Below are 144,179 nucleotides of genomic sequence, written 5' to 3' on the forward strand. Positions count from 1 at the left end.
TCACCTCCTCCCACTTTCCTCAGTGGGTTAGATCCCTCCTCTGGGCTTGTCAAGCCACCTAACACAATGAACGGCAGTCCAGTGGCTTAATTCTCCCTCTTGAGGGCAGGGTGGCCTGGGGTCCCCTCTATCTCCATGGGACATGGTTTCCGGCATAAATGAGCAGATGACTCTTAGTCTTGATTCATTTGTGGTCAAGCATCTCGATCTCCAATAAGCAGTTATGTTCCTTTGATGGCAAATGCCTGACATTTTATACGGTATGTTTGTTCTGCTGGGGTGGGGCAACATGAAAGTTTCAAAAGTAGTTATTTGCCTGTCATTGACTGGGGTTGAGTGAGTCTCTTGGAGAATCCAGTTGCTGGCTGTACCAACATTCTTTGAGGAACTGGCAGGACTGGTGCTGCTTCCTACTTGAGAGTCCAAAGTCCTGGCAGGTACAGCTCCTTGGGCAAACCCTGCTCACACCCTGACGGGCAAAGGAAGAAAAGCTAGAGGAGCCAAAGGCCTCCAGTGTCTGGGACACTCAGCAACAGGACAGGAATTCTGCTCTGGCACGTGACCACCAACACCTAGTTGGGAAGCCTGTGGCTTGAACACTTGCTCCGGGAGAACCTGATGGCTCCCATGAGGCGAGCCCCCAGGATGAGGCTGCCCGAGCTGCTGATTTTCCTGGCCCACTGGGGAGTCACCAAGGCTGGACAAGGTAGGCACTGAGAATGCCTGTGATCTCTCTGTTTGGTACTATGAACTCAGGGTCTAGGGCTGCTGGAAACTGCTCACAGAAAGCTGAAAATGCTGATAAAACTAAAAGGCAGGGAGCTAGGCTGGGGAGGCTGGGTGAGAGAGTTAGTGGGTGGTGGAGGTGCTGTTTGAGCCTGAGATTTTAAGTGGAGGTGACAGCTGTCCACAGGAGGGACATTGACATTGTTCAGAGGTGTGGGTATGTAAAAGCCAGCCAGCTGGTAGAGGTAGAAGGTGGCAGGAAGATTCAAGAATTCATTCAAAAAATATTGGTTGAGTAGCTCTCAAATCTAGTATTTTATTCTAACTCTGTTGAGGCATTCTACTAACCTCATTCCCTTTTTTTAAAAAATAAAATTTATTTATTTATTTATGCTGGGTCTTAGTTGTGGCAGGTGGGCTCCTTAGTTGCAGCTCGCAGGCTTCCTTAGGTGCAGCATGCTGGCTCCTTAGTTGTGGCATGTGAACTCTTAGTTGCAGCATGCATGTGGGATCTAGTTCTCTGACCAGGGGTCGAACCCCAGGCCCCCTGCATTGGGAATGCAGAGTCTTAACCACTGCACCACCACGGAAGTCCCCTCATTCCCTTTTTGACCTGTAAAACACTTTAGAATTTCCTAACAGAGTTTACTCTTGTTTAGAAATTTGCAAGGGCTTCTTTTCTGCAAATGCCACCAGCAGATTATAATTTTGGCAACAATGTAGGTCTTAGTACCACCAGACTTTGACCTACATCATTCATGGTATAAAGTTAACCCTTGCAAGATAACTCCTATCTCTCTCTTAAAACAAAATCAGTTAGCCAGACTCATCAAGGAAAAAAAGGAGAAGACTCAAATCAATAGAATTAGAAATGAAAAAGGAGAAGTAACAACTGACACTGCAGAAATACAAAGGATCATGAGAGATTACCACAAGCAACTATATGTCAATAAAATGGACAACCTGGAAGAAATGGACAAATTCTTAGAAAAACACAACCTTCCAAGACTGAACCAGGAAGAAATAGAAAATATAAAAATACCAATCACAAGCACTGAAATTGAAACTGTGATTAAAAATCTTCCAACAAACAAAAGCCCAGGACCAGATGGCTTCACAGGCGAATTCCATCAAACATTTAGAGAAGAGCTAACACCTATCCTTCTCAAACTCTTCCAAAATATAGCAGAGGGAGAAACACTCCCAAACTCATTCTATGAGGCCACCATCACCCTGTTACCAAAAACAGACAAAGATGCCACACAAAAAAGAAAACTACAGGGCAGTATCACTGATGAACATAGATGCAAAAATCCTCAACAAAATACTAGCAAACAGAATCCAACAGCACATTAAAAGGATCATACACCATGATCAAGTGGGATTTATCCCAGGGATGCAAGGATTCTTCAATATACGCAAAACAATCAATGTGATAAACCATATTAACAAACTGAAGGAGAAAAACCATATGATCATCTGAATAGATGCAGAAAAAGCTTTCGACAAAATTCAACACCTATTTATGATAAAAACCCTCCAGAAGGTAGGATAGAGGGAACTTACCTCAACATAATAAAGGTCATATATGACAAACCCACATCCAACATCCTTCTCAATGGTGAAAAACTGAAACCATTTCCTCTAAAATCAGGAACAAGACAAGGTTGCCCACTCTCACCACTATTATTCAACATAGTTTGGAATTTTTAGCCACAGCAATCAGAGAAGAAAAAGAAATAAAAGGAATCCAAATCCGAAAAGAAGAAGTAAAACTGTCAGTGTTTGCAGATGACATGATACTATACATAGAGAATCCTAAATATGCTACAAGAAAACTATTAGAGCTAATCAATGAAGTTGGTAAAGTAGCAGGATACAAAATTAATGCACAATCTCTTGCATTCCTATATACTAGTGATGAAAAATCTGAAAGAGAAATTAAGGAAACACTCCCATTTACCATTGCAACAAAAAGAATAAAATACCTAGGAATAAACTTACTCAAGGAGACAAAAGACCTGTATGCAGAAAACTATAAGATACTGATGAAAGAAATTAAAGATGATACAAACAGATGGAGAGATATACCATGTTCTTGGACTGGAAGAATCAACATGGTGAAAATGACTATACTACCCAAAGCAATTTACAGATTCAATGCAATCACTATCAAACTACCAATGGCATTTTTCACAGAACTAGAACAAAAAATGTCACAATTTGTATGGAAACACAAAAGATCCCAAATAGCCAAAGCAATCTTGAGAAAGAAAAACGGAGCTGGAGGAATCAGACTCCCTGACTTGAGACCATACTACAAAGCTACAGTGATCAAGACAGTATGGTACTGGCACAAAAACAGAAATATAGATCAATGGAACAGGATAGAAAGCCCAGAGTTAAACCCGCACACATATGGTCACCTTATCTTTGACAAAAGAGGCAAGAATATACGATGGAGAAAAGACAGCCTCTTCAATAAGTGGTGATGGGAAAAGTGGACTGCTTCATGTAAAAGTGAAATTAGAACACTCCCTAACACCATACACAAAAGTAAACTGAAAATGGATTAAAGACCTAAATGTAAGGCCAGACACTATAAAATTCTTAGAGGAAAACATAGGCAGAACACTCTATGACATAAATCACAGCAAGATCCTTTTTGACCCCCCTCCTTGAGAAATGAAAATAAAAACAAAAATAAACAAATGGGACCTAATGAAATTAAAAGCTTTTGCACAGCATAGGAAACCATAAACAAGCCGAAAAGACAACCCTCAGAATGGGAGAAAATATTTGCAAACAAAGGAACTGACTAAGGATTAATCTCCAAAATATACAAGCAGCTCATGCAGCTCAATATTCAAAGAACAAACAACCCAATCCAAAAATGGGCAGAAGACCTAAATAGACATTTCTCCAAAGAAGATATACAGGTTGCCAACAAACACATGAAAGTATGCTCAACATCACTAATCATTAGAGAAATGCAAGTCAAAACCACAGTGACGGGGGCTTCCCTGGTGGCGCAGTGGCTGAGAGTCTGCCTGCCGATGCAGGGGAAACAGGTTCATGCCCCGGTCTGGGAAGATCCCACATGCCACAGAGCGGCTGGGCCCGTGAGCCATGGCAAAAAAAAACCACAGTGACGTATCAACTCACACTGGTCAGAATGGGCATCATCAAAAAATCTACAAACAGCAAATGCTGGAGAAGGTGTGGAGAAAAGTGAACCCTCTTGCACTGTTGGTGGGGAAGTAAATTAATACAGCCACTATGGAGAACAGTATGGAGGTTCCTCAAAAAACTAAAAATAGAACTACCATAAGACCCAGCAATCCCACTACTGGGCATATATCCTGAGAAAACCATAATTCAAAAAGAGATTGGGGCTTCCCTGGTGGCGCAGTGGTTGGGGGTCCACCTGCCGATGCAGGGGATGCGGGTTCGTGCCCCGGTCCGGGAGGATCCCACGTGCTGCGGAGCAGCTGGGCCCGTGGGCCATGGCCGCTGGGCCTGTGTGTCCGGAGCCTGTGCTCCACAAAGGGAGAGGCCACAATAGTGAGAGGGCCGCGTACTGCAAAAAAAAAAAAAGAGAGAGACAGGTACCACAATGTTCATTGCAGCACTACTTACAATAGCCAGGTTGTAGAAGCAACCTAAGAATCCATCAACAGATGAATGGATAAAGAAGATGTGGCACATATATACAATGGAATATTACTCAGCCATGAAAAGAAACAAAATTGAGTTATTTGTGGTGAGGTGGATGGACCTAGAGACTATCATACAGAGTGAAGTAAGTCAGAAGGAGAAAAACAAATACCGTACGCTAACACATATATATGGAATCTAAAAAAAAAAAGAGGTTCTGAAGAACCTAGGAGCAGGACTGGAATAAGGATGCAGATGTAGAGAATGGACTTGTGGACATGGGGAGGGGGAAAGGTAAGCTGGGATGAAGTGACAGAGTGGCATGGACATATATACACTACCAAATGTAAAATAGATAGCTAGTGGGAAGCAGCCGCATAGCACAGGGAGATCAGCTCTGTGCTTTGTGACCACCTAGAAGGGTGGGATAAGGAGGGTGGGAGGGAGACGCAAGAGGGAGGGGGTATGGAGATATATGTACACATATAGCTGATTCACTTTGTTATACAGCAGCAACTAACACAACATTGTAAAGCAATTATATGCCAATAAAGATGTTAAAAACAAAAAATAACGAGATCAGGTTAGCAAATGATATAAAAACTTCATTGTTTGGGACTTCCCTGGTGGTCCAGTGGTAAAGAATCCGCCTTCCAATGCAGGGAATGCAGGTTTGATCCCTGGTCAGGGAACTAAGATCCCACATGTTGCAGGGCAACTAAACCCGTGTGCCACAACTACTGAGCTCCCGCGCCTCAACTACAGAAGCCCGTGTGCCGCAAACTACAGAGCCCATGTGCCCTGGAGCCTGCCTGCCACACCTAGAGAAAGAAAAAACTGCATGTCACAACTAGAGAGAAACCTGTGCGCCGCAACCAAAGATCCCGCATGCCTCAACTAAGACCTGACGCAGCCAATAAATAAATAATAAATTAAAAAAAAAAACAAAAAATTTGTTGTTTTTCAAGACAAAGACAAGCTTTCCTAAGCTTGAATTTATAGTTATTAAAAAAGAAAACAAACAAAAAAAAAGAAAACAAAACAAAGAAGCAAACAACAATAAATCAAGACACAAGAAAAAGAATGTCCTGGGCAATAAAAGAATGATTTTAAACCAAAAAATATGTCATGCACTATTCTAGGAACCAGGGACGTGGCAGAAATAAACAAAAGTCCCAGACCTGGTGAAGCATTCCTTCACCTCCGGAGAAACCTCTGAAAGACACATGAACAAAGAAATACATATTCCAGGAAATAACAAGTGTTATGGAGAATAATAAAGCAGAATAAAGGAGTGGAGGGGATGGCGGGGGGAGATACTTAAGGGATAGCCAGAGAAGAGCTGTCGAATAAAGTGACATTTGATCAGAGATTTAAGGCAGCAAAAGAGAGAGCCACGTGGACGTCCAGGAGAAGAACATTCCAGCAGGATAGGACGGAAAGTGCACAGGCCCTGAGCAGGACGCACAGGCGATGTGTGTAAGAGAGAGCCTGAGGCCAGCTGGCTGGAGCAGAGAGGATGGGGAGGGTGTGGGGAGGGATGTCAGGGGTTACAGGGGTGGGGGTAGGGCTGGTGGCAGCTCATGTACAAACCTGTAGACAATTTTAAGAACTCAGAGTGAAATGGGATATCCTTAGAGGGTTTGGGACAGAGCTGTGGTGTGATCTGAGTTGTGTAAGTTTAAAAGGACACTTGGGCTGTTGTACAGAGAAGCGCCTGTGATGGGGTAAAGGTGGGGTGAGCAAGTGATCTCAGTTTGCCTGAGACTTTCCTGGTTTTAGCACTTAAAGTTGGGCGGCCTTGGCAGTCCCTCAGTCCTGGGCAAACTGGGATGACTGCTCATCCTGGTAAAGGAGAAAGAGCAAAACCAGTGACGAGGCTACTGCCATCACCCAGGGAGAGGAGGGTTGCTGGGAGATGGTCTGACTCAGGACAAGACTTGCTGACAGGACTTTCCTGGTGGCGCAGTGGTTAAGAATCCACCTGCCAATGCCGGAGACACGGGTTCCAGCCCCGGTCCAGGAAGATCCCACATGCCGCGGAGCAACTAGCCCATGAGCCACAACTACTGAACCTGTGCTCTAGCGCCTGCAAGCCACAGCTACTGAGCCCATGTGCCACAACTACTGAAGCCTGCGTGCCTTGAGCCCATGCTCTGCAACATGAGAAGCCCGGGCACTGCAACAAAGAGTAGCCCCCGGTCGCCACAACTAGAGAAAGCCTGTGTGTAGCAATGAAGAACCAACGCAGCCAAAAATAAATAAAATTAAAAAAAAAAAAAAGACTTGCTGACGGAGGGTGTGAGAGAAGGAAGACTCAGAGGTGACTCCAAGGTTTTTGTATCAGCAGCCGGCAGGACGAGGTTGTCATTTGCTGAGATGTGGGAGGAGGAGAGGGCGGTTTGATTGGGGACATGCCCTGAGAGGATGTGTCATTCCCTGGGAGGGTGACTGCTTGGGAGAAGGTCAAGAGTGGCCGTCCTCCATCTACTTGGACACAGAGACCCTGTTCCCCTCTGGGGGACTCAGGGCCCTGCCAGTCTGACTGGAGACTTAGGAATGATTGAAAGTATCTCCACCCCCTCACTGTTTCACTTTTAAATATGTTTTCTTAGAAATCCAAATGCCAGCAGGCACCCCCTTCTCAAGCCCAGGGTCTTAGTGGTTAAAAAGAATCTCCCCTGCAACCAAAGCACTAAGATGTTTATTGCAGTGTTGTTTATAATAATGGAAAATGCTAACAGCAATAGAATAGCTGAATAGATTATGGTAAAACCACCAGACAGAAAAGTTTTAAGATAATACCATAAATTGAAAATATTAAGTAACATTTATTAAGTACTTACTATGTGGCAGGCACTGCTAAAATTTTTACATGATATCCTCACAACAGCCTTGTGAAGTAGGGAGTATCAGCAAGGAAACTGAGCCTTAGAGAAGTTAAATAACTCTCTCAAGGTCACACAGCTAGTTAAGTGTCTGAGTCTGGACATGAACCCCGGCTGTACATCTTCAATCTGTTTATAAAATAATGTTATATAAAAACACACAAAGAGGGACTTCCCTGGTGGCACAGTAGATAAGGCTCTGTGCTCCCAATTCAGGGGGCCCAGGTTCGATCCCTGGTCAGGGAACTAGACCCCACATGCCGCAACTAAGAATTCACATGCCACAACTAAGGAGCCTGTGTGCCACAACTAAGGAGCCCACATGCTGCAACTAAGGAGCCAGTGAGCCGCAACTAAGACCCAGTGCAACCAAATAAATAAATAATTTTTAAAAAATAAATAAAATCACACAAACAACAGTAAGGAAAATAGCCAAGAAGTGCTAACATTTATTTTCTGAGCACTTATGATATGCCATGCTTGTGCTTGGTGCTTGACATATGTTGTCCTTTTAAAACCTATTTGAAAAATGAAGTGAAAAAACCTCCTTTGATTTTTATAGTCCCTGTAAAGTAGATACTATTACCATTATATCCATTTTGCAGATGAGGAAAATGAGACTCAGGGGACACAACACCCGCCCAAGATCCCACAGCTGAGAAGTGGCAAGACCAAGTTTGTACTCAGCCACTTTATCCGTCATGCCCTTTGATGGGTCCTCTTGGGATGGTGGGTTTTATAGGTACTATTTTTTTTTTCTCTTTTCTCCAAACTTTCGGGAAGGTATACGTCTATAATCTAAAAATGGAATTAATTTAAAAAGAATTCCACAGCACCTGTAAGATTTTTCAGAATCCGAGTCTCTTCCTGGAGTGCAGAACTTTGAGACACCAAATCAGATAGCAGTCAACCCTGTTTTGCATAAAACCGTGGGGATTCTAGAGCCGGCAAGTCACAACTACTGAGCCCGCGAGCCTAGAGCCCATTCTCTGCAACAAGAGAAGTCACTGCAATGAGAAACCTGCACAATGCAACGAAGAGTAGCCCCCACTCACCATAACTAGAGAAAGCCTGTGTGCAGCAACGAAGACCCAATGCAGTCAAAAATTAATTAATTAATTAAAAAAAAAGACCTTATTAGACTTTAGGAATGATTTTTGCAAGTCTCCTCCACCCCATCATGAATCATTGTAAAAGTATCTCACATTATCTATGATTTTATATATATATATGATTTTTAATGACATTTTTAATATTGCATTTGAAATGGATTGTTGGTTTCGCTACCATAGTTTTTTTTTGTTTTTTTCTGAACTTGGGAAGCAATGCACTCTTTTTCAGGCCTCAGACATTTCCATGAGTCTTACAAAACTATTAGGCCCTGGGCCCTGTATCTGTTGTCCCCAGTGTACAAGGTGGGCCTGATGACTCCTTTGGTGAAGAAGGAGGAGGGCCAGGAGACTTTTGCCTGCCCAGGCACAGGGAGCAGAGCTGAGCTCTCAGAATTAAAACTAGAGGGTGTGCTGTGCCACTGGTCCTCCGCTCAAGGAGGACCAGCCAGGAGGGCACAGGATCTGTTTTCACATTGTTCTGTTTCAAATGTCCTGGCCCCAGACCTGCACTTTCCTGCAGAGGACAGCAGCTGAGGGGACGCTGGGGCAGGCAGGGGAAGGACACAGCCACTCCCCTGGTCCCTTCTCCCTTCCATGGCAAAAGGGGAATTTCAGGACACCCCAGGGACCAAATTCAAAGTAACTGCTGCTTGGCTTTGCTGAGCGCTTATGCATATTCTCTCATTTTAAACCTCACAATAACCATAAAAGCTGGGGGGCGCTGTTGTCCCCATTTTACAGATGAGGAAACAGGCACAGAGTAAGTTCACCCAGCTAGTGGGCACTGGAGCTGGAATTCCAACCCAGGTCTGTGCCCTCAACTTCTCACTGGATTTGATGCTAAATTTATTCATAGTCTTAATAATTAATGAATAACAATGACAGCTAAGATTGGTATACCTTTTCTTAAAACTCAAAGATTATATGAATACTTTCTTACTGTAAAATATCCAAGCAGTATGAATATAGAAAGCATCTTAATTTTCATGAGATTCCCCAGGTGAGGCAACTGCGTGGTAATGTTTGAGAAGCTCTGGTCCAAAGGATAAAGTGTTAAAGTGCCCAACTCCCCACACCCTCCCAGTCTCACTCCTGGCCCCGCAGGTAATTGCCAGGGACAGTGGTGTGTTGAGAGTCTTCTGGACTAGCTCTTTCTTGTTCACTGTCTTATTTGATGCTCACAACAAGCAGGGCAGACGTCAAACACCCTCAGGCCAGCTGGCTTGCCCAGAGAGCCTGGATTAGAAACCCAATAACCTGTCTCCCTCTCCAGGAGGTGCCCATCCTTTTTTCCATGACATGATAATTAGAGCTTAACTCCTCACATTCTGTGACCAACTCCATAGAAGCCTGTGGCTCCCATCTTTTATGGGTAACATAGATGTATTATAAAAGCCTTCTGGGGGCTCTGAGTCAACATTGTGTCTCAGCTTTGCAGTCAGAGAGGTTGGGTTCGAGCCTCAGTTTCCTCATCTGTGAAATGGGCATAAGAATCCCACCTCACAGAATGGTTGCAAGGATGAAATGAGATGAGCATGTGAAGGGCACCTGGCTAACATTCTTTGAGTGCTTACCAGTCCAATCATCCTCCCCACAGCCTTGCTCATTCATCAGCTATATGGGCATCTTCCACATCCCAGGCACTCTTCTGGGTGCTGAGGACACAGGGATGAACAAGACAGGCTTTATGCCCTCATGGGACTGACACTAAAGAAGGGGAAGATGGCTGACAAGCAAGCCAACAAGATAAGTTCATGTGTGAGAGTGCTCTGAAGAAAATAAAACTGGGGGAGTCACATAGCTAGTGACCAGAGGGGTGGGAGGAAGTGGAACTTGAGCAAAGGTAGTCAGGGGGGGCTTCTCTGAGGAGGTGACCTTCGAGCTGAGGCCTGAATGAAGAGGAGAAAGCAGCCGTGCGATGACCTGGGGAGGACTGGGGAAGGTGGCAGAGGAGCCAGAAAAGAGGCCCTGTGAGGAGAGCGGGTGGGTGGGGTTGGGCAAAGCAGCAGAGGAGGGATCTGTGATCAGACACCACAATGAGGACACTGCAGCCTGAGGTGGAGCCCCTGCCTAGATCTCTGGCTCTCTCTGCCATTCTTTTTCTTTTTCTTTTTAATTAATTAATTTATTTATGGCTTACGTGCGGGCTTTCTTTTTAATTGCGGCGAGCGGGGGCTACTCTGTTGCGGTGCACAGGCCTCTCATTGTGGTGGCTTCTCTTGCTGTGGAGCATGGGCTCTAGGCGCGTGGGCTTCAGTAGTTGTGGCATGTGGGCTCAGTAGTTGTGGCACAGGGGCACTAGAGCACAGGCTCAGTAGCTGTGGCACGCAGGCTTAGTTGCTCCACGGCATGTGGGATCTTCCCGGACCGGGGCTCGAACCCGTGTCCCCTTCACTGGCAGGTGGATTCTTAACCACTGCGCCACCAGGGAAGCCCTAATGAACGTTTGTTGAATGAATGAGTCTCTTGACTGCATGGGATTCACTGATGACCTTCCACAATGCTCTTTTACTTGTAATGAGTACTTAACATATTTAATCTTTTGTCATCTTTATTCAGTTCAATAAATTAAACATTGACTGAGCACCTGCTGCCCACCAGGCACTGTGCAAAGCTGAAGGGGCTTATGGGGGAAAGTGACAGGCAAACAGTGTGATGGCTACTATGAGAGGGAATGGGCCAAATGCTGTGAGAGCCAAGAAGGAAGAACAGGTGGATTCTTAACCACTGCGCCACCAGGGAAGTCCCTCTCTCTGCCATTCTTTCCACTGTCCTGGCCTCTCCTGAAGTCAGGCCTTTGAGGACGTGGGCACGCATGCACGCACCCATGCACACGCATATACATACACACACAAAAAGCACATACACACATATGAACACACACATACACATACATGCATGCACGCACTCAGAGGTCCTAGGAAGTGTGAGGGAGGCTGCAAGGAGTTTTAGTTCTACGGCTGACTAGTCGGGAGCTTGCAGGAAGAGACAAACCAACAGCTGACAGCCTCAGGCAAGGAGTTTCTGAAGTGGAGAAATAACCTTTGAGTACTTTGAGGGCTGATGTCAAAGGGGCAGAATTGCTCCATGTTTGTGGTTAGTTGAGAAAGAGCTGGCTTGAGGCAGGGGAATGGTCTCTGCATGGTCTGCAGAGAAGGCAAGGGACCCACGTGCCAGAGAAAAGGGCAAAGGGTCTCTCGCTTCCACAGCCAACCTCGCCTGGCCTCAGGCTTAGAAGCAGGTGTGACCCACTCATCGCCTCTGGCAGAGGCTTGGGAAAGTCCACCAACTCTACCCATTAACTAGTTGAAATGGGGAGGTTATTTTCTTTCCTCTGGCTTAGGATTTTGCCCCTGTAGAAGTAATTTCAAATATATTAGTGATCACAATTTGTGTGAAAAGTTTAAATTCCCGCCATTATAAACAAAGACTTTCAGTTTGGGTAAAAAATTAAAATGCAGGCATAGACTATCTACAAAAAGACATAGTTAAAATAAAAGGCACTGGTTTTACCCCCTTAGCAATCACATCTTCCTGGGAGAGGATAGGGAGCCAAAGGACCCCCACCATTTACCATGATATCTCAGGCATGTTGACCTCTGAACCTTAGTTTCCTTATCTGCAAAGTGAGGTCAATCCCTTCAGGGCTGTAGTGAGGATGACTATATAATGACCTTGGGAGGGACCATGATTTGCTTAATCAGTCATTTGCAACTTAGTGCGTACCTTTGTTTTTTTTAAAATAAATTTATTTATTTATTTAATTTTGGCTGCGTTGGGTCTTCGTTGCTGCACATGGGCTCTCTCTAGTTGCGGCGAGCAGGGGCTGCTCTTTGTAGCAGTGCATGGGCTTCTCATTGTGGTGGTTTCTCTTGTTGTGGAGCATGGGCTCTTGGCACGTGGGCTTCAGTAGTTGTGGCGCTCGGGCTCAGTAGTTGTGGTGCACGGGCTTAGTTGCTCCACAGCATGTGGGATCTTCCTGCACCAGGGCTCAAACCCGCGTCCCCTGCATTGGCAGGCAGATTCTTAACCACAGTGCCACCAGGGAAGTCCCATGAACAAATTTTTGATCCTTTCCTGAGTTGAGGTTTAGATCAGGAGAGGTGGGCAGAAGTTCAGAAGCATCTGGAGGAAAAGTCAAGGAGTGAGATCAGGGTCCAGACTTTACCTTCAGGCCTTAGAGCCCCACTGACGGTCCTGTGGCGGGGACGGGGGGGAGGGACGGCTTGAGGGAGTGGGAGACTGACTAATCCAACCCTGAAAGCAACAAAAGCGAGACCCCCAGGCCCAGGCCCATTTTCCTGGGATGGGGTGGGTGTTGACTGTTGGCTCTGAGTCTGAGCGACACAGGAAGTGGAGGAGGAAGTGACAGCAATGGTGGAGAGTGAGGAAATTCCAGGCCTCACCACTGCTTTAGCCAGAAATAGGATTTAGGACAGAGACCAAACCTGTTCAACACCCTCCTTCAATAAGCATCATCGAAACCACCTACACCAGGTCTTGTGCTCAGTGCAGATGATAAAGCCAATCCATGTGGCCAGTTTCTTTGGATTCCGTTCTCTGTATTACACCAAGAGATTTTTGGCATTTTACCCCACATCCAGAGTCACTAACAAGTGTACCCACAATAAGAAACTCAACCCAATCTGCAGTTACGTTCCTTATTTTCCGGCCTCGTACTTGTAAACTCCATTTCCACACATATTCCCCAGGTTTTTGCTGGTACTGATCAGCAATATCTTACAATGCATGTGATGTGTCAGCCTTCTCCCAGGTCAGATTTTTGTATGTATTTCCCTGCTGAAAAGATTTGGCTCTAGTTATGGTCTCAGAGAGGTGAAGCAACTTGCCCATGGTCACACAGCTAATATGTGGCTCCAGAGCCTGGGCGCTTAACCCACCTTTGCTTTAAAACAAGCACTCTGCTTAGAACTCCCAAAGCATTTCTTTTTTTAAAAAAAATATTTATTTATTTATTTTTGGCAGCGTTGGGTCTTCGTTGCTGCGCGCGGGCTTTCTCTACTTGCGGAGAGCAAGGGCTACTCTTCCTTGCGGTGTGCGGGCTTCTCATTTTGGTGGCTTCTCTTGTTGTGGAGCACAGGCTCTAGGTGCGCAGGCTTCAGTAGTTGTGGCACGTGGGCTTAGTTGGTCTGCAGCATGCGGGATCTTCCCGGGCCAGAGCTTGAACCCGTGTCCCCTGCATTGGCAGGCGGATTCTTAACCACTGTGCCACCAGGGAAGTCCCCCAAAGAATTCTTGAGGGTCACGCAGTCCATCTCTCATGCTGCTGCTGGGGAGACTGAGGTGGGGAGATAGAAAGGGGCTTGTCAAAGGTCAGAGGTCAGGGACAGAACCAAGCCTGTCTTCTGCTCTGCTCAGTGCCTCCCTGGGCAAAACCAGGCCCTGGGTTCGGAGAAAACTTCCTTTTACCTGTGCAAGCTCCCTTCCCCCAGCCCAGGGTTCCCTTGACTCCCTCCACATCCAGACTCAGTGAGAGACCTGCACTGAGCAGGGACTCCTTGCCTCTGCAGGGAAGTTCTGGCACGTCTCTGACCTGCACCTTGACCCGGACTACAAGGTGTCTGAAGACCCCCTCCAGGTGTGCCCATCCGCTGGCTCCCAGCCGGTGCCCAGTGCGGGCCCCTGGGGCAACTACCTCTGCGATTCTCCCTGGATCCTCATCAACTCCTCTATCTACGCCATGAAGGAGATCGAGCCAGAGCCAGATTTCATCCTCTGGACTGGGTGAGAGCCATCACCACAGCTACCCTTCCCTGGGCCACCACCTGTGCCCCAAGCCTGCCTGGCACCTTCCCCACACCATCTCCCTCAGTCCTCACCAGCCCTGTTGCAGAGAGGATGAACCTGAAGCTCAAAGCTTGTCCAGGGGAGCCTGGGCCTGGCTGATTCCAGGGTCTGTGCCCTTGATCTTGTGTCTTACGGCCTCAGCAGAATATGGCTCTCACTGAGGCTGGGGACACGGTCATGGCATGTCTGGGCATGTGGGGAACTCCCGGATTTTAAGTTGGGGGTGGGCGTGGGGGTCGCTGAACACTGGTGCCACTCCCAGCGGGGTTTGGGGACTGCAAGCCCCAGAGATCCAAATACAGGGAGGGGAGAATGTAGGAGGGCTGAAGGTGAGCCAGCATTGGGACCAAGTGTCCTGGTCAGCTGCAGGCCACCCCCGGCTGCCCTGGCCCTGGGGATCCTCACTGGTCAGAGCCCTACTCTGTGTGGAGGGAGCTTGAGGGGTGATTTCAGCTCAGCCACAGAGAGGCCATTCCTGCTGCTCATCCATGGATGCTGCTGGAAGTCCTCTGAGTTCCCTCAGCACTCGAGGTCCTTCCTTCACTCATTCGTTCCTTCCCTCCCTCCCTTGGTAGGTCAGCCTGTCTTGTGCTCACCCCCAGGAGACGGGGGGAACAGAGGTGATAGGGACCTGGACCCTCCTTCAGGGAGCTCGTGGTCTCTCGGGCGACACAGACAAGGCCACTGACCATTATATCCCAGCGAGGAGAGAGGGTCACTGGGTGGATGGGGGAGCTTCACAGGGCACCTGACTCCCTCTGGCGGGATTGCGGAGGACTTCCCGCAGGAAGCGGTGAACCAGGGAGCGGGTGAGGAGTGCTGGCAGGAGCTCGGGCTGCTTGTGTCCTCCTCCAGCCTCTATGGACACTTCTGTAGGGAAGGCGGGATCAAACCCACGGCGTCCCCAGCTGCCCCTCAGTGTGACATGGGAGCGATCGGAATGACCCTCAGATGGACTATGTGGTCAGCAGCGGGAGGGGCAAGGCTGGACACTTAAGAAATGTGACAGTGTCTCAGCAGGGGCCTGGGCAGCTCTGGCTTCCCTGGGCTCAGGAATCCATCTAAGGAGAGAGTGAGATTTAGGCCACGACCCTGGCCTCCTGCTGTCTGAGGAGGGGCCCTTGGAGAAATGCGTAACATTCTAAAAGATTTGATCCCTCTGGGAAATTCATGACCCTTTAACAGAAACATGATTTTTCTGGGAAATCTCTGGGACTTGCAGAGGTGTATGGCATTGGACAAGATGACCTCTAGGACCCTTCATAGTTCTTCAATTTCTAAGAAATTGGACCTCTCCGGGAGAATTGCAGTTCCTTGGGGGATAACCTATAGAAATTGGATGTGTTTTTGCAATCCCCTGAGGGATAACCTGTAGAAATTGGTTGCGTTTTCTATCACACAGAATTAAATGCTCCAAACTAGAAAGAAAAAAAAGGGATTTTGTTCTATCTTCGTATTCCTGGCCTGTCCCCAGGGAGGACAGGGCTAAAAGGCCCCTCTTACTGCCCTAATGAGGGTATCAGAATCACAGTAGGATGTAATGGATGTGAGCATAGACTCTGGAGCCAGGCTGACTCGTTCAAACTCTGACTCCACCACTGTCTAGGTGCATGCGTTAGGCAGGATCCTTCACCTTTCTGTGCCTTGGTTCCTTTACCTGTCAAATGGCACTAACAATAGAACCTATGTTGTAGGGTTATTATGATGAACAAATTAGTGGATAAGGGTACAATACACAGAAAGTACCCAGCACAAAGTGAGCCAGTGTGGGCTGCCAGTAGCGGTCTCAGGGCGATTCAGCTAATTAACTTCCCTGGGGAGTCTCTGGGCAGCAGCTGCCTCGCCCCGTCGGTCCAGCAGAGTCCTCAGGCTTTAGTTGTGAGCACCCCGCAAACCTCCTTGCCCACTTCTTCCCCCACCTTGCTGCATCTTTCTAAGGTGGATCCAGGAATTTAGGTCTGTCAAACGTGGGGGACTAAATGGTCCTGGGGTAGGTCCTCGACCTACCAGAGTAGATCTGAATTCTATATTCTGAAGCCAGCTCCAAACTCCTTAGAACCTTTGGGGAAACTCAGAACTCAGACATGGCTTCTTCATCCCAAGCTCCCCAGGGGCTTGCAGATGAGACTGGAAACCCAGAGCTTCCCTCTCAAGACCATATTAACTGCAACCTAGCAGCTACTACATTATATATATATTTTTTCCCCCTTTATTGAAGTCCCATAAATACTCTGTGTGTAGATACCATTATTGTCCCTATTTTATAGATGAGCTAATAGAAGCTCAGAGAGGTTAAACAAACAGCCCAGTGACTCACGGCCGGTCAATGACAGAGCCTGGGTTTGGACTTTGTCCCACGTGACTCCCAACTCCAGCCTGGTCATTCCCCTTCAGTAGCTGTCTGAGGCTCAGTTCTGCAGTCTCTTTTCTTGTGGTAGAGCCGTCCCTTCTTTTCCTTGTGCCACTTCCCGAGCTGCCCGGCGGTGTTTTGCAGTGATGACACGCCCCACGTGCCCAACGAGAACCTGGGAGAGGCGGCCGTGCTGCAAATTGTGGAGAACCTGACCGAGCTCATCAGAGAGGCCTTTCCAGGTAAGACTGTGCCCCAGGTCCCCACAGCACTCCCTGATGCCCAGGCGGTGCCTGGCACAGTGGGACGACAACGGCAGCAAGATGCAGAGGAACGACCTTCACCCGTGGACAACGATGGCTGCTGGCCAAGACCCGGGCCAGGTACTTCACAGCGATTGTGTCTTACCTTCCAACAACCCTGTAAGGAACATGAGAGTTTGTCAGCCTGTGGATACACATAGAATCCTGTTAATGGTGTTAAAAAACCAAATTCAACTGAGTAAATCTGAAGATCTATTTGGCTGTATTCAACAATTCACGAATCAGGCAACATCCCATCTAGCAAATAGAAAGGAGCTCCAGGAACTTCCCTGGTGGTCCAGTGGTTAAGACTCTGCCCTCCCACTGCATGGGGCGCGGGCTCGATCCCTGGTCGGGGAACTAAGATTCTGCATCCTGTTCAGTGCGGCCAAAAAGAAAAAAAAGAAAGGCACTCCAAGGAGTTGTACGAATGGAAGGTTTTATAAACGGAAGGCGGTGGAAAAAGGAAGATTCTAGCAAAAAGTGGATTGTTTCAGGCAAGGTTACCTCCATTTACGGGAAGGGGTGGTGTCTATCAGGCAGATTTCCTCACTAGTGCTGACCAGGTAATTCCAGATTGACTGTTTAAAGGTCACATTCTTGGGAGAGGCTGAAACTTCAGTTAGGTTAGGTATGAACTTGGTTAATACCTAACTTGATTTGCTGACCTGGGACTTAGCACAAGTAACTCCATTTTGGACCTGTTGTTTCTTTTTTAATAATGGAAATGCCTGACATTTCACTGGCTTCTGTCCTGACAGTTTAACACCAGACTCACAGCCCCTTCTCAAGGCATTTACTGTTATATCTGGGCATCTTCCCTGGGTGAGTCTCACGTGGGCTCGCACACAGCCCTTGCGTCCTGCTGTGGCTCTGGAATTGCCATCTACTGCCTTTAAACCGTCCCAGCTGCCGGGACTTTGGGGAGATGCTGATTTCCAGCCAAAGTGCTGTTTTGTGGTGCAATCCGAGGCCTTCAGAGCCTGGGAGAGCAGGCCAGGACCGTGAGTGATTATGATAGCAACCCCACGGGACTTGACAGGGAGAATGTAGCCTGGGTGCTCCATCTAACGGCCCTTGAAAATGGCTTTAATCAGGCTGTGCCAAACACAAGGTCCTGGGGGCTGAATCAGGCTTTCAGCCCGCCAGCTGGACACCTGTGAAAGCAGACCCCCTAGGACCCCCCCCATCCCCCAATCTCCTTTGGGTTCCAGCACAGCTGCTTCCTCTAAAGGTCTTGGTCATGGGTCCCCAGGACCCAGATATGAAATAATGATAATAAAAACAAGTAATAGCAGTGGCAAGAACAGCTATATGTATCCATGGATCAAGGGCTACGTGTCAGGCACTCCTCGAAGAATATTAGACGCCTCAGCTCATTCACTGTCAGGAAGGGGACTCGGGAGACTCATGGAGAGTGGAGCTGTCTCACGTTTTTACTGATGACAAATGTGAGCCTTGGGGTCTAGGAAACAGGCAAGGTTGAGGACGCAGATCCTGGTTTGAGGACATCTCTTACCTATCACTCCTACTGCCACTCCAGGAGGGGTCCCCCCCCAAGCTGCTGCTGTTACCATCCCACATCTGTCCCCGAGGCAACCTGATTTCTGACACCCCCTTCCCTCAACGTAAATCAGTGTGTGCAAAGAAGTTGCCTTGATGCCTTTAGTCTATGTAACTCAGCCCAACCCGACCCAACCCAGATATGCTTGGGCTAGTTCATCTCCCAGCAGAAGTCGCTACTACGTTCAAACCAGGACACTCTCCCCCATGGCAACAATAGGTATTATTATCCCCAGTGTATAGATAAGGAACCTATGGCTCAAAGCTAGTCAGTTCCTAGGGAGGGATTCAAATTCAGATCCGACACTGAGCACTCTTTTCTCTGCTCCACATGGGGCTTCAGGAATAAAAGTGAAATGATGGATAAGAAAATGCTTTACTACTATGACTTAACATACAAGTGTAAATAAGATTTTACAGTTTATAACACGCTTGCACATTTATTGAATTTCCTAAATCCAAGATACCATTGGCTGTAAGATGTTTCATTATTTTATGTATCGCTAAGAAAAAAAATGCTCTCCAGGAAATTCCCTGGTGGTCCAGTGGTTAGGACTCAGCCCTTTTACTGCAGGGGGTGCGGGTTCAATCCCTGGTTGGGGAACTAAGATCCTTTAAGTTGCATGGCGTGGCCAAAAGAAAAAAAAGAAAAAAAATTGCTGTCCATTAAAGTATGACACAGAACTTTCTCATGGCCTCAATGGTAAGACACATCCCACTTATAGAGATGTTAAAATATGAACACATTGGAAGAGGTGAAATGAGGCATTATCTTATTTGAGAATGGTAGCAGCACAGGTCAAGCAGAACACTCCCCATCATAGAGATAAATAAGCTGAAGCAACTTGTTGGAGAAGAGGAAGGGACTGAAATTTGAGATTTTGGTTCCATGTCATGAGTTCTTCCTGCCACGTGTCCCCCCCACCAGAGTCACTGTGAACACTGGTCCCTGTCTCTCCACCGATGGTAAACGCAGGTGTGCAAGGCAAACTGATCCAGGTCCCAATTCAGGTCCTGCCACGCTCTAGCTGGGCCATCCTCTGGACACTCAGTGTTCTCCCTGTGCAAAATGAGGAAAATAATGGTACCTGCCCAAAGGGTTGTTATGAGGATTAAATAAGGTAATCCATACATTCATTTAGTCAGTCAACAAATATTTGAGTGTCCTCTACGGGTGAGACACCACGCTAGGGGTAGGGGATGTGGCCGTGAACAAGATGCCAGGTCGTGCCCCCATGGAGCTTAGGCTTGTAAGGATCTTCTAACAGTGCCCGACACATAGAAGTGGCAAAAACCTGTTACCCCAAACCTGGGTTTGCCTCTTGGTGGGTGTCAAGCCAAAAGACACAACCAAGCCAAAGATCAGGAGAAGGAAGGATTGATTACTTGCAACAAGTAAGGAGAAAACCAGGGATCTTTCCAAATCAGTGTGTCCTTCAACAGCAAAACTGGGGAAGCTTTAAGCTAAGGATATATGCATATTCATGAAGGGGCTTGAGCAGGAGAAAGCAACTTAGAATTGGGGCAAAGGTTGACAGAGTCCAAGCTTTAGTTGATTCAAGTCACAAGGGCCAGCAAAGGTCAGCATCATCATTCCTTAGGTTCCAGTTGATCTCACGGTCAAGGGGGTTTAAATTCTGCCAAACAGCCCAAGACAGTGCTTCAGGCTAAGCTGTACCATTGAAACAGAACTGGGAGTCTTTACAACTGATTTATTATCTTTGCCCTTGTTACTTCTCTTGCCTGATAACAGTAGTTTGTTCTTTTGTTCCCTTAAGATCATTGTTACTGAGATCTGTTCAAGGGCAAGCATTGTAGCCAGGCTCAGATCCCAAAATGGCTTAGGCCAAAAATGGCTTCTCCTATGTCTCTGGGCAACCCCCCACCTTATCTGCTTATAAACCGGGAGAGATAACCTCCCTTCTCATCTGCCTTTGGGATGCCAGGGATTTGTGTTTTCTCTTAAATGAATTCTTTTTTTTTTTTTTTTTAAATAAATATCAGAGCTGTATTTAATTCTGTTGTTTATTTATTTATTTTTGGCTGCATTGGGTCTTTGCTGCGTGCAGGCTTTCTCTAGTTGCAGTGAGGGGGTGGGGCTCGTGGCAGTGCGCAGGCTTCTCATTGCGGTGGCTTCTCTTGTTGCAGAGCGCAGGCTCTAGGCGTGCGGGCTTCAGTGGTTGTGGCACACAGGCTCAGCAGTTGTGGCTTGCGGGCTCTAGAGCGCAGGCTCAGTAGTTGTGGTGCACGGGCTTAGTTGCTCCGCGGCATGTGGGATCTTCCCAGACAAGGGCTCGAACCCATGTCCCCTGCATTGGCAGGCGGATTCTTAACCACTGCGCCACCAGGGAAGTCCTTAAATGAATTCTCATGGCTGCCTCCATCTGTGTTAGAGAGGTGAGGTTTTCTTTCAGGCAGTCACAGCCATGACTTCTGGCTTTGTGAATAATTCCTCATGGGAATTCTACGGCCTCCTCCTTTGGCAGAGCTTAGCATTTCCAGATCTTGTAGGCAATACAGGGTAAAGGGTTTGTTAGAATCATTTTTTCAACTAGGAATTGGAGGCGCCAGGCTTCCTCATTGGTTCAAGTTCACTCCCTGGGGTAAGCCAAGCTCATATAAGGGCGAGGCCCTGCCTTGAGCTCAGAGGAGTTTTTGTTTACTATCAAATATTTATTGAGCAACGACTACATGCCAGACACAGATGTAAAATGAAAGCAGGAGTGAGGCTACTCACAAGGAAGAAATGAGTCTGACAGGCTCCCCTCTCCCTCCTGGGTTCATTCACAGGCCACATCCTCAGGGAGGCTCCCCTGACCCCCACTCCCACCCCTGTTATACACTCCCACAGCAAGTGGCTTTTCCCTTTTTGTGACAGCCATTACTCAATGCCTATCAACCCTATTGCACTGCCAGGCCTCTGGGCCTGGGCCTGGGGGCCCAGGTCTACACGTTTGCATGTACTAGGTGCTCAATAAATATTTGTTGATTCATGAATGAGTGAAACTCCCCAGGCCTTCCAGGGTGCAGCAGACCCCTTCCCTGACAGTAAGATGGATCTGGACTTGACAAGAACAAGGCACACTAAATGACCAAGTGGCTGATCATGGACCTGAAGGTTATTTGGATCCAGCTTTCTCCTCCTCATCTCATGCTTCATTTCTGACCACGGAACTTTCTGCTGGGAATGGAGTTAGAGAACTCACTGCTCTTCCTTCCCAGATCTGAGCCAAGTTCTGCCAGATCCTATCATGTGGTTTTCTGCTCGGCTCTGTATTTTTCCTTATCTGTGCTACAGCTCTTCCCTATTAGCTCTGATAGCCAGTGGCTGAAACTAACTCCACTAAGCACTTTTGCATATATATTCTTATATTTTTCTTTTTCCTCCCAGATACTAAAGTCTATGCGGCTTTGGGAAATCATGACTTTCACCCCAAAAACCAGTTCCCGGCCGGAAGCAACAATATCTACAATCGGGTAGCAGAGCTGTGGCGACCCTGGCTCAGTAACGAATCCATCGCTGTCTTCAAAGAAGGTACTAACACCATTTGCTACTGTAAGGAGCACTTTATGCCAAGGTCTGATCTAATCTTATCTTCACAACATCCCCATGAAATAGGGACTGATTTTATCCCCATTTTACAGATAAGGAGACTGAGGCTTGAACATACCAAGTCACTTGGCCAAGGTCACCCAGCTTAGAGGAGGCAGACTTGGGAGTAGGATCCAGGGCTGATTCCAATGCCCATGTTCTTAACTCCACAGCACTAGTGAGGATCATAAGAGAATATTCACTGAGCATTTCCTGTGTGCCCGGAACTGCCCTCAGCACACTGCTAGACTCCTTACAACCATCCTAGGTAGGGGCAGTGGCCTTCAGTTCAGGCCAGGTTTCTCAACCTTGCCACTGGTAACATTTGGGGCTGGATAATTCTTTGTTGGGGGGCTGTCCTGTACAGTGTAGGGGGCTTAGCAGCACCCCTGGCCTCTATCCACTAGCTGCTAGTAACACCTCCAGGTGTGAAAACCAAAAATGTCTCTGGATGTTGCCAAGTGTTCCCTTGGGGACAAAATAACCAGGTTGAGAATCACTGGTTTGGAGACACAGTATCCCAAAGTGACCTGACCTCCTCTCCTTCCTTTCCTCAGTCCCTTGCTGTTGGGGCTCCCCCTTGGTCAAACCCAACCAGAAGCTCACAGCACAGAAGCCCATAGATTTAACCCACAGCTCCTGGGGCAGAGAGCTGAGTGGAGAAGGGTTGACAGTGGATCTGGAGGGGCAAACACACCTCTATGTTATGCCCATTATACGGAGGAGGAAACTGAGGCATAGAGAGGTTAAGGAACTTTCCCAAGTTGCACAGCTAGGAAGTGATAGAGCCAGGACTTGAACCCAGGCAGCCTGGTTCCAGAGCCTTTGGTCTTACCCACAGTGCCACTCCTATGGGAAAGATGGGACGGGAGGAGGCAAGGGAAGGAGGAGGGGGGGGAGTGAAGTGGAGGGGGACAGAGGTGTGTCTGTTCGGAGGCTGGAGACCCCTTCAGATTCCCCCTGGCTGTGATGTCCTAGGTGCCTTCTATTCTGAGAAACTGCCGGGGCCAAGCGCGGCTGGGCGAATCGTGGTCCTCAACACCAATCTGTACTATAGCAACAACGAGCAGACGGCCGGCATGGCCGACCCTGGCCAGCAGTTCCAGTGGCTGGACGATGTGCTGACCAATGCGTCCCAAGCTGGGGAAATGGTAAGGGCTCCCCACTCGTCCTCTTCCCTCCCTGGGGTCTCTTCCCATACAAGTCCCCTACTTTGGCACAGACTCACCCACTCACTTGAGATGCCCACATCACAGAGGGTCTTTCATCAGCTCGGCACCTGAGGGGGCTGCTTCCATCCTCACAACAGCCCGTGAGGCTGGGACCCTGGAGTCCATTGCAGATGTGAGGCTCCTGGTGGGCAGTGACAGTCTCGAGGCCCACAATAAGTGGTGGGCCTGGACTAGAACCCCAGTCTCCAGAATCCAAGGCCAGCACAGCTGCAGCCGCACTGTGGGCTAGACCTCAAGGGGATGCCCTGCCCTTGAGGTGTGTCCATCTAGTCTGCTGGGCTAGCAGGTCCCCGATGACTGACCCTGTGTCTCATTTGCCTGAGTCCCTGCTCTGACCAGCGCATCCCAGCAGGATCTCATGGCCAGTGCTTTTGCCCTCACTATGCATCAGATACGTTGCTAAGTGCTTTACATGGATGATCTCATTTAACTCTCATATCTCCACCAGTTAGGTGTCCTTCCCGATGAGAAAACTGAAGCTCAGAGAGGTGACACACAGCTGGTGTCCAGCTGCAGCTTGGCTCCAAAGCTCATGCTCTTAACTGCCCTTCCTACCACTGCCCCCGTCCCCCATTCTACCTCTTGCAACGGGGACCAAGGGCCCAGGCATTGTTAGCTGAGAGACTCGAGGAATGTAAGAAGTGAACACACATTACCACACAGCATATGCTACACAACCGTGCAAGGAAGGTTTGGGTACAGTGCCTGAGCTCTCCAAGAAGAGAAGCCTTGTCTCCGAAGGATCAGAAACGTTTCAGGAGGACGTATCCTTTGAGCTGGGTTTTGAAGCATGAGTAGCATTTACAGAAGTGAAAACGAGAAGGGCGCTCCAGGTGGCAGGCATAGGATGGGTAAAGGCACAGCGGGAGGGAAGCATGTGACACATTCATTTCTGGGTACAGGGAGATGCCGGATCACCTGGGAGAGGGATGGGGGAGGAGGTACCTTTGAGCCCATCTGCTTGCCTCTGGGGAGACGGGCAGGTTGTGAGAGGTAGAGATGAAGAGTTGTGGAAGGGGTCTCTGAGCCCCTGCTGGGCACCCCTTCCTCGTAGGTGTACATTATCGGCCACGTGCCCCCGGGGTTCTTTGAGAAGACGCGGAACAAAGCGTGGTTCCGGGAGGGCCCCAACCAGGAGTACCTTAAAGTGGTCCGGAAGCATCATCGAGTCATCGCAGGGCAGTTCTTCGGGCACCACCACACTGACAGCTTTCGGATGTTCTATGATGATGCAGGTACCCAACCTGGAGGGCCACGGCCAGACCAACGCCCTCTTTCCCTCGCCAGCCTCTCAGCTCCACTCTCTCTTGAAAGGTGCCCCCATCAGTGTCATGTTCCTTACACCTGGGGTCACCCCGTGGAAAACCACGTTACCTGGAGTGGTCAACGGAGCCAACAATCCAGCCATCCGGATGTTTGAATACGACCGAGCCACACTGAGCCTGCAGGTCAGGAGCCTTGGGTCTGCTGGGGCCAGGGGAGGAGGGAGGAGGGACCTGATAACACCACTGCCTTCCCTAGCTGATCCACGCTCTACTGACCACTGAGACTCAGGAAGGTCAAGTTACTTCCACCCTTTTAGAGCTCAGGATCAGAAGAACCCTGGCTCTACCTCCAAATCCTGCCACCAAGTCAGGTCAATTCTCCAAATTGCCCTTTGCCCTGGATCATTGTCAAGGCCTCCTACTTGTTCTCCCCGCCTCCAGCACTGCCCTGCTGGAGCTCATCTGGTACAGCTAAGGAGGGGATTAATCTTTCTAAAGCATTTCTTGTCTCTTTCCTGCTCAAAAACCTTCAGTGGCTCCCCAGTGCTCCCAAGATAAGTTGGATCTCTTTGGCCTGGTATTCAAGGTCTCTCACAGTGTGACTCTCCTTGGCCTGGTATTCAAGGTCTCTCACAGTGTGACCTCAGGCCCACTGCCAGGTCTTCTCTACACTGGCTAAGCTGCAGCTATGAGCAAAATCCCACACCTCCTGGGATGTGCTTGTGATTACTGAGATGACAAAGAAATATTATTCCTTAATGTATTCAACAAAACGTGTTAAGCCTCTGCCATGTGCCAGGCCCCATGCTAAGCTCAGGAGATACATACGCGAACAAAAGTCACCGCTCTCCTGGAGCTGACAGACAATAAACAAACACATAAAGTTAAGTGTGGCATGAAATAAGTGCTAAGGAGAAATGAAAACAGGGTGAGGAGGCAGGTGGTGACACTTACGGGGTACGTGTATATGTGTGTGGTGTTAGATGGGGCAGGGAAGTGTCACTGATAGGGTGACATTTGAATTCTGAGTAACTTCAGGGAGTGAGCCGTGGGAGCGTCTGCGGAAGGGGCAGGAAGTGCACGCCAGGGGCCCAGGGTGGGAATGTGCTTGGTGTGTTAGGGGAGGAGCACGGAGGCCCACGAGGCCATGGCGGAGGTCGCGAGCGGATGGGGCGTCAGGTAATGTAGGCCATGAGGATGACTCTGGAATTTTAGAAAACCACCATTCTGCTGGGTGGAGAACAGGCTGTAGGGGGCAAGGGCAGACACAGGGGGATCAGTTAGGAGGTGACCACAGCCACCTGATGGTGGTGTGGGCCAGGGTGGCACCCGTGGGTGGTGAGGAGAGCCAGATCCTGGATGTATTTTGAAGGCACAGCAGACAGGATTTGCTGGTGGATTGGATGAAGGGTGGAAGAGAACGTGAGGAGGCAACGAGGGCTCCAAGGCTTTGGCCAGAGCACCTGGAAGGATGAGGCTGCCATTTACCGAAATGGGCTCACTGCAGGAGAAACAGATTTTGGAGGAAGACCAGAAGCCTGGCTTTCCTGTTAACTTTGGGATGTCTAAGTGGCATCCAGGTGAAAATGCCGAGGGAAGAGGCAGCTGGGTATTCAAGTTGGAATTCCAGAAAGAGGTGGGTACAGAGATTTAATCTGGGTGTTGAGAAAGGACAGTTAAAACCAGGGACTGCATGAGTTAACCTGGGTCCTCGACTCTAGAGTGAATGTATATGGAGAAGAGGTCTGAGGATTTTTAAGAGTGTGGTCCATTGTCCACATGGGCACTCAGACCACAGGGTTCGGGGAAGACTAAATGAAATAATGTAAGGTGCCTAGCAAGAAATTGCCATCCATCCATGGCAGCTCCTCTTAGCCCAGCTCTCCTGACCTAAAGCAGATCTGCAAATTTAGGTGGAAAGCGTTGCACAGATAAACCCTTCCAGATTCTAGTCCTGAAAATGCACCTGAGTACTCGGGGTCTTGGGTGTAGCCCAAGCCCCCTTCAAAGCACAATTCTATAAGCTAGCTCTCTCAGCCAGGCACTCCACCCCACTGCTTTTATATTGCGTTTTTTCCAGTCTTTTTGCAAATATTTACTGACAATCTTCTGGGTACCCGGGAGCTTGCTGGAACAGAAAATGCACAGGCTATGGGGTAAACAAGCTGGGTTCCAATCCTGCCTCAGCCACCTGTGGGACCCTGGCCAAGTGAATTAACCTCTTTAGGACTCAGTTTCCTCATCTGTGAAATGGGGAAAATAAGCAGTTACCTCATCATATTCAATCAGAGGATGTCTGCCCAGCATACCCGGCAACTAGTAAATGCTCAATAACTAAGAGCGGTCAGGATTACAGCTATTAGAATCTGGGGGCAAATGCAAGGTGGAGGATCGGGGGCGGAAGCGGACACCTGCTCACAGCCGGCCCGCCTCGCGCGCCCCCTCTGCAGGACATGGTGACCTACTTCTTGAACCTGAGCCAGGCGAACGCGCAGGGGGCGCCGCGCTGGGAGCTCGAGTACCAGGTGACCAAGGCCTACGGCGTGCCCGACGCAGGCGCCCGCTCTATGCACGCGGCGCTGGGCCGCATCGCCAGCGACCAGGGCGCGCTGCAGCGCTACTACGTCTACAACTCGGTCAGTTACGACACGCTGGCCTGCGACGAGGCTTGCCAAGCTGAGCACGTGTGCGCGCTGCGCGAAGTGGCCTTCGACGGGTATGCCGCCTGCCTGCGCGCCCCCGGCGTCGCGCCCGCGCCCCGCCTCGCGCTCCTGCTGGTGGCGCTGCTGGGCCTGCGCACGCTGCTTGTGCCGTGACCTTGGGCGCCGCCCGCTGATTGGCTTGGCTCGCCTTCCTCCTGGTAAAATGGGGAGAGCATCACCCCCGAGAGCTGGACTTTCCACCCTTTCCCCGGCGTCCGCAGAATGAACTGGGACGGGACAGCCGATCAGGAAATGAAGCCCCAAGGGCCCCACCAGAAGCACATTTCTTTCAAGTTTCATGTTTTATCCCAAACACAATGCTCGTCGTGCATGTTATTCTGTTATTAATTTGTAAATCATGTTTAAAGTAACTCCCTGGCCCAGTTATTGAATCCCCCTCCTCCTATTCGGATAATCCGAGTAAAATGAGCTGCCAGGAAGATGCGCCTGGTTGATCCAGTGCCCTCTGTCTCCCCTGGCACACGGCCCGGCCTCAGAGGCAAACTTAGCAAAGTCCCTCAGTCAGGGATCGGAACGGGCCTTGGCGTTCTGTTGTTTTGTTTTGCAACAATGCAGACGTGAGACATCGCAGTTCTAGCCCGGGCGCTAATCTCCGGGCCATATTCGCCGTTTTGGGTCTCCAGGAGCCTCAAATGTAAAACAAGGCGATTAGAAGCCTCCTAAGCTAGGGGCATTGCGCCTCGGACGGTCCGTCTTCGGGCCTAGCGGTCCTCGGGGCCCTCAGGGCTCAGCGGGGCTGGGGTGAGAGTGCGGGTATGCCTAGGCAGGCGGCAGGGCCAGGATCTGTGGGACCGCTGATACACAACCGCGGGGTCTACGGACCTCGCTCCTCCCCGGACAGGGCGGGACGGGGAAGTCCCGCCCCGCAGCCCAAGTCCTGGGCGGCCCCGAGGGCTGTGTCCGCCTCCTTCCTGCCACCGCGCCCCTGGGCAGGGAGGGCGACCCTGGGCCGGGAGGGTGGGTCCGAGCCCAGAGGAGAAAGAGGGGCAGAGGCTGGCGGGTCATGCCCTGGTCGCCACGCGCCGCTCTCTTCTGGGACCTGGTCCTGGGCGTACTGGGCACCCTCGCCTTCCTGATCGACCTGGGCGCCGACCTGTGGGCCGCGAGCCAGTATGTGCTCAGCGGTCGCTACCTGTGGGCCGCGCTAGTGCTGGCGCTGTTGGGCCTCTCCTCAGTCGCGCTGCAGCTCTTCAGCTGGGTCTGGCTGCGCGCCGACCTCTCCAGCCCGCACGCGCCGAAGCCCCCAGGCCACTGCCTGGCGCTGTTGCATGTCCTGCAGCTGGGCTACCTATACAGGTGAGCGCCCTGCCCTCCGGGAGAGGGAGGGGGAACGGAAGTCAACGTCACCTCCTGCAGCTGGGCTGGTAGCGCAGGTGAGAGCCCTGACCCCGCGACGGGGGCGGAGAGGAGAGGACTGAGACCCTGAGGAGGAAACTAAGCGCCTTGTAGTTTAGCGGGCGCCTCTCCCTACAGGCGAGTTCCTGATCCCTGATGAGGGAGAAATCCTGCTGGCAGCCCTCAGAGCTCATGAACAGCACCCTTCCTGGCACAGCTGAAGAAACTGAGGCCCAGAGAGGGAAGGGAGGCACGTGACTTGGAGTCGGACCCTTTGGGATCCAATCCTGGCTTTACCACCTGTGTGGCTTTATTCCTGCCTCTCTCTGAGCCTCAGTTTCCTCCTCTGTTAAAGGAGGTAGTGATCTAGAGATAGGTGTGGCTGGCAGGCCTGTGGTGAAGGGCAGAGAGGGAAGTGCCCCACACAGTGCCTGGTGGCAACAGACCTCCCGTTGCTTTTAGCTGTGGGTGGAGCCTTGGGCAATTCACTTGACCCCTCTGGGTCTCAGTTTACTCATTGTTCCAGAGGCTCACGGCGTAAGGATTAAATGGAATGAGACCTGTTAATTGCCCTGGTGCAGAGTAAGCGGGCAGCAAGTGTCAGCTAGCTTCATGAGCAGCTCGGTCACCCTGGAGTTTCAGCAGCCCTGACCCCCAGAGCAGCGCTTGTTCCCTCACGGCCAGTGCCTCCCACCCTGTCTTTCCCAGTTGTGTTCTCCCTGAACACTTGCTCCCCACCCCCCCGCCTCACTCCCAGACCAAGCAAGAGGGCGGAGGTGGGGTCTGACACATCCATGTCCCTGGAGCCATGTAGGGTTGGGCTCAGGCGGGGGCCCTCTAGAGATGGGGAAACTGAAACGAAGGGGTCAGAGTCACGTGAAGTCAGGACATGATGTGGTCTGGGTTGGGATGGGACGGACGGAGCCAGGATCTGCTCTTGAATCCATGTTTACAGATTCTCTCCAGATCTTGCCTTGAGTCTCCAGGAGTGGGCGAGGGGAGCTTTGAATGTTGCAGTGTTGCCTGAGGGACTGTCCAGGCGTCAATAACACCTTGGGTGCACACGAAGGGGCACAGTTATTACAGTCCTGGCAGCCCGCAGTGAACCCTGAATCTATAATTACATCATGTATCTTCTGTTTCTGCTGAGCAGGAGTCAGACAGACTGTACTGAGCTTTGGTTGAGAAAACGGTGTCTCTGTTCCTGCCTGTGACTAGGCTGAGGCCTCTGCCAGGGCACTGGGGGACCTCCCCCCGCCCCGAACTCGGGCCTGCTCCCTGAGTGTGTTGTCAAGTTCATCCAGGGGAAGTGACAGTAAACATCTGATGAATGAACTTGCAATGAGTGAATGGCCTCACCTTCCAAGAGCCAACTGAGATCAGTTCTGGGCGGGGCGAGATCTTGGTGGATCCTCCACTGCCCCCTCATGCCAGTGGATCTCTCAGGCCTGTCTGTCCAACCTCTGGACTCTCTTAACTCTGCCCCGTCTGTTCCCATCGCTCTGGGCAGGCCTGTTAAATGGGTCCCTGGGCGCTCTTTCTGTAGCACAGTAGGACCTGTCTTGCCTGTGCTCAGAAGCTCTCAACGGCTTCCTTCCCCACAGGACCCTAAGAAATTCTTACACTTGCTAACATTTGAGAATGCCCTCTTTAGGGAATTTCCCAGTACACCTTTCAAATTCAGACAGCTTTGGGTCCAAATCCTGTTTCCACCGCTCATTTGCTCTTTGGTCCTGTTTCCCCATCTGTAAAATGGGGATATTGTAAAGGAGTAAATGGGACAAGGTTTGTGACGAGCTTGGTATGGTGGCTACCGCAGAAGTAATAGCTGTTGTATTTATCCCCACTTCACAGATGAAGAAACAAGTTCAGTGAGGTAAGTCGCTTGCCCAAGGCCTTATAGCATGTATGTGACGAGCTGGGGTTTGAGCCTGTCTGCGTCCACTCGATGGGTACGGAAGGAGGAATGCCACAAGATGCTAACTGGGCCCCTTGGGGCGTCGTGTGTACCGCCTAGGTGCCTGCAGGGGCTGCGGCAGGGGCTGCTGGTGTGGCGGCAGGAGGTGCCTACCCAGTTCGACTTGGCCTATGCCGACTTCCTCTCCCTGGACGTCAGCATGCTACGGCTCTTTGAGACCTTCCTGGAGATGACACCGCAGCTCACGCTGGTGCTGGCCATCACGCTGCAGAGCGGCAGTGCCGAGTACTACCAGTGTGAGTGTCAGGCCCTCGGCCAGCCCCCCTTTTACCCCTTGGGAAAGTTGCCCACAAATGTCAGAAAGGTTTTCACTCTTTTATAAAGGCTGCTTAGAAAATAGGAGAATGTCCTTTAGTCGGGCAGGTCTGTGTTCAAATCCAAAGTTATGCTCTAGCCTTGAGTTCGGACAAAGGACCCCACCTCTCTGAGCTATCAGTTTGTTCTCATCTGGACAAATAAATGGATGTAATAAATGATCCTACCTCATAAGGTTAATGAAAGGTTTAAGTGAAGTGATGCCTATAAAGCCTGGCGCCTAGTGCATAATAAATCTTAAGTGTAATTTTTACTATTTTGGAGATAACAGGTGAAGTGTGTAGGGTGCCTGACGCCTAGTAAGCAACTTGTTGATCAATAGATAAACTACTGAGCACTTTTGTACATGCAGAGTGCCTTTTTTTTTTGTTTTTTTTCGGTACGCGGGCCTCTTACTGTTGTGGCCTCTCCCGTTGCAAAGCACAGGCTCCGGACACGCAGGCTCAGCGGCCATGGCTCACGGGCCCAGCCGCTCCGCGACATGTGGGATCTTCCTGGACCGGGGCACGAACCCGTGTCCCCTAGCATCGGCAGGCGGACTCTCAACCACTGCGCCACCAGGGAAGCCCCGTGCCTTTGTTTTGATCGAGCACCTTTGTGCCTGGCCCTGTGTTAGGAACACCACAGTGAATAAGGAGATGGACACAGCCCCTGGCCTGCCAGGACCGTAGACTGTAAAGCAGGTAGTTACAGTAAAGCATGTGGAGTGATCTGAAAAGGAAGAGGCGGGTGGCCTCATAAAACACAGGAGAGGTTTGTGCAAAGAGAAGCTTTGGGAGGGCTTTTAGGGAAGTTGCCCAAGGTCACAGGCCAGCTGGCAGCCAAGTTAGGACTCCAGCTCACATCTGATTCGGGGTCTAGGCTTCCCCTTCTCCTCCTCAGCCCTCGCACACCTGCTGCCGTACCAGGCACAGCCTCCCAAGGAGCCAGTCCCAGCTCTGCCTCCACTCTCTGCGGGACTTGGAGATCCCCTCTCTGGCCTCAGTTTCCACAGCTGTACAAGCTGGGGAGTTGGACTCAGTCTCCAAGGGCCCTTTCAGTTTGCTAATCTGAGTCTGCAGTATTAATTGAAAAACAAAACAAAAACCAGTAATAGCAGCCATCACGATTGAGTGCCTGCTATCAGCCAGCCCTGAGGAAAGTGCTTTATTGTCATCATCGCTTACATTCATAGCGCCTCTAGTTTGGTGCTACATTTATCTCCATTTTACACAAGAGGAAAGAGATGCCGAAAGGTGAAGTGATTTGCCCTGGGACACACAGCACTCATTGTGCACGTACCATCGGGCCTCTGTCTGTGAGTCCTGCATCCACAGATTCAGAGGGCTGGCTCTGTTATGCCATTTTATATTAGGGACTTGAGCATCCGCGGATTTTGGGAACCAATCCCCTGTGGATACTGAGGGATGACTGTGTTTTTTGTTTGTCTCTTTGAAGGCAGTGGGTGTCTAGGACCAGGGCTAAATGGGGACAGTCTACACTGTGTATGGAGGGAGTGGGGATGGGGGATTGAGGGAAGAGACAGGTTTTCCCAACTTTTGTTTAGCAAACATGTATTCAGCTGCTGTTATATGCCAGCTTCTGGGGGATCCCTGGGGAGCAGAATCTGTTTCCTACCCTGACGGAGCTCAGAGATAAGGAAATAATTACTGTGTGATAAGACTCCAGAGAGGAATGGGGTGCTATAGGAGCTGCACAGCGGAGTGGGGTGGGGTGGGGTCCAGATGGGTGACTATAGGGGATAATGAAGCCAGAACTTGCAGGGTAAGGAGGAGTAGGCCAGGGGAACCAGGGCGTGTGTCCACCTAATACCAAGGGCACCGCTTGTCAGCTCCGAGAACGCGGCACGCTGGCAAACTGGAGGAACATCAGCCCTGCCGAGACCCCGGGTGTGGGGTGGTTACAAAGGCCACAGATCTGATTCCAGGCTGGGAGTGGGTTCCTGACCCATAACAGGTCCCCAGCAAACATCTGTTGACTGAATGCAATAGGGAGGGGGCGGGGAGGAAGCAGTCGAGAGATGCTTCCAGCCCTCGTTGGAGGGCCTGGCGCTTCTAGTCCAGGATGGGCAACTAGGAGGTGGGATAGGATCCCCACTGTACACTTCGAGTCTTGGAAAATCAAAGCTGGGGCCCAGTCTGAGGGTGGAGGGGAGTAGAGGCTGTTCCACCCATATAACAGGGACATCCCTTTTGGCCCCGGAAGGCAGCTTCAGCTAGAGGCCTGTCGCCACCCCATGGGATTTCCTGCTTCCCTTTCTGAGACTAAGAAGGGGGAACTGGACTGCTGATTTTCAGATCCAAGAAAGGCGTGGGCTCTTCTGGGAAAGGAAGGCTTACAGGGCCCTAGAAGATGCTCAGGGTGTGGCCAAGGCTCAGGGGTGCCGGATGCCGGGTGACAGGGGTGCCGATGGGACTGTATAAGTCACACACCTTCTCATCCGTGAAAAATATAACCGTGGTAGCGCCTGAAAAGGAAAGGTTTGCGGTGAAGGGCAGACTCCATATGGATCCTAGCTCTGTTTGGGGTTGTGTGAACTTGCTGGTCTCCAGCTGTAGTTTTCCCTGCAACAAATCGGGGGCCGTAATACCCACGTCAGCGTGGCTACGAGGCCTTCGCAGTACCCGTGGCCTCTGGGGAGTGCCTGCAGGCTGCCCGCAGGGCTCACCTGTCTCCTCTTCCTCTTCGTAGGGGTCAGCATCTGCACGTCCTTTGTGGGTATCTCGTGGGCACTGCTCGACTACCACCGGGCCCTGCGCACCTGCCTCCCCTCCAAGCCCCTCCTGGGGCTGGGTGCCTCCGTGATCTACTTCCTGTGGAACCTGCTGCTGCTGTGGCCCCGAGTCCTGGTCGTGGCCCTGTTCTCAGCCCTCTTCCCCCGCTATGTGGCCCTGCACTTCCTGGGCCTGTGGCTGGTGTTGCTGTTCTGGGTGTGGCTTCAGGGCACGGACTTTATGCCAGATCCCTGCTCCGAGTGGCTGTACCGGGCGACGGTGGCCACCATCCTTTATTTCTCCTGGTTCAATGTGGCTGAGGGCCGAACCCGAGGCCGTGCTACCATCCACCTGGCGTTCCTCCTGAATGATAGCCTTCTGCTGGTGGTCGCCTGGGTGACCCAGAGCACCTGGCTGCCCAGCGGGTGCCTGCTACAGAGGCTGCTGCCTACGGCCGGCGCCTGCTTCCTCCTGGGGCTGGCTCTGCGGCTGGTCTACTACCGCTGGCTGCACCCCAGCTGCCGCTGGGAGCCTGACCAGGTGGACGGGACCTGGGGTCTGCACTCCCTCGAGGGGCGTCAGCTGCCTCAGAACAGGCGCATGGCCCATTTGGCTAAGAACTTTTTCCCCAAAGGTAGGGATGAGGCTGCTTTGCCATGGAAGGGAGAGGTGAATGGTGTCCTTTGAGGCAGGGTCAGACCCAGCCAAGGGGACTGAAGGCCAGATGGAATCAGTTGGTAGAATGTAGAAGATAAGCTACTTATGCTGCTATGGGCCTTGATTCACTCAACGGGCACTTGATACCTGATCTGTGCCAGGCGCTGGAGGCCAGAGTTGAGTAAGACAGAGGCCTGCCCTCAAGGATGAGAACAAGATGAGAAGGGCTGGGCCCTGGAGGGTCCAGGGCCCCAATTATTTATGAAACACTTTGGGAGGAAAGAAGAGACCCCCCTCTTCCCTTCCCCCCAAACAAGTAGAACCCCAAAGCATCCCGGTGTTGGTATTTTTACCTCCCTGGCTACCTCTAAAATAATTGGTGGAGCTGTTGTCCCACCCTTGGTTCCCCTATCCTGGGCTGGAAGGCCCCAGGACCTCCAGGATGTGTTCTCTGGAATTCTTCCTCCCCTGCCCCACCCCAGTCATTCAGTTCATTCAGCAAATGTTTACCGAGGGCCTTTTACGTGCCAGAAGCATCCTTCTAGCCTTGGCAGATCAGCTGCCATTCCAGCTTCACCCCTTACCCTCTCCAGATACTCCAGAACAGGCTCTCAGGCTGGAAGCCAGGGATGCCTGACTGCCTGTCAGCCCTGTCAGCCCCTCCAAGGCCTTAGTGCAGCTGGCCCGGCCTCTGCCTCTGCTCTCAAGGGGCGACCTTTCAACCAAGTGCCTTGTGAACCTGCGGTCTGGGCCGTGGCTCAGCCCGCCGAGTATGTTTTTGTGCTTCAGGCAGCGTACTTTCTACCTCAGTCTGTGTGGGTGGAAGAGGTGTGTATCTGCGTCTCTGTAAGCGAGAGACACGTGTTGTCTTTGTTGAACAGTATTATTAGATTATTATTAAAACCTCATGAAATCCCCTAGCCTAGTTGTGTCATTAAATCCGCCACCAAGTTCAAAGCTGCCTGGAAAAAAGGGGTCAGGGACACAAAGTCCTCCTCTCAAAGTCGGTAAAGACCCTGGGACCGGAGGAGAGGGCTGGCTCAGGCAAGACTTCTTAACCTTGCTTTCTAAGCATCGGGAGCTGGTGAGCCAGTGTGGTGTTGACCGCTCAGGTGGGCATCAGAACCCAGATCTGGGCTGACTCTAGCATGTGCTCTTAGCCGGCTCTGCTGCTGGGCCTGGCGGGAGTAGGTACACCTTTGGTATCAGGAAGTGAATACGCGAGCGCAGGTGAAGAAAGGTCTTTTTGCTGGGAGGTCACTGGGAGCGATGCAGTGATGACAGGGGATGTGGATGTGGGCAGTGGTGTTGGGGAAGTCTGTGGTTTGGAGAAACAAGGAGCAGGGAAAGGGCACTGGAGACAGAAGGAAAGGTTCATCACCACTGGGACGGGATCCAGGAGAGTCTGTTATTCATTCATTCATCTAGTGGAGACACAGTAAACAGAATAAGTGAAAGAATGTATCAGATAGTGTTAAGTGCTAAATGAAAAATAAGGTAGGGAGAGTGCGTGTGTGCTGTAGGTGGGAGTTACAATTTTATATAGAATGGCTGGGAAGGCCTCCCTGAGAAACCGATATACGTCCTAAAGGAGGTGAGGATGACAGCCACGCAGATGTGCTTTATTCCAGACACCAAGTCAGCAGTGACTGGATGAAGGAGGGCTTGTAGCAGTTATACTGGCCTGGAGCCAAGGCTGACACAGAGATGAAGGTTGGGAGCAGGGAGGAACTCTGGGAAGATGATGCTGGTGTTTTTACATACACAGAATGGTAGAGGTAGAAAGGATCTCCAGGATCACTTAGTCCAATGATTTTCAGACTTCTGAATTTCATGAACCAATATAATGGCCAACATGGTTGCCAAGTTAACTTTAATGAAAAAGGGCATAAAAACTACCGCCATCTATTATCTTGTCTTATGAAAGGGCATATAACCTCAGAAAGAGGATCATTTTTTTAATTGACTATAAACACACATTTGCACACACACAAAAGTGAAATCATTATTTTTCTCAACTCATAGGGAATATCAAGGACCTCAGAGAGCTCAGAGAGCAGGCTTGGCCTTTATAAATCCCTGGGCTTAATGTCCAACGTAGCCTCAAACATAGCTTCTAAGGGGTTCACTAAAACAAATACTTGCTCTCAACTGTACTTCAATTAAAGCAAAACAAAACAAAACTTGCTACATTTACTTTTCTCTACTTCTTCCTGTCATATGTGGAGAAGACTAGGCTCTGGGGAGATGCCATACATGCCCAAACAGATGATGCAGTGTAGTGTCTTAGGCTATTTCCCCTGAGAAAATCCAAAAAGATGTTTAATTTTTTGGCTAAGCTCTCATCCGTATTCTCTAGATGAAATTGTCAAATAAGGGTAACAGGTATGTAATTTAAAAAGCTGTGGAATTTAGTGACCGTTTCATTTGTAAATAAAGTTTACAGAATCAAGAATTTAAAAAAGATGACAGTGATGTTACTTGTAATTAGAAATTTCCTTTGAAGATTTCCATTGTTTTTTTTTTTTTGTCAAGAAACTTGTTTTTGAAGAATAAAAAAGCTCTTCTTGATTTGCTCATTTTAACCTGCCACCGGAAAGGTTCTTGAGAAACGTGCAGATGTTACACCTATTGGAGGGGGAGATGGAGATGTTTACTCTTTGGGCTTAAAAACTAATAACACTCTGATACCTGTACTTCTGACCGATTAACAAGTTTGCTTCAACTATATTGTGGCTCAAAATGTGCATCTTCTGATGAAAAGATTTAATGCCTCAGAATACAGGACAACCCCCTCTTTTCTGGGGGGAATTAATTTGGGGAAAAATACATCTTATAGTCTGACATGTATGGTACTTGGAAGCTAGAACCCAATTCTAATCTCCATTGGAAAAAAAGGCAAAAGGATTCCTAACTGTTCTCCAGACCAATGAACAGTCAGACTCAAATCTAAAGAAATGAAGAGAGAAAAAGTAGTTGATGTAACATGAAAACAAGCCAAATCAAACAGTTTGGTATCAATTTGTCAGTTTTATTGCTTTTGCATTTTAAACTCAGCACAGCAAGGTGTTGATTTTTTTAATAATTAAATTTCAGCACATTTGACAGCAAATGAAATCTCTTGGCGTTCCAGTCCTAAACTTTGAAAAGTGATGTATTTTAGAAACAATTAAGAAATAAACTTTCCCTTGCAAATTATTTTAAAATATTTAGTTTTTCTCATTTATTTATACCAAATGGTTAGTTTTGTTTGTTTCTTTTGGTGAAATTAGTGACTCAGTTACTGAAAGGGTGCCATCTTTCTAATGAGCTCTTCTGATTTTTTATGAAGCCCTACTTAGAAGCCTACTCAGCTGGGCAACTGGGCTGATCCTACTCAGAAAAGACACAGGAGCAAACCATATAGAAAATAAAAACTTTATTTTTTCAAGTTTATAAGATAGTTCCCATTACATATAACATTATGGTCAAGGACTCTACAGCCACAAATGCCCGCAGTCACATAAATATATCTAATCAGTGCCTTTTCCTGCTAAATGAGGCATCTGAAGTCCAGAGGGTCATGTTTTGAGTAGAGGTCGTCCTTAATGGGATGGCTCCCATCAGTGCATTAGGAACTAGCCGGGTAACCTTGCTTGCTAGAGCTGTCTGACTCAGAGGAGAAGAAGGGACAGAGGGCCTGCTGATCAGAGGTGGGACAGAACTAGATTTTCTCTCCTGGTTTAAGATATTTTAAAATCTCAGAATTCAGATTTGGCCTCTACAGGGTATTTGGGGAATTCCAACTTTTGGATGAAAAAGGAAGCCAATTTAGTGGTAAGAAACAGAAGCCTGCTTAAGAGGGGTCCTAACTGCCCCCTTCCTGCAGGAGTGAGGAGAGGAAGGCCCCGAGCCCACCAGCCCTTGGCTTAGACCATCGCTCTCCCAGGAAGAGGGAGAGCGTGGCTCCGCCCCCCGGCTCCTCTCCCCCACGGTTCAGTGGCACCGACACCCATTCAAGGTAGTGAACATCTAGAAGCTCCATATACTGCAGCTGGAGTTTGCCAATCAGATTCTGCTTGGAGCTTTAACGCGAACAAGTTTTTGTAAACTGCAAACAAGCTGTGGCACAAGTCTCCTGGGACACTAGCTTTGCTCCCCCAACTTGCAGAAGACAGGAATACCCCAAACCAAATAAAAGCCCAAGTAGGCATCTAAATCTGGAGCAGGCATCCACTCTCCTGGACACCACCAGCTGCCCCAGGGGCACCGGACAGGGTGATGCTAAGGCACAGTCAGTTTTACATTCGAAAGTAAAGCCACCTCTTAAACCCAGGACACAGCTGACAACTTGATTCCCTACTAGAGACGGCCTAGCTCTCACCACGAAATGTGCAGACCCATCTTACGGGACCCACGGTGCCCAGCTGGGAAAGGACTCATCGTGTGGCTTATTCCATGGGGACTCCTTCTAGTAAAGAGGGCTTCCCCCTTGATGAAAGGACCCACAGTATCCTTTCGACCTCAGCCGCCAGGAACTCGTGGTGCTGCCTACTTGTTTTCCTCTCCAGACCGCTGTGCTGGGGAAGAGGAAAACACAGGCTCCAAGAAGATCACTCGGTTCCCTGAACAATTCATTTTGGCAAAGAGGAGCCAGGAAGCTCCATTTTCTGTCTACCCTCTAAACCACCAGAAAAGAGCAAAGGCGGCACTGCTCAGAGAGCTTCCTCACCTCTCTTAGCCAATTTCAAGTTCCTTTTGCAAAGACGTAAGCCGTGCAGTCAGAGCAGGAGGGAAAAGGCCATCGCAAAGGGACTCCAGGTCATATTCTAGGAATAAAGAGCTTGTCCCAGCGGGCAGGGAGAGGGAAGTGTGTGTGTGTGGACCTGTGTGCACGACGTGGGTACTGCTCTGCAGCCTGAAGCACAGCACGTAGGGTGGCCTACGTCCAGGGCAAGAAACCAACAGCTCTACTGCCGGTACGGGGAGGGCTTGGGGCCTGGAAGTACAGACCCACCCTAGAGCATTCTAAGATAAATTACCAAGCAAGGCGGAGCAGCATCTGGGCAACTATGCTGAACTCAGACCAAGAAGGTCCGCCTCAGGCTTTGTATTTCCCGTCCAAAGGAAACAGGCCAAAGAGGCAGCTAAGTAATGAGCACTGACTTGAGCTCCTCTCCAAAAACATCTTCTCTAAAACTGAGTCACGAAGCACTTTCTCAATCAGTTCTGAGGGAATGTGTGTATACCAGCCTTTCTCTGGGTGATCTGGCTTTGGAAGGAACCTGACCCCTTTGTGCTGCAACATCTCTGAAAATGGATATGCAGAATCTCTGAGTACAAGCACTTATAGCTGGGGTTGGTCAAGGATGCCTCCTACTAAGGACCCAGACTGCACCTCTCTGAGGTGCTTATAAAATCACCTCTCTCTGTGCAACCTGGAAGAGGCCGAACTTCCTCAGCTCTACGGAAGTTTATTCTGCCTGAGCAGATGCCCAGGCCAGTCTTGGAGGGATGGGGCATCCACAAACACAGCTGGACTGAACGCTGCGACCAGTGCCTGGGCACCCACCAATCCTCCCAGAAGTCAGGTTGAGAGATGTTCCTGCATTGGGCCCAAGATTGAGTTATCAGGCATGGAGTAGGGGGTCTACAACCTCATTTAAATCAGGAAAGTGTTTCTGGCCTTCTGGTTTCCCATTTTAGAAGGGGATTTGAGAAGTGGGAAGGGTATATTCCATGGGAAAACTGGGCTGTGATCGTGGCAATCTGCTCTTCAGTTTCAGGCTGAGATCTGGGTAAATACATGTCCAGAACACCTTTCAACAGGGCTTAAAGGATTCAAAGAAAGTCAAATCCCTTCGTAGTTTTGGCCAAAATGTGATTATGAACCTTTTCTCAGACTTGACTCCTTGGGTCCAAAGCCTGGGGACTGACCAGAGCTGCATGGGGGTGGACATGAGGTACAGAGGGCAGGAAAGGGCCAAGAGCCCAGCACTGATGACTAAGAAGGGCGAGGGCGCTGTAGTGGTGAACATGTGTTGGGGAAGGGTGCTTCTCTGCAGGAGGAAAAGGTGGAATCTTCTTGTTTCAAGAGCCAAAGAAGTGGAAATACCTAAGAAGCCTTAGTTCTTCTCTCCAGTTTGGAGGTAAGCCCCTTGGGACATACCCTTTGACTAAGAGTCAAGCTGAAGGCTTACAATTTACTGTCTAAGAGAAGGAGTTTCTAGGGTTGTGCCGTTTGGTGAAAGGGGAGAGGGACTGGAAAGGGGACTAAGGCTTCTAGGATGGGAACCAGCAAAGTCTACAGTGAATCAGTGTCCATGCCCCACAGTGCAGCCAGCCAGGAGATGGAGGAGCCGGAAGGAAGCCGCCCGAGAGAGCAGAGCGCTGGGCAGCTGAGGAGGTGCTACCGTCACAAAGAGGTATCTCAGATAGTTCAGTTACGAGTTTCCAAGGAAACTTTACAGACCCCTTTCTTGCTAGAAAGAGGGCGGGAACCTGCTTCAGAGACCAGACCCTTACCTATAAAAATAACATATACATTCACTGGGAATATATTCTACAGCTAAGGAGATTACAAAGACTGCAAGAGATGTTATTATAAAAGTCTGCTGCGTTTATCCTATCACCACAAGTTAATGGCAGTTCTCAATCTGGTCACGGACGCAGAGTGCAACTCTGCCCCGAGAATTTCCTTCTCTTTTTCTTCATTTATTTTGACACAAAATAAAACAAAACAAAACCCAGAAGAGTTAAAAGCACTGTAGCTGCGGTGAGTCTATTGTTCTCTCAATCCAACTGTCTTCCGCTCCTAAGCGAGGATGAACACGGGGCTGCAGCTCACTCTTAGCAAAAATAAGCTTCATCTCTTGCAGCTGTTGGTTTTGATTGTGTTCTCGCCAGCATTCCATGGAGAAAGAGTTCCCAGTTGGTTCCGGTCTCTAGCTCCTTTCAGGAGTGAAAAGGAGCTCGCGGGGAAGGCTCTTCATTCCAGTTCTTAGAGAAAATCAAGCTCCAAAGCCTGGTGGAGGGACACCAGGTCTCCGTGGTTTGTGATCCTCCAGAAGGGCATGTTGTGCTGGAAGGGGGAGGAGGGAGGGGAACTGGTTAACCCAACTTCTTTTGGGAGCTTATATTTACCCACACCCCTTCCTTCACAGACCTCTCCCCAAAGTACTTGGTAGCCCTCCTTACTCCTGCCCACCTCATAAGACTGTCATACGGATCAAGTAAGTCATGTGTATAGGGACATATGTATACTACAAGACACTTACAGATGGGAGAGATTTTTATTAGGTTTCAGTGATAACTCTGCTTTTATGAGACAGACTTGTTCTAGCTACTATGTACGATCCTCAGGATCAAATAAAATGACCCATGTAAGAAATCAGTATTAATATGGTATTATTTTCTTATGGATAGTCTATTTTCTATAAGGTTCAGAGCTGCAAAGCCCAAATCTTGTCCATGACCAAGATGAAGAACAGAGAGATCTAGAAAATAATAATCCCACTATATTATGTGATCAGAGTTATGTCCAGAATACTGTGTGCCATTCTGGAAGCCATATTTTAAAGAAGGGCTTTGAAAAACATGAGTGTTGGAAACCATGTTCTATAAAGCTGACGGAAATTACCTTTACTAATCATTTTGTTCAGACTGGTTGCAAGTTACCTGGAATACTGAAAGTCCTAGAACACAGTTCTTTTGGCATGTAACTCAGTGCTTTTTCAAGCCTGCTGCTCACACATAATATTTAAAAGGCCTTGAATATACTGAAGAGGAAGCAGACTTGTTATGTCGTGCTCAGAAGTGCCAGATTAGGACCAGGATACAAAACAGAAATTTTAGTTCAATGGAAGGAGGAACATCCTAAGAGCCTGGATGACCCCACAGTGGAGCAGGATACCTGGGAAGCAGTCTCCTCACCCTTCGGTATATTCAAGCAAGGACTAGAAAGTCTTCTGTCACAGAGGGTGCAGAAAAGATCCCTCGGAGGGAGGAGACTGAGATCTAAGGCATTTTCCAATGGGTGTACTCTGTGGCAGATGACTAGAAGCATGCGCTTAGAGACACAAAGTCTGATAATGACTTGAGTTGTTCTTCTATCTCCCCCACTCACTTCTTCTTCAGACCAAGAAGCACTGATGTCTACATCCACTAGTGTCTTCCCCAGAGGGCCACAAGCACTTTAGAATTAAAGCTGGAAAGCCTGGAGAAGTCTGAATGATTGGCCTTTAGTAGTAAAGTCTCACGCTCTTGAGAAAGCACTGACCTCTAAGATGAAGATGGAAGATGGGGCCCACGTCAGGTTTAATGATTGGCGTCCTTGTAGCAGGGCTCAAAGATTTTAAGATTTTAGAGTGGCAGGGAGGAGAGAGAAGGGGAGGATCTAACAACTTACAGGGAAAACTCTGCATGGGGAAAACAATGACCCTCTTTCTTTTTTTTAAAAGAAAAATAGGAGAGGAATAGGAGGAAGAGAAAACACTGTAAATGCACAATAGATGACTACGATTTCTGAGTTTTACCATTCTTCTAACTGCTCAATGTACTCCCGTATGGACTATTTACTTTGCCATGTTACCTGTTTGGCTGCGATTTCTTCATCTCGTCCATCTCCAATCACTACGTATGTGACTTTCTTTCCAAACCTTGACACAATTCTCTCGAAGCAGCTCTCTTTACCTGATGAGAAAAAGAAATTTCCTATTGGGACATTCCTCCCTTTCTTTTTTTCAATACCAAAGAAAAGGGCTGCTGCTAGGTTCACCTGCCTGTGCTTAGACAGAATCAGGGCAGCCCATGTGGTCTGCTTGGTGGGGAGCAGGGGTGGTAGCTAGGGATCCAACAGGCCCTCTGCCCAAAGAATGTGAAATTGTGCCATTCACACAACAGACTTTCTAGGCACTGTGCTCTCTAGGTTATTTTAACTTTCACACTGAGGGTGAAGTACCTCAGATCTTAGTGTGGGATGTTTCTATAAACACCATATGAGAGCTGTGCACACTCCCTCCCTCTTCCACAGCTCCTGTACTTTACAATATACAAAGCAGTTTCAAAGTGTTTGTTCACTTAATTCTCAAAATAATCCGGTGAGACGGGTCCCATCCCCTATTCTGATAGATGGAAATGGACCCAAAGGATTAGTGACTTGCCCCAGATCACAAACAAGCTAGTAGCTAGACTCTGAGCCTCTGACTCCAGAGTCTAGGCTCTGGTCATTGTGCCATGACGAAAGGTCGATTTTTTTTTTTTTGCGGTAAGCGGGCCCCTCACTGCTGTGGCCTCTCCCGTTGCGGAGCACAGGCTCCGGACGCGCAGGCTCAGCGGCCATGGCTCACGGGCCCAGCCGCTCCGTGGCATGTGGGATCTTCCCAGACCGGGCCACGAACCCGTGTCCCCTGCATCGGCAGGCAGACTCTCAACCACTGCGCCACCAGGGAAGCCCGAAAGGACGATTTCTGAGGGGAAACCATTAGTGTAAGAAAAAGAAGTGGAAGTCCCCAATTTCCGGTTAGTAATTAGGAAAAAAACAGCCATTTCCTTCCAACTCTACATTTCCCAGAAACAGTCCTAGTCCTGGGCCTTATGTCTTTCAAGAGGGGAGGAGTCTCAGAGTACCAATGAATATGGCAGCAATATTTGTCACATCTGGAATTTCCTATTATACTGTGTAACTGCAACTGAGGTCCTGTATCAGTGACATTAACCTTGGGAAATGGGTGATTTAAATCCACTGCAGACAGCTCTTAGAAACATGGTCATGAATCAAAATTCAAATGCTACCTGGTACCAACACCTAAACGTGCACACGTAATACTGCTGTGGCAAAGACAATGTACTTGCATAAGTAAATAAAAAGAAAATTATCTCTCTTGCTCTTCCTTCACCATCTCATATTTTATTAAAACTGCTTCTGCCACCTTCTTCAGTTAAGCAAGGCGCTAACTCTGCTTCCTTTTTATATCCTGCTGCATTAACTTTCTCATCCTATCTTCTTGCCAGATTCAGTGACTTAGCACCAGGGTACCTGTGTGAATAAGAAAAAGGCGCGGGCTTCCCTGGTGGCGCAGTGGTTGAGAGTCCGCCTGCCGATGCAGGGGACGCGGGTTCGTGCCCCGGTCCGGGAGGACCCCACATGCCGCAGAGCGGCTGGGCCCGTGAGCCATGGCCGCTGAGTCTGCGCTCTGCAGCGGGAAAGGCCACAACAGTGAGAGGCCCGCCTACCGGAAAAAAAAAAAAAAGAAAAAAGAAAAAGGTGTCTCTTCCTCAAGGCACTTGAATGCCATCTGCTGGAAAACTCTTGTAATAAATATGCAAATATAGAAATACACAAATCTAAGATGACTACATCATATCTGACAAGAATCTTTACACCCATACTCAGAAGTCCTGATTAGTACATCTAAGCAACTGCAAGTCTTTGACATGCCTAGCCCAGGTAGCACCTCAAACCTGGACCAGACACTAGTCCACTTGGGGCTTCAGTCTCCCACTCTTAATACAAGGCTTGGCTTAGATGCACTTAGGTCCCTTTCAGTGCTACCATTTTATAACAGCATTGTCACACCTTATGTTCATATCAAGCATTCAATCCATGTTTGCTAAGTAAATACATTTTAATTTCACAAATGATTAAGGGGATGGCTCTACTCTATGCCTTGAGCCCCAATTTAAACATTAAATAATTCAACTAATAATGAGTTCTTAACACGTTCTTATTAAGTGTTAAAGAGTTATTTGTCTAATTCCATTCCAACCATTAGGTCCTTACCTAAGCCAACCTCTGCCAGACCCACAGTCTAATTTATGATTTATAGAAAAAGCTTCTACGTCGGTAGGATTTTAGAAATTTCCCCTAAGACCCAACAAAGGGAATGTCTCTTATTTAGAAGACAGGGACATAGAGATGTTTTCATTGTCCTGGCCTTCAATGATCAAGGACGAAATACAATTAAGAATGTTTCTCTAAAAGGATTAAGGGTGAGTTATTAACAGCTCAGGGTAAAGAAGTAGCCATATGAAAAAATAATTCCAATACAGTTGGTAAATACACTGCTTCCATTTTACACTTTCAAAATAATCCTAGAGATGAGCTTTCCTGTTCAGGAGGATAAAACCAATGACTAGTCAGCCTACCAAATGTCAAGCGATAGAAGCTGTCACTGCAAGACCAACCAAGCCTTTGGAGAAGATGAGGTTCTTGGGTTTCCTCTATCAGAAAGACTTCTGGGCTTCCCTGGTGGCACAGTGGTTAAGAATACGCCTGCCAATGCAGGGGACACGGGTTCGAGCCCTGGCCCGGGAAGATCCCACATGCCGCAGAGCAACTAAGCCCGTGCATCACAACTATTGAGCCTGTGTTCTAGAGCCTGTGCGCCACAACTACTGAAGCCCGTGAGCCACAACTACTGAAGCCCGTGCACCTAGAGCCCATGCTCCGCAACAAAGAGTAGCCCTCACTTGCTACAACTAGAGAAAGCCCGCACACAGCAACGAAGACCAACGCAGCCAAAAATAATTAATTTAAGAAAAGAAAGACTTCTGACATTTTCAGAAATGATTTTGAGAATCCTCTTCAATGTCACAGAGTGTCCATTAAGAGAACTGCAATTCTGAAACCATTTCAGAGGAACCGAACAAACATTTCCTCTCCCTGCTCTCATCTCATAGTTCTGTAGAGGAAAGCCTCAAGCCTCTCACTGTGGTTACCATGGTGCCAGGTACCACTGTAGCTCTGCTAATTAGCTCTGGACAAAATTGAGAAAATCACCAAATAAGCACACTTACTGTCAGAAGGAATAAAATCATGTCCATTAGTTTGATGAGCCTCTGAGTGCCAGGATGCAGTATCAAGCACTACAGAAATCTACCTTTCAGGTGTGGGAAGGTTAGCGAGTGCTCTGAGTTCTTACAAAATGCACAGTAAAGCAGGGGCAGCAGCAGCAAAATCTGAAGGGGGGTTACAGATGTATCTCTCCCATCAAAGCCCTTGTAAATAAAATAATTCAACCAAACAAAAAAAGAACAATAAAAAATAAAGGCCTATATAGCTACCACCAACCCAGCTTTATCACATCTTAACACTTTAGAGTTGCTTTAGATAAAAAAATATAAAAATGAGATCGTACAGATTTATTTGAAGTTTTCTATTTACCCCTACTGGATGACATTCTTCCTCCTCCTTTCTCTCCCTGAGCGTGTATCCATAAACAATGTATGGCTATTATTGTGAACGTTTTTTACCTTTATATAAATTATATACTGTACATACCATTTGTAATGTGTTTTTTGTGTTCAGCATTGTTTTTAATACTAATCTTTAGGGATATATGTAGTTTTAGTTCATTCACCTTTTTTTTAAAAAAATTAATTAATTTATTTTTAGCTGCATTGGGTCTTCGTTGCTGCACGCGGGCTTTCTCTAGTTGCGGTGAGCAGGGGCTACTCTTCAGTGCAGTGTGCAGGCTTCTCATTGCAGTGGCTTCTCTTGTTGTGGAGCATGGGCTCTAGATGCGCGGGCTTCAGTAGTTGTGGCGCACGGGCTTAGCTGCTCCGCGGCATGTGGGATCTTCCCAGACCAGGGCTCGATCCTGTGTCCCCTGCGTTGGCAGGTGGATTCTTAACAACTGCACCACTAGGGAAGCCCCACAGTTCATTCACTTTTCGCTGCTATACAGTATTCCATTGTTTGACTATTTTCTGTTCATAGACAGGTTCATGTGCAGTTTCTAATTATTTTCTACTATGAACAAGGCTGCATCAAAAAAAAAAAAATCCTTGCACATACCTCCTTGTGCAAATGAGAATAAACTCAAGGGAAGGAGTTGGCATATTTCAAGCTTTGCAGGTCATATGATCTCTGTTGCAATTATTCAACTCTGCTACTGTAGTGTGAAAGCAGCTATGGAAATGATTACACATGGCTCTGTTTCAATAAAAATTTCCAAAAACAGGCAGTGGGCAGAATTTGGTACGTGGGTTGTAGTCTGAGACCCCTGCTCTCGAGTATAAATATCTAAAAGTAGAATGCTTGGTCATAGGGTTATGCACATCTCAAACTTTACTAAACATTGACAAACTGTCTTCCAGAAAGTTATATCCATTTTCAATCCACTAGCAGAGTAAGCTCTCACTTCCTTGACAAAGTTTGGCGCTGTCAGACTTAAATTTTTGTCAATCTAACAGACGAGAAAGGCATTACATTTTAATTTGCATTTCCTTAATTTGCAGATCCTTAATTGGTGAGGTTAAAAAACTTTTCATATACGTTTACTAACAATTTGGGTTACCTTTTCTGCAAATTGGCTGCTCCAGGGTTTTTGCCTACTTTTTAAAATTATGTTGTCTGTTGCTTATTGATCTGCAGGAGTTCTTTATAGATTCTGTATACTAATCAACAATTAAAAGTATTGCAAGTATCTTCTCCCAGTCTGTGATTTGTCTTGTCACTTTATGTCATCTTTCACTGTATATAAAATTAAAAGCTTCACAGAATCAAAATGATCATTCTCTTCTGTTTTTTTTTTTTAAGTACTATTTTTGGGGTCTCTTAAATGAGATCCCTCCCTACCTTAAGGTCATACAGATACTCTTCTATTTTCTCTTCTAAAAATTAACGTTTTGCTTTTCATGGTAAATTTTTTATCCACCTGGAATTTATTTTTGCAAATAGCATAAAGAAGGAATACAGAATCTGCTTTCTTCCCCCGTATGGATAACCCAATTATCTGAGCACCACTGACTGAAGGTAAGTTCCATGAGGACAGAGGATTTTGTCCCTGCTATATTCTGAGTGCCTTGGCAATGCCTGACATTTTTTAATCTAGCAGATAACTACAACTTATCTGCAAATGAGGACTGTCTCCTTGGCTGCAATAGGGAAGTAGGGTCTGGAGGGGTAAGGAGATAGCTGTCATAGTCCTCTTTCCCCGGACCACGTACAGCACATAAGATTAGAGTGACACATTCTGCTGTCTTCTCAGCCGAACAAGTTGGTTTTATATAAATCTGGTGCCAATTCACTAATCAATTCAGCAAATATTTATGGAGTACTTACTATCTCATGTACTTAGAACTGAATACATTTTTAGGGGATAAAAAATATCTTCACATACACAGTCTCATTCGATTTTCAAAACCTCTCTGGTAGTTTTTCATCTTATATGAGAAAACTGAGGCTCAGGAGATACACTAATTTCCCTAAAAGCTAATAAGCGGGGCAGTTAGGACTCTATCCTAGTCCTTAGCTTTTTGTTTTTGTTTTTCCTTTTCAAAAAAGTACGGTAAAAAAACACATAACATAAAATTTACCATCCTAAACATTTAAAAATATACATTTCAATAATATTAAGTATGCTCACACTGTTGTACAATAATTCTCCATAACTTTTCATCTTACAAAACTGGAATTCTATACCCATTAAGCAACAATTCCCTATTTCCCCTCTCCCCAAGCTCCTATTAACTACCATTCTATTTTCTGCTTCTATGAATCTGACTACTCTAGGCACCTTATACATGAGTGGAAACATACAGTATTTGTCTTTCTGTGATTGGCTTACTTCACTTAGTATAATGTCTTCAAGGTTCATACATGTAGTAAGCATACGACAGGATTTCCTTCCTTTTTAAGGTTGACTAATATCCCGCTGTATGTATATACCACATTTTGTTTATCTATTCATTTGATGGACAGTTGGGTTGCTTCCACCTCTTGGCTGCTATGAATAATGCTGCTATGAACATAGGTGTGCAAATACTTCTTTGAGATCTGCTTCGGATTCTTTTGGATATATACCCAGCAGTGGGATTGCTGGATCATGTGATAGTTCTATTTTTAATTTTTGAGGAACCGCCACACCGTTTTCCACAGCAGCTGCACCATTTTACAATCCCACCAGAAGTGCACAAGGGTTCCAAATTCTCCACATCCTTGCCGACACTTGTTATTTTGTTTTTTGGGTTTTTTTTGACAGCAGCTATCCTGACGAGTGTGAGGGGTTTAACCATTTTAAAGTATATATCTTAGTCCTTGATTTTTAACCCAGGGCTTTCTTGATTGTACTACATTACAGTGCACTCTCTGTGAAAGAGGAATTTGAAACGAGGAATAGTGGATTTCTAAACTAGATATTATGTTCTTTCAAATATTATAAAAGAAAAGAGCATGATAAATTTTAAGTCCAACAGACCTGGATTCGAATCCTGTTTATGTAGCTTACTAGCTATGAAGTCTTGAGCAAACTACATAACTGATAAGCCTGAACTGCCCCATCAGTAATGTCAGGAGAAGAATGCTGTGAGGATTATAGATACATGTATATGTAAAGTGTCTAACTGAGCAACTGGTAAATAATAAGCACATCCTAAGTAGCAAGTATTATTGAAAGGCTAGTGACAAGAAACAGAATTGAACCCGTACCAATTTTGGTAGCACTGTAGATGTTTTCAATAGGAAATATTTCTCCTAGCCCATATAGGAGAACCTTGGCCAGAGCTGGAACCAGTTGGGTTGTAGTGATCAGAACATTCACACAATTCTTTCTGGAAGTGAGAAAGAGGGAAAAGAAAAGAAAAAGGTGAAATCAAACCAACCTGCGAACAAGAATTCAAATGGATCTTCTCTCTAGGACCTGCTTGTGAAAAATTAACCTCAAAATGCCTGGCATGGTATCTGTTCAGTGCCAATGTCCACTTTTTGCTCTAATTATCTCAGGTTTATTTATTTTCCCAATTAAAGGACAGAGACTTTTGTGGTGGACGCAGAGCAGCAACTGGATTCTTGCCTCACTTCCTTCTGACCAGTCTAGCTCACTGCATTGTTAGCAAACCCCACCAACCCACGGCACTGATACCACACTCCAGAAAACACAACGAGGCTTTCAGTTACAGCGCCATTTCATCTGAATGAGATATGACTGAAGTCCTCTCTGCTCATCACACCATGGCAACATAAATTTCAGAATACATATTATTTTCACAAGTCCTTTACCTTCACAGATATCCACCCCTTGGTGTCAGTTTTACTGTTTAGTAGGCTGTGAATCTGGAATTCTTGTTTCGAGGGAGGGACGAATAAGGGTATGTATTTATTTCCCATTCTAAGCTTCAAGCTCAAATCTCCTTAATCTGCTTAATGTACCCTTTTTCTTTTCTTTTTTCAAGTTATTTATTTTTGGCTGCGCTGGGTCTTCGTTGCCGTGCGCGGGCTTTCTCTAGTTGCAGCGAGCGGGGGCTACTCTTCCTTGAGTGTGCAGGCCTCTCATTGTGGTGGCTTCTCTTGTTGCGGAGCACAGGCTCTAGGCGCACAGGCTTCAGTAGTTGTGGCTCACGGGCTCCAGAGCGCAGGCTCAGTAGTTGTGGCGCAAGGGCTTGGTTGCTCCGCGGCACGTGGGATCTTCCCAGACCAGGGTTGGAACCCGTGTCCCCTGCATTGGCAGGCGGATTCTTAACCACTGCACCACCAGGGAAGTCCCTGTACTCTTCTTCTTTTGAATCCCGCCTTCCTGAGTAGGTTTTGCTACATTTCTCTGGCGCTTCCTACACTTAGGATGTTTGTGATATAGCTCCTACATGTATTCTTTGATGTCACCAGGCCCACCCACGTTCTGGGTTGGAGATTCTGGGTTACTGAGTATAATTTAGTGAGCAAAAAGTAAGAGAAAAGGAAAAAGCTTTCAAAGCTCTTCGGTGTGCTTTTAGAGTAAAATGACCTTGCCTCCCACCTAACCGAATACTTCCCTGCATCATTTGAACTCTTCTCACCCCTGTCCCACAGTCTGTTTTAGGGAATGGCCTATCCTGGACTAGGGTGGAAGAAAGCGTCTCTCTGAGAGGATGAAAACTAAAATTATTATTTCCATACCTGGACTGGATGAGAAGTAAGGACTTCAATGCAGTTCCTAACCAGGAATCTGTTAAAACTTCAATTTCTGCTCTTAGTCTCTGCAGTGCTTCCTTTCTCTGGGGACTGAGGAGCCCTTTGGGAATAAAAGTAGACAGATTCGTCATTTGACAACATCCTTGCTGGCACAGAGAAAGCGACTTCTATATTCAATTTGGAAATAGTGTGAGTTACTGAGATATTCTACTGAGCTAACACATCTCTCTCCTTGATAAAACCCTAGCCTACTCAAAATGCCTTTTTTACTTTCTTCACCAGAATATTTTGCGGGGGGAGGGGGGAGGTGCATAATCACGACAACAAAATCAGCTGATGGAAACGCTGTGATTAGGCTCTGGCAGAGGCTCTTTCATCACCAACCGGTAACGTAATTTGCAGACCAGTGGACCATACTTTGAGTAGCACTGCTTTAGATGTGACACCAAGAACCAAAGGGGGAAAAATTACAGATGGAGAGTCCACAGCATTTCCGATCTCTTTCTAAAGAAACCGAGGCCCACAGAGGAAAGGGACTGCCTGAGAATACACAGCAAGTTAGTGGCTTTTGGTCTCAGAAATCTTCCCACTATCATACACTGCTCCCACAGTGACTGCTCTCACCCACTTCAGAACACATCAACCTGAGATCCCAGGCCGAATCACCAGCTTTCTGAATGTCATTTATTTGTACTGTACTTCTGAAACAACTCCAGCTGATAAGAGACTAAAACACTTCTTTATTAAAGATCAGATGATTAAGCACAAAACAAAAAACAATTCATCTGATGGGAGCACGTTACCTGACACTTGAGTTACAATATTCAAATGATAAACCTGGCTCTGAATTTTCTGCAGTGAAGGTAAAAAGAGAAATTCTGCATTCTATTACCAACACTCCATAAAAACAGAAGTCATTTCTATGAGTAGAACTGTGTATAATTTGTTTTCAGTCTGATGGTTTTTCACAATGCAAGCCTAGAATTAGATGACTCTCAAAATTTCTGATAAAACAAAACAAAAACCAAACAAGTATCTATACGTCATGTATGACATATACATAAGCACGCGTATGTCATATATCATGTGGCACTTTTGTTAATTCGTATTTTACAAAATACAGGTGGATATTACTCTTACTATGTTCCCCACGGTGGGCTCAGGGGATTCTCACAGAGGGTTATATATCACTTTCTTCAGGAAACCACATCCAGACACTCACTGGGCAGAGAAAGGACCAGAGACTTAGGTTGTATATGAAAATGAACAAAAGAAAGGCTAATGTCTGTGAGAGAGAAAGAGCAAAAAGACTTGGTTACCAAAATAAAAAGTACTGGCTCTGAATCATGAAGAAAAAAAAGCAGTAAAGAGAGGGATCTGAAAAAAGTAAATAAATTAGATTCCCAAAAGCCCAGACGCCTCTGATTTTTTCTGGTATTGGAGCACTGTAACACGAATGCCCCAAACTGATCTTTGAAGCCCTATTTTTACTTTCTGCCCCACACTGTAGCAGTGGTATGGTAGGTAGGAGGGCTCTCTTGACCTGAGGTAATAGACTTCTAGGCAGTCTATGGAATCCCTGAAACTTCACGCAACATTTTGTGCAGATGGAGGTGGTTGAGGGTGATGGTTCACAGTTTTCAATATTTTCTCACAAGGGTATATCACTAAAAAAGGAATTGCATGAATGTAAAGTGCAGTGGACCAAGAGTTCGGGATTCCAGTTGTGGTATGGGCACTAATTTGCTATGTGACCCGACCTTGTTACCCTCATGATGGACCATCAATTTTCTCAAGTGCAAAATGAAGGATTTAGATTAGTTCCCTAATGTCACTTCTAATTTGAACAATCTATGGCTAATTAATTAATTCCAAATAATAGAATTTTAGGCATAATGGCACCTGACATTTGAGATATATCTGGGCAGAAAGAATTTCCAAGGTCCTTCAAATCACAATGCACGGATACTGCCCACCTATCATCCTGGACCTAGTTTTCCATCCACTATAAATCTGGTTGCTAGTTCCACCTGACTTGTCCCGATGGCTATATAAATCTGTTCAAAAATATGGCAACCTATTAAATATTACTGATAGTAGTTGTTTGCGAAGTTATACCAAGAGAAGTCCATGAGAAATGCAGAGCTTCCTCCCCAGAGGGTTTCAATCAAACCTGTTTTTTAAATACAGAGTTAAAATGTTACTGTGGCACAAATTCATAAGTCAGGGAGCCCTAAGGAAACCCTGGAAAAGAAAACAGGAAATCAGAACAAAACAGAAAATTAGCTGGTTGTATGCCACACTTACCAGCCACATTGCTTTTATGCTTATCATAGATTTCTCTCACTTTTCGGTAACGGAAAGCTAGTTTCCTCATCCAGTCCACACCTCCCTGGACGCCCACAGAGGAACCATGGCTGCCACTACCTCCTGAGCCACTGAAACCATCTGTTGAGAAACTGTAGTTGCTGTAGAGAGAGAGGATGATGAAAATTAAAATCTACACTGCATGGAATTTTTGGTTGAATGCCACCTCGGATTGATTCTCTGTCCTATTCCAGGCATCTGACAGCAGCAAGGCTTTGAGAATCTTCTTTCTTAATCTCTGTATGTCAGAGTCTATCTTTTCATCAGTCCTCCATCTCATCCCTATTACTTCTATCAAAGAAAGGATGGAAAGGGAGAGCAAGAGAGGCAAGACTAATTCAAGCACCAGCATCCCCTAGAGGTTGGCTTCAGACAGACCCTCTTTTCATTAATGACAGAAAATACCTTACAGTGAAAAAAACCCGGAATACAAAACTTTTGTGTATACACCCACCCACAGACACACACACAATGATTGCAACTATGTAAAAAGGAGAAACGTGAAAAAATAATGGAAGGAACTAACCCCAAATTCTAATAATAGTTAGAAAATGGGAATGTTTTCCTTCAGTGATCTTTTTTTTTTTTTTTTTTTTTGTGGTACGCGGGCCTCTCACTGTTGTGGCCTCTCCCGTTGCGGAGAACAGGCTCCAGACGCGCAGGCCCAGCGGCCATGGCTCACGGGCCCAGCCGCTCCGTGGCATGTGGGATCCTCCCGGACTGGGGCATGAACCCGTGTCCCCTGCATCGGCAGGCGGACTCCCAACCACTGCACCACCAGGGAAGCCCTCCTTCAGTGATCTTTTGGCTCGTTTAATAAGTTCATGGGTCACATATAAAATATGTCCACAAATTCTTTAACACTCCTCTAACTTTGCTCCCTGTAGGTATGGACTGTATTTGAACGTAAACAGAATGTGGTGGAAGTGATGGTGTTGGACTTTAGAGACCAGGCTTCTCTTACAGCACTTGCTCTAAAAGAAGTCAGCTGTCACAGGAGAATACTCATGCTGCCCCATGAAGAGGCACATAGTGAGGACTGAGGCCTCCTCCTATCAGCCACACATGGAAGCAGGTCCTCCAGCTCCAACCAAGCCTTCAGATGATTTAGCTTCAGCTACCTTGACTTCAATCTCAGAGACCCTGATTCAGAACTACCCAGCTAAGTCACTTTCAAGTTCCTGACCTACAGAAGCTATGAGATGATAACTGGTAACTGTTTTAAGCTACTAAATTTGGGGGTAATTTGTTACACAGCAATAGACAACTATTATAGCTAAACAGGTTGGGAGGGATTAATACTTCCTAAGTCAAGATTTCCAAATGACTGACAGAATTAGAGACAACTTGGTTCAATCAGAAGTCAAAATAGAGTTCAGTGTAAAATTCTATATTTAAGAAAATAAAGCTGCCAAGACAGAAGATTGGTAATTACTAGTTAGCCATATGCATAAGAGAAAAAAAAAATACTAGGGTTCAGAGTGGACTGTAAACTGCTTCAGACCAGGCTTTTTCCTAAGGTGAGTAAAATCTCTTAAGACTGGTACCCTCCAAGGCTGTGGAAGACACAGCATACATGACTGAATCTGCTCCAGAAGTGAAACCTTTCTATCCTTCTTGGCACCAAAGGGTTACGTCCTTACTAAGTGATATGTCCAGTTCTGCTCTAGATTTGAGAATTCACAGAGGAAACAATTTTAGGGTAGACACATGGAAAAACTTTTTGCCTATGAAAAGGGATAAACATTAAAACAAATTAACATGAAAAGATGTGACAACTTTTTTTCTAAAGGTCTTTAAATGTAAGGTAGATAAAATTTTTGGATTATTCTTAGCTACGACTACTGAGCTAGAAGACAGTAGCCAAGAGAGAAAGGAGGAGACCGGGCAAGCATTTTGCCACTGAGACCTCCTTGGTTTAGCGTTCACTGTGATATTAATGTTTAAGATTGTCTTCCATAGGGTCACTCCTGACACCATCAGACCCCCCACAATTAACTTCCTTGGTGAAATCCCTGATGCTTATTTGTATCTAAAACCAATCAATCTGGAAGCACACTTTTCCCGACTGAAAATCTGGCCAAAGAGAAACTAGTATATCCTTTACTTTGGAATGCTTTTTTCTCATTCCATCATGCTACCCATTCATCAAGGTCATAGTTAAATTCTACTGTGCTGAGAAGGCCACTCCAATGTCGGCACCACGTACTCCCCACACCCATCAGAATTACTTTCTATTCTGTGTTCCATCACATTTTCTATTGTCACCTTCTCACACTACATGCCCTCGTTAACTACGTTTGTTTCTATCTCCTCTAATAGACTGTGAGCTCTTTTAGGGCTGTGTCTTATTCATCTTTGTTTTCCTCTGCACCTAGACAGTGTCTTATGCCTAACAGGTGTACTGATGTTTAAGACATCATTGTTTTTATCACCTCAAGTCTTGGCCATTGTCATCAGAAGCCACATCTTCCACATGCACCTGGTCACACTCCTGTTAAAAGACAAAACCACACATTATTTCAGTCCAGGGAGTAGAAGTGCTATTACCACCACAATATATTGTAAAAATATCACAAACAATGGCGAGGTGATGAAATACCTTATGGTCTCCTATGTGTGGAGGATCACTCTCACCCCCCTTTCTGTTCAACTTCTTTTAAGGCCTAATTTACATTCCTCAGTCTTCATGAAATCTTCCTTAACCATCCCAACCCTCAGTTATGCTCTTATCTCAATAGTTCATTCTTCCAACAGTCCATGGGTATAAACACAAGCTCCCTTACACTGTCAGGTGTGCCTATGTCCTACACTAGACTGTAAGTCCTATTACATTGTAGGCCCCTTATGGCACGACCATGCCTTACATCTCCTTTGTACCCCTCTAGTCTAGTCCAGTGCCCTTATATAGCATGTACTCAATACATTTTTGCAGATGAAACAGATGCTGGTAGAGTGCGTGTCGTATCAAAACTGAGAATGACTGAAACAGAAATTTGCAAATTCAAACTTAGGAATTAGAAGAGGTCATCTAAGTCAATCTCCTCATATTCTAAAAGTGAGGTAAAACAATTTGCCCAAGGTCATAAAACTAGTGAGTGGCAGAAAGAAACTAGAAGGAGCCTGGGTCTTCTAATCTGAATCCAAGGTTCTTTTCTTTAAGCCCACACTACTACTGACATAAAACGCCACCCACTGCCTAACTGACAGATTCATTCCTCTGACACCACCTAGGGTGGTGCCGTGATGTCCACCTGCATCAGAATCCTCTGGGGAAGATTTTTAAAAATGCATATTTTTGAACAGAATTTCTGTGAGTGAAGTCCTAGAATCTTCATTTTTAACAAGCTCCCCAGGTGATTCTTATGCCCCCTGAAGTTGAGAACCACTGACCTGGGGGGCAGGAACACATTCAGGTCAAATTCTTCACAGAACTTTCAGTCCTGAGTGAGGACTATGTCTAGAAAATCATTACAAATACAATTTGGCAACAATTACTGGCACATAGTAGGTTTTCAATAAATGTTTGCTGAATAAAACTATAATGTCCCAACTTATCAACATGTGAAGTTGAGGGAAGATTAAAGCACTGTGGAGCTTACACAAAAGTGTTGGAGTTTAGAGCCCTATTAATTTAATTTGTTGGAGAATTGTCTGTTGAGTAGAACTAGACTGTATTTTAAAAGAAAGAGGATTACTTCATGTTCATTTTACTTTAAAATTTAAAAAACTAGGTAATATATGTAGTACACAGTTCAAAATTCAAAAGGACATTAAGTGACAAGTCTGCTCCTTCCCACCTCTGTGTTCCAGCGACACATTCCCGTCCTGAGATAGAACAACTGTTACTAGTTTGTTGTGTACGGTAACTGCTTAACTGAGGCCCAGAATGGGGAGATAACTTTCCTAACTTGGTACTCGCAGTCTGGTCTCCTGATTCCCAGTCCTGTGCTCTTTCCACTACACGATGTTCACCTCAAAGATGAACTCAAATGTCAAAACCAAAAAAATTAACCAAGAAGCTCTCAGTGTTTCCTGGTTTCCCTCCACCTAACTATAAAATGATCTGACATCAAGGCTAACCTATACATGGACAATAAGCACGTATAAAATACAATGAGTTAGAGTAGCCATCTACAGATCTGACAAATCAAGAGGCTATCTTTTAAGAAGGTAAAACTGAAAAACATTCAAGAGTACAAATAATCAAAGCCACCTTCTATATGTTATTTAATATAGCTGAATAAATTGGAAGGTTGGTTTATATATCAGTGTTTTGCCTGATGGGGTGGCACTTCCCCTAGAGCTAGATCACTTCCAAATAGGCTAACAAAAATCAAGTTTTTGAGCCAATAAAACTGAAGCCCAGAACTAAGACTGTGGTGACCTAACCAAGGCACTATTTCTTCAAGACTATGTGCACCCAAGTGCCGAGCTGGCCTCTCCATACCTACCCTGTCTAACCACATTTCCTCTAAATACAAAAAGCACAGGCTCAATAAATAGTTATTGAACAAAGTGTTTCACTGAAGTGCAGAAACAATTTTAAATGCTTACCTCTAAGTCATTGAAAAATAGATGCGTGTCAGCCACTTCAAAAATCATTTCTTCCATTGTTAAACCTGAGCCAATCACTACTGTTGGGTCCTGAAAGACAATAAGAGAATAATTTGCTTGACTTGGCACTCACAGCATTGGTTCTTATCTTTAAATGATTCAAAATAGTTTGGGTCAAGGCCAAAACAACACTGGCCCACAACAGTGCTTCTCACTATTACTGATGCAATTTCATTCAGTTATAAGAATCTGGTATTGTGCAAAGTTAAACATTTCAGGACTTTAGGACTTTAGTTTCTAGAAAACTTAACCCACTTTAAAAAAAAATTTTTTTCAAAGAAATTCCGTTTCAGGAGAAATTCTAACTATCACTGAAATATTGCTCTTATAACACCCATTATCGTCCCCCCGCCCAACCTCACACATACAGTACAATACCAGAAGTCAGCAATCTGACAATCTCAACAACGAGGAAATCAGTAAAGAAATATTTGCAGGAAAACCAATGCACGTAGCTTTAAAATGAACTATCAGACCTTCCCTTAGAGGCAGTGCTCTTATTTTATATAGTCTCATTACCAGACTTGTTATATAGTATATGAGCTTATGTCAGCTTGCCAGTCTAGATACTAAAAGCCTATGGGAAAGTACTTCTAACAGAAACATTGGTGACAATAAGAAATAATTGGGAGCAGTAAAAGTAGGAAAGCAAAGGAGGCTGATATTTTTATAAAATGTATTCATAGAAACTAAAAAATAGGAGCCTGGAGGTAATTTAGTACAGAAATATACACCCACTACCTCAAAAACAGCTCATCCCTCTATCAAAACTGATGTTAATACTGATGACTAAAGTTAAATTCTGCTTGGTATATTTCATTTAAGAAGGTATATAATCTATTTTATTTTATTTTAAGGTTTTTAAAAAAGATTAATTAATTTAGACTGTGCCGGGTCTTAGTTGTGGCATGCGGGCTTCTTAGTTGCAGCATGCGGACTCTTCAGTTGCGGCATGCGGACTCTTCAGTTGCGGCAGGCGTGCAGGATCTAGTTCCCCAACCAGGGATTGAACCCGGGCCCCCTGCATTGGGAGCGTGGAGTCTTACCCACTGGACCACCAGGGAAGTTCCTAAGGGGGTATATAATCTATTTTAGAAAGATATTTTATATTTTAAATGTACAGATCTGGTATATTCTCAGCTAAATGGAATGCTCAGTTTGGGCTGTTATATGTGACATAGGGATAACAGACGAGTCTTTGGAGTAGATAATCCTGAGACTCCACTCTGTTTTGAGCCTCAGTTCCGTACTTAGTCTTTGCAAAATACTGCTCTCCAACAACTTCAGCTTTCAGTACTGGTCCCAGGTCTAGTCTCTACCTTTATCATCAGCTCTGCCTGACCATGTAGTCTGCCTGGTATAAGCCATTGGGTGAAGCTTTATGTGAAAGGTGAAAGGTCAACAGGGTAAGATGGAGATAACAGAGACAGTGATTTTGGTTACCTGCACACAGTCAGGAGAGGGACAGTTACAACAAAGGAAGAAAGACTCAAATTACCTTTCCATACTTCTGGGCATAGGATCCAGTAAGAAGGGAGTGGAAGATGATGATGGTTTCATCTAAGTCCCACAGAAATACCCGCTGAGTGAGGAAAATATTTTAAAAAATGAGTGAGCATCTTTTTTAATCATAATGGAATGAGACAAGAAATCAATAACAGAAGGAAAACTGGAAAATTCACACATCTGTGAAAATTAAACAATAATCTTAAGCAACCAATGGATAAAAAAGAAATAAGTGAAATTAGAAAATACCTTGAGATGAATGAAAACCAAAAACAACATACTGAAATTTATGGGATGCTGTGAAAACAATGCTAAGAAGGAAATTTATAGCTCCAAACGCGTACCTTAAAAAAGAAGATCTCAATCAAAAACCAAACTGCACAATTTAAGTTGCCAGAAAAAGCCAGTAGAAGGAAGGAAATAATAAAGGTTAGAAGAGATAGATAAAGCAGAGGGTAGGAAAAAAATAGAGAAAATCAACAAAACCAAAAGTCGGTTCTTTGAAGAGGTCTACAAAATTGACAACTTTTAGCTAGACTGGCTAAGAAAAAAGAGAGAAGACATAAATTACTAAAATCAGAAATAAAAGTGGGACATTATTACCAATTTTACAGAAATAAAAAGGATTATAAGAAAATACTGTGAAGAGTTATACACCAACAAATAATCTAGATGAAATGAACAAACTCCTAGAAATTCACAATGTGCCAAAACTGACTCAAAAAGAAATAGAAAATCTGAACAGATCTTTAACTGGAGGAGGTTGAATCAATAATAAAAAACATCCCAAGAAAGAAAAGCCCAGGACCAGATGGCTTCACTGCTGAATTCTACCAAACACTTAAAGAAGAATTAACACCAATCCTTAAGATCTTCCCAAAAAATTGAAGAGGAGGGAACACTTCCTAACTCACTCTATGAAGCCAGCATTACCCTGATACTGAAGACAAAGACACTGCAAGAAAACTGCAGACCAATTCTCCTATGAACAGTGATGCAAAAACCTCAACAAAATAGTGGCAAACAATATTCAGCAGCGTATTTAAAGAATTATAAATCATGACCAAGTGGGATTTATTGCCAGAATGCAAGAACGGTTCAACATAGAAAAATCAATATAATATACTGCATTAACAGAATAGAGGAAAAAACCCACGTGGTCATCTCAATTGATGCAGAAAAAGCATTTGACAAAATTCAACACACTTTCATGATAAAAACACTCAATAAACTAGCAACTTCCTCACCATGATAAAGGACGTATATGAAAAACCTACAGCTAATATCATACTCAATGGTGGAAAATAGAAAGCGTTACCCCTGAGATTAGGAATAAGAGTATGCCTGTTTTCACCACTTCTATTCAAATGGTACTGGAAATTCTAGCCAGAATAAACTGGCAAGGAGAGGGGAAAAAAGGTACCCAAACTGGAAAGGAAAAAGTAAAATTACCTCTGTTCACAGATGACATGATCTTATACATAGAAAACCCTTAAGAATCCACAAAAAATCGTTGAGAGCTAATAAATGAATTCAGAAATCAGCTGTATTTCTATAAGCTTGCAATGAATAATTCTAAGAGGAACTTAAAACACAACAGCATCAAAAATAATAAAATATTTAGGAATGAATTTAACTAACAGTTCAGGACTTGTACACTGAAAACTATAAAACATCACTGAAGGAAATCAAAGAGGACACACCTAAATAAATGTAAAGACATTCCATGTTCATGAATATAAGACTTAATATTGTTAAGATGACAATACTACCCAATGTGATCTACAAATACAATGGAATCCCTATCAAAATCCCAACAGTGTTTTTTAAGGAAACAGAAAAACTAATCCTAAAATTTGTATGAAATCTCAAGGGACCCTGAAGAGCCAAAATAATCTTGAAAAAGAACAAAGTTGGAAGACTCACACTTCCTGATTTCAAAACTTACTACAAAGCCACAGTAATCAAAACAGTGTGGTACTAGCATAAGGATAGATATACAGACCAATGGAATAGATGAGAGAGCCCAGAAATAAATGCTTTTATATATATATATATATATATATATATATATATATATATATATATATATAAGCTCAATTGATTTTTTTTTTTTGCCAAGGATACCAAGACCATTCAATGGGGAAAGGAAACTGTTTCCAAAACAAGGTCCTGGGAAAACTGAATATCCATGTGCAAAAGAATGAAATTAGATCCCTACTTCACACTATGTACAAAAATTAACTCAATATGGATCAAAGACCTAAATTTAAGAGCCGAAACAATAAAATGCTTCGAAGAAAACATGGTTGAATATCTTCATAATCTTGTTTCCTTAAATATAACACCAAAAGCACAAGCAATAAAAGAAAAATAGAACTTTATCAGAATTTAAAACCTTTAAGCATCAAAGGATACTATCAAGAGTGAAAAGACAATCTGTAGAAAATATCTGCACGTCATATATCTGATAAGGGATTAATATCTAGAATATAAAGAATTCCTAACATTCAACAACAAAACAACAAACAACCCAATTTAAAAATGGGCCACGGATTTGGACATTACTTCAAATAAAACAGACAAATGGCCAATACACACATGAAAAGATATTCAACATTATTAATCATGAAGGAAATGCAAATCAAAACCACAACGAGACACCACTTCACACCCATTAGGATGGATTATGCAAAAAATGGGAAATAACTGGAACCCTGGTACATTGCTGGTAGGAATGTAAAATGGTGTAGTCATCTGGAAAACATTTTGGTGGCTCCTCAAAAAGCTGAACATAGAACTACCATATGATCCCGCAATTCTACTCCTACATTTATACTTTTTCAAATAATTGAAAAGAGGGACTCAAAGAGATACCTGTACAGCAGTGTTATAGCAGCATTATTCACAATAGCTCAAAGGTGAAGAAACCCCAAGCGTTCTTCACAGATGAAAATGGATAAACAAAATGTGCTATATATACACAATGGAATTATTCAGCCATAAAAAGGAATGAAGTTCTGATATATGCTACAGCATGGATGAACCTTGAAAACATTATGCTAAGTGAAGTAAGCCTGACACAAAAGGATAGATTTTGTATGATTCCACTTATATGAACTATCTAGAATAGGCAAATTTATAGTGACAGAAAGTAGAACAGAGGTTACCAGGGACTAATAGGAGGGGAGAATAGGGAATTATTGCTTAATGGGTGCAGAGTTTTTGTTTGGATCATGAAAAACTTCTGGAAACAGATAGCAGTGACAAACAACACTGTGAATGTACTTAAAATTGCACACTTAAAAAATGGTAAATTTTATATTATATATACCTTACCACAATTTAAAAAATGAGTGAGTCCTCCGTTTTTTCCAAGAAATATATCAGGTCTTTAGATTTTCTTTCTTTCTCCTCCTGCCCTCCCCGCTGCCCCCAGTAACAAAAGGGAAGAGAGGTTTCAAACATAGCCTCAATTTACCTATGTCTTCTGAACACCTGTCAATGGACTCATTTTTAAATATGGCTTTTCCCTCCCATTAAATGATCACATTATAGAAAAATTGAAGAAAGAAAACAAAAGGATTAATATCAAAACTCCATTATTATTAGAATTTTGTATGACTTTCTAGTCTTTTAATAATGAAGCCAAATGTATGCCCATAATAAATTCCTATAGTGTTTAAACTACAGAATAAGTGAGAGCCAATCTCATTAATAAGTTACCAGATCTGGTTGCATGTTTCACAGAAACTTGGCCTAAAGCACTTCAGTTCTCTCATTTTACTTTGAGATTTTAAAATGGAGAACAGTATATTACTGGTGACACCCTCTGCTTTCTGAATATGATGCATTATTCTTTCTGTTCTCCTCTGGAATACAGAAAACAGTTTGTTCTTTCCCTTAAAAAGTGACCTGGCCACCTAAATTCAAAAAAGCTTTTTCAGTGCTCTTGGTGAAAAGGATCTGAAAGTGATATGGTAAGATATGGGCATAGAGTAATGTGTTTTTACATTTCTCTTTTCACTTGGCCAATTCATTTTCTCTTGCTCAGGAATTATAGGGTATACAACACAGAACCACATAATCTCATGAGTTTCAGATATATATTTGATAAATTTAAGAAATGAGAAAAAAAAAGGTTGCAACTCAAATGAGTTTCTTCCCATACTTCTAATTCACTGTCCTGGGAAGAGCTGGCATCAGCTTTCCTCTTGCCCCGGTTCTTGCCAGTCATGTTTTTCCTGGACTGGTCATCAGCATCTTTACTTGGTGTAGTCTGGGTCAAAGATGGGCTTGTAGAAGGGTCTCCTGGAAAGGAAAAGTGAGACACCGGTATTGCCAGTGTAGTCACAGGCTATAAGAACCAGAGCAGAATGGTCAGCAGGTTCTCTGCCCTTAAGAATCATGTTGCAGGGATAAAGGCTGGAATACCAAACTTTACTTAAGCAATTTGGAAATGTAGACCAAACATCATGAAGAGAGTTATAACTAGAATTTATATGCCTTCCTCCCAATGGAAGAACACATCTATAAGTCATTTTGCCAAAAAAAAAAAAAAAAAATTAAACCTGAACCTGATCAAGCTTCTAGATCAGGGTTTCTCAACTTGGCACAATTGACCTTTTTAGACCAGATAATTTTTGTTGTGAAGGGACGTCCTGTGCATTGTAGGATGTTTGGTTAAGCAGCATTCTTGGCCTCTACCCACTATATGCCAGTAGCACCCCCTTCCCAGTGTGACAACCAAAAATGGGTCCATACATTGCCAAATATCCCTGGGGGATATTTGGAGGCATGGGGGTGGAGGCAGGGGGCACAGAACCACCTCTAGCTGAAAGACCACTGCTCTAGATCCATTTACCACTTTAAATAAAATATAGAAGGCAGTGGGCTGTGGTAAGCTACCCTCTAAGGTTATAACTGGCGAAATTTCGACTGAGAAATGGTATGGGACAAACAATCTATTGATTGTTTCTTCAACAAATAAATTACAATCGGAAATAAAAAGGGATAGGGGAATTTATAGGTTAAAACAAAATATCCACCAATCACAATGTATGGACCTTACTTGGATCTTATTTTAAACAAACTGTAAAGAGAAAAGCAAAACTACTAACATTTATGAGAAAACTAGAAATATGAATACCCTTTGGTATTTTATGTTATTAAGGAATTATTGTTGAATATTTAAGATGGGATAATGGCATTGTGGTTATGTTATCAAGCATTATAAATAAATATGATACCTGGCATTTGAGAAGGGAATTGGATGAAGTAAAGTTGAAACAAGATTGCCTATGAGTTGTTAATTGCTGAAGTTGGATGACAGATATATAAGGGTTCATTATACCATTCTGACAACTTCTGCCACTGTTTGAAACTCTCCATTATTAAAAAGTTAAAATTGTTATGAAGAACAAAGATATTTAGAGAAATGAATTCAAAACTAAGGCATCAACACATGTAATGATTTCAAAGTTATGTACGTTCAAAGCAGCAACCATTTGTATGTCTTTATCTAGAAGACCAGTAGAGGCAAGATGCACAGACAACTGCATTAGTTGATGTAGACCACTGTTTTTAAAAATGCATCAGTGTTAACGATAAACAGTCCTTCCCCAAGTTACATGATGTGACAGCGAACCACCAAATTTTCATGAAAAATAGGGATAAAAAGTATGTGCATATGTTTACTGAATGTGTGCATTAAGTCTTTATGTCAGGATTTTTTTTTTTTTAAACACTAGTCCTTTGGTTTTTTATTAATTAATTAATTTATTTTTGCTGTGTTGGGTCTTCGTTTCTGTGCGAGGGCTTTCTCTAGTTGTGGCAAGTGGGGGCCACTCTTTATCGCGGTGCGTGGGCCTCTCACTATCGCGGCCTCTCTTGTTGAGGAGCACAGGCTCCAGACGCGCAGGCTCAGTAGTTGTGGCTCACAGGCCTAGTTGCTCCGCGGCATGTGGGATCCTCCCAGACCAGGGCTCAAACCCGTGTCCCCTGCATTAGCAGGCAGATTCTCAACCACTGCGCCACCAGGGAAGCCCTATGTCAGCATCTTTTAATCTGGACATCATAATTCATTGATCCATTTCAAAGCTAGAGGTTTATATTTGTAGGTTAAATTTTATGTATTTCTTTGGGGAAAAAGAACCATACCTTTCTTCAGAATCTTAAAGGGATCCATGACACAGAAAAAGTTAAGAACTACTGTTCTGAGGCCTAACCAGAAGTCAGTTATGCACAGACTAAAACTGGAGTCCTCCAGCTTTTATAAAATGTGCTAAGATTCTGAAGTTCTCTGTGACAAGCATATTATAGCTACAGGGAGAGTGGAGTCGGAGTCATAAATAAAGTCTTTTCATTCTTGGTACTTTTCTGTTCACAGCATCAGGTATTATATTCAGTCTGCCAACGACTCATCGTTGTCTGGTTACAGTGTTTAAATACTCCTCACCTGAGAAGGAAGGCCAATAGCATGGTAACAGTGACTTAGACCAGAACAAAGCAATCTTCACCATCACCTGTTGGATGAAATGCCCTTAAGCCAAATGTAGAGCTTACCAGAGGAAAGTCTCTGTGATGCAGGAGCAGGTACCATGACACTAGGCTTCTCCGTCTGGTATGTGGCTGCTGCTAAGGTGGTACTCTCAGCATCACTGTTAGTCTGGCCTGTGACTCCAAAGCTGGAGCTGGGGTAGCAAGCCTGGTACTGACTTTGACCAAGGATAGTATAGGTGGGATAGTCCTGTAGGTCAAAGGGAATAAGGGAGGAAAATAAGCCACTTAGCCAGAGCATAACATTAATTTCAACACAAGAGACTTTCATGTCCCTCTTTTTCACAATTATTTCCCTAAAACATTAACCCGACTTCTTATTTACCTAACCTATATAGTCTTCCACCTAAACCAATGATTTTCAAAATGCATTCTGTGGAAACCTAAGAGTCAAGAGGACACGCCTCAGGGACTGTCTTTGGGATGAGGTTAAGGCTGAGAGCAAAGTGTCCCATACACTGTACACACAATGTCCCTTTTCTACTATACCAGCCTTTTTTTTTTCTACTTTATGTACAGAATTTCTGCACAGAATTTCTGAAGGAGAGTCTACTCCTTAAGAAGTTTATAAAGCACTGCACTAGGTGATAGTGCTTTTAAGCACAGATGAGCTTAAACAAAAAAGTGAATACCCTACATTAAAGTTTCCCAGTTTAAAAACTGAGTATCTCTCTCTCTCTCTCTCTTTAAAAATATTTATTTATTTGGCTGTTCAGGGTCTTAGTTGTGGCATGCGGGATCTTTAGTTGCAGCATGCAGGATCTAGTTCCCTAACCAGGAATCGAACCTGGGGCCCCTGCATTGGGAGCATGGAGTCTTAACCACTGGATCACCAGGGCAGTCCCCTCTCTTTTTTTAAATAATCAAGCTTTCTTTAAAAATAAAGTTTCTTTAAGATATTTGAAGGGAACTTTTGGTAGCTTCACGGGCACATACATGACAAAACTTATCAAATCATACAATTTAAATCTGTATAATTTACTGTATGTCAATTACACCTTAAAAAAGCTGTAAAAAATGGGTATGATGCACAGCTCAAATACACACCTTAAAAAAATTCCACTGATAATTGATACTGGTGACAAGCAGGAAGAAGCTAACTGATCAGACCAATTATTTATAAAGAACACTGAGCATCTACCACAAGCCAAATATAATTCACAGTGTGAGTGTTTGTGTGTGTATGTGTTGGTACATGGGAGTTAAAAATCTAGCAGGATAGAAGACCAAAAACCATTTCCAACAAATTAGCAATAAACTGTATGTCAAATGAGTAAAATACAGAGGAAGACAACTATCACTGCAGACTGTGACAGAGAACTTTCTGAGACAAAGAAGCACAGGGGATAGGAAAAGGAACAGGCCCTGGAAAGGTTTTATTAAGGGGCCAGAGATGTTGAGTTGGATGAAACAAAGGATCTCTGTAGGCCTGAATGACTGGTTAAGGATTGGATTGGATTCTTTACGCAGTGGTGTATAGTTTGTGTGGGAGCAGAAAATGGGGATCATCAAATTCAAATAAATAAAAATATGAAAAGATTCTGAGCAGGTGAGTGACAGGATAAAATGTGGCATTTAAAGAAAATTAATCAGATAGTGTTTTAGAAAATGTACAGGCACGGTGAAAAATTAAAGATGAGATGAATAGTTAACTCAAGATTAAAGAGGAAAAAGCTAAACCATGGGAAACGACAGCAAAAATGAAAAAGCAGGGATTTCCCTGGCAGTCCAGGGGTTAAGACTCCACGCTTCCACTGTAAGGGGCACAGGTTAGATCCCTGGTCAGGGACCTAAGATTCTATATGCCATGTGACGCAGCCAAAAAAGAAAAAAGAAAAAGAAAAAGCAGGAAAGAATTCCAGAAATGGCTGGATTAGGGCTGGGTAAGGAAAAAAAAAATCGAAGATGACTGGTCTGGTTTTAGGCCTAGGTATATTAAAAAATAGTGTAACTGACAAGAGTTGAGAAGCCATAGGAAAAAGTGGTATTACTTTTGGAGGACAGGGAAACGGAAGAAAGGGTGGAATGAAAGGCTGGTTTTAGATATGGTCAACTTAGGGAAATAATAGGATATTAAAAAAAAAAGCCCATCAATCAGCAGGAAGCCTGTAGATATCATGAAGTCAGGACTAGAATCTTCATTTTGGAAGAAGTAAATGGACATTGTGAATGTGGTTAAACATTCCTGGGGATGAAATAATAAGCATGTGGAAAACTAAATAGAGACTGTCCATGACAGAAGACAGGATATGCAAAGGGAGAGAGATGTTACCCTGAAGAATTCCAGGTACACAGCAGGAACTCAATAAATACCTGTGGACTAAAAGAATGAACAAATGCAAAAACAGTCAAAACAAAAAAGTGAACCAGAATAGCAATGTTAACTGCAGCCACAAAAAAAGATCCATGGAGGCAATGGGTGATAATACTAATTGCTGCAGAGAAAACAACAAATAAAAACATAACAACAAAACCAAAAAAACCCTAAAACGCTGAAGATGTTACAAGTGATCTAAACATACAGAGTTAATAGAATAGTGACCAAGACCAGACTAATTCACAAAGAAATGAGTGGCTAAGTAAAAAAAAGTCAAAGTAATATTTCCACAAACATTTATTATGTGCCTTCAATGTGAGTACTAGGCATTTTTCTGAACTCTCAGAACAAATAACTGAACAAAATAGAAAAATAAATCCCTACCCTTACGGAGCTTACATTCTTGTAGCAGCAGGGTAAGAGACAGACACACACACAGTAGATAAAGGAGCAGATATAATCATATCATTCATAGTCTTAGCAATGGAATGAGAGAAACTGGGTAGTAGCCTGAGAAACCATCCAAGGTCTCAGTCCTGAGGGCATCCAGAAAAAGGTCTCTCCACAGTCCATACTGGTTGTTCCTTAGATTGGCAAACTGATAATGGAAAGAAGAGAGGAAGAGCTAGCTAGATGAACCATATCAACAGGAGAAACAAAAGCAGCACCGTACCTGGTTTGAGATGCTGGAAACTGCTGCTGCTGGAATATTGGCAATAGTAGACGAAGTGGATATCAGGCTGGCATTTGTGCTTGAAGCTATAAGATTGAAAGTGTTAAAAGATATTATGTAAACGCCTAAATGAAATTCAAAATATATTCTGTCCTAAGTAAACAGATCTATAAGGAGATAAAAAACATTGGCAAAGGAAGTAAATACTATATACTGGTTTTGCTCTTTTGCATGCCATACCTTAATTTAGACTTGATTAGAAATAAAACAGTTCACACATTTTTGTTTCAACTTGAGTCTTCAATTATTCCTACTAAAGTCCTAGAAGGATACAACACAATGCACTGGTTCATACTAATGAGACCAGTGAAATCAGAACCTAAACCAAATCACTCCAGTCCATCTTCTCTTGGCAGCTGAAAAATAACTCACCTGCAGTGTGACCTACTGACACCAGCAGAAACAACAAGAACTCTGGCAAATCCACGTGTTAAGTCCTACACTGTGATATTTACTGTCACTTGCCCCAAATTATGCCTTTCCTGGTGCAACACAATTACTCTGAGAAATTGATGTAGTTTTCCAAATTCTAAAGTGCTTGGAGTTGCTTCAACAAACACCATGTTCTGGCATTTAATGATTTCACCCATGAGCCTGGAAAAATTCGGAAAACACATTCAATATTATTCTGGCCAGGTAAAAATTTACTTCATAAGCTACTTAGGCTGCCTGTCTCACGACAAGAAATTTGGGTTTTTTTCACACCCTTCTATCACAGATTCCACCAGGGTTTTAATAAAATCCTCAGTGACTAGTATTTGTCACAGTGACGTTTCTCAGGTGGACAATGTAGGTGAAATTGTGAGGTACTGCTCTTGAACTCCTCTCTTTTGCTCATCATAAGCATACTTATACATGGTTTCTACCGCAGTCACACACACCATAAAGGCTCACCATCAGGTAAACCACACTATCTGACTACCTATCCCATTGGCGACAAAGTCCTCTAGAGGGAAAGTTATTAGGAAAACCTCCATTAAGAATAGTGCAGGTGGGACTTCCCTGGTGGCACAGTGGTTAAGGAATCCACCTGCCAATGCGGGGGACACGGGTTCGAGCCCTGGTCCGGGAAGATCCCACGTGCCGCAGAGCACCTAAGCCCATGTGCCACAACTACTGAGCATGTGCTCTAGAGCCTGTGAGCCACAACTACTGGAGCCCGTGCACCTAGAGCCCGTGCTCTGCAACAAGAGAAGCCACCGCAATGAGAAGCCTGCACACCACAACGAAGAGTAGCCCCCGCTCACAACTAGAGAAAAGCCCGCGCGCGGCAACGAAGACCCAACGCAGCCAAAAATAAATAAATAAATAAATAAAATTTAAAAAAAAGAAAAAGAATAGTGCAGGTGAACAAATGCAGCAGAAACTTGAGGGGACTGGTCAAAATCATACGGAATTTTTATCCCTTTCCCCAAGGGTACTCTGCTTAGAAGAAAGTCTAGAAGAGATTGAAGTAAATTAGATAAAAGGAACAGCTACTGCTAGCTTTCAGAAGAACTTGGGACAAAGAAGAGTTAGAGTAATTTGTCCACAGTCATGGGGTTAAAGGTAGATGGTCAAAATGACAGCTGTGATCTCCCAATTCTTCATCCAGTGCTCTTTCTTTCCTCAGAGTCAGTGGCTGAGCTAGGGATCAGATTTTGTCACTATCCAGGGAGATTTTCTTTTCTACAGTACTCCTTCCCCCAGGTAAACTAAAGGATTCTTGTTTACTTTCTTAAACCCAACACCTAAATGAAACAGATTTTATAATTTATAGATGATAGTTTCTCCCCATCAATATTTTTTCCCTTAAGGGGGAAGTCCTAAGAAATCATTGTATATAAGCTAAATGACTCTACAAGTAGTTTTTAATTATTCTTGTAGGAAAAGAACTTTGAGTACATTCCAGATTCTATTACCAGTACATTATGCTAGGCAGGCCTGCTGGCTAAACATAGGTGATTTAATGTGGGAAAGAAAATGAAGTATTTAATCTCTTAAGTTTATCTCTCCCAGCAAACTCCATTTCTAGATCAATTTTTCTTTAGCCCTAATCCTAACATATATTCCTCTTTTCCTCCCATTTACTTTAATTCTATTCTACCTTCTTAATGATTTATAAACGGTTACAGGTACAACTCATTCACGTCTGATATCTGCACACATGGGGAAAAAGGTGCTCTGACAGACAAGGTAGTTTTATAAATTTAACAATTTTCAGATCACTTACAGAATTGGGCTGGAGGTAAAAAGGGAGACCTTACAAACAACTGGCCACATACTCTTAATTATCCCTGACAGGAAGTTTAATGACTTGATTAGCTAGTTGTTGATACCAAGTTTTTAACAAGTACAGTACTAAAAATCACAAATTCCTCTCAGCAATAGTGGCTTCTATTACAGGAAATGTTGGGCTGCTAACCTAGAAAGTTTATAGGGCTCAATAACAGTTCTTTCTCCAACTCAATCAAATCATTTCTAACATGTGTTATTCATTCATTCATTTGTTCATTAAACCAGGGTCTACTATGTGCCCAGAAACAGTTCCAGCCACTGAGAAGTAGAGTACTGAACAAGACAAAGTCCCTGCCCTCATGGCGTTTAAATTCTAGTGATAAAAGTTAGATGATAATTAAATAAATAGTATTTATTTAGGCTCTTGTAACCAGCATTGAACCCAAGCTAAACTCATTTTAAAACATACACAATCACTACATGCTGTACCCCCTGCACAACTATGACCAGAAAGCCAGGCACCTCAAAAAAAAAGCAATGATCATCCTACATAAATATACATCTAGGTCTCAACAACAACAAATTCAACTGCAGATTTAAAAAACAAAAGCAGCAGCAATAAAATATGCAACAAAAATAAATTTAGAGGCTAAAATAAAACTCAAGTGGTAACTCCTATTGATACATATATTTAAAGACTATTAGCTCTCCAAATGCCAATGGCATGGCCAATTGTTTTCCGATAGTTCCCACTCCTGTTTTGCAACAGAGCTGTGAAATCATAAAGCTTCTGAGAACCATGCCCCACTAGAGATCCACCTGAAACAGTCAGGATACAGATAGCTTTAATCAGAAGACTGTGGTTATAGAACTGTGAGAGGCACAGTTAAGTGACATTGCCCCAAAGCTGGAGGGTAAACCCAAGGGTTAATGGCACATAGAAGTTGGTGCAAGATTTAGTTTCTACCCACCTCTCTAATTTTATGAATGTTTCTCTACCACCCATGCTCACCCAGCTTTTGAGTTACTCAAAACAAGAGAGACTCTTTCTCACTCAAGGACCTTTGCAACGCTGCTCTCCCTGCCTGAATTGTTGTTCTCCCTGGTCTGTCCCTCTTGCCCTCCAGCATGATCATTCCTTCTCAGCATGTCTACTTCCAGAGAGACTCTCTCTGGACTCCTCTATTAGAACTAATTCCTTTCTTGTTTTCCCAGTCACAAGAACCAATTCTTTTTTCCTCTCAGAGCACTTTTCAAAACCTATTTATTTACTTGTTTGTTTTCTGCCTCCCCTCCTAGTCTGTAAGCTCCATGAAGGCAGAATCTTACTACCTTATTCATCACCTCCAACGTCTAGCAAAGCACCCGGCCTACAATAGGTGAAGCTCAATAAATACTCGTGGGATTCATGAATAGCATGTCAAGGTTATCAAAAACAAGCAAAGTGTGAAAAACTGCAGTCAAGAGAATCCTAAGGAGCCACATGACAATCAAATGAAATGTGGTGTCCTGGATGGGGTCCTGGAACAGAAAAAGGACATCAGGTAAAAACTAAGGAAATCTAAATAAACCTAGGATTTAATTAATAATAATGTACCAATATTGGTTTATTAATCATAACAAATGTTCCATTCTAATGTGAGATGTTAATAATAGGGGAAACTGTGTGCAGGGCAGGGAGATATATAACTCTCTGTATCATCTGCTCAATTTTTCTACAAATCTAAAACTACAATAAAAAAGTCTATTAAAATACAAAACAAATCTCTTAGTCAACAAAAGACTCTTGTGTGTTACCAACACTATCAGAGCCCAAAGACATTCACTGAAATTCAAGGTTGGGTTAAAATTAATTCTGAAATTTCTGAAATTAATTTTGCTACTTGAATTTTAATTATTTAAATCATCTCAATTGAAGAAAATAACCAGAGATTGGGCCACACAGTCACAGACACTCTAGGAAAAGGTTGATATAAAGACGCCAGATTTAATCAAAGGGTTTTCATGAGCACTGAAGTATAAACTAAAGAAAAGGTTTTGATCAGAGCTGATCAATCCAGAAGTGGAATTTGCTGTAATTTCCCTAACTTCCCCTGGGAAGATGGGCTACTGTCAATTGTTGAAAGCTTCTGGAGGGGATGAGGGGACATTGCTGTTTTGACCACTTAAAAAAAAAAATTAATACAATGCTCCTTGTTTTTATTCCGTGGAATGACTGGGTAGTTACACAGGGGGGAAGATGAAGCCCTGGAGAGCTGACATTAATTATCTGTGCTAAAGGAAATGAAAAGTGGGGGTGAGCAGAGTGATACTGATAAAGGAGGATCCAGGTGATTCAAATGTGCCAGTAATACCCATATTTCCTTTTAGCCAATTGTTACCACTTGCTTTCTACCAACTTTTTCTCAGAATAAATGGCAAAAATTGATAACTTGATGGTTCATTTCTGCCTTAATTTCTACCCTTTGCCAAAGTTCTAATGGCAATATAATGGGCCAATAGGTTAACCAGAAAAGGGAAGGGAAATGAATTTAAATACTTGCAAGTATAGGTTCTCAATTATGGGGGTTGATATTGATACCATGACTTCTACATTGAAAATCATAAACATTACACCCACGTGCTGGGGTCAGGCTGCCCAGCTTACATTCTTGACTTATTTACTGTGTGTCTTATGTGCCAAATCTGTAAAATGAGATTAATGGCAGTACTTCCCTCATAGGTGTGTTGTGATTACATGAGTAACACCTATCTGTTAAAATAATGCTAAGCACATAATATGCACTTAACAAATACCAACAGTGATCATTATTAGCACAATGGAGGAAATTGGGTTAATTGATCTAAAGGGAAAAAATGTACTAAAAGGTAAGAAATTAGGATAGTGGCAAATGAGGTTGAAAGCACAGCTTCATGACTTTTTTAAAGCAATGGGTCTTAAAAGACCCCCAAAAGGTGGTTCCTCTTGTTTTACAAAGAGGGAGAAGTAAGTACAGCTATCAGGTTCCTCAAATTCAAGGTACAGGTACAGACGAGTGGTGGTTCTACACCTTGGGAGAGGATTATTAATATAAAGGAAGAGAACTCCTTGCTTTTCTTTCATGACCTAGGTGTAGTCATCAGAGATATATCAGTTTAGGAGGGACTTGGCTACTAGATTTGCCTGTAGTTGGACCCCAAAGCCTACCAAAGTAGAGGAACACTTTATAAAAATGAAAGGGAGTAGAGGAGAAGACAAAGTCATGCTCTTCAGTTTTTTTCCTCCTGGTTTGTTCCCATTTTAGAAAGAAAGAAGGGGGAGGGTACAAACATAAAAAGAAGGGAAAATAATTAAGAGGAGACTCCGTAAACAATAAGAGAAAAAGGTAGCTCAGAGCAAGGTCTTAGGAATGTAGTAACCAGTTGTTCCCAACAGACTAAGAAAAAGTAGTCCTCAGTCATTTTATTGAAAACAGTTAATACTGAAAATCAAAATATTTTGTTTAATATAATCTACATCAAAACAGTTTTTCATCATCAAAGTTTGTATTTTAAGAATACCTAGGACTGGGCTTCCCTGGTGGCGCAGTGGTTGCGAGTCTGCCTGCTGATGCAGGGGACACGGGTTCGTGCCCCGGTCCGGGAAGATCCCACATGCCGCGGAGCGGCTGGGCCCGTGAACCATGGCCGCTGAGCCTGCGCGTCTGGAGCCTGTGCTCTGCAACAGGAGAGGCCCGCGTACCACAAAAAAAAAAAAAAAAAAAAGAATACCTAGGACTGGTTTTATAAGGAATAATATTTAAAAGCTGGGAGAAATCAGGAGAAAGGAGGCAGATGAGAAGCCAAGTAGATGGACATTAATTCCAAATTTGGAGCAATGATAAATTCCCTGCATTGGACTTGGAAGGGTAAGGAATTAACTCCACAGTGCCTTTTGAGTTTCTTTGTCTTCATTCCAAATAGTCCTGTCATAATTCTAACCTTTTAGAGGAAGAACTCAGGAAGGCAGAGATGTTTAGAGTTCAAGCTTTAATGCTATGCTTTCCATCACAAAATAGAAACAACACTGAATTTTTTGAATGAGAAAAGCTCACCAAGAAGTAGTAAATGGGGGTGGAGGTATAACAAAAACCACAGCAGAAAAGCGGCACACATCTCACAAAGCAGCACTCAATCCCACTTTCCAGTCTATTTGGACTTCACATAAAAGAAGTCAGCAAAGCTCTAACCCACGGAGTCTTCTGCTCATTTACAGGACAAAATGCCACTGAGAACAGACTAGAACAAAATTAGACAGGTTTTCTGGACACCAACGTGCAAAAGAGGAGTCTTCAATTCTATTAAGCAGTTCACAAAAGCTTAAACTACTTATGAACCACACTCCTAGGTTCTAGTTTGTCTAACACAAAAAGCATGCACAAATGCAAATATCCTACATTACCCAGTATGTCTGGAGATACAGGTAGATTAAAAACAAAAAACAATAATAATTTTTTTAAAAAAACAAAAAAACAAAACACACACAACCATGCCTGTTTACCTTGAATGGGATAAGAATAATGTGCTGGGCTTGGCTGGCTTGTGGTTAACCCTGTAGTGCAGGTAAGAACACTGTGTTGACTTGGAGATGGAGTCTGAGTTAAACCACTTTCAGGTTTCATACCTGGCCACAATGCACCTGAATCAGATAAATTGGACCAATTACAAACAAAACACTGGAACTGAGGAGCATGGTTATGCTTTCAAATATCAGCCAGTAGGTTTAAAATCAAAATCTTAAAACAAAAATAAATTTGCTTGTAAGAGAAAATTATTGAATCTCCCACTCGTAATATACCACAAGCAAATACAATTTCAAAGAATTGGGGAATGGGGCCATAGAAACAAAAATCTTGTCAAAAACCCAATAGTGATATGTATGTATGTAAGTTCACTTCAGTGGATGGGGAAAATTGATCAGCATTCAGAAAAAGGGCTGCTGACACCCTACCATTGTTGTAGAGTGCCTGACATTCCTGTAGAGTGATAAATCATTTATCTGCATTGTCTAGGTAGGAGACATTCCACATACGTTTAAAATTCACTTACCCATTAAACAAGCACCAGATTTTTCTAAAATGTATGTATACTTCTCTGCCTTCTTAAGCTGGTTATTTTGTTACCTTTATTTCTTCTGATTAGGAAAGACAAACCTGCTTACTTTTATAAATTAAAAAACATTAACAAATATAATTTCTAATTTTTAGAAATAATAAAGTCATATATAATCCCACCATCCAGACTTAACTGCTATTCAGTTTGCATAAGAGTCACTCAGATTTCTTCTGTTTACTAATCTTTTTTTTCTTCTTTTTAATAAAAATGGGATGTTACATGCTGTTCATAATTTGCTTTTCCACATAATACCTGAGACATATCTTTCCCTGTTAGAACATATAATAAGACATCATAGCTATTCAGTTTTGTTTTTATCACAAGGCTCCTAAGTGACAATCTTTCTAAAAAATATTTATATCCTTTCCTGCCTTCTTAGCAGGGAGGAAATAGTGACCATACCTTTTCTCAAATCTATACTGTGCTGTGCTATGTACATTACAGAAACATCCCCAGAGGCTACTGCAATATGTGAAGACATTTGCTTAGTACTAAGTAGAACTCAATTACAGTTCTATGATTTGAAGGCTCTTGTATCACTTTGTCTTTTCTCTGTGATCTGTCACTTCTTGACAATCTCCTGTTTCTGGCTGTATCTCCTTTTTCATTTGCAGTAAACTAGAAAACCATTAAAAAAGCTTGCTTCTACACGACAGCCTAAGGATATCCTTTATGAGTGAAGAGTTTTTGTCATAAAATTTTTTTTTTTTTTTTTTTGGCCACGCTGTGCAGCATGCAGGATCTTGGTTCCCCAACTGGGGATCAAACCCATGCCCCCTGCATTGGGAGCATGGAGTCTTAACCACTGGACTGCCAGGGAAGACCCCAAGTTTTTGTCATAATTTTGGCTATGCAAAAGTCTATTAAAAACCTCACTGTAGGGAGGAGATATGGGGATATATGTATAGGTATAGCTGATTCACTTTGTTATAAAGCAGAAACTAACACACCATTGTAGAGCAATTATACTCCAACAAAGATGTCAAAAAACAAAACAAAACAAAAAAACCCTCACTGTGCTCTGAATAGTTATAGCTACTGGATCAATATAGTTGAAGCTGATAATTAGGCCCAAGAAGATTCATCAAACACATTCCAGGTAAGAAATCAATACCAAGGTCAGCCACAGATTCAAATTCAACATTACCTCACTTCATATACTCTTAATCTGATAAGAAATTTATAAATATATAATGCTTTGAGAGTAAGGACCTCTGCTTCACCAGGGCCCTCAGATATCTTAGTGTAACTCAGATCTGTAAAATTTGTTGATAAGTAAATGTAAGAATAGTAAAAGGAGATGTCAGGGCTTCCCTGCTGGCGCAGTGGTTGCGAGTCCGCCTGCCAATACAGGGGACGCAGGTTCGTGCCTTGGTCCGGGAAGATCCCACATGCCGCGGAGCGGCTGGGCCCGTGAGCCATGGCCGCTGAGCCTGCACGTCTGGAGCCTGTGCTCCGCAGTGGGAGAGGCTGCAACAGTGTGAGGCCCGCATACCGCAAAAAGAAAAAAAGGAGATGTTAAAATCTGAAAAGGTTCACAGTGGAACATGGTAATTGCCTTGTCTCAAACTTTTTTTTTTCATTGAAGTATAGTTAATTTACAATGTTGTTAGTTTCTGCTGTAGAGCAAAGTGATTTAGCTACACACACACACACACACACACACACACACACACACTTTTTCAGATTCTTTTCCATTATAGATTATTACAAGATATTTAGTATAGTTTCCTGTGCTATACAGTAGGTCCTTGTTATTTACCTATTTAATATACAGTAGTGTGTATGTGTTAATCCCAAACTCCTAATTTATCAAACTAAAGCATTAAAAAAACAAGACATATTCTTTTCTCACCTACTAAACACATGAAATAACATATTTGAGGAGATTAAGGAATGCCAACATCTCTATAGCACAAATTAGGAGGGTTGCCCTCCACCCCCTTCCACCCCTTGGTTCATGATGATTTTCAGTCTTGCCCAGTAAGCCACAGCTTAATTCCTTGTTATGGCTGACATTTAACAATAAAAAATATTTGAGAATGTAGTTTTTTTAAACATTTGTGATGTGAAATTTGAATATTAGTGCTAAGATTCTTGGTGGTTGACTATCACACTTTTTAGAAACATAGAAACAACTTGCCTTTTCAATGTCACAATAACTTTCAGATTTATTGTAATCAATGTGTTTTTTTCCTAAATAGGTTCTGAACCTGAGGTGTTGGGTTTGTAAACATGTTTATTATTACACTGTCCTAAAATACTATCTTACTAATAAGAATAGTATTAACTGAGAGAGTTTTGCTAGTCTCATTATTCAGTATGTATTTTTAAAGTTTCAAAATGTAAAATTTCTATAAACTGGTCCATCTTATAAGGTCAGAAATTAGTGCAAAATGTCCAAGACAAGTAGAGAAAATAATAGATAGATTTGAATGTTTTGGGGCAGAAATATAAAGTAGCTATTGAATATTATTTTATGAAGAACAGAGGAATAAAAGACAATATGGACACTGCCTCCAGTATCACTGTAGCCCTGCTCTTTAAGTGTGTGTGTATCTATCCGTCTATCTTCCTTTAAAAGCACTCTTTGCAGAATTCCAAGTAACAAGTAGCATGACCAAATGGTGTGACTGTAGAGCACTAAAGCCAGCAGCAAAGAAGAAATGAAATCCCGGCTTCCTGACTCCTGGTCCACTGTTCTTTGCCTACAAGTAAACTTTCTCAAGTCATTTTAAGTACCAAGAGCCTGATGTAGAGCAGCAGCTGATCTAAAAATGGCAAAGGAAGTCTGCCTCTGAGTGCTGTTCTCGTGCTGCCCCACAGTGGGGTCTTATCACAAACTCTACCCAAGTTTCTCAGCACAAATACTTCCCCCCTATTGGCTAGTCACTAACCAAACTAATCTGAGCAGTTCACTTTGCAGTAATATATATCAGAGTAGTGGAAATTTAGAGAAGATTAGTTTGGTTAAAAATCGAAGTACAGGGCTTCCCTGGTGGCGCAGTGGTTGAGAGTCCGCCTGCCGATGCAGGGGACACGGGTTCGTGCCCTGGTCTGGTAAGATCCCACATGCCGCGGAGCGGCTGGGCCCGTGAGCCATGGCCACTGAGCCTGTGCGTCCGGAGCCTGTGCTCTGCAGCAGGAGAGGCCACAGCAGTGAGAGGCCCGCGTACCGCAAAAAAAAAAAAAAAAAAAAGAATCGAAGTACATATAAATGCTAAAAAAAACCACATGAAAGAATATCTTGTTGATTTAATACCTCACTGGGATGAGCTCTTATAAATACTAAGTAATTTAATCTGAGTACTTTTGTTAACTATAAGTAGATGTATATTATAGAAAATTGGGAAAATATAGAAAGTGAAAAGAAAAAAATTGCATAGTCTCATCACACACACAAAAAATACAGACAAGGCTTCCCTGGTGGCGCAGTGGTTGAGAGTCCGCCTGCCGATGCAGGGGACACGGGTTTGTGCCCTGGTCCGGGAAGATCCCACATGCTGCGGAGCGGCTGGGCCCGTGAGCCATGGCCTCATGAGCCTGCGCGTCCGGAGCCTGTGCTCCGCAACGGGAGAGGCCACTACAGTGAGAGGCCCGCGTACCGAAAAAAAACAAAAAAACAGACAATTCTCACTTTTGCACGGGACTGTGTTAACTGAAACCTGTACACATTGGAACTGTGTCCTCACTTTGCATGATTCCTTGGTAATTGAGATCAAATCTGTACTGCCTGTACTGTTAACATTCAGTTTTTCTTCCAAACTATTCTTTATGTACATATTTTTAAAAACTACTAACTTGGTATATTATATTGTATTTTTAGTTTTATATACTGCTTTTTTCAATTAATAATAAACGTTTTTCAAGACACTAAATATTCTTTAAGAATATGATTTATAATGGCTACACAGTTTTCCATTCTATGGATACACTGCAATTTAACATATACCTTTCAATTCAATATGTCTGTTGTTTCCAATCTTTTGCTATTATAAATAATGCTGTGATGAATATCTTGGTAGTAAATTTTTGTGGTTATCTCTAATTAATTCCCTAGGATAAATCCCTAAAAGTAAAATTACTGAGGGATATGGCATGAACATCCTTAAGACTCTTAATACATACTGTCAAATCTCCATCTCATATTAAAGTTCTTTTAAAAGAAGGTAGAACAATGGCAGTTAAGCCAATCTTTTATGAGCCCCTAAAAACGAACGAGTACCCTTTCTCTTACACGTACTCATGCAGATCACTGGAACCTCAAATCCTCATTCTACCATCTCACCAGATTTCTATATAGCCCTGAAAAGATATGACCACCATTCCTTTACTTTTAAAGATTAGTCATAATATGGGCTTCCTAGATTTCCTCTAGTCTTTTCTCACTTCTTTAAAAGGAGGAAACTTTTAAATTTCAAACTCAACTGTGAGATTAACTTTTTCATACAGACCTAAATTTATGAGCACTTCTGGAATTAAACAGACCGGGGTGCACTTCTAATCCTAGGCATTTACTAACTGTATGACCTCAGGTTAGTCACTTAATCTTTCTAAGCCTGTTCCCTCATCTATAAAAAGGGATAATGCTGCCACTTACTTTTTAAGGGTGGTCCTGAGGATTACTTAAGAAAGTAATGTAAAGTGTGAAGCACTCATTCTCAGCATACTGCTTGCGTAGTAAGCACTCAATATTATTACAATATATTATTACTGTATAAATATATAACATACAATCATATTACAGTAAGATTTTCTAAAGCTCTGTTTACATCTGAAATAAAATAACAGACTAGCTAATCTAGTTTTAGTGCTGACAGGCGACACTGAGATAATAAAATTACCAAAATCTTCACAAGAAAAAAAGAAATGGAGCCTTTTTTTTAACTGAAGTGTAGTTGATTTACAATACTGTGTTAATTTCAGGTGTATAGTACAGTGATGCAGTTTTTTTGTTTTTTGCAAATTATATTCCATTATAGGTTATTACAAGATATTGGGTATAATTCCCTGTGCTATACAGGAAGAAACGGAGTGTTTTACATCTGAGTGATAGAAAAGAAAAGAAGCCATGTGTAACATAAGAAAATGCCTTTCAAAAATACAGGCACTTTAAAAAGCATTACACACACACACACAAAGTATTATAAACATTTCCTTAAAATTTCCTTTATAAAATTTAAGAATATGCCATACCTATCATTCAAAGGCAAATTAAGCTAGTGAACAGTTCTCTCTGAATTACTGATAAGAAAAACTTATTAAACAAGTTTCCCTCACCCCCAATTATTAAACAGAAATAGATTAATAAAAGAGCCTGTTATAACCAATATTTCTTTATAAAATAAACACTGTTTCCTTCAAGTTTTTAACAGGGATCTACCTATTTTACAGATTTTTCTTTCTTTCTTTAAAATGAGAGAAATGCTGTGATTATAAAAGATACCATAATATCTAGGACCTATATGCACATGGCATTGTGCTAGGTATTCCAAAATCTGAGTTCAGAGATATAATAGGAGTTTTATTTAACACTGAACAGCAGGATCAATCAACTGTTCAACAATGTCATAAAGCGCTTTTGGCTTTCTAATAAAGAATTTAAATCAAAACAGAGAGTAAAAAAAAATGTGAAATACTTTATACTTGCTAGCCTATTGTTAGCCAGCTGTTGATAAATTAGCTTTAATATATGCAAAAAGAAATAAACACAAACATATTCACAGAGTCCTGCTTCCAAAAGGAAGCTCAGTCTTGTCTGGTTAAATATATCAGAAACATAAAAGTTTAGTATATACCGACAGGCACGAGGCATGGGTGTACAAACAGGAAAACAAGAGCATTTCTGTTTCTCTTCTCTCATGAAGTTATCAACTACCACTACCATTAAACATAACCCCCAATTTTTGTTTCTAGTAGTTATCAGGAGCTAAGGAATGCTAACAAGCCTCAAGATAAGAAAGCTGTCAGTATCATAAAAGAGCAGCCAAATCGGCCAGGAAAACTAGGAATCTCAAAACCAAAGGCAAGCAACACCCAGAATCTGTGGCAATCTGTTTGAAAGATTTTTCTAATTCCTAGCTAGTTTCAATAAAGGCTAACCAGTTATAATTTTATTAACATATTGAATATTTTTTAAAAAATACAGTATTTTCTTAATTTTCTGACACCAGTTCTAGGAAAGCAGGGAAGGGGCAATAAAGCACACTGACAATATCTATCAATTCACACACACACAGAAAAAGCGCAGATATTAAGTGCCCAAAGAACCTCAAACTGACTTCTAGTAAATCATTCTAATTTATAGTTCATGTACAAGATACCTAAAACCAAAGAACAAAACTCTCTATGCACATGATAAGGTTGTACAAAATTGGGGATTTCCCCCTCTAAGACGACTTTCTGGTTCAGCAGAGCAACAACTGATGAGTTTGGGGCAGCAGGGAAGGAGAGGGAGAAATTGACAAAACAGAGCAGGGTTGGTGGGGACAGAAAACTATAAGGTATATTCCATCCGGAATATGTAGATTACTTGGTTTTAGCAAGAAATTAGCCACCTCAAAATATATTTGTCATGGTATCAGGTTTTGTATGGTAAGTCAAATCAACTGTAATTCCTCAAAGAGTTTCCAAACACTTGAAGATTCCAAGCTTTACAGTCAAGACTTAGTATCCTGGAAATAGCTACATTATGGCAGATAAACAACTGAGTATTGAGAAGTTATGATTTTATATGACATGCATCAAATATACTGCTGGAAAGTTGCATACCCAACTTCTATCACACCTGTGCCTGAGCAGGTGCTCTGCCAAGAACAACGTGGCATTTCTCAGCTTCCTGATAGCCGTGCTCGCTTTTGGGTGAAAGACGGAAATTTCTGGGGGATAAAATCAACATTCTTAGCAACTCCTCACAATAGAATGCCTTACCGAAAGGAGGTAGTCCATATGTTTGGGTTGCCTGAGGGTAGACAGCATAGGGTTGAGACTGCTGCAGTGGCTGATACTGAGTCTGCCCAGGGTAAGCAGTTTCCGAAACAGGAACTGAGAGGATATGTGCATAAGGTCTAGAAAAGTTCAAGAAAACAAAAACTTTCATGTGAGAAAAGTAGGGGAAATAGCTAATACCACTAACAGCAAAGCCTCAGCAATGAGGAGACTAACCTGCCACATAAAATGTCTCTTACTATGGTCAGAAAGTAGAATTCTTTTTTCCTTTCCAGGTTCTACTGTCACCTACCTAACAATTTTACAGAAAATTTAATAGCTTCAAATATCTTCCTCCCAAGGTCCAGTTACTATGCCTCAAACATTTGTGGTGTGCCACATGCAAGGCCCTATGTGAGATGCAAGTATGGACTAAACTCGTTTATGCCCTTATGTCTAAATATAGAACAAAACCCTAAAATGACATAAAACTGGACAGAACAGGATTGGCGATTGGCTCCATTCTCCACCTAGCCCTCTGGGCCAAACTAAAGTTCTGAGAGGGAAAGTGGGACTTAGAGAAGAGGGTGAGGCTGGCAGAGAAAAGGCAAGCAACCATATTAGAAAACAGGGAGTACAGGTGTGGCCCAATATCCCCAGATCGAGCCTATAAAATAGAAGTCACATAACTAATAAAATCCAGGAAGTTCAAGACAGGACACAGAATTGCCCCGCTGATACTTAAGCCAGAGTACTGCCACTAGTTGGTGCCAACCACATCAGGTTTAGCTAGAGATTTGAACTTAACAGTGAAACTTCTGGGATTTTAAACTAGCTAGATGACCTGGTCATTTTATCCATGGAATAAGATGGTGCCACATTTTATGCACTGAATTTTTAGATACCGGTTATTTTATCTGATAAGTTATGCTGTACTCATAAGCAAGAAAGTGTCATATGTACCATATAGATCATAACAATAAAATAATGGGGGAAAGGGGTGTTTCAGAAAGGAAAAGATTTTTTTCCCCCCAGTTTTGGGGAAGAAGAAAATGAAGGAAGCCTATAAAGAAATGGTCTGTGAGCTGAGCAGATAGCATGTGCAGAAGTGGGAGAGAAAGGGTGTTTTAGGAAAAGAGAAAAACTCTGGCAAAGGTACAGAGAAAGGGCTTCAGCCTGCAAGCAGCACATATTATATTAAGGCAAAGTATAAGAAGATAGACAGCAAAGACCTTGAATATGAGGCTAAAAGTGTTCAACTGGGAGTCACTGAAATTGTTGAGCAAAGAATGACAAGATCAGAGCTGTCCTTTAATAAAGATTGGTTTGACATTTCTTTGTAAAATGGATTGCGGAAGGTAGCTGAAATAGAGGCAATTAAAAAATGCAATGGTTTTAGCTAAGTGGTAAGGAGGTCTGCATTAAGATAGAAGGCATAGGGACTCCCCTGGTGGCACAGTGGTTAAGAGTCCACCTGCCAATGCAGGGGACACGGGTTCGAGCCCTGGTCCGGGAGGATCCCATGTGCAGCGGAGTGGCTGGGCCCCTGCGCCATAACTGCTGAGCCTGTGCTCTGGAGCCCGAGAGCCACAACTGCTGAGGCCCACCCACCTGGAGCCCGTGCTCCGCAATGGGAGAGGCCGCCAAAGTGAGAAGCCCGCGTACCATGGCGAGGGGTGGCTCCCGCTCACAGCAACGAAGACCCAACACAGCCAAAAATAAATAAATAAAATAAATTTTAAAAAAATTAAAAAGGAAAAAGATAGAAGACATAGCTAATAAGGTGTCCTGAGTACAGCAGGTATACAAATATTTTTTGAACAAATGAATGAATTTGGAATATGCAATATTCACATCTCGGTAGACCCTAAAAGACTGAATTTGAAAATTTCTATTCTTCTTAGCCAGATCTGAGACCAGAAAATAGCTCAGGTTGTAGCTGTTAATCAAATCACATGGGAATGATTTAAAATCTTAATGACTTCAAATGGATTAACCTCCAGATATGATAAAGATCATAATATCATTTTTTATATAGTGTCTTTATAGCTCAAATTATTTTCTTATCTTCTTCATAATGATCTCAGAGAATAGTTTCGGTCATTTCACAGAAGAAGAAAACCACATGAAAATGACTGGCCCAAGAATGCTATTAGTGTTAATACCAGGTTAGAATTTGAAGAACTCATTGAGCTGACTTTTCAATTAGCTCATTTTTTTAACTGACGCAAAATTCAAAAGGAAAAAGTTTTCTTTTTATAACATACCCATACATATCACTCACCTCTGTTACCAAAGGTGAGTGTTCTTTATGTATGCTGCCTATGTAAGCACATCAGAATTTATCCCAGTTTAATAAAGCACACTTGTATGTATCTATGTATGTAGGCTCACTCTAGCAATGCACAACTGCTGGCTCGATATACACACTGTTCTGCACCTACTCATCTTGGAGATGATTAACGTAGTGGACCTTAAATGCTGATCTTACCCCATGAGGCCCAAAATATTGCCTCTTAATGACTTCAACCCACTAAACCTGTTTAATCTCAAGCCTAGTTCTACTCTTCAGGACACTCCTAAAACAATAAACTGAACATAGATTAGGCTGAGAAGTCCCAGTCTGAGGCTGGCTTTAGCTTTTTAAATTGATCTCTCTATTAAAGTAGAGCAAAGACAGAATGATCAGAGGTCAATCAGTAATATGTTTACATCACTAATGGTATTTTGCATTTTTCAGTGCCTATTCATTTTGAGCAAGCTCCTGGGTAACAGTGATCTATTCCAGACAATCATCAACTTTTTAAAAGGATGTTATATAGACTATATTTAGAGGGAATGAAAAAACTGGAGTAGGGAAGAACAAGAAAGGTGAAAATAAGTTAAATGTCAACTTAATAACTTAAATATCAAGTTAAATTTTGCAATGAATCTAGAGAAAAAGCATACAGATTTTTGAAATAATCATTCAACTTACTTTGCAGAATACATTTGTGAGGTATAATCATTGGATGAGCGAGGGATGTAATCGGTGCATGTCATAACTGAAAGAAAGATATCACCAGGAAAAAGTTAGAACATTTCAAAAATGAAATGGGGAAATTTCACGTCTCACTGTATAGTCTTTCAAACTAAATAACAGAATACAACTTGGGCATCAGAAATTTAGAAAGACTATGCAGTAGGAAATACCTCACTCTTCTAATAATGGGTTTAGAGACTTTTAGAGACAGTAAAAGAAGCTAGAATGCAAAGGGTATGGTAAAGCACTCGAAAGTCAGTACCAACTGACCTCTACCTTCACCCATCACTGATCTACAACCATAGATGAAGCAACTTCCTAAGCTCTCAGCTGTGCTCATAGGCAAACTTAAAATGCAAGATTTATGTCTAGGAAACCACATTATACTTCTTCAGCTTATTCATTCTCTGGGTGCTTACCCTATTCTGAATAAAAGGTCATAAGAATGACTTGCAGGAAGACAGATTTGGAGCAAGAACTCAATTTTATTAGAAAACTGTAGCTACTGCTGTACATAATCAACAGCAGAAAGACATAAGTATGCTTCTGTATTACTATTTTTTCAGCTTTGTAGTAAAGGCTTTACGTTTAGCAAAGCAGACACACACCTGAGGAACTGATGCAATACTCTGATAAACCATCAAGTAAAGAGACTTTCACAGCTAGTGTCCTCTTCACTTCCATGACTTCATCCAGAATAGATACCGTCATGAGGCTTGACCCTAATGATTTCATCTGGGATAAATACTGTAAATATTCAACTCAAGTTTGACAGACAGCAGAATCCTATTCATTAGCACTATTTCAGTCCATATTGTAGACAGAGTAACATCACACAGAGCTTGTACCAGACTCCTCAACTGTTCAAGAACTTCCTTCAACAACTATAAAGGAGGTTGCTCTATTGTGATTAGGGACTAAGGGTGAACCAACTAACTTCATGTCCAGCTGGGTTCCCTGAGTGTCTGACCCAAAAAGGGAACCCTGATCAAGATCAGATGCAGGGACAATTCATGCCCAACAGTACGATAAATCATCATCTGTGAGTCTATCATGAATCTTGTCCACTGCCATTGTTCAAAGTCTTTGAAAATACTTAATGGCAATTTGCAGATTATGTTAATCCATAAGCACTTTGACAAAAATGAAGGGGATCTGAATTAGATCTAAAGTTCTTAGCATTCATCGCATAGAATGGAAATTCATTTGAAATTCTACATAATAGTTCCTTCTCTGCTGACAAGTACATTAAAAAACCCAAATCCTTCTCCTCCTCTGATTTAATTTAATTCTAGAAGAGGTCCACAAAACATCCTGGGAGATCTAGGCCAATTTTTACTTCTCTAGAGAATGAATGAGCCTTGATCTTTGCAGTACTTGGGAACTATGAAAAGCTTATCAAGAGTCAGGGCAAGGGACTTCCCTGGTGGTCCAGTGGTGAAGAATCTGCCTTCCAATGCAGGGGACGAGGGTTCTATCCCTAGTCGGGGAACTAAGATCCCACATGCCAGGGGCAACTAAGTCCGCGTGCCACAACGACTGAGCTTGTGCACCTCAACAAGAGAGCCCGCGTGCCGCAAACTACAGAGCCCATGCGCCACAACTAGAGAGAAGCCCACGCACCGCAACGAACAGCCCATGTGCCGCAATGAAAGATCCTGCATGCCTCAAGGAAGATCCCATGTACCGTAACTAAGACCTACTGCAGCCAAAATAAATAAAGAAAATAAACAATTTTTTAAAAAGAGTCAAGGCATAATCTGCTTAAAATCTGTAACTTCTCTGTCCCCTTGCCAAGCTGTGGGACAGCTGCCTTCCTACTAAATTGCAAAAGTATTAAGATCATTATTGTATGTGCACTAAATACCCAAGTCTTCTGTTCCCTTGTGACAAAAAATTGCATGTGAGGTGGGATAATCAAGTTTCAATGACCTATGTCAGCTACACAACAAAGCCAGACCCCAGAATAAAATTACACAAAATGGAAATAGAACCCAAATTTCTTTAGCTTTGTGTAAATAAATCTGGATGTGTTTAACTTTGTACTGGTTAAAAAAAAAAAAAAGCAGTGGAGATGAAGCAAAACCTTGAAATATATCCTGAAGGTAAAACTAACACGACATCCTGATGAATTTGTATGTAAGGAATGAGGAAAACGGGAATACAGGATAATTTCTAGGTTTTCAGCTTGAGTAATTAGAAGGATAGTGAAACCACTTCCAAATATGGGGAAGTTCGGGAAGAGAACAGATTTGGTGAGGGCTAAGGGAATAAAAAGCTTTCACACATTTTAAGTATGACTTTCCTTTTAAATATCTAAGTGGAGATGTCAAGTAGGCAGCTGGATTCACAACTGAAATTAGGTGAGAAGTCAGACTAGAAATACAAATTTGGAATTCGTTAACAATGTATAAAACATTTAAAGTAATGTAGTAATGGATGAGAGGATGCAGAAAGAGCAAAGATGGTAGACTAGAACCAAACCCTGAGGCCCACCAACATTCAGAGTTCAGATAGCAGAAGAAAGGCCAGCAAAGGAGAAAGGTGGGAGAAAAAATAGTGGGAGGCAGGATACAAGGAGAGAAATGTCCACTAGAACTAGCACTTTCAGTTACTGAAAGTAACTAATGACCTTGACAAAAGCAATTTCATTGGAAGAGTGGTGACAGAGGCTAAATTTGAGAGGGGTGAAGGGCGAATGGGAGGTGAGAAAGCAAGTGAGGGCAACTCTTTCCAGAGGTTCCAATGGGTCATGGAACAAAGAGAAGGTCTATATCTAGCGGGGGATGTGGACCCAAAGGACGGTTTTGTGTTTTAAGATGGTAGATACTGAATCATGTCTCTTTACTGACAGGATGGATTAAGAAGAGAAGAACATGACGATGCAGGAATGGTATTAGGATAACCAAAGTACCAAAGTCCTTGGGGGAGGTGAGAACAGACAGGGTATGAAGCACAAATAAAAGGTTTTACCTTTGACAGGAGCAAGAATACTATTCCAAATCTGACAAGAATGAAGGAAGATAACATGGGTACAAACACAAGTAGCTTTGAAGATCCAGTGGTGGTAGGATAATAAGGGAGCTTCCTGTCACAGAGAGCTTCTATTTGAGAAGGAGTCATCAGGTAAGCATGAAGAAAGGTGAATGAGTATGGGTGCTTCGAGAGGAAAGAAGTGGTGTGAAATATTAAAAGGTAAAACTCATGAGTGAAATGTAGTAGGGTGCCCACATGAGGCCCTGTGAGTAAATAGTCAGCTAGGTGTATAATTCATCCAATAATGTTCAGCTATTTGAATGCACTTATACAGACGGTGGAGAGTTGGATTAAATTATGACTGGGGTTTAGCAAGAGTACAAGAGGCCAAATTATTGAAGATATTTGTAAGGGAGTAATTATAATAAAGAACCATAGAATCTATGCTGAGTAAAACGGGACAGGAAAACAAGAAGGACATTATGGGTATTGGATAGGTCATCTACATGGATGTTGAAATTACCAAGAATAATAAGAGTCTGGATGGAGAAGAAAAAGAAGATCTAGTCTTTAAAGAGCAAAATGACTAAGAGTTCGGTCTGAGGTAAAAAGAAATGTGGGGGAGGGGCATAAATATAGACTTCAAAGGAACTAGAGTTTTTGAGAAAAAAAGAGAAATGCTTTTCAAGAAGCAAGAAGACAACTTACCTCTGGGCCCTGAAGTATATAAGGAACAGGCCTTTTTCTTGGGGATGAGTGAGATATTAAAAAAATTAGAGTAGACACTTTTCATTGATTAGAGCAGTCTCCCATATGTATCAGAATTAGCTATCTTCTTGAAAATGCAGATTCCCATCCACATCAGGTCTACTGAATGATAATCACTGAAGATGAGGCTAGAATTCTACATTACAAACAAGCTCTCCAGATGACTCTTAGGTATGCTGAAAGTTTGAGAACCACTGGAACAGCATCTTCGAGGAAATAATATATACAACTCAAGACATACCATTTTTTTTAAATAGGCACACCATTTTTTAATACATGGGAATTATACAAGGTTAAGCATAATCATCTTAAGATATATCCCCCAAATAAATGTCTTTTCAAAAAGCGTCTTACACAAATTTATCCTTTCAAAGTGTGTGGGAAAATATGGAAGGGCACAGCTATTGGGTTGGCCAAAAAGTTCGTTCAGGTTTTTTCCGTAAGATCTTACTTACTTTAATTTCAAGGAGGACTATTTGCCCTATGGAGCATACCACCATGATATGTCAGAGAAAGCTCATGCCTCCACAGGAAAAAAAAAAAAGAACATTGTACAAATTTTTGTCTAATGCATGAATATAACTGTTCCACAAGAGAATAAGGGTTGGTAAGTGGATACCTGAGATGGATCTCCCTCAGGGCCCAGTATCAATCCTGGGCTCTCAGGGGATTACTTTTCTTTTTTTTGGCCTAGATGGATGGGTAGAATTATTTGGTTATTAGGAAGGTAGAAAAATATCAAGCCCTCTGGAGGAACAGTCAGAGGTTGGCCCACAAACTTTTCTGATTTTGAGTAAGGCACTATTTATTACCTTTAGAACATCCAACCTCAAAACAAAAACACAATCACCAATCCCTGGGGAGTGAATTCCATGTGATTTTGTTCCTTAGCTGGTATGTCAATAAGGCTTACAGGAGAGCACAAGGATGAACACACAAACAAGGCAATGAAAGGATTCTGGATATTCTGAGACAAACAAGGCAATCAGTGAAAACCAATTATAAAAGAATAGCATCACCTGGTCACAGGAACACCTCTTCCATGGTGCACAGAATATGGTACTTACTTTCCTCCGACATGGTAAGGTTTGAAGCAAGGCTTGAAGTTTCAGGTTTCTGATCATTGACTTCGGAGTTGCTTACTTGACTGGGAAAACCAAAATGATACATTAGTCTCTGACTGACCTGCTGCATTGCTAAAAGTGATTAAATCAAACCCTTTCTTCCTAGGTAAGTTAAGAGGCAAGGTAAGTCTACTTTATGAAATACTTATTCTTGGTTTTTAGCGGCTACCTAAAGAGCTAGGGCCAGGGCTAGTACCTTCAGCATGCTACTGTTCTTCGTCATCACTTCAATCTTTGTATCACTCGGAAATTCCACCTAAGCCACAGGCAAGTCGGATTTTCTCTGAAGACCACATGGTAAAAGAAAAATTCCACAACACCAAAAACTGCTGTCACTTTATTTCCAAAGTACCAAAGGGAAGTAGGAAGATGCTTGATTTCAGACAATGGCCCTCATAATCACTTGACAAGTTTTTTCAAATCATACACGCTTGCTTCCAAGAAGGGGTTCTGAACCTTAAAATGGTGCATTCCACTGTATTTCCTTTCCCTCAATTAAAAATAAACATATTTTTATCATTCCCAAAACTTAGCAACATCTTTTTAAAAAAACTTATAAGACAAATTAAGAGGAATTGTAAAAGGTAAGTCATGTAAACTGGGAGGACAAGTCATTATGTTAGACACTTTAATGTTGGGAAGATCCTCACTGCAATTCTGAAATGGAGATTATACTTTCATCCCTCACAATGTCCTCTCTCTTCCTTCTACCTTACTTTCCACTCTCCACATATTCCCTCAACTACCAGTATAGCACAGTGCTTAAGAGTGTGGATTCTAGAACCAGATTGCTTGAGTTCATATTCCACTTTGCCAAAACTAGCTTTATGACTTTAAGCAAGTCACTGAACTTGTTTGTGCTCCAGTTTTTCAACTGTCAATGAGGGATAATTATAGAAGCTACCTTTTAGGGCTGTTATAGAAATTAATGAGTTAATACATGAAAAGTACTTAGAACAGAGACTAGAATAAAGTACAATATAACTGTAGCTAGTATTATTACAATACAACTTCTCCCCAGCCCAGGTATTCTTCCCACATTCACGTTCCCTAGCAAGAAATCTGCTTTGCTGTTCTACACTCTAGGGAGACGTGGAGAACACTGTCCCAGACACTACACATATCTGGAAAGAGTAGTTTTAAAATGAAAAAAATTTTTTAAAGAAATGTTATTTATAAAAAAAAATACACAGCACCAAAATTCTTAAAGCTCTCATTATCTTTTCTGAATGGACCTCTAATATTCAAGCATAATAAAGTTTTTTTTTCTGGGTATATTCTCAATGTTCAAACAATTTTCCCTAAGATGTAATTAATTTTTAAAGGTAAATCCCCAGATGAAGTTTATTTTAACATATTTACTCAACTGTCCGTATTTCTGGAATAGCGCTTAGTATACCAACCAAGATATTACTATGGGAATTGAGGGTAAGGGTAAGAAATCATACTGAATAGTTACATCATTGTTTCCCAAAATGGCTTATTTCTTATAATTACCTGAGTGGTAAAAATACAGACTTCTGAACCCCATCTTATGCCTAATTAAATAGGATTCCAAGGAGAAAGGTATAAACCCAGATAAGAACTTCACATTTCTGACTACAATGACTGGTCTTCTATGTGTACCTGAATAAGTCTGGGGTTCACTGTTATATCCACTGTTGAAAGACTATTTCTAGATCCTGTATCTTAGAAGGTATATTTGTATGGTCTGGCATACAATGGACCAGTGCCTAAAATCCCATGGTCCTGTAATCTTATAGCAAAATCCCCTACCTATTCAACTGAGTATCTAGAGATTAAATAGAAACAACAGCACCAAGACAGTGAAATAACTCCAGCACTTTGTTAAATATTTAAAGTTATTGTATCTAGAAAAATTATTACTGTCTCAAAATATAATTATTTTCAGTTATATAAACATAAATTTTACTTAACAATGTGTGTATATTAAAATAAATGCTCCAAAATAAAATTTCCCTCCTCCAAAAAAGAGCAAAAACACCCAAACTCCAAAAGTAAGCGCCACAAATATTTCATTCTCATTCAATAGAACTCTTGTCAATAATGAACACAACCAACTAAAGAATGGATAAACAAAGTGTGGAATAGACATACAGTGAAGCATTATTCAGCCTTAAAAAGGAAGGAAATTCTCACACATGCTACAACATGGATAAACCATGAAGACATGCTAAATGAAATAAGCAAGTCACAGAAAGACAAATAACTTATGATTGCACTAATAAGAGATACTTAGAGTACTCAAAATCACAGAGACAAAAAGCAGAATGATGGTTGACAGGAGCTGGGAAAAGGGGAAAATGGAGTTACTGAAGTCTTTTTTGGGGAAAGGGTCAATGCTTGATAGTGAAAATATGACAGATCATTTAATTGGAAGTGTGTAAGACACAGGGCTAGTGTGACAATAGAATAAATAAGCTGGAATGATAGTGTGTGTGGTGGTATAAGAGTAGGATTCTTAAAATTAAGATGTTAGAGGTGATGCAGTTACCGGTTCATATGGTTGGTAGACAAACAACAGAAGGTAAGAACTGTGGACAACTGAAAATCACGGTGTTGTGGAAGCCAGAGCATGACATGCAAAGAAGCTGCCTCTTTTCTACAAGGAGAGCCAAGCTAATGACTAAGGTGTCCCATATCCATTTGGTAATTAATGATTAACCCCTTGGATTTTCCTTATTTCTGTCTTCCCTATTAAGTATACAGTACATCTGACTGAAGAATATTCACCATTGTGTCTCTTCCACATATCACAGGACCTGAGAGATACCATGCGATTGGTATATATTGTTGAATAAATAATGAATAAATGAAAAAAATCAGCACCTATGTGTTTCAAGGACAAACTTTTAGAGGAAAATCTTCACCTTAAACCAAATAATTTCAAAACGTAAAGACTGATGCTAAAAACCAAAAAGAGGGTAGTCAACACAAATCATGCCCATATACTAATCAGCATGTAAAAACAATTATAAGTAGGTCATTAAAAAGAAATTCAACTCTGTATACCTTAAAGTTTGCTCTCCTGATTCCTGCATCTTGGCTTTTTTCACCTGTAAAACAATTATACAAAAGCATCAATGTCTTGATCTGTTTTTAAAATCATCTAGCTACTCAAGTGGCAGCCTAATATTAACTAATAAATTACAGGGTAACAGTTTCCTTTTGTTTCCCTTAGATTTATTTTATTAATCCCTATTATATTTTAGAGTTAGAGATGTACTTGTTTTCACATGAGCCTCTCTCTTTTTTTAAATGAAAAAAGTATTTTTCAGATTCAAGGTAAATAAAAGGTTTACCAGGATTTTTACTCAACACAGAATGTCTACCAGGATAAGGTATCCAAACTTAGATACAAACTGGTTAGTTTAAAATTTTACCAGACACACAGTTTTATTCTCAAACAGTAAGTATGGCAATCTCACTATCATCTAATCATTTATTTAACAGAAATATCTTTATATTCAAATTACTTACATGCCAAATATAAAAATAAATTCTAATCAGGTTACCAGTAATCTAAAAAATATTCTTCACATTATACTGTTTTTTCCCCATATTTTCACCTTCTCTAATTCCTTCTAAGGTAAAAGCATTTTCATTGAAACAGTTTAAGAATCCATAAATGAAAGATCAATGGTTAATACTACTAAGTTTCCCCGGTTTTTTTATATGACAAAGAATCTGATTTTAGAGTTTTCTGATTAGAATTACTAGTTATAGCAGAAGTATGCTTAGTGTGCTTAGCCATACAAATTATGAACACTTAAAGTATTTCAAGCTGACAAAGAGTACTGCCAACCACTACAAAGAGTAAGAACTCACAGAGGCAGCAACTTTGCTAAACAATTTTAAATAAACATATCTGGTGGGAATACAGCTATTTAATATGATTAAATTTAACAATTCAGACAAGGTAAATAATAATACAAGTTAAATACAAGGCCCATACAATTTCTCATGGACAGCCACTCCTCATGAGAAAACATGACAAAATAAATAAAACCAAATACTCTTGGTTATTTGCTTATGGCATATCAACTCATTATATAATGCTGCCTAAATTTTCAAAGGTACCAATAAAGGTAAAGAAAAATGGGGCATTAAAAAAGAACCCTCTAGGGACTTCCCTGGTGGTGCAGCGGTTAAGAATCCACCTGCCAGGACTTCCCTGGTGGCGCAGTGGTTAAGAATCCGCCTGCCAATGCAGGGGACATGGGTGCGAGCTCTGGTCCAGGAAGATCCCATATGCTGCAGAGCAACTAAGCCTGAGAGCCACAACTACTGAGCCCACGAGCCACAACTACTGAGCCCACGAGCCACAACTACTGAGATATGTGCGCCACAACTACTGAAGCCCACGTGCCTAGAGCCCGTGCTCCACAAGAGAAGCCGCCACAACAAGAAGCCTGAGCGTCACAAAGAAGAGTAGCCCCCACTCTCTGCAACTAGAAAAAGCCTGAGCACACCAATGAAGACCCAACACAGCTAAAAGTAAATTTTTTAAAAAACCTCTAAATTTAGAAACAAAATTATAGAAGCATATGAAGGAAAAAGAAAAAAACAAAGAAGTTTGAGGTAGATAAACCCTTACTAAGCATGATATTAAATTCAAAAGCCATAAGGAGAAAACAGACTTATTTTACAAAAATTCAAAACTTCTGTATGATAAAAGATACCAAAACCAACCAGGAGGTCAAGGAATTCCAGGATGGTATACATACTGTGACAAGAGAATTTAATTGTATTACAAATGTATGACATAAACTCACTGAAAGGCATAGGAGAAAAATGCGCTGATGGAGTAATGCTGGAAAACACGTTTTGACTGGAAACTGCAAGGCTAAAGATAAGAAAAATTCAACTTTCTAGTTTATCTACTTAAACTTCCTAGTTTATCTATTTATGTCATTTCACAAATGACAAAATACAGGCTCTTGCTATAATATAAATGTGCTGTCCCTCCCACCTGAAGATGACAGTATTTACATAAGGTCAGATAATACTGTAATTTTCCAATAGTGGTGATGAATCTATGCTTAGCTCACCCAAAGACCCTCTTTGCGATCAAAGAAATAATTTTAAAACAGTCTATGGTCTCCTAACAGTAATCCATATAAAGAAAACTAGAGCACTGAGGAATCTAATTTATCAGTCTTCATTTTATTAGCACCACAGAGTAACAAACTTAGCTAGAGAACTAAAAAAAAAAGCCCTGGAGCAAAATTTTAAAATATACCATAATGGCCTTTCAAGTAAGAACTACGCTTTTTTACTTTCTATTTACTACAGTGCCAACTCGGTACAGAGTATGTACTCATAAATAGAAATGGAGAAAATGTACGTAAAGACATATCTACCAAACAAAAACATCTGGGGGAGGAAAATATGTTATCAACTAATTTTGTACCTTTCACAGCCCATTGTTAGCCTTGATTTGGGCAATTATGTCCTCCTGTAAGTCAGGGATAGGAAACCTTGGCACTAGAGGCAGGTAAACTAAAAGGATACAGACCGATTTCACTGGATTACAAAAGGATGCGTTCAAACAATACAATCCAGAAACTGACAGAATGTAAAATAGTGCAGCTAGTTTGGAAAACAGTCTAGCAGTTCCTCCAAAGGTTAAACATAGAGTTACTATTACATATAATCCAGAAATTCCACTCCTGACTATATAACCAAGAGAAATGAAAACTTATGTCTACACAAAAACTTGGACATGAATGTTCCTAACAGCATTATTCAAAATAGCCAAAAAGTGGAAACAACCCCGGTGTCCATGAACAGATGAACGGATAAATACAATAATGATAAATAAAATGATGAATGATAAAATAAATCCATACAATGAAACATTCAGCAGTAAAAGGGAATGAAGTACTTATACATGCTAACACAGATGAATCTTGAAAAGATTATGCTAAGTGAAAGAAGCCAGTCACAAAGGACCACATATTTTATGAATCCATTTATATGCAATATCCACATATAGGTCAATAGGAAAGTAGATTAGTAGTTGCCTAGGACTGCGGGAGGGAGGGAATTGAGGGTGACTGCTAATGGGTACAGAATTTCTTTTTGGAGTGATGAAAATGTTCTGTAATTGACTCTGGTGATAGTTGCAAAACTCTGTGAATATACTAAAAACCATCAAATTGTATACTTTAAAATGGATGTGAATTGTATCTCAATAAAGTTGTCATTTAAAAAAATGACAATCTTACGGGCATGTTATGACTAAAGGTTACACAAAAAGGAAGAACCACTGGCAAATTCATGAATCAGAGTTCTACTTGTGCCTCTGCTTAAAAAAAAAAAATAAATCATGCTTTAAATATAACAGAGCAAAGGAATACATATAACCCAATACACAAATTCAGAATATCCAGGTTCAAGGCTCAGTTCTGAGAGTTAATTCACTGTATGTCTACTTCTCTACATCTGTTTTCTCAACTGTAAAAGAAAACTATGACTATTTCACAGGCCTGCTGTGAAGATGAAATTGGTGGTGGTAGTGGGGCGGGTGGTAAGGGAGAGAGCGAATGAGAGAGAGGTGTTTATGAAAGACAAAGACATTGTTAAATTTTAATGTTACCACCAAAAGCAGCAAAAACAAAGCTGAATTTCCAAAATTTCAAAGACAAGATTAAGAAATACCACTTTCTAGATAAGAAAATTATATTATGCATCTCAAATGTCATTCCAGAACTATTCTGAGATGACTTTCAAGTATATAACTATAGTGCCTCCTAAGTTTTAACAAGAGGCTAAATCATACTAGGGCTTGGTAAACTATAATCTTGGGAATAATAAATCCAACAGAAGTCTGCATGAAGCCTATAAAAAGGAAGATGTTTTTGTCAGAATTTATCCACCACTGTCAAACAAAGCGTATCATTCTCTTTACTAGAAAGTCATACTCTATATTCTAGAAGGGGAAAGGGCTTGATCATAACCTGGATGAAATTATACACAAAAAACATTTAATGCTATTTTCTTTGATTGTGCTTACCAACAGTCTTTTTTTTTTTTTTTTTTTTTTTTTTGCGGTACACAGGCCTCTCACGGTTGTGGCCTCTCCCGTTGCGAAACACAGGATCCGGATGCGCAGGCTCAGCAGCCATGGCTCACGGGTCCAGCCACTCCGCGGCATGTGGGATCCTCCCGGACCGGGGCACGAACCCGTGTCCCCTGCATCGGCAGGGGGACTCTCAACCACTGCGCCACCAGGGAAGCCCACAGTCATCTAATTATTAATTTTACTTCCAGAACTTGACATAAGGAAATGAGTATGTAGAGAGTGAGAGTAAGCATTTCACTAGAAACTAGAAAGGTAAATACCCGTGGCAGAGACAACTTCCTGCTCCACCATTGCATGTGGGGTGTGACTTGCGATGGGAGGCAAAAAACATGTCTTTTAAGTTCACAGGTACCCGTCCAAAAGAAGTCACATCTGGACCAAGTAGAAACTAGTGGGCATCAGATCCTGGATTTGATCTGGATGTAGCAACTGATGGAAGCTGGGGCTGTTTCTCTTAAGAGGAATGTGTGGGGTAAGGAGTTACATATTGTTCTTTAGATGTGAAAAATGAAACAGGTGAACCAAAGAGAAGATTATTGTAGATTCACTTATAAATATTCAGTGGTCTTTTTCCTGTTCCTGGGCACAAAGGATGCTATAGACTGAATGTCTGTGTCTTCCCCCAAGATTCATATTTTGAAATTTTATCCCCAATATGATGAAATTTGGAGGTGGGGCTTTTGGGGTGATTAGGTCATGAGGGTGGAGCCCTCATGGATGGGATTAGAGGCCTCCTGGGAATTCCCTGGCAGTCCAGTGGTTAGGAGGTTCACTGCCGGGGGCCCAGGTTCAACCCCTGGTCAGGGGAACTAAGATCTCGCAAGTCGTGCAGCAAAAAAATTAAAAAATAAATTAAAAAAAGAAAGAGACCTCCTTTTCCCTTTCCACCATGTGAGGTCACAGCAAAAAGATGGCAGTCTATGAACCAGGTAGCAGGCCCTTACCATACACCAAATCTGCTGGCGCCTTGATTTTGGACTTCCCAGCCCCCAGAACTGTGAGAAATCAATTTCTATTGTTTATGAACCACCAATTCTATAGCATTTTGTTACAGTAGCCAGAATAGACTAAGACACAGATTGCTGGCATTTTCCAGACCCCCTTGCTGTCAGGTTGGAGCCATCCACATAAGCCACTTCTACAACTACCCCTTAAAAACATCTCATGTGATTCTCCAATCCTCTCTTCCGTTTCTTTGGCAACCATGGAGGCCACAGTTGAAGATAATAGCATCACAAGATGAAAGAAGCCTTCACGGAAGACTGGCCCAGGAAAGCTGTCAATCTATAGGAGACTAATGTGAGAGAAAAATACACTGCAGATTCATTCTCCAGTGTTAAATGCCTACAGTGAGAATTCTAGTTCATATCCACGCTATCATTCATTCAACTGACTGTTCTCTACCAAGCCCTCCTGAAAGGGAATATAATGATAAACAAAATACAGTCCTTGACCTCAAGGAAGTAATAGTCTGGTTGAAAAGAAATAGATAATTTCTAAAACAATGAAACAGGGACTTCCCTGTGGCACAGGGGTTAAGAATCCGCCTACCAATGCAGGGGACACAGGTTCGAGCCCTGGTCCAGGAAGATCCCACATGGCGCGGAGCAACTAAGCCCGTGAGCCACAACTGCTGAGCCCGCATGCCATAACTACTGAAGCCCGTGCGCCTAGAGCCTGTGCTCCACAAGAGCAGCCACTGCATGCAAGGAAGAGTAGCCCCTGTTCGCCACAACTAGAGAAAGCCCACACGCAGCAACGAAGACCCAATGCAGCCAAGAATAAATAAAATTTTTAAAAAGTAATAAATAAAACAGTGAAATAATGATTCTGATAGAAGTTCAAGGTTCTATGGAACACAAAGAAGGAGCACCAAACCCAGTCTTTTTACTGGGGGGAGTCTAGAGAATTAGAACTCATTTGAAATAACTTAGGTACCTGCTTATAAATGTGGAAATAAAACATTTTTAATTGATATAGTATCCTTTATAGTTTGAAAATTACCCTCTTTTTTTTTTTTTTTTTTTTTTGCAGTACGCGAGTCTCTCGTTGTGGCCTCTCCTGTTGCAGAGCACAGGCTCCGGACGCGCAGGCTCAGCGGCCATGGCTCACAGGGACGCGCAAGCTCAGCGGCCATGGCTCACGGGCCCAGCCGCTCCACAGCATGTGGGATCTTCCCAGACCGGGGCATGAACCCGTGTCCCCTGTATCAGCAGGCGGACTCTCAACCACTGTGCCACCAGGGAAGCCAAAGATTACTCTCCTTTATCGATAAGACAAAAAGAAATTAGGGGTTGAGTATAGTCGTTCTCTCTTAGCCACTTATTCCATCCTTTTATTCTCCAAGACAAAAACACAAATTTTAGGGTCCTTTTCATTGCTCTCAAGAATATTTCCCAAGCTTCACTCCTTTTCCATGTTTTAGCCTAGAGTACACTGTGGTTGTAATCATGTACCACCTCTTTTGTCTACAGTATTACTAATTTATTTTTAATATTTAAATACAAAAGGCACATATGCTCCTATTTTTAGAAACCCAAACCATACAGATATGTATAAAATAAAATATAAAAGACCTTATTCTGCCCCCAAACCTCCATGATTTCAGTATTAAGTTTTGTGTATATTCTTCTAAAAATTTTTCCTATGTATATATGTCCTTTTAAAACTTGAGCTCAAAGAGCACCCTGATAGCTATAAAGGAGTTTTTTAAGGGCTTCCAGTTTGCCAGGAACAGTGTTAATTTATACCTCCTATCCTAAAACCGAGTTTGGTTAGTGCCTCCTTTCACTCTACAAAAGAGTTCTAGTTTGGACAATAATATGAGCTGCTTCAGAGTAGCTGAGAAAGATGAAGACTAGGGTAAAAAGATGGAGTGATTTCAAGGTAAGTGATGACCATAGAGAGAGAGAACCATTTCTGACTGCAGAGGATTGAGGACTGACTGGCAATAAGGGAAAGTGAAAGAGAACCTGAGGTTAGGATTTATGTTGTATTGTGAACAATGACTGGAACAATCTTGAGATAGAGCTAGCAAGTAGTACAGAAACAAGAAAGGGATAACTCAATAAGGAAGAGACAATGTGATTAAAATAACTCCAATAGTAATGCTCATCAGCAACATCTCTCTTTATACACAAGTAAACAGCAGGGTTAAAAATCTTGGCTTTATTCAAGATGTGGAAACAACCTAAATGTCCATCGACAGATGAATGGATAAAGAAGGTATGGGGTGTGTGTGTGTGTGTGTGTGTGTGTGTGTGTGTGTGTGTGTGTAATGGAATACTACTCAGCCATAAAAAAGAATGAAATAATGCCATTTGCAGCAACATGGATGGACCTAAAGATACCACACTAAGTGAAGTAAGTTGGAAAAGACAGACAAATGCCATATGATATCACTTATATGTGGAATCTAAAACACAATGCAACTGAACTTATCTATGAAACAGAAACAGACTCAGACATAGAGAACAGACTTGTGGCTGCCAAGGGGGAGGGGAGTTGGGGAGGGATGGATTGGGAGTCTGGGATCAGAAGATGCAAATTATTATATATATGTATAACTGAATCACTTTGCTGTATACCAGAAACTAACATAACGTTGTATATACCTCATAAACTATATCTCAATAAAATAATTTTTTTTTTAAATCATGGCTTTATCATCATCAACTTGGGATAGGACCATTCTTTCCACTCAAGTTTTAGATTTCTACTACAGCCTGTGAAAATTAGCTTTACTCCTCAACATCTGACATTTACTCTTCTTATTCTAATTATTTTTAACAGTTAATAAATGCTCTATATTTTCTTAGACTCTATATTTGTCTGTTCGGCACCCACTAATCACAGTGCCAAACTAAGAGCCAAAGTTGCTTACATCTCCCCTGCAATCTAGAGCCTATATTCTGAACCATACTGTGAACTATATTCCCCTGCTGTGAAATCAACCCAGTGCCAGATACCTAGTGATAGCTTCTATACCCCAAAACCCTCTGGAATTATTCAAACTAGCCAATCCTAAATAAACAATTACCCTATGTTACGTTGCTTCACCTTGCCTGTGGAAACCTCAATTAAGGCCGTAGCCTATGCATTCTCTTACAATCCCCTATGCATCTCTGCCTCCTGAATGACACTGGTGCTTACCCCTGTGACCCTGTGTGGTCTGCTACATCTATCATCTCTAAGAGAAATGTAACATGAAGTTTTTTTAAAAATAAATTTATTTATTTATTTGACTGCATTACATCTTCGTTGTTGCACATGGGCTTTCTCTAGTTGCGGCGAGCAGGGGCTATTCTTCGTTGTGGTGCGCGGGCTTCTCATTGTGGTGGCTTCTCTTGTAGCAGAGCACAGGCTCTAGGCTCCCAGGCTTCAGGAGTCGTAGCACACAGACTCAGTAGTTGTGGCACACAGGCTTAGTTGCTCCGCGGCACGTGGGAGCTTCCCAGACCAGGGCTCGAACCAGTGTCCCCTGCAGTGGCAGGCGGATTCTTAACCAGCGTGCCGCCAAGGAAGTCCAAACTTTTTTTTTCTTCTTTTTTTCAATGGCACTGACCTCTTCATGTAGTCACTCAATCACCTTTATAAATTTATAAATTAAGACCCAGGTACAAATCAATTTTAAAAAAAAAGATGCCTCATGACCATCACGATTTATAGTCAGCAGAAAATTTGTGGGTTTAAAAAAAAATTTTTTTTTAGTATTTAAAAAACAATTTCTTTTTTTAATTTTTTGGCCACATCACTTGGCTTGTGGGATCTCAGTTCCCAACCAGGGATCGAACCCAGGTCCCTGGCAGTGGAAGCACAGAGTCCTAGTGACTGGACTACCAGGGAATTCCCAGAAAATTTGTTTTTAAAGCACTTTAATTTCTTAACTCTCTCTGAAGTAACAATCAGATTTTGCACATCATATTATAGATACTGAACAGAACAGCAAACAAATGAAGCAGAGAGGAAAAAATGACTCACCAGCAGGTCAGCTTCACAATTCTCATTACCTTAAATAGGTAAGGAGTGACTAACAACAATACTCATTTCAACAGTATGTCAACACTTACATAAGTCTTTTGAAACTATGACTAGACCTTTGTCTTACTATATTAAAAACTCAATGACAGAATCTTCTTTGGTACATTTAGTGTCTCTAATTCAGCTATTTGTTCTTATAGTGTATATCTTAGATACACCGCTGAGGATGATTTTAACCCTACCATTTCCCTGATTATTAATGTTCCACCAGGGATATGGGATGACATTTTAAATGTTTCAAAAGGTCCTTTTACCAACTGCTTATGTCTTCCTAGTTTTATACTTAAGTGAGGGGCTAAAAGACTAATAGCAAAAGAATCACCAATATGCACCAGTATGTCTCAACATAAAGTAAAATATTAAAAATGTATCACTGATGTAAAGAATACATCTAGAACATGAAAAACATACCCTATTATCTGCTTTCAAAATTCAAAGTTTTTTAGGTTGGATTTTATAGGGAGGTAAACATGTACCACTCTGTATTCTCTCTTAATATAAAATGCAAGAGGCTCATTCAGGAGAGCAAATTGAATCAGTATTTATCTAATTTCAGAAAAAGAAGGTCAAGCCAAAAGGAAAAGATCCTTTAACACAAAAGTATCTTAATAGAATGATTACTATTACTTTCCTTTTTTAAATGCTAAGGGTCAAAAAACACTTAGGAAAAAACAAAAAAGCCATGGCAAGGCAATAAATCTGTATCACTTGGGGACATTTAAAATGATTTTATTTATTTATGTTAAATATTTAAAAGAAATTAAGAATTCAACCTATTCTCGAGGGTCTTATCTATTTTTAAGAATTAGCTAGTGGTCAAATTATACTTTCTTCAACTACTACTACTACTTTAAAAAAAATTAAGTCAGGGAAATTTAGGTAATGATAAAACTAGATTTTCTGGCAGAAATGGTATATACTGTTTGGTAAATAGATGTCCTCTTTTATTTTCTAAAAACTGTAAGAGTAGCCATTGCTTTTTTTAAATGACACTTCTAAAGACAATATTTATTTTGTAATGCTGAATTTTCTAAGCAAGTCCTTGGCATTAAGTTAGCAAAATATGAATTTAGGAACACAGAACATCGTTTCTTAGAAGGAAAGTATTAAGGAGTCCTTTCCTTAATTTTACTTCTGATTTAGAATCTGTAGTACAACTGAATAATATTTAACATCTCTTAAGATTAGCTTTTCTACAATCAACTTTAAATTGTTAAAGGAAATACTTACTGGTTGCTCTGGTAAATCTTGCTCTTCTTCCATGAGGACCAATACTTCTTTATTACACTTATGTGACTGGACTGCAAGTGTCTCTCAGCAGTCTTCACAGTCTATTTAAAAAAGAGGGGGGATTCAAAACTTTATGTACTCTTAAAGCATTATCATTGAGGCCATCAGAGAATAATTTTTAAAATATTTTGCTACCTCAATCTTTCTACGTGAGCTCCAATCTCAAAATCTCAAATCTGCACGTGGCTTTTCAAAATGGACATGCTGCACCAAGTCAGGATAGGTTTACACAATGACTTTTATAATTCCTTGCAAAAGCCAACACGTGGAGCCACTTCTGCTGTACTTAAAACATGGTTACTATAGTGCCCAACGCATTAAACACTTTATAGCAGCCATGTGCAATTAACTAAAACACAACTTTTTTTAGAATTAGGGTTACATTAAAAAATGATAAAAACTAGCTTAGCCAGTCAAGAAGTTATGATAACATCTAACCTGCTTTAATGGGGAACATTTACATAACTGTTAACACACAATCACTTTAAATAGGGCAAACTGGAATATCAAATAAATACTTTCACAACCAACTATCTGTATATATGTAATCAGCTTAAAGGAAAACTCAACTCTTCTGGATCTATCTTAATAATGCAAATAAATAAGTAAAGTGAAACACTGAATTTTAGAATTAAGGAAAATAATCATGTAGAGCTAGGACCCAATTTATCCTGAAATAGCTCCACTACATGTATTGCCTAGTCAATTATTTAAGCAAAATCTTTACCTTCTCAGATCCTGCTCTTCCTGTCCTGGTTTTCAAACTAAAAAAGAGAAATAGGACTCTAAGCCCCACATTTACTGGTAAGAACACCTTATTGTGCCCTGCTGCCGAGTGAGACAGAAAGATGTTAGAAAACTAAATAATTATAAAAACTATAAACTCCATTTCTATTTAACAAAAATGAAAGTAGCACTTCTCCAAAACAGATGTGATTGTTTATGCCTTTAATTAAGGTCACACCTGTTTTCACTTATTTTACCAACCACTGTAACCAACTTAACAAAGCTAAAGCAAGTATAGAATCTTATTGCAGAAGTAATGAATAAAAAGGGAAATGAAAAACTTCACTTATACCAATTTACCACCACTCCACTAATACTGCTCTATTCTGGTGTAATACAACACACTTTATTTTAGAGTCACACTCTAGAATGGGAAAAGGAGAGAAAACACATATAGGGGACACAATCAGACGCAAAATTGTCCAACTCTGACACAGCTTTCCTCCCTGCCCCGATCTAGAATGTCAAAAGAAAAAAAAATTTAAAGGTCAGAAGAACTTGATTCTCAATGCACTCACGTGTAACTCATACACAGAGCCTCAAAAGCTAAGTTTTCATACTACATGACGTAGATAACTAGTACTGCAGAATTACAGCGGGCAATAACTAAAGCTCACAGGAGCTATCTTCCCTGCATTTGTTTTGCTCTACTCACAAGAGCACAACCAATGTGACGTGAAACTGATTCACAATTGTGAAAGATGAACTGTTTTTTTGTTTTACCAGCTTATATCTGTTTTAGTTTTAAAATGAAATGTCTTGTCTTTATGGCATTTTAACAGTGTCAATGTACATAATGTATTTAATACATACATGATTTCATCCCAAAAGAAAAAGCAAACTAGGGTCAAATCATTAGAGAAATGTAATGCCTTTAATACCTCATTTGTTAAACTTTTGTGTGACCAGATCTAATCTAAACAAAAAGTGATATCCCAGGTTTTACTCAATTGAAAGCCATAACTGTAATGACTGCAATCTCTAATTAGTAGATTCTCAGCAAAGGAGAAGGAAGGGATATTCTTTCTCATGGAGGAAGGGTTATAAATCTACGCCTAAACAAGAGGAAAGTAAGAAAAATTGTGTTAAAAAAAAAAAAAAAAGGTACTAATAACATGGCCTTTAATTTTTGTTTTAAACACAGAAATGAATTTATCTTAAAAATATGAATAATGTTAAAGGAGAACATAGATTTTTTTATAAATCAAAAGGGGTCATGGGTTTTATTTATTTATTATTTATTTATTTTTTTTTTGCAGTACACGGGCCTCTCACTGTTGTGGCCTCTCCTGTTGCGGAGCACAGGCTCTGGACGCGCAGGCTCAGCGGCCATGGCTCACGGGCCCAGCTGCTCCACGGCATGTGGGATCTTCCCGGACCAGGGCACGAACCCATGTCCCCTGCATCGGCAGGCAGACTCTCAACCACTGCGCCACAAGGGAAACCCGGTCATGGGTTTTAAAAGGTAAGAAATACTACTCTTAATAGTGGGGAAATAAATTCTCAAGCCACATAAAACAAAATGTTAAAATCCTGAATTTTGTTTCTTAGGAATATGGTAATATTACAGTGATTTTATAACAGAAAGGGAACAGCTTTCTATTTTTCTTGAGATAAATTCTAAGTTGAAAGAAAACCTCCTTTAAGGGAAAAGATTGGAAGACATTCTTTTCTACCTCTATTTCTTCTTTGAAAATAAGCACCTTCTGTTGTTTCCATCTTAAAAATCACCTTTATCGTCTTCATTTTTCAATTCAGGGAAAGAAAAGGGTCACAGATAATTTCTACATTTGGAAAAAAACCTTAAAAAAATCAAGTAATTAATCAATGACCACCAATAATTTTGATAATTTTAAAACAAAAAGGCAACCTACAAAGGATGCGTATGATTTATTACAGAATTTCTGGGATTCTACTGGCAACATGTGATATATGTGAAGTTTGTAAACATATATTCTGGTACACTTGTATATAAAATATATTAATAATGACTATAAATTATGTAATTCCATTACAACATGCATCTAAGATACTACCTTCCATCAATATAGGATTCTTCCTTCCTTCCAATATTTTGTAATGTCACACACCTGAAATATACTAGATAAAAGAACGCAAGTATTTATCATGCTTCTAGCATTTATCAATGTGATAATAAAACTTTTAATATTAAGATCTTACACCATTTTCTACAAGTGGCACACGCTTACAATCGAAAGTCACATTTACTAACCACCAGATGAAAGTGTTATATAACACAGACAAGGTGCTCCAGTACTGGATAATAAAAAAAAGTACAGAATTACCATACAAACCTTAGTTTTCTCACTTCCGTGTACTAGTTCTAGAGTTTAATTGTGTATTTTGATATTTTCTTACCATTAATATAACCTGACACTGAGAATGGCTCAAGATGGTGGAATAGAAAGACATGCGCATACACCCCCTTGCGAGAGCACCAGAATCACAACTAACTGCTCAACAATCATCAACAGGAACTCACCAAAAAAGATACCCACATCCAAAGATAAAGGAGAAGCCGTAATGAGGGGCGCAATCACAATAAAATCAAATCCTGTAACTGCTGGGTGGGTGACTCACAGACTGGAGAACACTTATACCACAGAAGTCCACCCACTAGAGTGAAGGTTCTGACCCCCCCGTCAGGCTTCCTAACCTGTGGGACCGGCACCAGGAGGAGGAATTCCCACAAAATCAGACTTTGAAGGCTAGAGGGATTTGACTGCAGAATTTTGACAGGACTGGGAGAAACAGAGGCTCCACTCTTGGAGGGTACACACAAAGTAGTGTGTGCATCAGGACCCAGGGGAAGGAGCACTGACCCCATAAGAGACTGAACTAGACCTACCTGCTAGTGTGGAGGGTCTCCTGCAGAGGCGGGGGGTGTCTGTGGCTCACCGCAGGGACAAGGACACTGGCAGCAGAAGATCTGGGAAGTATTGCTTGGTGTGAGCCCTCCCGGAGTCTGCCATTAGCCCCACCAAAGGGCCTACAGGCTCCAGTGCTGGGACAGCTCAGGCCAAACAATCAACAGGGAGGGAACTCAGCCCAGATTAAAGTTTTACTGAGCTCTGCCCACCAGAGCAACACCCAGCTCTACCCATCACCAGTCTCTCACATCAGGAAGCTTGCAAAGGCTTGTAGATAGCCTCATCCACCAGACAGCACAAGCAAGAACTAAAATCCTGCAGCCTGTGGAACGAAAACTACCCTCACAGAAAGATAGACAAAATGAAAAGGCAGAGGACCATGTACCAAATGAAGGAACAATAAAACCCCAGAAAAACCACTAAATGAAGTGGAGATAGGCAACCTTCCAGAATAAGAATTCAGAATAATGACAGTGAAGATGATCCAGGACCTCAGAAAAAGAATGGAGGCAAAGATCCAGAAGATGCAAGAAATGTTTAACAAAGACCTAGAACAATTAAAGAACAAATACCGAGAAGAATTAAAAAACAAACAAACAGAGATGAACAATTCAATAACTGAAATGAAAAATACACTAGAAGGAATCAATAGCAGAATAACTGAGGCAGAAGAACGGATAAGTGACCTGGAAGACAGAATGGTGGAATTCACTGCTGCAGAACAGAATAAAGAAAAAAGAATGAAAAGAAATGAAGACAGCCTAAGAGACCTCTGGCACAACATTAAACGCAACAACACTCACACGATGGGGGTCCCAGAAGGAGGAGAGAGAGAAAGGACCCAAGAAAATATTTGAAGAGATTACATTCAAAAACCTTCCCTAACATGGGAAAGGAAATAGCCACCCAAGTCCAGGAAGCACAGAGAGTCCCAGGCAGGATAAACCCAAGGAGAAACACGCCAATGCACATAGTAATCAAATTGACAAAAATTAAAGACAAAAAACATTATTGAAAGCAGCAAGGGAAAAAACGACAAATAACATACAAGGGAACTCCCATAAGGTTAACAACTGATTTCACAGCAGAAACTTTACAAGCCAGAAGGAAGTGGCAGGATATATTTAAAGTGATGAAAAGGAGGAACCTACAACCAAGATTACTCTACCCTGGCAAGGATCTCATTCAGATTCGATGGAGAAATCAAAAGCTTTACAGACAAGCAAAAGCTAAGAAAATTCAGCACCACCAAACCAGCTCTACAACAAATGCTAAAGGAACTTCTCTAAGTGGGAAACACAAGAGAAGAAAAGGACCTACAAAAACAAACCCAAAACAATTAAGAAAATGGTTATAGGAACATACATATCGATAACTACTTTAAAAGTGAATGGATTAAATGCTCCAACCAAAAGACACAGGCTTGCTGAATGGATACAAAAACAAGGCCCATATATATGCTGTCTACAAGAGACCCAGTTCAGATCTAGGGACACATACAGACTGAAAGTGAGGGGATGGAAAAAGATATTCCATGTAAATGGAAATCAAAAGAAAGCTGGAGTAGCAATACTCATATCAGATAAAATAGACTTTAAAATAAAGAATGTTACAGGAGACAAGGAAGGACACTATATAATGATCAACGGATCAACCCAAGAAGAAGATATAACAATTACAAATATATATGCACCCAATACAGGAGCACCTCAATACATAAGGCAACTGCTAACAGCTATAAAAGAGGAAATCTACAGTAACACAATAATACTGGGGGAGGTAAACACCTCACTTACACCAATGGACAGATCATCCAGACAGAAAATTAATAAGGAAACACAAGCTTTAAATGATACAATAGACCAGATAGATTTAATTGATATTTATAGGACATTCCATCCAAACACAGCAGATTACATTTTCTTCTCAACTGCGTACAGAACATTCTCCAGGACAGATCACATCTTGGGTCACAAATCAAGCCTTGGTAAATTTAAGAAAAAGGAAAACATATCAAGCATCTTTTCTGACCACAACGTTATGATATTAGAAATCAATCACAGGAAAAAAACGTAAAAAACACAAACACATGGAGGCTAAACAATACGTTACTAAAACAAAGAGATCACTGAAGAAATCAAAGAGGAAACCCAAAAGATACCTAGAGACACATGACAATGAAAACACGACGATCCAAAACCTATGGGATGCAGCAAAAGCAGTTCTAAGAGGGAAATTTATAGCAATACAAGCCTACCACAAGAAACAAGAAAAATCTCAAACAAACAATCTAACTTTACACCTAAAGGAACTAAAGAAGAACAAAGAAAACCCAAAGTTAGCAGATGGAAAGAAATCAGACAGATCAGGGCAGAAATAAATGAAATAGAAACAAAGAAAACAATAGCAAAGATCAATAAAACTAAAAGCAGGTTGTTTGAGAAGATACACAAAATTGATAAACCATTAGCCAGACTCATCAAGAGGGAGAGGACTCAAATCAATAAAATTAGAAATGAAAAAGGAGAAGCTACAACAGACACCGCAGAATACAAAGCGTCCTAAGAGACTACTTATAAGCAACTCTATGCCAATGAAATGGACAACTTGGAAGAAATGCACAAATTCTTAGAAAGGTATAACCTTCCAAGACTGAACCAGGAGAAACAGAAAATATGAACAGACCAATCACAAGTAATGAAATTGAAACTGTGATTAAAAATCTTCCAACAGGGCTTCCCTGGTGGCGCAGTGGTTGAGAGTCCGCCTGCCAATGCAAGGGACACGGGTTCGTGCCCCGGTCCGGGAAGATCCCACATGCCACGGAGCGGCTGGGCCTGTGAGCCATGGCAGCTGAGCCTGCGCGTCCGAAGCCTGTGCTCCGCAACGGGAGAGGCCACAACAGTGAGAGGCCTGCGTACCACAAAAAAAAAAAAAAAAAACTGCAGAGGAAGGAACACTCCCAAACTCATTCTATGAGGCCAACATCATCCTGATACCAAAACCAGACAAAGATACTACAAAAAAAGAAAATTACAGACCAATATCACTCATGAATATAGATGCAAAAATCCTCTACAATATAGTAGAAAATAGTCCAAGAACACAGTAAAAGGATCATACACCATGATCAAGTGGGATTTATCCCAGGGATGCAAGGATCCTTCAATATACGCAAATCAATGTGATACACCATATTAACAAATTAAGGTATAAAACCCATATGATCATCTGAACAGATGAAGAAAAAGCTTTTGACAAATTCAACGCCCATTTATGACAAAAACTCTCCACAAAGTGGGCATAGAGGGAACCTACCTCAACATAATAAAGGCCATATACAACAAACCCGCAGCAAACATCATTCTCAATGGTGAAAAACTGAAAGCATTTCCTCTAAGATCAGGAACAAGACAAGGATGTCCACTCTCACCACTATTATTCAACATAGTTTTGGAAGTCGTAGCCATGGCTATCAGAGAAGAAAAAGAGGTAAAAGGAATACAAATCGGAAAAGAAGAAGTCAAACTGTCACTGTTTGCAGATGACATGATACTATACATAGAGAATCCTAAAGATGCCACCAGAAAACTACTAGAGCTTGTCATTGAATTTGGTAAAGTAGCAGGATACAAAATTAATGCACAGAAATCTCTTGCATTCCTATACACTAACAATGAAAGATAGAAAGAGAAATCAAGGTAACAATCCCATTCACCACTGCAACAAGAAGAATAAAATACCTAGGAATAAACCTACCTAAGGTGGTAAAGACCTGTACTCAGAAAACTATAAGACACTGATGAAAGAAATCAAGGATGACAGAAACAAGATGGAGAGATATACCATGTTATTGGATTGGAAGAATCAACATTGTGAAAATGACTGTATTACCCAAAGCAATCTACAGATTCAATGCAATCCCTATCAAATTACCAATGGCATTTTTTACAGAACTAGAACAAAGATATCTTAAAATTTGTATAGAGACACAAAAGACCCCAAATAGCCAAAGCAATCTATAAGGAAAAAAATGGAGCTGGAGGAATCAGACTCCCTGACTTCAGACTACACTACAAAGCTACAGTAATCAAGACAATATGGTACTGGCACAAAAACAGAAATATAGATCAATGGAACAGGATAGAAAGCCCAGAGATAAACCCATACACCTATGGTCAACTAATCTATGACAAAGGAGGCAAGAATATACAATGGAGAAAAGACAGTCTCTTCAATAAGTGGTGCTGGGAAAACCACTGGGACAGCTACATGTAAAAGAATGAAATCAGAACACTCCCTAACACCATACACAAAAATAAACTCAAAATGGATTAGAGACCTAAATGCAAGACCGGACACTACAAAATTCTTAGAGGAAAACACAGGAAGAAGACTCTTTGACATAAATCACAGCAAGATCTTTTTTGATCCATCTCCTAGAGTAACGGAAATAAAAACTAAAATAAACAAATGGGTCCTAATGAAATTTAAAAGTTTTTGCACAGCAAAGGAAACCATAAACAAGACAAAAAGACAACCCTTAGAATGGGAGAAAATATTTGCAAATGAATCAACAGACAAAGAATTAATCTCCAAAATATATAAACAGCTACTGCAGCTCAATATTAAAAAAATCAAACAACCCAATCCAAAAATGGGCCGAAGACCTAAATAGACATTTCTCCAAAGAAGAAATACAGATAGCCAAGAGGCACATGAAAAGCTGCTCAACATCACTAATTATTAGAGAAACACAAATCAAAACTACAATGAGGTATATCACCTCACACCGGTCAGAATGGCCATCATCAAAAAATCTACAAACAATAAATGCTGGAGAGGGTGTGGAGAAAAGGGAACCCTCTTGCACTGTTGGTGGCAATGTAAATTGATACAGCCACTAAGAAGAACAGTATGGAAGTTTCTTCAAAAACTATAAATAGGATTACCATATTACCCAGCAATCCCACTACTTGGCATATACCCAGAGAAAACCATAATTCAAAAAGAGTTATGCACCACAATGTTCATTGCAGCACTATTTACAATAGCCAGGACATGGAAGCAACCTAAATGCCCACTGATAGATGAATAGATAAAGAAGATATGGTACATATATAAAGTGGAACATTACTCAGACATTAAAAAGGAATGAAATTGTGTCATTTGTAAAGCCGTGGATGGATCTAGAGACTGTCATACAGAGTGAAGTAAGTCAGTAAGAGAAAAATATATCTTAACACACATATGTAGAATCTAGAAAAATGATACAGATGAACCAGTTTGCAAGGCAGAAATAGACACACAGATGTAGAGAACAAACGTATGGACACCAAGAGGGAAAGCAGGGTGGGGTGAGGGGGGCAGTGGTGGTGGGATGAATTAGGAGATTGGGATTGACATATATACACTAATATATATAAAATAGATAACTAATAAGAAGAACCTGCTGTATAAAAAAAATAAAATAAAATAAAATAAATTATATATATATATATATAAAACCTGACATAATTCTACGTTCAATGAGATTCATCTTTTGAAATAGAAGTGGATACTTGACATAGAAGTGGATACTTAATGTAGTGTAAATGAATATAATTTTAACTTAGTCAAACAGCCAATGAAATAACATAACATACTCTGAGTTAACTGTTTTAAGTACCTTCAAGGCATTTGGATAGTAATGTCTTTTCATAATTTTCTAGTTTCAATTCTTACTGTTGGCTTCTAAATACAGCTGTTTTACCAGCTTTTTTGGAGAGAATTTATCAGTATCCACATGCCTTCATGGGCAGAAATCTGGGAAAACCTGTAACTGAGTACAGAAATAGTATTTCCTAAGATTTCACATTTCCCTACCTGCAAATACTAACAATGAAAAAATAGGAATTTTGGTTTGTTTGAAAAGATCACATAATTTTAAACATTGTGATTGCACACGCTCATAAAGCAGGATTCTTCTGTAATATGACAGTATAATTTTTATTTTTAATACTTAAAAATTACAAGGGAAATAAAAAGTAACAAATATTTTATTTCAAAATTCTCATTAGATTCTTACCTCAAATTTTCTGTTTTGTACCAATTTCAACATACTATTTACCCTGTAATTATAAATGGCCACAAGCAAGAACTTAGATTACTTCAATATGTTATTATAGCTCTTAAGTATAGGAAGGGGAAATATATATATACTGTGTATATACATATTTATAGTTTAAAACACAGAATAAAGGTCAAATTGTTTTCAATGAAAACAAAGTATACATCACTCTTAATTACAACATCACGAGAAGTGTCAAAATAGAGCAGAACAGTCTCATTATAGGTCCTAGAAGGGGAATTTGCATATGGCAAAGTGTGCACAGAGATATTCAGGAGTTAACTGAATATCTTTTTTTTTTTTTTTTTTTTTTTTTTGCGGTACGCGGGCCTCTCACTGTTGTGGCCTCTCCCGCTCCGGAGCACAGGCTCCGGATGCGCAGGCGCAGCAGCCATGGCTCACGGGCCCAGCCGCTCCGCGGCATGTGGGATCATCCCGGACCAGGGCACGAACCCGCATCCCCTGCAATGGCAGGTGGACTCACAACCACTGTGCCACCAGGGAAGCCCTAACCGAATATCTTTTGTTCAGCTGTAAGTAGAAAACAGGTAGCTCATAAATTTGACCACTGACTTTACTGTATTTTAGAAGTCTATTTACTACCCCCTTCCAAAGCCTTATATGTATTTTTAGAGCACACCACAAAAAAGTCTACAGAAGTTTCCCTAGGGAAAATGAACAGCACGTTTCCCAAAATTAAATATATCTCAACAATAGTTATAAACAACAGTAGCCTGAAGAAGGTATCAAAAAAGTAGTATATCATCACTTATGATTTTTATTAATATGTGGATTACTTTAGGATATAAAAGAAGTAGGTAATTAGCAAATGTTTACCATGGTGTCCTCAAATATAATTATATGTATGCCTTGAAGAATAAAAACAAAGAGCAAAATACCCTCTTCTAGGTGGCTTGAAGAAAACTACTTCAAGTATTATTATTCAACAATAACTGATCTCTTCTAAAGAGGATCTATTAATTAATTCAGAAACAAGTGTCCTAACACCCAAAGTACCAAACATAAAGCCTAAAGATATCTCTTCAAAATAAATTCTATTTTATAAACTAGGAGGCCTCATAAAGCATAATCGGAAAAGATGTCAGGAAAATGATTTCAAAACATTTCTATGGTCTCTTGCAGAACAGTACTTAGTAGTGTCAGTGGGGATGATACTAAATACTCATTTGGGCTTCACAGTCTATAGAACACTTACAATAGGTTTCAAACAAGAAGTAAACAAAGGTTTATTCCAATACCTACAAATTTCTTACTGAAAATTAGGCAAAAATAATAATGAACATCTTGGAGGAGAATAACAGAGGCAATTAAGGAAGATCTGCCCTACACCAGTCTTTAAAATCAATTACAGTGGGGAGGATAAGAGACCTATCATTTACTGAGCATATAAAATCCACCAGGTATTTTTACATTCGTTGCCTTACTTAATTTTATCTTCTCAGCCATTTTGAAACACAACTGGTACCATCCTCATACTATGGACAGGGCAACTGGGATTCAGAGATTTAAACAATCTGCCTGAGAATAAGAGCAATCATGTTTTCAGACTAAAGTAGAAATATATCAAATAAAGACAATAGAGGAGAGTGCTGATGGCTGTGCAACATTGTGAATGTACTTAATGCTACTGAATGGTATACCTAAAAGTGGTTAAAACTGTTTATTTTGTTATGTATACTTACCACAAGAAAAAAAAACTACAAAGACCCCTGAGACTAGAAAGAGCAAAATAATGACCAAATCCAAAAAGTGCTCATAAGTGGAGAAAATCATTATTTAACAAATATTGTCAGGGAGGGCTTCCCTGGTGGCGCAGTGGTTGAGAGTCCGCTTGCCGATGCAAGGGACACAGGTTCGTGCCCCAGTCCGGGAAGATCCCACATGCCGCGGAGCGACTAGGCCCGTAAGCCATGGCCGCTGAGCCTGCGTGTCCAGAACCTGTGCTCCGCAATGGGAGAGGCCACAACAGTGAGAGGCCCGCGTATCGCAAAAAAATATATATATATTGTCAGGGGACTTCCCTGGTGGTGCAGGTTAAGAATCCGCCTGCCAATGCAGGGGACACAGGTTGGATCCCCGGTCTGGGAAGATCCCACATGCCACAGAGCAACTAAACCCATGTGCCACGACTACTGAGCCCATGCGCCACAACTACTGAAGCCTGCAAGCCCTAGAGCCCACGAGCCACAACTACTGAAGCCCGTGCGCCTAGAGCCTGTGCTCTGCAACAAGAGAAGCCACTGCAATGAGATGCCCACGCACTGCAACAAAGAGTAGCCCCCGCTCGCCTCAACTAGAGAAAGCCCGCGCACAGCAACGAAGACCCAACGCAGCCAAAAATAAATAAAATTTTTAAAAACTGGTCAGAAAAACTGAATATCAATGTGGAGAAAAACATATCCACACCATACACTATGAGTAATTCTAAATATATGAAAAACCAATAAGCTTGCAAATAATTTTGGAGAAAACAGAAGAGCATATTTATTGCATCTGTGGGAAAGAGATAAAATTTGGGGCAATGAAGGAAAGCATAAGCAACAAATTGACAGATCTGGTTATGTAAAACATACTTTCATGCAGTGAATAAATAACAAATCTAAAATTAAAAGGATATAACAGGGCTTCCCTGGTGGCGCAGTGGTTGGGGGTCCGCCTGCCGATGCAGGGGGCGTGGGTCCGTGCCCCGGTCCAGGAGGATCCCACATGCCGCGGAGCGGCTGGGCCCGTGGGCCATGGCCACTGAGCCTGCGCGTCCGGAGCCTGTTGCTCCGCAGCGGGAGAGGCCACAGCGGTGAGAGGCCCGCGTACCGCAAAAAAAAAAACAAAAACAAAACAAACAAACAAAAAAAGGATATAACAAATGGAAGCAATGCCTGCAATAATCATGACAGAAAAAGCTTAATGTCTACAATATAAATCCAAACAGGGCTTCCTTGGTGGTGCAGTGGTTAAGAATCCGTCTGCCGGACTTCCCTGGTGGCACAGTGGTTAAGAATCTGCCTGCCAATGCAGGGGACACTGATTCAAGCCCTGCTCCGGGAAGATCCCACATGCCATGGAGCAACTAATCCCCTGTGCCACAACTACTAAGCCTGCGCTCTAGAGCTCGCAAACCACAACTACTGAAGCCTGTGTGCCCAGAGTCTATGCTCTGCAACAAGAGAAGCCACTTCAATGAGAAGCCCACACACCGCAACAAAGAGTAGCCCCACTTGCCACAACTAGAGAAAGCCCGCATACAGCAACAGACCCAACTCAGCCGAAAATACAAATAAATTAATTAATTAAAAAAAAAAATCTGTCTGCCTATGCAGGGGACACAGGTTTGAGCCCTGGTCCAGGAAGATCCCACACGCCACGGAGCAACTAAGCCCATGAGCTACAACTACTGAGTCCATGTGCTCCAACTACCGAAGCCCATGTGCCTAGAGCTTGTTCTCCGCAACGAGAAGCCACTGCAATGAAAAAGCCCACACATCACAATGAAGAGTAGCCCCCGCTCACCGCAACTAGAGGAAACCTGCGTGCAACAACGAAGACCCAACACAGCCAAAAATAAATAAATACAATAAAAATAAATTTTAAAAATAAAAAATAAAATAAACCCAACCAGTTCAACATTTACTGCTCATCTGTTATGCGGCAAACGATGACTAACATACACATCCATCAAAGGATACAAACAGTTTAAGTAACAACCAAGATCAAATCAGCACTTTGGAAAAAAGATTCTCACTACTAACTGAATAAATTTTAATATTTTTAAGATACCACTTCACACGTATTAAATTACCAAAAATAAATCTAAACAATAAAACCTAAAGTTATGTGGGCCATAAGAAGAAAAGAAATATTCAGGCACTGCTGTAAAATTGTATGTATATTCAGACTGTTCTCTGGTTAGAGTACAAAAGAGGTCATAAAATTGCCCATGGCCTGAATAATTTTTCTTGGATTTTCCCCCCAAAATTAAATAGAGGAGTAAAAAGCTAACTCTATTTTAAAAATTGAGTAAGTTTCTTGTTCACAGTAATGAAAAATTAGAAACAACCAACGTGTGGAGAATGATTTATCTAATCTGTAATTCTATATTCTATATTAAATGAAACTGCAACCTATTTCAATAAAAGCTCATTTAAAAGATGAAAAAAAGGTAAGATTTAACATTAATTACAGCATAATAATAATACCTTAAATAGTTTAATAGAAATCAAAAGTAGGGCTTCCCTGTTGGTGCAGCAGTTAAGAATCCACCTGCCAATGCAGGGGACACGGTTTCGAGCCCTGCCTGGTCCAGGAAGATCCCACATACCGCAGAGCAACTAGGCTCGTGCACCACAACTACTGAGCCTGAGCTGTAGAGCCCATGAGCCACAACTACTGAACCCGCGTGCCACAACTACTGAAGTTCGCATGCCTAGAGCCCATGCTCCGCAACAAGAGAAGCCACCACAATGAGAAGCCCGCACACAACAGAGTAGGCCCCACTCGCCACAACTAGAGAAAGCCCACGCGCAGCAATGAAGACCCAACGCAGCCAAAAATATAGATATACAGATAGATAGATAGATAGATAGATAGATAGATAGATAGATAGATAGATAGAATTGAGCACACGACCCTCCCTTTTAAAATTACATTCCTAATATTAACTTAAGCTATTTACTCCTTTTCTTTCATTAAATCTCAAACTATTCTGTTACATTAGTTTGACCTCATGGTCATACTCTTGAAAGTTTTAAAATGTTTTAAATTTATAAACTCAAAACTTCTTTTTCACTACTGTTAACTGGTACTTTAAGGACTGTCTAAAAATCCTAAAAAGATTCTTCTTTTAAGCTACTTTTTAATTTCTTGTACAATCTAGCAAAAAAATAACAATTTAATTTCTCTTTATAGCCATAAGTCTTTAATTTACAAGACACAAACTTCGACCTATTGTTAATGAAACAGGTAATTTTAATTATACAGGATATAAAAATAAATTATTTTACCATTTCTAGTCAGAGATGAGTATCATGGTTTTGGAAAAACAAAATATCTCCTAACTTACCAAAACCTCAAAGTTATTAGTGAAAGAGTTCCCTGCTTCATTATTAATTAATAATTAAGAATTCTTCAAAACTACTTCTCTGACCCCTACTGTGTTCTATAAATCTGGCAGTTAACAATTCTGTCAAAACTACTAATTTTCCTTTGGTCCTAAGATTCCTGTGGAATCTTGATCCTAAATTCCACAATGGCAGAGACTGCCTTCTTTTTAGTATGTGAGTGCACATAGCAGGCAATCAATAAATATTTGTTCAACCAAGTACAATTTCTAGGCTCTTGATTCCTCTAAATATCTACTTAAAACCAGTTCATTAAGAACCTTCAATATATTTAGAGGCACAAAGAATTCAAATCTTCACTTTTCTCATTTCTCACCAGGAATGCCTAAGTCTTTAATTCTTTACAAGGTTTTATTAACTGATTTGAAGAACATCATTTTTAAGTTCTATGTTAAGTGAAAAGTTCCCTTCAAATCAAAAAAAGGACTGATATGCTTTAAATCAAATCTTAATATCACATACATAACAAGGGATCACAACACACACACTACTTACTTAGAGGTGAGGAGTTAGGAGACCTTAAGTTTCTGTCCCTTAATAGGCTGAGAAAGGAAGGAGGGAAGGAATGAAGGAAAAGAGGGAGGGAGGGAGGGAGGGAGGGAAGGAGAGAGGGTGGGGAGAGAGAGAGATCAAGTATGAAATCAATCACTTTCCCCAAACACAAATATACACAGCTATCATGAAACATTTCTGGCCAAAGATGGGTCCGCATCCTAATCCCCAGAACCCATAAATGTTACCTAATTTGGAATAAAGAGTCTTTGCAGATGTATTTAAGAATTCTGAGATGAGCAGATTATCCCGGATTATCTGGATAGGCCATAAATGCCATCTTAAGAGAAAGGCAGAGAGAAATTTAACACCCACACACATACAATGAGGGGAAGGCGATATAAATATGGAGGCAGAGACTGGAGTGATATGGCCAAAGAATGCCAGCAGCCACTAGAAGTTGGAATAGGCAAGGAACGGATTCTACCCCTAGAGCCTATGGAGGGAGCGCAACCCTGCCAACACCATGATTTTAGACCTCTGGCCTCCAGAACTGTGAGAGGATAAATTTCTGTTGTTTTAAGCCTCCAAATTTGTGGCAATTTATTATGGCACCCACAGGAATCTAATACTATTTGTAAAGAAGTTTATTTTGTTTTTCATTCGTTTTTGCTATTACCTCTCAGCTTGGGTTTGTTGGCCATCTGGCCACTGAATGAAACACATAAGCTGAAAACAAAGGTAGGAAATGAAGAAAAGTATGTAAATAAGACGACAGAACATGATTATACATACAGTTGCAAAAATGCTTCCAAACATTAAGAAGAATAAAAAGCTTTCCAAATAATTGGACAGTTTGCCTAACAGAACTGTCATATTACAAAATTAGCATTTTCCGGCTTTCACTCTGGGTCAAATCCTAAATTTATAGTTGAAGATATTTCCAGGTAACATAGTAAAATTGGTGGTCCCAGGTGTTTCATGGATCTTGAGACACCTTAGTGATCCATCTAATGCCTTGAGAACAAACAAGTATTAGTATCTGTAAGATAGCATTTAAAACCAGCATACAATCACTGTACTGGACTATATGATGTGTTCTGCTTGGGGAAAAAAAAAATACTGCTAGAGCTAAACCCGAAAGATAATCAAGTCCTCCTTTCCAGCTGGTCTTGAATAACTTTCTTAGGCACACCATGCCTCAAGACTGAAGCTCATATTTTTCTATTTTGATTGACTGAAGTTCCTATTTTGTATTTCTTTCATGAAGTCATTTTGTGATAGCTATAGAGTAGTATGCTTCTTCATAAAAGCACTTACTCAAAATTTAACTTAAAACTTTGTAACACTGTGCTAAGCACTGTATTAAGAACATTAATAAACAGATTACAGAATGATACTGGATAATCAGAAATTTTTGTCATTAGAAAAACATGACTCTTCTAACTAAGCAAATACCTCTTTTCGGAGGGGGCATATACTTCTTTCTTTGGAGCTTCCTCTTTTGTTTTTCTTGAATAGAGCCCTAGAATTCTTTCTCAACATAAAATATTCATAGAATATCTGAAACCAGAAGAAAAACACTAAAATAAAATAGAGGGTAGAATATGCCAGGTGTTTTAAGACATATTCTGAAAGAAATCGTAATTAGTGTGTTTTGGCTGCTTTCAAAATTTTATGTCAGTGTTGAAAATGCCATTTAACTAAACACTAAAATGTATATATCAGAGTAAAAATATAAAGGCTTCATTAATTTAACCAATAAAAGCTGTTAATGCTAACTTCAAGCAACAAAGTAAACAAGAAGAGTAAATTTTAGGAACTTACTCTTTTTCTTGATAAAGACTCTTAATTGAAACAATTTTCCCAGAGGCTATTATTTTCTGGTTGGTCTAAAATGAAGGGATCAAATCTACAGAGGCCAGCAATCTCAAACTCTGGAATCTCCTCTGAATGCAACTCAAAAAGGATGATACACAAATTAAACTTAATCACTAAAAAAAAGTAGACGCTTTCCAAACAAACTTCAGGGTAATGTTATCAAAGTTTTTTTAAAAAATGATATTTTAATTTAAATTGCATTAAACACATAAATTAATTTAGGGGGAAATGATGAGTTTACAATATTGTGTTCTCCTATCTAATAACACAGGATGTATTTCCAGTTACTTAATCTTTTTTTAAAAACATCTCTTAGCAGATCCTCTACGTTTCTTTATGTTGGCATTTTATCTTTTCATTTGTTATATTTTTCATTTCTAAAGAAGTTATTTTTTATATATAGGATAGTTGTTGATATTGGTACATTAATTTTGTAAACTCCCATGTTACCAAAGTCTCTTATTGTTTCTAACAATGAGAATAGTAAGATGGTTGATTCTTGAGTTTCACGTGTATATTTTCCCCAGCTGCATAAAAATAGCTCCTCTTTCCCCAATATTAACTTCTTTATTTCTTCTTCTTACCTAATGATATTGGCTTACACCTCCACTATAATATTAAGTAACAGTGCTAATTGCTGGGCATCCTTTTCTTGTTCCTCACATTAATAAAAATACATCCAGCATACCACTACTAAGCATGACATTGGTCAAGTGCTTTTTTGGCATCCAAAAAAACGACCATCTGGTTTTTCTCTCGACTATTAATATAGCATATTACTAGATTTCCTAATATTGAACCATATATGCATTTGGTTCAGAGATGAAACTCTGGCATTGTAGAATATTATTTTAATGTACTGTTGAATCTATTTTCTAGTACTGAATTTATGATGTTCAATAACTGCTTTTAATTGTTTTAAATGAACACCCTGAGAGGGGAAAGGCTATTTGTACAGGGTGAGCTCCACTCAGGTCAAATATAGTCTTGAGAATGAGGTCTTTCAAGGAACCTCCCGACAGGTCAAATAATGACAATTTTCTGGGAACAGGGCTGTGAAGGAGCTCCAATCTTGTTCTGCCCCTTCCAGTGGCTTCCAGGTTGCTAGTTCTCATCGTGACTGGGGGCTGCTGGTTTCCAAGGCTACTATGAAGCTGGAGAGAGGAGAATGGGAACAATGCAAGCTAAAATGCTATACAAAGTTCACTGTTTTTGCTGAGATTCAGCCATTTTTCTTGAATAAATGTTCAGATTGCTGCAAGCCTGTAGTTAATTTTCAGAGTCCTGAAAGAGTTGATTCTGACTATTTTTGCCAGTATTCTCGCTGCTTTTACGAAGGAGAATTTTCAGAAGTTCTTACTCTGCCATTATTGTTGACATCCTTTGCATTTCAATTCAGCTCAATCTTTATACTTATTAATTTGCTATTCACACTTTCTGATTCTTAAAATTTATTTCCTTTTTCATTTCCTCTGAAATTACTAACAATGCTTATCTTTAAATCTTCTTCAGTTTATACTATTCACTATTTTCTTTAGTGTTGGAAGCATTTCGTACCTCTCTTGCATAGAATTAATTTTTCTTAAATGGCTGATAAGTCTAGGTTAGTAGTTCATATTTGCAGTCAGGAATTTCTTTTTTTTTTTCCTAATAAATTTATTTATTTATTTATTTTTGGCTGCATTGCTTCTTCATTTCTGCGTGCAGGCTCTCTAGTGGCGGCGAGTGGGGGCTACTCTTCGTTGCAGCGTGCAGGGTTCTCATTATGGTGGCTTCTCCTGTTGCAGAGCATGGGCTGAAGGCGTACACCCTTCAGTAGCTGTGGCACGTGGGCTTCAGTAGTTGTGGCTCACGGGCTCTAGAGCGCAGGCTCAGTAGTTGTGGTGCACAGGCTTAGTTGCTCTACGGCATGTGGGATCTTCCTGGACCAGGGCTTGAACCCATGTCGCCTGCACTGGCAGGCGGATTTTTAACCACTGCGCCACCAGGGAAGCCCAAGGAATTTCAACTAAACAGTGTATCTCACAGTGGGTGAGAATCTTTGTTCGTATATTATTATATGCAGGTTCTAGTTATATACATCCACTTCTAGTAACTATGGAAGAGGGGTGAAACATTCAGTTAGGCAGTGTCTGCAGGTCACCTGCTTTCTGGATATGAATTCTTTCCTCTTCTGAACATCATATAAATTACTAGGGATATCTCTTGTCTCCCACGCCAGGACTCTTAACTTTAGAGAGTAGCTATCATAGCTTTATCTGGGGGAGAAACACTTCTTAGCTAGCTACTCACTTTGCTTTTTGCTTCCACTGCTTTTGGGTGGAAGTCTATAGTTGCTTCAAGCTGTGCTTGCTTCTTTCTCTAACCTCCAAATTCATTCATTCACTTATAAAATATTTATTGAGTGTCTACTACGTGCCAGGCACTAGTTTAGATACTGGGAATTCAGTGATGAACACAAAGTTCCCAGCCTCAAGGAACTTATATTCCAACAGGAAGATAAACAAATACATAAGGTAATACAATTTCACAAAGTAATAATACTTTTCTTTTTAGATCTTTTTTCTTGATGTGGACCACATTTAAAGTCTTTTATTGAGTTTGTTGTAAAATTTTTTCTGTTTTGGTTTTTTGGCTGCAAGGCATGTGGGATCTTAACTCCCTGACCAAGGATTGAACCTACACCCCCTGAATTGGAAGGCAAAGTCTTAACGACTGAACCAGGGAAGTCCCCAAAGTAATAATACTTTGGAAAATAAAACAGAGGACGGAGTCCCTCCCATCAGGAAGCTTGCACAAGACTCTCAGATAGCCTCATGCACAAGAGGGCAGACAGCAGAAGCAAGAAGAACTACAATTCTGCAGCCTGTGGAAGGAAAACCACATTCACAGAAAGACAGACAAAATGAAAAGGCAGAGGACTTTTTATCAGATGAAGGAACAAGATAAAACCTCAAAAAAACAACTAAATAAAGTGGAGATAGGCAACCTTCCAGAAAAAGAATTCAGAATAATGACATTCAACATGATCCAGGACCTCGGAAAAAGAATGGAGGCAAAGATTGAGAAGATGCAAGAAACGTTTAACAACGACCTAGAAGAATTAAAGAACAAACAGATGAACAATACAGTAACTGAAAAATACACTAGAAGGAATCAATAGCACAATAACTGAAGCAGAAGAACGGATAAGTGACCTGGAAGACAGAAGGGTGGAATTCACTGCTGCAGAACAGAATAAAGAAAAAAGAATGAAAAGAAATGAAGACAGCCTAAGAGACCTCTGGCACAACATTAAACGCAACAACACTCACACGATGGGGGTCCCAGAAGGAGGAGAGAGAGAAAGGACCCAAGAAAATATTTGAAGAGATTACATTCAAAAACCTTCCCTAACATGGGAAAGGAAATAGCCACCCAAGTCCAGGAAGCGCAGAGAGTCCCAGGCAGGATAAACCCAAGGAGAAACACGCCAATGCACATAGTAATCAAATTGACAAAAATTAAAGACAAAAACAATTACTGAAAGCAGCAAGGGAAAAACAACAAATAACATACAAGGGAACTCCCATAAGGTTAACTAACAGCTGATTTCTCAGCAGAAACTCTACAAGCCAAAAGGGAGTGGCAGGATATATTTAAAGTCATGAAAGGGAGGAACCTACAACCAAGATTACTCTACCCGGCAAAGATCTCATTCAGATTCGATGGAGAAATCAAAAGCTTTACAGACAAGCAAAAGCTAAGAAAATTCAGCACCACCAAACCAGCTCTACAACAACTGCTAAAGGAACTTCTCTAAGTGGGAAACACAAGAGAAGAAAAGGACCTACAAAAACAAACCCAAAACAATTAAGAAAATGGTACTATGAACATACACATCGATAATTACCTTAAAAGTGAACGGATTAAATGCTCCAACCAAAAGACACAGGCTTGCTGAATGGATACATAAAGGCCCATATATATATATATATGCTGTCTACAAGAAACCCACTTCAGACCTAGGGACACATACAGACTGAAAGTGAGGGGATGGAAAAAGATATTCCATACAAATGGAAATCAAAAGAAAGATGGAGGGGCTTCCCTGGTGGCACAGTGGTTGGGAGTCTGCCTGTCGATGCAGGGGACACGGGTTCGTGCCTCGGTCCAGGAAGATCCCACATGCTGCGGAGCGGCTGGGCCCCTGAGCCATGGCCGCTGAGCCTGCGAGTCCAGAGCCTGTGCTCCGCAATGGGAGAGGCCACAACAGTGAGAGGCCCACGTACCGCAAAAAAAAAAATTAAAAATAAAAAAAAAGAAAGCTGGAGTAGCAATAATCGTATCAGATAAAATACACTTTAAAATAAAGAATGTTACAAGAGACAAGGAAGGACACTATATAATGATCAACGGATCAATCCAAGAATAAGATATGACAATTATAAATATATATGTACCCAACACAGGAGCACCTCAATTCGTAAGGCAACTGCTAACAGCTATAAAAGAGGAAATCAACAGTAACACAATAATAGTGGGGGACTTTAACACCTCACTTACACCAATGGACAGATTATCCAGACAGAATATTAATAAGGAAACACAAGCTTTAAATGACACAATAGACGTGATAGGTATAACTGATATCTATAGGACCTTCCATCCGAAAACAGCAGATTACACTTTCTTCTCAAGTGCGCACGGATCATTCTCCAGGATAGATCACATCTTGTATCACAAATCAAGGCTTGGTAAATTTAACAAAACTGAAATCATATCAAGCATCTTTTCTGACCACAACGCTATAAGATTAGGAATCAATCACAGGAAAAAAACGTAAAAAACATAAACACATGAAGGCTAAACCATACGTTATTAAATAACCAAGAGATCATGGAAGAAATCAAAGAGGAAATCAAAAAATACCTGGAGACAAATTACAATGAAAACAGGACAATCCATAACCTATGAGATGCAGAAAAAGCAGTTCTAAGGGGGGAAGTTTATAGCAATAGAAGTCTACCTCAAGAAATAAGAAAAATCTCAAATAAACAATCTAACTTTACACCTAAAGGAACTAGAAAAAGAAGAACAAACAACACCCAAAGTTAGTAGAAGGAAAGAAATCTAAAAGGTCAGAGCAGAAATAAATGAAATAGAAACAAAGAAAACAATAGCAAAGATCAATAAAAAAGCTGGGTTTTAGAGAAGATAAACAAAACTGATAAACCTTTAGCCAAACTCATCAAGAAAAAGAGAGAGAGGTCTCAAATCAATGAAATCAGAAATGAAAAAGAAGTTATAATGGACACCACAGAAATACAAAGCATCATAAGAGACTACTACAAGTAACTCTGTGCCAATAAAATGGACAACCTGGAAGAAATGCACAAGTTCTTAAAAAGGTGTAACCTTGCAAGACTGAACCAGGAAGAAACAGAAAATGTGATCAGACCAATCACAAGTAATGAAATTGAAACTGTAATTTAAATTTTTCCAACAAACAAAAGTCCAGGACCAGATGCCTTCACAGGTTAACTCTATCGAACATTTAGAGAAGAGCTAACACCCATCCTTCTCAAACTCTTCCAAAAAATTGCAGAGGCAGGAGCACTCCCAAACTAATTCTATGAGGTCACAATCACTGTGATACCAAAACCAGACAAAGATACTACAGAAAAAGAAAATTACAGACCAATATCACTCATGAATATAGATGCAAAAATCCTCAACAAAATACTAGCAAACAGTCCAAGAACACAGTAAAAGGATCATACACCATGATCAAGCAGGATTTATCCCAGGGATGCAAGCATTCTTCAATATATGCAAATTAATCAATGTGATACACCACATTAACAATTTGAAAAATAAAATCCATGTGGTCATCTCAACAGATGCAGGAAAAGCTTTTGACAAAATTCAACACCCATTTATGATAAAAACTCTCCAGAAAGTGGGCACAGAGGGAACCTACCTCAACATAATAAAGGCCATATACAACAAACACACAGCACACATCATTCTCAATGGTGAAACACTGAAAATATTTCCTCTAAGGTCAGGAACAAGACAAGGACGTCCACTCTCACCACTATTATTCAACACAATTTTGGAAGTCTTAGCCAAGGCAATCAGAGAAGAAAAAGAAATAAAAGGAATACAAATTGGAAAAGAAGAAGTAAACCTGTCACTGTTTGCAGATGACATGATACTAACACAGAGAATCCTAAAGATTTCACCAGAAAACTACTAGAGCTAATCAATGAATTTGGTAAAGTTGCAGGATACAAAATTAACGCACAGAAATCTCTTGCATTCCTACACATTAATGATGAAAAGTCTGAAAGAGAAATTAAGGAAACACTCCCGTTTACCACTGCAGCAAAAAGAATACCTAGGAATAAACCGACCTAGGGAGACAAAAGACCTATATGCAGAAAACTACAAGGCACTGATGAAAGAAATTAAAGATGATTACACACAGATGGAGAAGTATACCATGTTCTTGGATTGGAAGAATCAATACTGTGAAAATGACTATAATACCCAAAGCAATCTACAGATTCAATGCAATCCCTATCAAATTACCAATGGCATTTTTTACAGAACTAGAACAAAAAATCTTAAAATTTGTATGGAATCACAAAAGACCCCGAACAGCCAAAGCAGTCATGAGTGAAAAAAACAGAGCTGGAGGAATCAGACTCCCTGACTTCAGACTATACTACAAAGCTACAGTAATCAAGACAATGTGGTTCTGGCACAAATACAGAACTACAGATAAATGGAACAGGATGGACAGTCCAGAGATAAACCCATGCACCTATGGTCAACTAATCTATGACAAAGGAGGCAAAGATATACAATGGAGAAAAGACAGTCTCTTCAGTAAGTGGTGCTGGGAAAACTGGACAGCTACATGTAAAAGAATGAAATTAGAACACTCCCTAACACCATACACAAAAATAAACTCAAAATGGATTAGAGACCTAAATGTAAGGCCAGACACTATAAAAATCTTAGAGGAAAATATAGGCAGAACGCTCTATGACACAAAACACAGGAAGATCCTTTTTGACCCACCTCCTAGAGAAATGGAAATAAAAACAAAAATAAACAAATGCAACCTAATGAAACTTCTAAGCTTTTGCACAGCAAAGGAAAACATAAACAAGATGAAAAGACAACCCTCAGAATGGGAGAAAATATTTGCAAATTAAGCAACTGACAAAGGATTAATCTCCAAAATTTACAAGCAGCTCATGCAGCTCAGTATCAAAAAAATCCCCACCCAATCCAAAAATGGGCAGAAGACCTAAAGAGACATTTCTCCAAAGAAGACATACAGATGGCCAAGAAGCACATGAAAAGCTGCTCAACATCACTAATTATTAGAGAAATGCAAATCAAAGCTACAATGAGGTATCACCTCACACCAGTTAGAATGGGCATCATCAGAAAAGCTATAAACAACAAATGCTGGAGAGGGTGTGGAGAAAGGGAACCCTCTTGCACTGTTGGTGGGAATGTAAATTGATACAGCCACTATGGAGAACAGTATGGAGGTTCCTTAAAAAACTAAAAATAGAATTACCATATGACCCAGCAATCCTACTACTGGGCATATACCCAGAGAAAACCATAATTCAAAAAGACACATGCACCCCAATGTTCACTGCAGCACTATTTACAATAGCTAGGTCATGGAAGCAACCTAAATGCCCATCAACAGACGAACGGATAAAGAAGGTGTGGTACATATATACAATGGAATATTACTCAACCATAAAAAGGAACGAAATTCGGTCATTTTTAGAGACGTGGATGGATCTACAGACTGTCATACAGAGTCAAGTAAGTCAGAAAGAAAAAACAAATATCGTATATTAACACATATATGTGGAACCTAGAAAAATGGTACAGATGAACCACTTTGCAGGGCAGAAATAGAGACACAGATGTAGAGAACAAACATATGGACACCAACGGGGAAAGTGGTGGCGTGGTGGTGGAGGAATGAATTGGGAGATTGGGATTGACAAATATACACTAATATGTACAAAATAGATAGCTAATAAGAACCTGCTGTATAAAAAAATAAAATAAAATTCAAAAAACAAATAAAACTGGTTGTGGTGATGGTTTCACAACTCTGTGAATGTAGTCAAAACCAATGAATTATATACTTTAAATAGGTAAATTGTATGGTATGTGAATTATATCTCAATAAAGCTGTTACCAAAAATATAATAAGTAAATAAATAAAACAAAGGAAGGAGTAGAGCATGACTAAAGGGGAGCTATTTCAGATTTGGTGATAATTTCTCTGAGGTGGTAACAACATTTCAGCAAAGATGTGAATAATCAAAAGTAGAAAACTATACAAAGATGTAAAAGAGGGCCTTCAGAAGGAAACAAGTGTAAAGAAACTAAAAGGAAAACATCCTGATATGTTTGAGAAATAGCAAAAAGGCTGATGTTAGTAAGTGAATAAGTGGTAGGATATGAGTCCTGAGAAGCAGACAAGGGCCAGGTCACACACAGCCTTGTAACACATGATAAGCAGTTTGGGGAGGTAATGGGTGCTTCAAGCAAGATAATGACATGATTTGATTTATATATACTAAATGCCACGGGGAGAAGAGACTATAAGGAAAGCCCTCCCCAGATTGTTCCATATGTTTGGAAAGCATTTCTCTGGGTTTTATCCAGGGGACAAACACCAGAAGCTCAAAATAGAGCAAGGGCCGGGAAACTGATGAATACTCCAGGCACTCTTCCGTTCTTCATATTCATTTACTTGGAGTCTGGTATATTTCTGAAACTTCTACACATACTTTCCGATGTGATTTCTTCTCCTAGTTTCTCTATCAATCCAATCTCACTGTTTCCTATCTTTCAGAAATTCACTGAAGTCTATCAGCTGATGGCAATCTTTCTCAAGTACTACCTTTAAAAAAACTTACCTAACTTATCTACTAACACATTCACTCAGAGTCCTCTGTACTCAAGAGTCCTGCTAAGTAGACACAAATATCCAGCAGACCTGCACGCAACTGACCTCCTTTAAGGCTCCCTTTAAAGTAATCCTAAGAGAGCCTTTTAGCTCTCACAATTCAGGCATCAGCACAAATCACATTTCTGTGGCCAAAAAAACTGCAAACAACCATACCTTCTCTGCTGGACTTCCTGTGGACGGACAAAAGCCATCACCATGTTGGTTAACTCCCTCCATAAATAAACAGCCCAGCCAACTGACTGTGGTAAAGTTGGTGAATTCTTCTGGCTACTTTATTTGAGAGGCATGACTAACACATCATGGTACTGTCAGCTGTAGGAATATTTATAGCAACTTTACACTAAACAGAATACTATCAGAACTTACTGAGAAAGAATTTTTTAAAAAATATACTTAGAGGGCTTCCCTGGTGGCGCAGTGATTGAGAGCCCGCCTGCCGATGCAGGGGACGCGGGTTCGTGCCCCGGTCCAGGAAGATCCCACATGCCGCGGAGCGGCTGGGCCCGTGAGCCATGGCCGCTGAGCCTGCGCGTCCGGAGCCTGTGCTCCGCAACGGGAGAGGCCACAACAGTGAGAGGCCCGCATACTACCGAAAAAAAAAAAAAAAAAAAAAATACACTTAGGCTATACCAAATTCTTAACAGGAAAAAATATTTTATCAGGAATAGATTCTCCGAAAAGAACTGTTTTTACAATTTCTAACCTCACTTCTTGGAAAATCATCCTTTGAAGTCATCTGTAAAATTATCCTTAATAAAAATTAACACAGGGCTTCCCTGGTGGTGCAGTGGTTAAGAATCTGCCTGCGAATGCAGGGGACACGAGTTCAAGCGACCTGGTCCAGGAATATCCCACATGCTGTCGAGCAACTAAGCCTGTGTGCCACAACTACTGAGCCCATGTGCCACAACTACTGAAGCCCACGTGCCTAGAGCCCATGGTCCATAACAAGAGAAGCCACCGCAATGAGAAGCCCGCACGCCGCAACAAACAGTAGCCCCCGCTCGCTACAACTGGAGAAAGCCCACGCATGGCAACGAAGACCCAACGCAGCCAAAAATAAATAATAAAATAAATTTAAAAAAAAATTTAACACAAACTTTTCCCCACAAACTTCCAATAAAATTGGGAGATAGCGTTCCACAGGAAAAATTCCAAAACCACAGTATAAAGTATTGAGAAGGAATGACTTCATCTGAATTAGAGTGTCAAAATGACCTTAATAATAATCCAACAGCTCTACTACATTCCTTCCAACCCTCTTTGGACCTCTCTTCAGTTGTTAGTAACGTGTCAGTCACAAAGCATAAGAGCTTCTCTAATGCATGGAGATCCAGACTCCATAAAACTCTCAGCCTCCAAAACTTTATCTCCACCCTCCTTTAATCTAAAGTTAACATTTCTAAGAGAATCACATTTTTTTCTATAGGTGCTGTGGCCTGACACATGGTATACTCCAACATGAATGTTCTATAAATGTGTCTATACTACCCATTTTCTAAAATCAAAATTCTATATAGCATTCTATATATCTATCCATCACATGTTTCTATCAATCCACTATCCAGTATTTGAACAAAACTTACTACATGCTATATTAACAGAACGGAGTCTTTTGAAATGCATGTCTTTAGCTCTCAGAACTATAAAATCTAAGTACAGATCTTTTATTAATATTTTACTTCGAATTTATTTATTCCTTCAAAACTCCATCAGCCAAAACACCATCACACATAATTTCAGTGCTGTCATTCAGTACACAGAGTAAAGAACAGTGAAGTAACTTTTAACACTTGCTATTTTACCCTTTTCAACATAATTCATCTCTGTAAGAGGCAGGCTTGGCAAGCTTGAAGCATGAACTCTGGAGTCTGACTCTTAGGTTCAAATCCCAGTTCTGGCACTGATGAGTGGTGTGGGAGCTTAGACAAGTTATTTAACTTTTCTGAGCCTCATTTACTTCATCTGTAAAATGGGAAAAATAATAATTAGTGTTTTTCTCATAAACTTGTCATAGGTTTAAATGAGTTAATATCTATAAAGCTCTTAGAATAGTGTCTGGCACATAGTTAGGAATGATATAACTGTTAAAAGAAAAATAAAATAAAGAAATATCTTACACATAAGCTAAACAGACTCAGGACAGAAATGTGGTCCTGAATGAAAGTCAATTCATTAACTAGTTCCTCTTAATTTTTCAAAGGGCAAAATATTAAAATTACTAAAGGTAAGTTCCAGGGACTTCCTTGGCGGTCCAGTGGTTAAGACTTCACCTTCCAATGCAGGGGGTGCAGGTTCAATCCCTGGTGGGGGAGCTAAGATCCCACATGCTTCACAGCCAAAGGCCAAAAAAAAAAAACCAGATGCAATACTGTAACAAATTTAGTAAAGACTTTAAAAATGATCCACATCAAAAAAACAATCTTTAAAACAAAACAAAACACAACAACAACAACAAAAAAGGTAAGGTCCAAATAACAAGAAATTCCTGTGAAAGATTAAACCAGTTGGGCCTGTAGCTGATACTCTGTCCCTGGCTTTGATTCCAACACTGCACAAGAACTTCCTTCCAAGTCCTCAAGGAAAGCTGTTTTCAAGCTCCTGGGCAATAAAACATTGAATATCAATCACGTCCTGTTACTTAGCAAATATGAACTCATCATGGTCACAAATACTTTCAGGAGATCCAACTGTGAGTTGTGAGTTACTAATAGCTAACATTTATGTAATGTTTTTTATGGGTCAGGCACTGTTCTAAGTACTTTACGTATATTAACTCTTTTAATCCTCTCAATGAGTCTATAAGATATGTACTGTTTACTATTATCACCATTTTACAGATGAGAAAACTGAAGCGTAGAGAGTAACTCAACCAAGGTCATATACCTAATAACTCACCAACGTGGAATTCAAGCCCAGGCAGCCTACCTTCAAAGCCTGAAGTTTTAAACCATAGCTTCGTGCCTAAGTACAGAACATCACAGACAGGACTAATGATTTTAAAAAGCTGGCCAAGTTAAAAATATATGCTGGGACTTCCCTGGTGGCACAGTAGTTAAGAATCCGCCTGCCAACGCAGGGGACACTGGTTCGATCCCTGGTCTGGTAAGATCCCACATGCTGCAGAGCAACTAAGCCCGTGCGCCACAACTACTGAGCCTGTGCTCTAGAGCCTGCGAGCCACAACTACTGAGCCTGCATGCCTAGAGCCCGTGCTCCGCAGCAAGAGAAGCCACCGCAATGAGAAGCCCATGCACTGCAACGAAGAGTTAGCCCCAGCTCACCGCAACTAGAAAAAGCCTGCGCACAGCAACGAAGACCCAATGCAGCCAAAAATTATTTATTTATTTATTTAAAAAAATGTATGCTATGTCATGCTACAGTCACCAATAGCCAGAACTCACAAGCCAGGTAATGAGAAGATACTAAGAAAGCCAGTTTTCTTCTTTCTTCTTTCTCATTCTCGTTCTTCCCCCAGGCCTCCCAAATAAATATGAGTTAATACAAGAGAAATGCTTTAAATAGTGCCTGGCACATAGGAAGTGCTCATTACGTGTTAAGAGGAGGTAGTGGTAAAAACAGTAGTGTATGCCTGCTGACCCTGCCTCACTCTAATAGCTGTGATATGCTAGGAACTGTTGATATCTCTACCATCTTTCCCCCTTTATGATTAGAGGAAATGAAATCAGGATAATAAATAAATACGGTCCACTGTAACAAATCCTAATGACTCTTCAATTGTGTTACTTTGGCCTGACTATATACACAGAAGGAAAACTGCTTCACTCCTTGGCTCTCTTTTCTTGGTTTACAAAGACTGGAATGGGGCCAGAAAACAGCAGAATAAAGCAGCTTTGTAACCTTTTGACTAGTTGCCAAGAACAGAAGCAAGGTTTGTGAAAGGAACTTAATCAAACTAAACTTTGACTGTCAGATGGAAACTAGAAAAGGATTCTAATGATAAAAGCTCTACACACGACCAAGCGTTGTCAACCTCATGATTCTGTATCACTGCAGTTTTTTAAATGATGTGCCTAGACACAGAGTAAAGGACAGAGGTGACAGTAACAATAATTGGGGCAACAGGGTCTCCCTCTCTCAACTGTTCTGCACAATTATTTAGGTTAAAAGATTAAGAAAATCAAGATATATTTCAGTGAAAAAAAAACTAACAAACCCAAACATCTCCAATTCCCAAAAAACAATATTGGAAAAAATCTAGCAGTCACTAGAATTTTTCAAACTGCAGGTTCAACACATTACTGGGTTATCATATCCATTTAGTGGATACCAACAGTTTGTTTTGAATGAAATGCAATTAAACAAAATAAATAGAAAACATTACAATGCATCACCAACAGTAAAAATAAATATTGTTTCATGAAACATCTGTTTCAATTTTAAATATTAATATGTACATATATGTGTATAAGTACTGGATGACAATGGAAAATGCATCTTATAGTGGGATTGTGATCAAAAAAGTTTGAATGCCATTTTACCCAAAGACTTTAAGAAACTGACCAGGGACTTCCCTGGTGGTCCAGTGGTTAAGACTCCGTGCTCCCAATGCATGGGGGCCAGGTTTGACCCCTGATCAGGGAGCTAGATTCCGCATGCCACAACTAAAGATCCCGCACACTGCAACTAAGACCCCGTGCAGCCAAAATAAATATTTTTTAAAAATAAAAAATAAAAAAACTGACCAGTCAAAAAGGAGGGAAATATCCACTTCAAGCTACATATGAAAGAACACTCAAAGTTTTAGTGGTTCTCTAAACTACAGTTTTTTAAAGGTAAGCCTCTGAAAATGAAGAAAAAAGGAAAAAGGAACCATCTGGGTAAGAATCAATAGTTTACCATAGTTATTCCAAATAAGCAACAATTTCACCGAATGAGAGGTACCAACACTAAATAAATATTACTAACAGGAGATAAACAGAAATGAGATAAAGCAAAGATTTTCAGTTCATCTAGCTATTAAATACCACACTAATATGACAGATGGTGCATAAGCAAAAGCTCTAGTACTCACTCTCAAGAACACTTATTTTTTAGTGTTATCTAATCACTGCTTCCTAACCTATAGCAAAGTTAAAAACTGATGAAAAGGAAAAACAGATTTGAAAAACTCAGTGAAGTAATAACACACTGATTACTAGGGTATGTTTTTTAATAAGATATGTATGTACTCTTTTGTATCCTAAAATGTTCTCTAAATTCTGAAATATTTCAAGAAAAAGTCATACACACGCATTTTGGATTATGCTGTCAGTAAAGAGAGTGAGATTATCATATTAATATAATCAACCTAGTAGGAAAAAATTAACATCGTTGTGCTAAATTAAAATGCCCTCTTATTTTGAAAAAAGGAGGAACAACAGGTGAATCTGACCTAAATCTTTTTCAACTACTATGGAAACTAAAGAATAAGTTCAATTCCACCTAAGAGCTAATCATTCTAATTTATTCCCATAGTAACAGTGCTGATAGCAACAAACTACCCATTTTCCTAAATTCAGTAACTGCTACATTATTAAATTTCAGGTGAAAGGAAACTATTGAAATTTTAGAAAATAAACTGATTACCAAACCCACATATAAAAGAGAGTTGCTTTTGAAATAAAAATCAAATGTTTAAATCAAAGTAAAGAACATTCTAAATACCAGTAAGTAAATCATCATAGCAAAGCTTACACTTTTCACCTCAATAACAATACTTTTCTGACAGAGAAAAAAAAAATCAAGACAAAAGCTACTATTAAAAATCAGTGCACTTAATTAACATGTCTGAGTTAATAAAGGGGGGTTAATAGTATATAAGAATGAAAATAAGTAGTATCCCTAACCAAGTGTCACTTCTGACTAGAAACAATGGTAGTTTTTTTGTTAACCAGATTCCATGATTCTCAAGTGTATTCAAAAATACTCAGAAAAATAACTTCTTATCACATGTAAGTCCCAGGCTCTTCCATTAAGCTGCACTCAACTGATATAAAATCATCTCCTTCCCTTAGAGATGCAACAAAATTTTTAAATCTGGAAATAATAAAAGTACAAAAAAGTAATAGTAATATGATTAACAATATTCTAAATGATTATTTGCATTTTTATTTAAAAAGGAATTGTTTTATGAAAGTACACCTCCTCTTTTCTAAAGTAAAAATAAAAAGACTAATTTAAATATATTACTCTAAACATGTTAGTCCTAAAGAAATGGATGCACTTAATTTGTACAAATCTCGAAATGAGACTAGAGGTAAGTCAGAAATTTCAGCTTTAGTCTTCTGTTTTATATTTCAAAGTTGTTAAATTCTGAAATATTTCAAATCTTGAAATGAGACTAGAGATAAGTCAGAAATTTCAGCTTTAGTCTTGTTTTATATTTCAAAGTTGCTAAATTCATATTGGGGACAGTAAGATTTCAGAGTTCAAGACTATTACATAAATTTATTTAATATTCTGCAAATCAGAGAAAGGGAAAAAATTAATGTCAAGGGATAAACATTTCAGTAACATAGAATGCATTTTATTAAATAAACTGCCTTTTCTCCAAATAACTCAAAAGTAATTGACTTCCATATGATAATTTTTTTAAGAGGGAAGGACATGGATATTACTTGCTTTCTTAATATGTGGTTTTTGCCATCTAAGAAACCTAGGTAGTAAAGGGTTTGCAATTTGCCTTAAGCCAGCATTTATAAAAGGACCAGGTAAAACCCCTCTCTAAAGTTCCCAACCAAATGCAGTATTCTTCTATGTTTCAGAGAAATTGGATTTTTTAACTGTTTTAACCTATGAAGGAAGAAATCATTAAACTAGTAGAACTTTGTACAAAAAGGTCATGAACTCTGGAGCTAGAAAAACTAAGTTCAAATCCACCTCTCCTGACAACTAGCTGTGTTACTTTGGGCAAATTGTGTAACTTCTGTGCCTTGGTTTTCTCATTTGTAAATGGAGATAAATATAGTACTTACTTCATAGTGTTGTAAGGATTAAAGCGTTAATACTATATGTAAGCCACTTGGTAATTCCTGGCACAGAGTAAGTGCTACACAAAATGTGCTTTTTTAAAAAAATTACTGCTTTACCACTACAGATTTTTATAGTTCAGTTGTGAAAAAGTTTCCCAAATGAAAATTATTTAATTGTATGTATAAAGAACATGACTTTATTTATATTAATTAAGCTGTGATACAGATTAATGCAAGAACCTTAAACTCAAATAATGAAATCACTGAGTGTTTTGAAAATAGAAAATCATAAAATCTAGTTAAAAAAATCATATGCCGTTGTACTGATAAGAATTGACACCTTTTTAGGATTAAATAAAGCTTATTTTCATTCTAATGTTGTCTTTCTTTTTCCCTACACCCTGGTGATGCAGGTTATGTTTAGTCTTATAGTTTAATTCAGATATAAACAAATAAAGTCAAATTCAGAATCTAAGTGTAAATGTCAGCCTTGTATAATGTCACCTAGTTCATATGAACTGTCTACATATGTAATATAACTGTACATAGTAGGTATCCAATAAAAAAATTTGCTGAAAGGAATGTATTACAAAGATTATTACTATTTCCTAACTACTATAAAACTATTTGTTTTTATTTCCTAGGGAATAAAAACAAATTTAACTAGTACAAATATTAACCAAGCTAATAAGTTAAAGTGCATCCAACACAATCTGTAGCAAGATCTTTAAGATATTAAGCGCTGACCGCCTTGGGCTAATCTGTTAATTAACTTACAATAAGTCAGCACTATCTACAGTTCCTCTTCTGGTTTAAAATACTACTACATATTTAAAAGGGGAAAATAGCAAAGATAAGTTTTATGAAGCCCATATTTCAAATATCCGTTTTAATATACTATAAATAATAGAGAAAATACCCTATTTCTACATTTAATAATTAGATACCCTAGGACTTAGGTTAATGGGATCAAATAAAAACATCAAGATGATCATGTCACTGCTGTTTGCTGTGTTCTCTGCCAATAAAACATAATAAGGCAGTTTTTGCTTAAGCCATATATTCTGTACGAGAACATGCACCTGTATTTTTAAGTTAATCCGCAGATAGAAAATCCACATATTTTTCCACTTTACTATAAATATTACAATTCGGCCCCTTGGTATATACCAATTAAATGAATGTATTGGAAAAAAAACTATTCTTAATATCCTTAAATACATTTGGAACTATTTCTATGTTGAACTATATTCTATGTTGAACAATTCTGAACTATTCTTCCTCTATTTAAATCACAAAGAAGTTAAAATATCCTGCTATTATATGCAGAACACAAAAATCTTTTAGACAACTACCAAAAAAGAAGTTCTATGAGACTTTTGTCTGTAAACAAAACAAAAAGAATGAAGTCATGGAATGGCTGAGGCAGATCACAGAAACCATCATACCGCAAGGTACAAATGACCAGGACACTGTAAAAATTTTAAATTTTTAAAACTGCATTTTCCTTAAAACATATCCTAGGGTTCAAGGATAAAAATTAAAGCATGTAAAACAAAGTACAGTAGCAAGTAAAATGACAAAAAATAACAATCAAAAATAATCAAACAAAAAAACCCTGCAGGCATAATACGCATAAATGTATTTTAAATTGAGCCATCAGGGCTACAAACTAAGACTTTGCCAAACTAAAGCAGAAATTTTTATAGAAAACCGACAGTCATTCCTCTCCTGAGCTTTAAAAACACATACACTATGTTGTCTCTAGTGATATTTTTTCCTTTGGCAGCTAAGCATGAGGTGTAGGCTTTTCAGTAATTAGAAAGTCTATCACTGTTCTGTACAAACAATAGGACCATGAATACAACTGCTCCAATGAGACCACAGGATGTTCGTTTCACGTAAGAGCTTTTATGCAGAATTTGTATCATAATAGGCCAAAGAGATTTTAGAAGAAAAGAGGGAGAGAAAGAGACTCCCTAAGACTTTTCAACTTCTACTTCTGTACAACAGTTTCTTTCTGGAGTCCCTCTTTGAAGGCAAAATGACTTCAACCTTGAATTTTAAATTCTGCATCATAGATTTCTTAACCTAAAACGTTTATTCCTACGACATAAATTTATTGAAATGAACCACTAAATACAATAGTGTGCTCTCCAGCCTACAGCTTTGAAAGAACTAAAACCCATTTCTCTAAACACATGAACAGGACTTATTTGTGAATAATGACGTTGGGGAAAACACCACCAATTTAAACCCTGATTTCCGTATTTTGTAAAATAAAGGGATAAGTTTGAACTCTTATGGTTCCCTCCAGCTGTGAACTATAGAAATCAATCTAGATTTAAACAGGCATGCTGAAGAAGTAAAAAGTTCAGAAATGAAAAAGGTTAAAAGAGGGCCTTGCAGCAATCCAAATGTGGGTATGTATGTACAAAAAAAAAAGGGTCCACCAGCCCGGAGGTAAGAAAATATAAGAGTCAGCCCATATTCATTGGGGTTAGTTTTTAAAGATTGGGAAATGATGAGGCCAGGATGAACAGAAGCTAGAGTTTCCAATGTAGGTGCTGGGTTCGAGGAAGTACTAGTAAGGAGCTTTCAAAAGGGCTTCCCTCAGCAGTGAAATAATTCCTGAAAGCCAACCAGAAGGGTCCTTCTCTGTGGCTTCTAGGACTAATACGGCCAAGCTCCAAAGTCCTTTGCTAAAAATAGCTGAAGGGATCAGCCCAATTTTGGAATACACCAAGGTCTATGCTATGTTTGCATATGTATATGTCTCATATAACGAGGGAGACTTTTCTATAACTTATTAGTCAAAAGAAAAGCATATGCTAAAAGCTGTATTTATTCTGTCCACTGAAGTACTAAATTTTAGAGCACAATTTACATGAGAACAGAAACTGATCACATAAAAACATTTGTAATCAAATGCTAGAAATACACCATAAATATTGGAAAGACAAAAATAAAAATTATCCAACTCTGTGTCTCAAAATATACCTCAGATAACAAATTTTGGAAAACAGGACACTAACCCTTATTAAAACTAATCGCTTCATTTTAGAGATGACTAAAAGCCTACAGAGACATTTAAGAAATTTACGAGAAACTGAAGTCTCAAAATGAGAAAAAGATGGTTTCAAGACGGTGAAAACAGTAAAGAAAAAAAGAGTCAGAAGAATATGCTAAGTAATAAAGTAATGTAATGTCTGGTCTATGAAGAAAAACAGAAAACTTGTCAATACAGTAACAATGAAGAAACAACGTATAAGAAGCAAAGATAAAGATACACATGCACACTGAGTTCAACTAAAGAAAATTCGAAATTACTTCGAAATTACTATAATGAACTCTAGCAGAAATTTCTTCAGTAACAGTACACTAAAATTTTTGTCAATAAGGTTAAAAGTCTGGGGCTAATAATCTCCCAAGAAACTCTGTCCTCCAACATAGCAACTGTCCTGTAAGTAAAGCCCATGCAGAAAACAAGAGCTGATCATCCCAGAACATCCGCATTTTTGCCTCAGCTGTGCATATCCATTCTCTTGGGACAGAGAACAAGAAAATGACAGAACGTCCTCATGACCTGTCGATTAACAAGATGACACAAGCCCAATCTACCAGCAATTCCGAGTGCCTGCCACCTGTTAGCCTGCTCTAGCGAAAGCCCCCAAAACTGTGCTCCAGCGAAGAACTGGGAACGCCTTTGTTGTTCCCTAACCATGGAAACTACCAGAGTTCAGTCTAACCCAGCGCCTTAAGGAAAACTTCCCCCAGGCCGGGTAAATCTGCCCAGATCCGGGCTTGGGCAAAGGCCTCCTCTAGCGAAGAAAAGGAGGGAGAACCCCAGGCGAAGCACAAATGTCACCTACTCGTCCCGGGAGGAGTAGGGGTCAAGGATGAAGGAAGTTGGAGAACCAGGACCTAGGACCCCGGAGAGAGACAGGCTCAGTTTCGCAGTGGAGCAGGGTGAGCACAACGAGGAGGTGGGCCGTCCTGCTGGGTGAAAAAACAGCAAGATCCCAGGATCAACGGTCGGGGAAGAAAGGTGCTAAAGTGAGAGTAGGGGCAAAACCGAGGGGCAGTGGCTTAGGGAAGCGCTGAGGCGAAAAGGCAAGAAACCAGGGCTTTTAAAAGGCGGATGAGGCGGAGGAAAAATAGCAAGGCGAGAGGTGAGCGGCGACAAAACAGGCTCAGCTGAGGGGAAAGAGGCGAGGCCGGCTTCGGGGGGAAGGAATGAAATGAGCTCAGGAAGCACTGCAGGGACAAGGGACAGGCAAAGAGAACCCCCACCCACAGGGACCGGGACACAACACTTGACCCGGCCCTCTACAGGCTGTACTCGACCGGCCGCACTCAGAACCTGTCGGCAGCGGAGACTCACCCAAAGGCTGCAGAGACCCCACAGCAGGGCATGGGGACCGGTCCAAACACACAGGAGGACCAAGCGGCTGCAGGAAACGGCGGCGTTAGTGTGACCCGGATGCGCATCCCTAGAAACCGGAAGTTGGCGGCCAGGGTCATCACACAATCCACACCTCGTTCTAACAGAAGCCTTTGGGCGCATGTGTCAGGCCTCACGTGGAGGGGCGGGGAAGCGCCTAGGCCCCGCCCACTCGGCCGTCCCGGGAGCCCCGCCCCTAGTTACGGCCCTCCCGGCCCCTCGGTGGTGCTTGGGGCGGGTAGGTTGGTTCACGCGGCGCCTGGGTACCACTGAGGCCCAAGCAGCACCGGTAAAAAAAAAAATACTCAGCACTCATGTTTCAGGAAGGTGTTTTAAGTTGCGTGTAATTCCTGTCTCTCTAAAGCGAAAGTGAAATGTTGGACGTATTTGGTAGATTCAGAAAAACTGTGGGAGGAAGAATCGCTAGGAAATTCTGGAAGGCACTTGGAGGGGAGGCTAGCCCAAGGTGATGGTTTTATTCCGGTATTAGTTTATTCCTAATATTGTATTGAGCTTCCAGTTAACTTCTATTTCGTGCACAATATTTTATGTAATAATTTTATCAGAAACAAGGTTTTTAAATGCTTCGTTAACGTTAAATTACCACCCCAATATGGAAAAGGAGCAGGGTTGAATTAAGGTTTTGTGGGGGCCTGAAGTTTATTCAATTCGGGGGCTCTCTTTAAGTAAACCCACAATTACAAATACAATATTAGGTCTAAAAATGAATCTTTAGTGTTAGCAAAGAAATCACAAGTTTTAAAAATTTCATGAATAACACAAAATCCAGAAAAAATAAACACTATTAGTTGATACACCTCTAAAGTACGTTTTTTTCCTACCTTTTTTGGCTGTATCTTCTTTGATCACCTTTTCCTATGACAATTTACTAAGCAATATCATTTACCGAGATCCTTGACTCCTGTCTCTGACACCATACATTTAAATCATCAGCAAATTCTGCAGGATCTACCTTTAAAATCTGTCCAGATTATGACTATTTACTGCCTCTGTTGGTATAAGCCACAGTTAATGTGTGGCTGTTTGCTGTTTTTATACACTTGCCCTTCCAGGGTCTATTAACACAGCAGCAGTGGGCTCCTGTTAAAACCTTAATCAGATCAGGTCCCTCCTCCAGTGGATTCCTATTTCAAAGTGAAAACCAGAATCCTGCATAAGCCTAGAGGACCCTCAAGACTTGACACCCTCCAGTACAAATAACCTCATCTCCTACTCTTTCCATTAACCCTCTTTTCAAGGCACATTGGCCTCTTTGCTATTCTTCTAACCTGCACATAGACTCAGGGTATTTGTGCTTGCTGATCCCTCTGCCCAGAATGTTCTTCCTCCAGATAACTGCATCTTTCACCCTATCACTTCTTTTACATCTTGGTTCAAATGTCACCCTCTCAATGAGAACTTTCCTAACACTATATTTGAAATTAAAGTATTACCCACAAAAATAAACTCAAAATGGATTAAAGACCTAAATGTAAGGCCAGACACTATAAAACTCTTAGAGGAAATCATAGGCAGAACACTCTGTGACATAAATCACAGCAAGATTCTTTTTGACCCATCTCCTAGAGACATGGAAATAAAAACAAAAATAAACAAATGGGACCTAATGAAACTTAAAAGCTTTTGCACAGCAAAGGAAAACATAAACAAGA

General features: G+C 41.4%; 3 protein-coding genes across 5 annotated transcripts; 2 read left to right on the forward strand and 1 right to left on the reverse strand.

The window, feature by feature from the left end:
* The first annotated feature begins 457 nt into the window (after positions 1-457).
* SMPDL3B (sphingomyelin phosphodiesterase acid like 3B) lies at positions 458-27,568 on the forward strand. Its single transcript, XM_065888673.1, has 8 exons — positions 458-706; positions 13,915-14,128; positions 16,686-16,783; positions 21,798-21,941; positions 22,977-23,149; positions 24,285-24,465; positions 24,545-24,678; positions 26,946-27,568. Exons 1-8 carry the CDS (start codon positions 619-621, stop codon positions 27,309-27,311), a joined length of 1,398 nt encoding a protein of 465 aa, XP_065744745.1. The 5' UTR covers positions 458-618; the 3' UTR covers positions 27,312-27,568.
* Positions 27,569-28,221: 653 nt separating this feature from the next.
* Positions 28,222-34,247, forward strand: XKR8 (XK related 8). The gene is made up of 3 exons (XM_065876475.1): positions 28,222-28,514; positions 30,571-30,767; positions 33,538-34,247. The coding sequence occupies exons 1-3, from the start codon at positions 28,222-28,224 to the stop codon at positions 34,245-34,247; spliced, it is 1,200 nt and encodes a 399-aa protein (XP_065732547.1).
* Positions 34,248-40,574: 6,327 nt separating this feature from the next.
* Positions 40,575-104,828, reverse strand: EYA3 (EYA transcriptional coactivator and phosphatase 3). 3 transcript variants are annotated; one of them, XM_065890782.1, is made up of 17 exons: positions 104,728-104,828; positions 94,383-94,426; positions 91,293-91,372; positions 86,437-86,503; positions 83,463-83,599; positions 75,919-76,056; positions 69,123-69,208; positions 66,139-66,322; positions 63,746-63,885; positions 59,567-59,650; positions 58,009-58,098; positions 55,887-55,945; positions 53,392-53,552; positions 51,070-51,184; positions 49,627-49,748; positions 42,787-42,887; positions 40,575-41,277 (listed from the first exon to the last, which is right to left on the reverse strand). In XM_065890782.1, the coding sequence occupies exons 1-17, from the start codon at positions 104,758-104,760 to the stop codon at positions 41,197-41,199; spliced, it is 1,722 nt and encodes a 573-aa protein (XP_065746854.1). In that variant the 5' UTR covers positions 104,761-104,828; the 3' UTR covers positions 40,575-41,196. The 3 variants fall into 3 exon arrangements, with proteins under 3 accessions (XP_065746854.1, XP_065746866.1, XP_065746861.1); XM_065890789.1 differs by lacking the exon at positions 75,919-76,056 and having other exon boundaries at positions 41,197-41,277; positions 104,728-104,760; XM_065890794.1 differs by lacking the exons at positions 63,746-63,885; positions 66,139-66,322 and having other exon boundaries at positions 40,795-41,277.
* Positions 104,829-144,179: the final 39,351 nt, after the last annotated feature.

Source organism: Phocoena phocoena, chromosome 1, assembly GCF_963924675.1.
Source record: "Phocoena phocoena chromosome 1, mPhoPho1.1, whole genome shotgun sequence".
In the NCBI taxonomy this organism is placed as follows: domain Eukaryota; kingdom Metazoa; phylum Chordata; class Mammalia; order Artiodactyla; family Phocoenidae; genus Phocoena; species Phocoena phocoena.

Bases quoted from the DNA above. Each gene is read 5' to 3' on its own strand.
- EYA3 (XM_065890782.1), bottom strand. From the start codon at position 104,760: ATGGAAGAAGAGCAAGATTTACCAGAGCAACCA. The intron at 91,373-94,382 runs GTATACAGAGTT...TGGTTTTCCCAG, and splicing joins TCAGGAGAGCAAACTTTAAG to TCAAGTAAGCAACTCCGAAG. The intron at 69,209-75,918 runs GTAAACAGGCAT...TCAATCTTATAG, and splicing joins TTATTCTTATCCCATTCAAG to CTTCAAGCACAAATGCCAGC.
- SMPDL3B (XM_065888673.1), top strand. From the start codon at position 619: ATGGCTCCCATGAGGCGAGCCCCCAGGATGAGGCTGCCCGAGCTGCTG. The intron at 16,784-21,797 runs GTAAGACTGTGC...TTTTCCTCCCAG, and splicing joins CATCAGAGAGGCCTTTCCAG to ATACTAAAGTCTATGCGGCT. The intron at 23,150-24,284 runs GTAAGGGCTCCC...CCTTCCTCGTAG, and splicing joins CGTCCCAAGCTGGGGAAATG to GTGTACATTATCGGCCACGT.
- XKR8 (XM_065876475.1), top strand. From the start codon at position 28,222: ATGCCCTGGTCGCCACGCGCCGCTCTCTTCTGGGACCTGGTCCTGGGC. The intron at 28,515-30,570 runs GTGAGCGCCCTG...TGTACCGCCTAG, and splicing joins CAGCTGGGCTACCTATACAG to GTGCCTGCAGGGGCTGCGGC. The intron at 30,768-33,537 runs GTGAGTGTCAGG...TCCTCTTCGTAG, and splicing joins CAGTGCCGAGTACTACCAGT to GGGTCAGCATCTGCACGTCC.